The sequence below is a fragment of the Hevea brasiliensis genome, chromosome 15 (assembly GCF_030052815.1).
Source record: "Hevea brasiliensis isolate MT/VB/25A 57/8 chromosome 15, ASM3005281v1, whole genome shotgun sequence".
Classification (NCBI taxonomy): domain Eukaryota; kingdom Viridiplantae; phylum Streptophyta; class Magnoliopsida; order Malpighiales; family Euphorbiaceae; genus Hevea; species Hevea brasiliensis.
In genome coordinates, this window is record NC_079507.1 from 71,113,222 (window position 1) to 71,233,746 (window position 120,525).

General features: G+C 34.1%; 17 protein-coding genes, 1 non-coding gene and 2 pseudogenes across 43 annotated transcripts; 11 read left to right on the forward strand and 9 right to left on the reverse strand.

Annotated features, from left to right (window-relative positions):
• The first annotated feature begins 7,285 nt into the window (after positions 1–7,285).
• On the forward strand, positions 7,286–11,593 carry LOC110655587 (uncharacterized). Of its 14 annotated transcripts, none has more exons than XM_058136749.1 (5): positions 7,288–7,731; positions 7,816–7,911; positions 8,130–8,228; positions 8,943–10,764; positions 11,316–11,593. In XM_058136749.1, the coding sequence occupies exons 4-5, from the start codon at positions 9,013–9,015 to the stop codon at positions 11,484–11,486; spliced, it is 1,923 nt and encodes a 640-aa protein (XP_057992732.1). In that variant the 5' UTR covers positions 7,288–7,731; positions 7,816–7,911; positions 8,130–8,228; positions 8,943–9,012; the 3' UTR covers positions 11,487–11,593. The 14 variants fall into 14 exon arrangements, with proteins under 14 accessions (XP_057992738.1, XP_057992739.1, XP_057992736.1 ...); XM_058136747.1 differs by having other exon boundaries at positions 8,130–8,203; XM_058136752.1 differs by having other exon boundaries at positions 8,154–8,228.
• Positions 11,594–13,691: 2,098 nt separating this feature from the next.
• On the forward strand, positions 13,692–15,920 carry LOC110655586 (60S ribosomal protein L23). Its single transcript, XM_021811950.2, has 4 exons — positions 13,692–13,828; positions 14,074–14,358; positions 15,420–15,461; positions 15,654–15,920. Exons 1-4 carry the CDS (start codon positions 13,816–13,818, stop codon positions 15,734–15,736), a joined length of 423 nt encoding a protein of 140 aa, XP_021667642.1. The 5' UTR covers positions 13,692–13,815; the 3' UTR covers positions 15,737–15,920.
• A 1,299-nt stretch (positions 15,921–17,219) lies between these two features.
• LOC110655523 (acid phosphatase 1-like) lies at positions 17,220–18,832 on the forward strand (annotated as a pseudogene).
• Positions 18,833–19,007: 175 nt separating this feature from the next.
• Positions 19,008–20,839, reverse strand: LOC110655524 (peroxygenase-like). Its single transcript, XM_021811839.2, has 6 exons — positions 20,588–20,839; positions 20,190–20,309; positions 19,965–20,050; positions 19,661–19,755; positions 19,454–19,579; positions 19,008–19,371 (listed from the first exon to the last, which is right to left on the reverse strand). Exons 1-6 carry the CDS (start codon positions 20,691–20,693, stop codon positions 19,218–19,220), a joined length of 687 nt encoding a protein of 228 aa, XP_021667531.2. The 5' UTR covers positions 20,694–20,839; the 3' UTR covers positions 19,008–19,217.
• Positions 20,840–21,138: 299 nt separating this feature from the next.
• On the forward strand, positions 21,139–26,173 carry LOC110655583 (eukaryotic translation initiation factor). The gene is made up of 5 exons (XM_021811947.2): positions 21,139–21,403; positions 21,776–21,944; positions 22,060–22,185; positions 25,537–25,602; positions 25,684–26,173. Exons 1-5 carry the CDS (start codon positions 21,210–21,212, stop codon positions 25,729–25,731), a joined length of 603 nt encoding a protein of 200 aa, XP_021667639.1. The 5' UTR covers positions 21,139–21,209; the 3' UTR covers positions 25,732–26,173.
• A 247-nt stretch (positions 26,174–26,420) lies between these two features.
• LOC110655585 (protein PROTON GRADIENT REGULATION 5, chloroplastic) lies at positions 26,421–27,616 on the reverse strand. The gene is made up of 2 exons (XM_021811949.2): positions 27,182–27,616; positions 26,421–26,744 (listed from the first exon to the last, which is right to left on the reverse strand). The coding sequence occupies exons 1-2, from the start codon at positions 27,443–27,445 to the stop codon at positions 26,640–26,642; spliced, it is 369 nt and encodes a 122-aa protein (XP_021667641.2). The 5' UTR covers positions 27,446–27,616; the 3' UTR covers positions 26,421–26,639.
• Positions 27,617–28,642: 1,026 nt separating this feature from the next.
• On the reverse strand, positions 28,643–31,569 carry LOC110655582 (pentatricopeptide repeat-containing protein At4g19890). The gene has a single exon (XM_021811946.2). The coding sequence runs from the start codon at positions 31,480–31,482 to the stop codon at positions 29,347–29,349; it is 2,136 nt and encodes a 711-aa protein (XP_021667638.2). The 5' UTR covers positions 31,483–31,569; the 3' UTR covers positions 28,643–29,346.
• A 3,495-nt stretch (positions 31,570–35,064) lies between these two features.
• On the forward strand, positions 35,065–40,076 carry LOC110655581 (uncharacterized). Of its 2 annotated transcripts, none has more exons than XR_009144411.1 (2): positions 35,065–39,190; positions 39,924–40,076. XR_009144411.1 is itself a non-coding variant. In XM_058137289.1 (2 exons), the coding sequence occupies exon 1, from the start codon at positions 35,219–35,221 to the stop codon at positions 36,149–36,151; it is 933 nt and encodes a 310-aa protein (XP_057993272.1). In that variant the 5' UTR covers positions 35,065–35,218; the 3' UTR covers positions 36,152–36,158; positions 39,924–40,076. The 2 variants fall into 2 exon arrangements, 1 of the variants encoding a protein (XP_057993272.1); XM_058137289.1 differs by having other exon boundaries at positions 35,065–36,158.
• LOC110655580 (actin-related protein 2/3 complex subunit 2B) lies at positions 38,413–43,641 on the reverse strand. Of its 2 annotated transcripts, XM_021811942.2 has the most exons (10): positions 43,503–43,641; positions 42,720–42,786; positions 42,270–42,477; positions 40,896–41,062; positions 40,175–40,252; positions 39,942–40,074; positions 39,568–39,659; positions 39,401–39,457; positions 39,070–39,121; positions 38,413–38,753 (listed from the first exon to the last, which is right to left on the reverse strand). In XM_021811942.2, the coding sequence occupies exons 1-10, from the start codon at positions 43,577–43,579 to the stop codon at positions 38,554–38,556; spliced, it is 1,131 nt and encodes a 376-aa protein (XP_021667634.2). In that variant the 5' UTR covers positions 43,580–43,641; the 3' UTR covers positions 38,413–38,553. The 2 variants fall into 2 exon arrangements, with proteins under 2 accessions (XP_021667634.2, XP_021667635.2); XM_021811943.2 differs by lacking the exon at positions 40,175–40,252.
• Positions 43,642–45,055: 1,414 nt separating this feature from the next.
• Positions 45,056–49,942, forward strand: LOC110655579 (uncharacterized). Its single transcript, XM_021811941.2, has 3 exons — positions 45,056–45,267; positions 45,671–45,950; positions 49,178–49,942. Exons 2-3 carry the CDS (start codon positions 45,718–45,720, stop codon positions 49,233–49,235), a joined length of 291 nt encoding a protein of 96 aa, XP_021667633.2. The 5' UTR covers positions 45,056–45,267; positions 45,671–45,717; the 3' UTR covers positions 49,236–49,942.
• A 186-nt stretch (positions 49,943–50,128) lies between these two features.
• LOC110655578 (uncharacterized) lies at positions 50,129–51,869 on the reverse strand. Its single transcript, XM_021811938.2, has 3 exons — positions 51,632–51,869; positions 51,461–51,540; positions 50,129–51,369 (listed from the first exon to the last, which is right to left on the reverse strand). The coding sequence occupies exons 1-3, from the start codon at positions 51,713–51,715 to the stop codon at positions 50,454–50,456; spliced, it is 1,080 nt and encodes a 359-aa protein (XP_021667630.2). The 5' UTR covers positions 51,716–51,869; the 3' UTR covers positions 50,129–50,453.
• Positions 51,870–53,435: 1,566 nt separating this feature from the next.
• LOC110655575 (heterogeneous nuclear ribonucleoprotein 1) lies at positions 53,436–57,400 on the forward strand. 2 transcript variants are annotated; one of them, XR_009144225.1, is made up of 3 exons: positions 53,436–53,823; positions 55,026–56,328; positions 56,820–57,400. XR_009144225.1 is itself a non-coding variant. In XM_021811936.2 (2 exons), the coding sequence occupies exons 1-2, from the start codon at positions 53,602–53,604 to the stop codon at positions 56,184–56,186; spliced, it is 1,383 nt and encodes a 460-aa protein (XP_021667628.2). In that variant the 5' UTR covers positions 53,436–53,601; the 3' UTR covers positions 56,187–56,529. The 2 variants fall into 2 exon arrangements, 1 of the variants encoding a protein (XP_021667628.2); XM_021811936.2 differs by lacking the exon at positions 56,820–57,400 and having other exon boundaries at positions 55,026–56,529.
• An 866-nt stretch (positions 57,401–58,266) lies between these two features.
• On the reverse strand, positions 58,267–66,275 carry LOC110655576 (uncharacterized; annotated as a pseudogene).
• A 2,697-nt stretch (positions 66,276–68,972) lies between these two features.
• On the forward strand, positions 68,973–74,078 carry LOC110655574 (protein unc-13 homolog). Its single transcript, XM_021811935.2, has 5 exons — positions 68,973–69,842; positions 70,766–71,647; positions 71,742–72,197; positions 72,325–72,511; positions 72,714–74,078. The coding sequence occupies exons 1-5, from the start codon at positions 69,201–69,203 to the stop codon at positions 73,688–73,690; spliced, it is 3,144 nt and encodes a 1,047-aa protein (XP_021667627.2). The 5' UTR covers positions 68,973–69,200; the 3' UTR covers positions 73,691–74,078.
• A 679-nt stretch (positions 74,079–74,757) lies between these two features.
• On the forward strand, positions 74,758–84,793 carry LOC110655572 (splicing factor U2af large subunit A). Of its 5 annotated transcripts, none has more exons than XM_021811930.2 (11): positions 74,758–74,945; positions 75,075–75,168; positions 75,320–77,083; positions 77,191–77,328; positions 81,873–81,944; positions 82,454–82,495; positions 82,762–82,851; positions 83,078–83,185; positions 83,282–83,374; positions 83,536–83,615; positions 83,706–84,793. In XM_021811930.2, the coding sequence occupies exons 3-11, from the start codon at positions 75,659–75,661 to the stop codon at positions 84,391–84,393; spliced, it is 2,736 nt and encodes a 911-aa protein (XP_021667622.2). In that variant the 5' UTR covers positions 74,758–74,945; positions 75,075–75,168; positions 75,320–75,658; the 3' UTR covers positions 84,394–84,793. The 5 variants fall into 5 exon arrangements, with proteins under 5 accessions (XP_021667622.2, XP_021667623.2, XP_021667624.2 ...); XM_021811931.2 differs by having other exon boundaries at positions 75,328–77,083; XM_021811932.2 differs by having other exon boundaries at positions 75,434–77,083.
• Positions 84,794–85,717: 924 nt separating this feature from the next.
• Positions 85,718–85,789, forward strand: TRNAM-CAU (transfer RNA methionine (anticodon CAU)). The gene has a single exon. It is a non-coding gene; the product is annotated as a tRNA-Met (tRNA).
• Positions 85,790–85,964: 175 nt separating this feature from the next.
• Positions 85,965–87,157, forward strand: LOC110655571 (50S ribosomal protein L28, chloroplastic). The gene is made up of 2 exons (XM_021811928.2): positions 85,965–86,282; positions 86,777–87,157. Exons 1-2 carry the CDS (start codon positions 86,051–86,053, stop codon positions 87,007–87,009), a joined length of 465 nt encoding a protein of 154 aa, XP_021667620.2. The 5' UTR covers positions 85,965–86,050; the 3' UTR covers positions 87,010–87,157.
• Positions 87,158–87,991: 834 nt separating this feature from the next.
• Positions 87,992–94,518, reverse strand: LOC110655569 (protein NPGR2). 6 transcript variants are annotated; one of them, XM_021811923.2, is made up of 7 exons: positions 94,171–94,518; positions 93,270–93,550; positions 91,631–91,883; positions 89,748–90,964; positions 89,146–89,299; positions 88,487–88,826; positions 87,992–88,226 (listed from the first exon to the last, which is right to left on the reverse strand). In XM_021811923.2, the coding sequence occupies exons 2-6, from the start codon at positions 93,522–93,524 to the stop codon at positions 88,510–88,512; spliced, it is 2,196 nt and encodes a 731-aa protein (XP_021667615.2). In that variant the 5' UTR covers positions 93,525–93,550; positions 94,171–94,518; the 3' UTR covers positions 87,992–88,226; positions 88,487–88,509. The 6 variants fall into 6 exon arrangements, with proteins under 6 accessions (XP_021667615.2, XP_021667618.2, XP_021667614.2 ...); XM_021811926.2 differs by lacking the exon at positions 87,992–88,226 and having other exon boundaries at positions 88,240–88,826; positions 93,270–93,547; XM_021811922.2 differs by lacking the exon at positions 87,992–88,226 and having other exon boundaries at positions 88,240–88,826.
• A 2,631-nt stretch (positions 94,519–97,149) lies between these two features.
• On the reverse strand, positions 97,150–98,746 carry LOC110655568 (glycine-rich cell wall structural protein). The gene has a single exon (XM_021811921.2). The coding sequence runs from the start codon at positions 98,682–98,684 to the stop codon at positions 97,362–97,364; it is 1,323 nt and encodes a 440-aa protein (XP_021667613.2). The 5' UTR covers positions 98,685–98,746; the 3' UTR covers positions 97,150–97,361.
• Positions 98,747–101,099: 2,353 nt separating this feature from the next.
• Positions 101,100–104,806, reverse strand: LOC110655567 (peroxisomal membrane protein PMP22). Its single transcript, XM_021811920.2, has 7 exons — positions 104,445–104,806; positions 104,200–104,298; positions 103,795–103,896; positions 103,602–103,677; positions 102,466–102,536; positions 102,250–102,335; positions 101,100–101,380 (listed from the first exon to the last, which is right to left on the reverse strand). The coding sequence occupies exons 1-7, from the start codon at positions 104,514–104,516 to the stop codon at positions 101,329–101,331; spliced, it is 558 nt and encodes a 185-aa protein (XP_021667612.2). The 5' UTR covers positions 104,517–104,806; the 3' UTR covers positions 101,100–101,328.
• Positions 104,807–120,525: the final 15,719 nt, after the last annotated feature.

The following is a 120,525-nucleotide window of genomic DNA, read 5'->3' on the forward strand; positions in this document are numbered from 1 at the left end:
AAAATTTTAAAGAATTTTAAAGTAATTAACCTATATTTTAGTTAATTAATATTAAAAAAAAAAAACTCATGCATTGAAACAGTGCGTTGAATTTTGTCACGACCCGAACTCGCGAGCCGGACTGACACTAGGACATGGGTCAGCATAAGCCCCGAAACCCGTAATAAGTCAAATTATTTTTCAACCAAAACATAAACCCATATTTGGCCCAATTTCAAGGAAACAATCGGAAAAGAGTCAAACCATAATATAGGCCATCCAACGGGGAGTTTTTGGCTCACCCGACCTGTAAACACAAAAATCCAATCCATTGGGGAGCTCAGTTCTCCCTCACAATCATCCACAAATCACAATAAAATCAAATGAGAGCTCAACTCCCTCAAACCAAGCCATATACCTAGTCCATTCAACATCACATGCATCATAAGAAGTTTACAAATTTTCAAAAGAAAAGAGACATAATATTTTACAGCCCAAATCAAATTAAATAATCCATACACATGCGAAGTTCTAAAACTTCCCTTGATTACATAAATTATACCAAATGAACATAAGTGGACTTGTGAGGAAAGGAATAGGTCATTTACAACAAGGCCCTCCTGTATCCTGGAAAAATAGTGAACAGAAATGAGCGTTTGACTCAGAGAGTAAATATTTATTTTACCTATAATTTCTATAACTATCTAATTCTAATACATCCTTAGAAATGAAATGCATTATCTTCATACAAGTCATACAAACAAGTCAAGTCACATCAAAGATAATCTAGAGCACACACGCACCCAAGTTATATTCATACTCACGCATACATATATGGGGACCTGATCCCCCTACCCAGCTCTCTTAATCCAAAGCCTGCAAGCGAGATTAACTTGAGTCGGACTTTCACTTAATAATCCATATACAGGGGCCAACGAGATCAACTCAAAGTCGTGCTTGCCCCGACTTATCCATAATAAGGATTGGGTCTCGGCGAGTCAAGTTCTAACCGCGTTTACCCGTCCTACTCATATCCATATACTCCACATACACACCAACTCACACACACAGCTCCAGATTATCAAAACATAGCAATCAAAGTAATATCATCAAGTATAAATGCAAAACAGGGCATGCCTAATATTTAACTACACAAATATAAGTATAAGTGATGCATGAGCATACAAAAATTATAATAATATTAAAATTATAAATAAAATAAACATCTACTCACAGAGAGGATGACCAGATTATAGCTAGGCCAACTGGATAGAGGAAGATTGGCCGGTACCGTTTGCCTATACATATACATTGACCTTTATCAATTAACTGACAGAATTAACCAATTAATTTAATCTATAAAAATAAGAATAAATTTTAAGGTATTGCCAAAATTTCGACAGAGTTTTCCTTATAAGTAGACCTAACCCTCTGCATGAAAATTCAACAAAACGCGGCACACAAGGCCTCAAGCCCACAATAGCAACATCATACGACCCCTCCTAGGCCCACTAAATTAGACAATACTTAAGTGACTGCACAAAATAATTATTTAAACATTCAGAGTGTTACAAATTTCACTTTCATGGAGGAGGGAAAAATTTAACTTACTCGTTATGCCTATTTGAATCATTAGGTTTACTTTTATTTAACTTACTACTTATTAATTCACTCTTTCGCTTAATAAGGCAATTCAAGATACCATTGTATATCCTATAACTTTTACTTGTTCTGGTTGCATTCCTTAACTAACTTTCCTCACACTGTTATAAATTTAAATGGTTTCAATCCCATTGCTACCTACTCCATTATGGGAATAGGAATAGACAGAGTTTGATCCATATCCTGTAACTCTGAACTCCATGTTTTGGCTCATGATATTGCCCAAACTATTATCTGCTCTAAGTCCTGCACTTTTGGATTTCATATCTTGGTAACTATCCTCACTCAAATAATCTTGTTCTGAGCTTTCTAATATTGCTTTTCAGTTCACCCTATTTACCTTGCTCAGGATAACACTTTACGTACTTTATATCTCACTTTGATCTTCTTAATCTTGTCCTATTCTTCGCTATTCGATTTGCTCTTTAGTTCATCTCTTTAATATTACTAAAAATAGAGCCTTGATTACTTTATTCCTTAGCTCCATTCTTCTTTTTAACCTGACAGCTACACTAGATAAATGTACCTTTCAATGTCTCTGTTAGGTCATCTTCACCTTTGCACTACTCATAATTGGTCCTTCTACTACTCTGATTAGCACTTCTACTGTTGTTCAAATTTCTCTCTTGTCACACCTGATACTGACTATCCAAATTTTCATTCCTATATTTCCTTTTATCTATTGATATCCTATGACTTATTTTCACTGACTTACAATCATTGTCCTTTCCTTTGCTTTACTATAACTACCCTCCAATACCTCAAGGAGGAAATCTATAGGAATTCCATTTTCTTATATCTACCAAATTAGTCAAAACTTATGGTATTGGGTACCATAATCTATCATTCAATTCACGAGCTTTTCATCCATCATAAACCAATCACCTATGGTTTCCATGATGGAACTTAGACACTCTTTAGGATACTTAAATCAACTACTCTCTACCGCACTCTACAGTCCCATCTAGGACACTATTCCTTAGGTCACCATCACTAGTAGCATTCTTCTGCCTTCCTGAAAGCATAAGATTAGGCCCTACATCATAACTGATTGTAACTAGGGTACTGTATCTGCCACCCTGCCAAAACCATGTCAAATCATTTACTCTCTTATCATGCCATAACTCTTTAAATTATCATTTCATAGGCTATGAACCTTATTCCTAGCCCCCGATTTTCCCTAGGGAGTAAGGTTGTACTTGGCATATTGCTGATACACGAGGGATATACTATTCTTATAAATCTTTAGGCAAAACATCACTTGAAATGTCAAAACTGTCCAAGAATTCATATCAGAGACTAGATGATCCCACTAAGTAGGTGTCATCATGGCACTGCAACCATACTAAAAACCTCTAGTCTCATGCTACTTATGCTATAATTCTGCACTCAAAATAGGATAATTGATTCACTAACTCTAGTTATTTCCCAATTGCAACTTTTGATATTCTATCTGAAGGGTCTTAAACTCTAACCAGGAGTCTTCCTAACTCCACTACAGAAATAAAACTCTGGTTTAGCATAACTGCACCAAAACAGAGACTGTCTGCAAACACCCCATGCTGGAGCATCATAGGGAAGCACGTAGCTCTACATAATATTCCCATGTCGGTACTGTAATCTACAGCTTACAGAGCAAGCATCAAGAATATTGTATAGTTACTACGATATGTCCCGATAAACTAGGCCTCCCAATCTCTTATCTCTCTTGAATCTACTGATATCATAAACTTACTATGACTGGGTCATCCACTGACGACTACCAGCAATGGTATCCTTACCCTTATCTAGGGTAACTATATTATCAAAACTCACCTTTATGTACTCGTGCCTAGCACCAGATAGGCACACCACTGAGACCCATACTTACATAAATATAGCATTTCTTATAGTACGTATTTCTATGGCAGACCTTAACACGTCTACTAAATCTATTTTACGTCACCACGTACTTCACAAAACCTAGGTGCTAAACTGAAGCACTCTTAAACTACTCAAGGAATAATGCAAAATCTAGAAGCAAGAAATTACAAAAGAAGACAAAACAAGATCTTATACTCCGCATGTAACATCCTAACAAGACTCCTTTTACACTCCCAAGTATACTCTTTCCCATGAATATAGAGCCTAAGCTCTTATACCAATCTTGTAACGACTCGAACTCGCGGGCTGGACCAGTACTAGGACTTGGGTCAACATAAGGCTTCCGAAGCCCATAGTAAGCCCAATTATCTTTCAACCCAAACATAAACCCATATTTGGCCCAATTTCAAAGAAACAATTGAACAGAGTTCGACCATAATATGGACCATATAACGGAAAGTTTTTGGCTCACATGACCTGTAAACACAAAAATCCAATCCATTGGGGAGCTCAGCTCACCCTCAAAATCATCCAAAAATCACAATAAGATCAAATGGGAGCTCAACTCTCTCAAACCAAGCCATATACCCAGTCCATTCAACATCACATGCATCATAAGAAGTTTACAAATTTTCAAAAGAAAATAGACATAATTTTTTATTGCCCAAATCAAATTAAATAACCCCTACACATGCGGAGTTCTAAAACTTCCCTTGATTACATAAATTCTACAAAATAAACATAAGTGGACTTGTGAGGAAAGGAACAGGTCATTTACAACAAGGCTCTCCTGTATGCTGAAAAAATAGTGAACAGGAGTGAGCATTAGACTTAGAGAGTAAATATTTATTTTACCTATAATTTCTATAACTATCTAATTCTAATGCACTCTTAGAAATGAAATGCATCATCTTCATACAAGTCATGTAAACAAGTCAGGTCACATTAAAGATAATTTGGAGCACTCACGCACCCAAGTTATATTCATACTCATGGATACATATATGAGGAGCTGACCCCCCTACCCATCTCTCTTAATCCAAGGCCTGCCAGCGAGATCAACTCGAGTCGGACTTTCACTTAATAATCCATATGCGGGGGCCAGCGAGATCAAATCAAAGTCGTACCTACCCCGACTTATCCATAATAAGGATCGAATCTCAGCGAGTCAAGCTCCAGCCACGTCTACCCGTCCTACCCACATCCATATACTCCACATACACACCAACTCACACATACAGCTTCAGATTATCGAAATACAGCAATCAAAGTAATATCACAAGTATAAATGCAAAACAGGGCATGCCTAATATTTAACTACATAAATATAAGTATAAGTGATGCATGAGCATGTCAAAAATATAATAATATTAAAATTATAAATAAAATAAATATCTACTCACAGAGAGGATGGCCCAATTACAGCTAGGCCGACTGGATAGAAGATGATTGGCCGGCACCATTTGCTTATACATATACACTGACCTCTATCAATTAACTGATAGAATTAACCAATTAATTTAATCTATAAAAGCAAGAATAAATTTTAAGGTATTGCCGAAATTTCAATAGAGTTTTCCTTATAAGTAGACATAACCCCCTGTATGAAAATTCAATAAAACGCAGCACAAAGGGCCTCAGGCCCACAATAGCAACATCATACGGCCCCTCTTGAGCTCGCCAAACCAGACAATACTCAAGTGACTGCACAAAATAATTATTTAAACATTCAGAGTGTTACAAATTTCACTTTCGTGGAGGAGAGACAAATTTAATCTTAAATAAAAAAATGTGGATAAATTAGTTAAAAAGTTAAAATTGGATAAAATTGGACATTAAAAAAAAGTTGAGTGGCAAAAACAAACTTTGTTCCTAAGAAAAATAGTTTGTTCCTAAGAAAAATACTAGGCATTAGGCGGTATCCAAAGAAACACATATATAAAAGCGAAGGGAAGGGAATAGTTTGTAGATTCACTATAAAATTTGTGGATTTTATAGCTTGGAGATCTCCTGCATATGAATTCAATCCCAACAAATTTTTAACTACCATCAACTGTTATTATCAAATTGAATTGATGAATAGGTTGGAGTCAATAGTCATGAAGTGTGATATGAGCTTACCATATCCCACATATTGCACATGCTTTAGGTGCTTATGGTCAAATCCTCCATGTTTAGACTAGAGACTCTTCTTCTTCTTTTTCTTTTAAGTACGCATTGCAATAGAGGCGGTGACATATCAATTGCCACCCAACTCAACTCACCCCACATAATTGCACCCACTGAATTTGGCCTAGAGACCACAAGGCATAAACCCACCTTTTATTCTATCACTGCCTCACTTTCTTTTATTTTTGATCATCATCATTGTGATTTTGGAATAAGATTGACTACGTAGCGGAGATATTCCATATTCATAATAATTATTGTAATGAAAATTTGCCACCACCATATAGACATGTGTCTCCTTTACTCCATTTCAATTTTTAAAGTCAATTATCAATGATTTAAACCTATGTAAGAAGTGATTACTACATTTCGAATTTTACTAAATTATTTACAAATAATATAGTCATAATCAATATGATATGAAGTATGTGGCACCATCCCATTTTATTTATTTTTTATTATATTTTTTGGTTTAAATTTCTTTTTCATTCGAGAATCCATTACATTTTTATTTAAAGATAAAAAAGAAAATCATAAGCTTTATTTTTTTTATACAAAATGGAGAAATAAATAAAATGTTTCAATACCCTGACACAAAATTTTATGTCCATAAACTGCTTTATATTATGTTTTTCAAAAAGCATTTCACTATCTTTAATTATGTACATATTAATCTTTTTAGTTAGCTTTCTCCAGTTGCATTCTCCTAAATTTAGTCGAGTGCTTGTTTTTAGTGGTCTTCTGTTACTCCTCTAGATAAAGGGCAGTGTTCGATGATCGGTTTTCTTCTCCTTCCTAGTTTGATTTATGTATAGTTTTGGGTTTATGTGTTATGTTTTGCAAATCTTGGAGCTTTTAATGGAGAGGGTATTTCGGAGAAGATCTAGTTGTGGGAACTGCGGTTTTGAAGCTCTGCTTGTATGGGTAGCTTCCCTGAATTCTGTTATTGGCCTTTGCTTGGTGGAAGGCTTTCGGCTTCTGGCTTCGGAAGAGTTTCAAAGGAAGGCACCTTGGGTATCTGAAGAGTCGACATTTCAAAAGTGTTTATTGGCCTAGATGAGACAGAGAAGCTATGACCTCTGCCTCCTCTCTCTTCCAAGTTGGTGTCTTTTGAATCCTACATCTCCTGATGGTATTGGGCTTAAGGGTGTGGAGTTGCTGGTTTTACTAGTCTTGCTTGGTCTTTACGACTTTAGTGGAAGGAGTTCCCTTCCTTCCTTTTCAGTTAATCGATCCAGTTCGACTTTTCGATTATAGCTTTGTGCGAGGTGCTGTTCCTGAGTTTTTGCTTGAGAGATCTAGTTATAAGGTTGACTGGCAAGGGCTTTGAGCCTATTCTGTTAGGTTGGAGTTTTGTCTTTGTGATCGCATTAGGAATATATACTTTTGTCTTCAGAACTTTTATGCAATGAAATTTGTCATTTAAAAAGATATATATATTATTTAAAAAAGCAAATTTACTTTATTATTATTATTTTTTTAAAAAAAGAAAAATAATAATTTTGCCTTTCAAGAAGGGGACCTCATTAGAACAGAGAATTATATTAAAAATCGTATGAGCATCATTAAATAAGGGTGCGAGAACCGAGAAAATATGAGCTTCCTCAACAATAAATAAACTGAAGCAAACGGCCAAACATAAAGGCAAGGACGTCTCACCAATACAATCCATCTCCTTCCTTTGCCCTTTCCTCTCTCTCTCTCTCTCTCTCTCTCTCACGTGCCCTACAAATTTTTGCCTTGCAAATTGCAATTATAAATTCAATGCAAAACCATTCTAAAAAATCTTCTATCTGATGGCTGACGCTACTAGCGCGTATTTGGCAAGTGTCCTCTATGCTTGTACCTATCACTGGTACCAGCTTATTTTCTTCGTTCCTTCTCTCTGTTAAAAAGCTTCCTTTTCTCTGATTATTATTATATTGGACAAAAAATATTGTAGTAATTGTTGAAGGAAGAATGAAGAGGTGAAAGCTAAGTGGGTCCGACGCGTAATCCTGGATTTTGGGGTGTGTGGAGGAGGGGGTTACAGAGGAGCATTGTGCTTAGTGGAACCTGGTATATAATTTATTAGTATTAGCTGATTTTGTTTTTTAGTGCTCTCTCTCGTGTTTTCCTGGTTTGTTGCTCTTTTTCTTGAAGATAAGCTCAAAATTGGAGGATAATTAAGTGTTTGCATTCTTGGGAATCAGATTGTGATGAGAGAGTGGATTTTGGTGCTTGGATCCATTGCTTCTGGTAAGAAAAAAAGTTGGTTTCCTGCTCTTTTATTTAGTACTACTGTATATTATTAAAGTTTTGTTCCTTTCCTCTGTAAGTGCTTTTATATTTATTTGTATTTATGGGGATATTATTTTTTTTCCTGGTTTGCGGGTCTGTCCTTGTAAAGTGGTACAAGAGAAGAAAATTTGATATTTTTTCTTCTGTTCTAATGATTTCCTTTCGACAATTTTAAGGTTCTTCTTTTATATTAAGGATAGCTGGAGTTTTCGAGCTCGGGAGATCCCAGAGAAGGAGTGAGGGAGTTTGAGTGAGTATAGTTGAATTGAAGTGAGGTGCTTGGACTGATTGAAGCTGGATTTATATTCTGCAATTACATCTTTCAATGAGTTTGAGCAACTCCATCAATTTTCTTGAGCATATATGTGATTTGTTTTCTTTTTCTCTCTCTGGTTTTACTGTGTTATGATATTGGATGCTTGGATGAGTTACAATCTATCTTTCGATACCTTTCTGAAAATGTAATCTATGAGTTCTTTCTCTTCCTGTTCATTTTGCTTAAGATTTGATATGATTCCAATATGCAATTTACTTATTTCCGTATGAGTAAAATCACAATTAGGAGATTAACTTCTTCTTTCTTGAATAACTTCGATTCCGATTTCTACTTGGTAATTTTGGCATTTTTTGTATTGCCTTAATTTCTTATTTCAGATAATAAACAAAATAAAGTAAAATCAAGAGCCGAAAGTACTTTGTTGATTATTTGCTTCGTTTGAGCCCAATATGGATGCTTGTGCTCTGCCTTTTTCAATGTTATCGCCATCATGTTTTTTGACAACTAGTGTTGATCTCTCTCTCTCTCTCTCTCTCTCTCTCTCTCTCTCTCTCTCTCTTTAATTGATGCAACTCTATGTGATTCTGATGTGAAATACACATGCCTCTTTTTGCAATTATTAATGCTAACCAGTCATTTTCCTTTTCAAATTACTTTGAGATACAAGTTGGAGATTTATCTAATATGGTTGCTTCGTATTCATATTATTTAGTTGGAGACAGAAGATGGAAAGCAAAGTTGTCTGCCATTAGTATGCTTTATAATTATTAGAAAGGGGTTTCATGATGGAAGATACATTTTCTGATGCTCAGAAAGGTGGCCATGCTGGAGAGGGTTCATCATCAAATAACTCCAACAAGGATGGACGATTATCAGGTGACAATGATTTGAATTGTTCAGAATCAAAATCAAAAAGTTTAGTGAGAAGGAAAAATTCACAACACACTCTGATTTTGAAAGTAAAGCAATCACAACGCAGCAGAAGTTACATTAAGGATTCTTTTCTTCGAAGCATTTGTGTCTTGGAGAGTTGGATCCCAAGGCATGCGGTAACCATAGACGAGAAATATCTTCATCATTGCCTAGAATTAATTCACATTAGTGCTTCAAAAGCAGCTCCTCGCAATAACTCCCTAAATTTGGAATGGGGAGAAATGGACATTTTGTCTGATGGCTTGAGTCCAGCTAAAATTAAGAGTGGAAATACATGTGATTTCCCTAGGTTTCATTTTGACTATCCATTGGCACCTGGGAATGAGAGTGTGGTTATTGGTCCAGCAGGACACTGTATTGTTGGTTCTATCATGGGTAGTAATAGTATGGCAAATATACTTAACAGCCCGTTGTTTCACAAATATGGTGCATATGATGGTGATGCCAATTTTGAGAAAATGAGTTTCAGTGATGTTGACGGATCTACATGTTACGATTACATGAACTCTCCAAGTGTGTCGAGTAATTGTTCATCAAACAACCTATACAAGGAAGCATCAGTTCCAGGAAACCATAAATATAAATCTGAGACTCTGCATGAAAGGTTTGCTTTTGTGTCAAGTGCAAACTTTACATGTTCTGATCAGTCTTTTTCATCTCTCTCTGCCACTGTTACTCAAGGCATGCTTCAATGCACATGGAACGGTGAGAGCCCCCATTTTTTTTTCTCCCTGGATGATCAAAAGATGGTTTATCTGGCCAACTTGTGGAAGGTTGAATCAGCAGAAGATAAAGCTTTGGACTATACATATCTATTCCATTTAAGGATGGGTGGCCAAAAGGAACATGGGATTTATGATAGTGACTCTCATCTTGTAGGTAAGATGAAGGTATCGACTTCTTTTACCATGTGCCCAAACAAATCTAGAATCATGGAGAGAGAGTTTGTTTTATTTGGTGCTAATGAAAATCTTTTGCGAATGCAAACTTCAAGCCATGACCTCAAAAAGAATAAGGGATTGTCAAAGAAGGTGGCAGAAGTGTTCCGGACCAGTCACTCAATGAAGAAGAGAACTACCTCCAGATTTAGTGGATCAAGTGCCATACCGGAGAGTTTTTCTTGGGAGCCCTTTCAAGATACAGATAATAATATTGATGCACTTTGTGGGGCCAATTTTTTAGAGAATCATCTTCCACCAAATCTTGAATTAGCTGCCATTGTTGTGAAGGACTATGTTCCACCAAATCTTCAAGATAAGGTTGGAGGATGGGGCTTGAAATTTCTCAAGAAATCAAGTCCAAAACAAACAGATGATCTCAGGGAATCCTCACAACCTCCTGGTTGTTGTGTGCGAGATACTGGTGACTGTTCAACAGGTATGAATGTTCTTATTCCAGCTGGTCTTCACGGTGGTCCAAGGACCGGAAATGGTGGTCCTTCCAGTCTCATTGAAAGATGGAGATCAGGTGGATGTTGTGACTGTGATGGCTGGGACCTAGGGTGCCCATTAACAGTACTTACGAACAGATTGAGTAAAAAAGAGCTATCTCCCCAAGCAGACATGCAGGGAGAGTGCAAATTAGTTGATTTGATCATGCAGGTATGTTGATATCTTTCTATGTTTCTATCCATTATAATTTGAATTGGCCAAAACTATCATCACTCTCTCAATGGCTCTAAGCCAAAAGGAACTTGTACAACTTTATTAATTATTTTTTTTTGTCCTCACATAATTTGTAGCTTCCATGCTTTTACTTTTAGGCAATTAATCTTCTGATATCTTCCATGTCCATGGTTGAGGTTATGCATTACCTATGAATATTTTGGAAGTTATTATTTTTTGCTTCAGCATTTGATTGTTACTTAAAAACTTTCAGGAACAAAATGTGGTACTGGTTTTTTTTTTTTTTTAATTTAATTTTTTGCTTTTATACTTGGCACTCCCATCATTTGTCCACCAGATTATATAACTGGGGCTCTTCTAGGTATTTATAAGAATTATATAGTTATAGGGAGACCAATGATTTTTTTTTTCACATACTAACATCTATAGGTGCTATTTGAATACTTAATGTGCCTGAACTTTTTAGTAGCCTTATATTTACTTGAATAAGCACTAATATTACAATGATTCAACTTCAAATTTTTCAGGGTTCAGAGAACAGTGCTCCCCCCTTGAGGATGGTGAATGTCCATAATGGCTTGTATTTTGTTAATTTTCAGTCAACACTTTCAGCGTTGCAGTCTTTCTCAATTGCAGTGGCATTTATTCATTCCCAAAGTCCTGCTTTCCGACCCCAAAATGTACAGGAGTTCAAGTAGCAAGATTCAGATTGGTTTTATGTAGTTATTGTAACCCCCTTACTGTATTACAGCACTTTGTAAGCCGATATTTAAGTATTTATACACAAATTTAGATTTTTTTTTCATTTTTCTGGTTAGTTTATTTGTTTAATGTCAGACTTATCATAGGTTTGTTGGTTCCTGCTACTGCTAGTTATTAAGATTTTTTATCCTTTGATTTTCAGACAATAAAACTCATGTAACCTATTTTGTTCTGGTTAAGCGTACCTGTTTTTAATGGAAAAAGTGTACAAGTTTTTGATAAAGAGAATTGAAACTGAATATCTTTCACCCATTAGAATATGATAATTTCTCTGATATTTTGTAGATTAATGGGATGGAGTGGTAAAGATCTTAATTTTCAATTTGAAGAGGATAATGGTTTTCCTTCTTTAAAGTGATTTTTTTCTCTCTAACTTATTTCTCTACCATCTGAAGTACTTTTGTTAACATATCTGAATCCTGGTTGGTTGTAGTGTCAATTATTGAGTAGATGCGGACTTACAGTAAATTTGTGTTTCTGTGTTGGTTACCTTATTCACATCTCAAGACTAGGTGTTGGGCATACTTTGCAAATGACAATTCATGATGCTTCTCAATACTGCACAGCAGGAGGCCGTGGTGTGTATCCATTCTATCTTTGGACCATATTATTAGCAGCAATATCAAGGATCCTTATTTCTAGTTTCGAATTCAAGCCTATCAATATATGGACCTCTTGCTTTTGGAGATAATTTGAAATCTGTTGCTTTTCTTGCACCTGTAATTTTAATCTGGCAACGTTTCTCAATGCAATTGTATTTTGTTGCTGGATAAAGATATGATCTTAACAGGTTATTTTGCATCCAACTGGGTGGAAGCTTATATGACAAATGGTTTATCTCAGGTAGTTCTACTTTTCACAAGCTAAAGCAGTAGATTTTACTGTTCTCAACAGGCTTGCTTGGTCACCAATGGTTCATTTATGCAGCTTTCTTAAATGAAACACATGATCTTGCAATTACATGTAATTTGTTATTACCTTCTTATATTAATTTGTCTTTCTTTCCATGACATTTGCACATGCAGACATCTTATGAGATTTATTTATTTATTTATTTTCATTCTTCATATCTAAGTCCTATGCACACGCACGGTTGCACTTCTGCTTATGCAGTCACACACATCCGGATGTATGGCAATTGAACTTCACTTGAAGATGAATAATAGCTTATGCTGATGTTCTGGTGAACTCATTTTGATTTTGGTGCAGGGGAAGGAAAATTGGAAGAGATCAACTTCATCAAGGTCAGTCTCGTCTCGTGTAAAGATCACATGTCAAGCCGCCTTCATATATATGGAATAAAATCTTGTAATATTCTGGCATCTTCAAAAAATTAAGGCAACCGATTTGGTTATTGCGCTTATGATTGCGATTTCTGTTGGATTTTGGAATGTCAAATTCTAGCTCAATGCACAGCTTTCTTTGACTTAAAATTTAATTTCGAAATTAGTATTCATGGAGCAAAGTGAAGCTGTTGGTCTCCTCATAGCCTTGACTGTTAAGGGGTGTCAAATCTCTCCAATTGTCAGTGAAAGTGATGAAAGGTGGAGGGCTATTCTATTCCGCTCAAATTGTGGCAATGTCCGCAATTTGGCTCTGCTGCAACAAATACTCTGAATATGCACAAAGAAATGCTTACTTCTATATAATGTACAAACTAGAAATGCTTCTAGTTTTTTTTTTTTTTTCAAATAAAATAAAAATAAATTGGACGATAACAAGTCCATAAAAATGGCATTAAATTAAATAATAGGTTTATGGGTATTTACCATTAAGCTTGCAATATTAAACACTACTTTCTTCTTTCCCTGCCAATTAGGAGACAGAGTATGGCCATCAAGATCCAGTAATTGCATGAAATCAAAAGCCATGTTTTCAATCTCGTAGTGCATGTTTGATAACCTAGAAGAAGCAGATTAACTCTTTTGGCTGTAGAAAGAAAAAAGGGAAATTAAAGAGGGGAAAAATACAAACAAAAATAACTTGGGACAGCCTCAGCCTCTTATTATCTGAGCCCTTACCAGTTTAGTAATCAAGAAAAATTTTTACACGGCCCAATTTCCAAGTGAGTTTACCAGGTCCAAACACGGCCCAGCAACCATCTCAAGGACTACTGACAGTCCTCTGTCCCATATTGGTATTATACACAAAGACCGGGGAGTGAACCGGAATTATGATGAAGAACAAAACCCTAGTTGCTGAGCTCTCTATATAAATTCCTAAAAGCCCTACTTGCAGAGTTCGTTTCACCTTCAGCTGTTCAAAATGTCGAAGCGAGGTCAGTTTGTTCATTCTTTGGCTTAGCAGTCTAGCTTTCTATTCTAGTCTAGCTTTTTATTCTATTTTTGTTCATTCTTTGGCTTTGCAGTCTAGCTTTCTATTCTATTATCTGCTATTTTCCATAGCTTTTGAACCATGAAAAAGATTGAAAGGATCATGGATCTTGTGTTTGGTTCGATTACCTTCGGATATTTTTGTTTCCTGGTAAAACAAAATCACTTGGTTGTTTGCTGCTTAGTACAGGACGTGGAGGATCAGCGGGTAACAAGTTCAGGATGTCACTGGGTCTGCCAGTTGCGGCGACCGTCAACTGCGCCGATAACACTGGTGCTAAGAACCTCTACATCATTTCGGTGAAGGGAATCAAGGGTCGCTTGAACCGCTTGCCCTCTGCTTGTGTTGGGGATATGGTCATGGCTACTGTCAAGAAAGGAAAGCCTGATCTGAGGAAGAAGGTCATGCCCGCTGTCATTGTCAGGCAGCGCAAGCCATGGCGCAGAAAGGACGGAGTCTACATGTACTTCGAAGGTCATTGTCTATTCACTGTTATTGTGTTTTCTGCGATCTATCTTTGTTTAGTATGCCTAAATCCTGAGAAGTTGATAGATTTGATACTTGATTTATCGGTGGATTGCTTGTTATGTTAGTGTGTTGATGATTTCTGATGTCATTGATTTATTGATTCTGGTTAAGCAGTGTCTGGATGCGTGCATATTTTCATTCTAGGTTTTTGTGCGTACTATGATAACATGCTTCCTGAGACCAGCAATAGTGAGCTGGGAAGTCATAAATTTTATCCCTGTTGTAGAATCTCAATTTTTGGAATTCTATAGTCTCTTTTCATCATCATAAAAAATTTTATAGAGCCTTTGTATGTTTAATTTGCTGGCGATTTGGTGTTGAGGATTTTTATAATGGTTCCTCTGCACTTCCCACACCCAGTAACGTTGGACATACCAACCTTACTCCAAATCCAGATTAAGTTCATTATCATCCCTATCAGGGTTGGGATACCCATCTTCTTCATTTATCTATCAATCTTATTTTAGAGTAATTTACTTGCCTTGACATCCTTTTTCCATATTGGCAGCGAGGTGTTACTGTTTCATCAGGCATTACATAACTCAAGCAAAATTTCACTGTTGTACAAATTGTTGTGAAAATATTTATTTATTTTGAAGTAATCTGATAGAATATGTTAAGTTACCAGACATAAGTCAGGTATCCTCCTATATATGTGGTTGATACAGTTACGAGTCTGGCAAATTGACTGTGTTCCTCGTTGCAGATGTGCAGAGTCTTTTAAAGCTCATATCTGCTCCATTTGAACCCTACATTTTCTATATATACACAGTAATTGATTTCTTTGATTTTGAATCTATTATGAACACTCTTGATAAGTCTGCATGAAGTTTGTATGTCATAACTGTCACGGTTGGGCACTGATGATATTTTGAACTTAGAGAGCTTGCTTGTGTTTTCACTTGTAAGAACAGGTATGTGGATTGCAAATATTTTGTTTGTCAATTGCCAACTGTTATGTATTTTATTGGATTAAGTTTCTGAATCAGAAGTGGCTTTCTTTGCAGATAATGCTGGAGTTATTGTGAATCCTAAAGGCGAAATGAAAGGTACAGAATGCATATTAAGAGAATATGTATTTTCATGAAATTTAAATGTTAACAAGTTGTAATTAAAGATGGAATCTTTGTTCTTAATCTATATCATCATTTTGCTCACATGCTTCTTGGTGTGTGTTTTATAATTCAACTTGGGTTATTATTATCCTGAACTTAATCTCACTTGCCACTTTATTGGTTTAGGATCTGCTATAACTGGTCCAATTGGGAAGGAATGTGCTGATCTGTGGCCAAGGATTGCAAGTGCAGCAAATGCCATAGTATAAGAATTATAATCACTCCTGCCTTTTGTTCTTGTGTTGGGAGCGACTTGCCTGTTCTGTTAGGGGTTGATGTAGGGTGCTTTTTTTGTTGAATTTTTTTTTAAAATTTAATTTTTGTCGATTCTGCATGTGGTTATTAACTACATGGAATTTAAGCAGCAATTCTGATGGTCTAGATTTTTATGAATCTCAATTTTGTGGTTTTTGGATGCCCCCGCCCCCTGCAGCTTCGCTCTACAGTCACATGGATATTCACAATGGCCCTACAGTGCATAAGTTCCTTCACAATTGGTAAATTTATGTAGTTTGATTTTTATTATTAATTTACTTAATTGTATTAATTACTTGATTAATTTGATAAATCATTTAATTATATAATCTAATGTGTTTGGAATTTATGATAATTATTTTATAATATATAATAATTAAAATTTTTAACTATAAATAAAGTCTAATGAAAAAATTTCAATTATTGCATGAATTTTAAAAATATATATATATATATATAAAGGTATGTATGAATTTAATAGATGTTAATTTCTTTCTCTAACCTTTAGAGAGAGAATTCTCTTCGCATCCTCCTTTTTTTCTGGGAGCTTGAGTCTCCTTTGTGCCATTTCTTGCAGCCTTCCCTGCTACTTTATCTTTCCCCTGCCTGATCGTGGGTTACCCTCACCGCCACTGGGTGGGACATGTATAGTTTTTGAGTTGTTCTTGGCAGATTTGTGCTTTTGGGACTGTTTACTTATTGAGCTGCCTTGTGTTCTTGTGTTCTTTCTTGTTCTGTTATGATGTAGGGTGCTTTTGCTCTGTGTTTTATTACTTCATTTGTGGTGAAAGGGGAGTGGGTATTATAGGATTTCGGTATACGGACTTTGCCTCACCTCCACTGTGTTTTTGCCTTGAGCCTTGGTTGCACGCTTAGGCTTACAAATAGGTGTGTGAAGATACCGTGAGGAAGGGTAACTCAGGAGCCCTTACTCGGCCCTTTTTCTGGACCGTCGACCCTTCATAGCTTTTTGAGCTCTGCCCTTTAACACGCTTTGCAACTCACAGAGAATGGGTCTATTATTATGCGTTCCTTGGAATTTTGTTGACTATGTTGGAAGAATGATTTTTTGTGGGTGTATTTTTGCTTAAATGTTGTCACTGCATGACTGAAAAGCCTCTCTTTGCTTTTCCAGATTGTGAACAGTATAAAGTCGGCGTTGCTGTCCTTTGTTATTGTGTGTATGAGTTACATGGGTGAACGGATATTGATAAAATTTTCATGATTTTATCAAGATGTATATTATGTCTCTATGTGTGCATTGTCTGCCCTTTAGAAAAAAAAATCTTAGCTTAGGGGTAGCTGTTAGATGGACTTTCTGGGCCTAAAATGTTTTTATCAATCCATTCTCTGTGTTTGAGCTTGTTGGTTACCCTATCGTATTTAGCCTCTGGGCTGTTTATTATCATAAATAGAATTTCTATCTATCGAAAAAAAAAAAAAATTGCTTATTGATTTAAAAAATTAAAATCGAATTAAAATCAGTTTAATAAAATATTTTATTTTATTTATGTTGAAAGAACCACAAATCATATACACCCAAACATGTAGAGTGATGCTGTACAGATGAGCGTACTTGGAACGTAAATTTCATGATATGAAATTAAAATCTACGTAAAACTTAAAATTCCTGTGAAACAGATGGTACATTGCGCTCGCCACATAATGACCTTTTCGTAAAATTTTAAGATATTCTTGATTCACTAATTTTTTAAAATTTAGTTATCTCATGAATTTATGAGATGTGAGAAATTATTTTTCATATTTAAAATAAATACAATTTTAAATGAAAATATATTTTAAAAAATAATTTCGTAATCAGAATTTTAAATTTGGAGGCATCTCTCCAAATCAGATCATATGTACCCACAAATTATAAAAACCCTGCGTCGTCGTCAATTAAGCGGGCATAATGCTGTAAGCCAGTTGCCACCGTGTCCAGCATGTGAACCACTGAACCTCGAGGCAAGTTGGTGGCTTGCGACAGCCAGTTGTAGAGCCTATGTGGCCATGTGACCATAGTCTAAGTTGCTTGATCTAAATCCCACGTCCACTTGTTACTTATATCGGCATCTCATTCCAAATTCTTTTGTGAAGGTGAGAATGGGAAGATTTTTAGGCTTCTTGTTATTTTTCTTAGGTCTTTTCATCAGTGTAGCAATAGCAGATTGGAACATTTTAAATCTGAAAACAAAGAATGGGTTGAATATGAGCTTGAAAAATTATTGTGAGAGCTGGCGGATGAATGTTGAGCTACATAACATCCAAAACTTCCAAGTCGTGCCTCAGGAATGTGTATCACACATTGGGAAATATGTCACATCAACTCAATATCAAGTGGATTCTGAGAGAACAATTGAGGAGTGCCTGGTTTATCTTAGCACTGGTTGCACCCTGAACAAGGATGGTATAGATGTATGGCTATTTGATATTGATGATACTCTCCTATCTACTGTGCCTTATTTCAAGAAACATACAAGAAACATCAATTTGGGCATCTCTCTTTTCTCTCCCCTTCTTTTTCTTTTCATTTCATCAGATGGTAACTGTGATTGTGGTCTTTATTGTGAGCAGTGGGGAGCAACTAAACTTGACATCGCTTGAGGAATGGATGAGACAAGGCAAAGCACCGGTCCTAGAATACTCTCTGAAGCTCTTCAATGAGTTGAAATCCAGAGGAGTTCAAATCATTTTGGTTTCTTCAAGAAGAGAACATCTCAGATCAGCCACAATAGACAACCTTGTTGATGTTGGCTATCATGGCTGGACTAGTCTCATATTAAGGTCAGTATCTTTCTCACTGTCAAGCACTTATGCCCTCTCCAAGTCATATGCATATGTTTCAAGGGAATATACTTGTGGTTTGATACAGAGGGCCAGAAGATGAATTGGATGGGGTGCAAAAATTTAAGGCCAATGTGAGAAAACAATTGATCGGTGATGGGTATCGCATTTGGGGCATTCTTGGAGACCAATATAGCAGCTTCGAAGGGCTCCCGAGTGTGAAAAGGACATTCAAACTTCCAAATCCGTTGTACCATGTTGCTTGAAACATCATCTGTCTATTGCACGTTTGGTTCAAATCATCTGCTATACTTCTAATGTATTTTTGTGCGTCGAAAGGTTTCTGCTCTGTACTGCTCTACAAATGAACTCGAACTCTTGAATTTCTGAGAACTGAAACACTTCCTTCCAAGCATTAGAAAAATAAACACGTCGAGAACATTATAGCCGAAAAGAGGAAATGCTGACTTCACAAACTTGAAGATTGATACACAAGTTGGATGTTGAAGAACTCTCACTACCATATTTAATTGACCTTTTCTTTGCTAGTTCTAGGCTTCTAGCTAGATACTAACCTAGGCTGGTTTGCAATATCCACACAAGGTAAAGACACTCAACTTATTACGCTAGTATCATTAGTTATGGCAGCCATTAACGCATCTTAGCCTCACTTCCCATGTTCATTTTAGCACAATACTCGAACAAGCTGCCATCATAACAGCGCCGAATAGCTTCTTTAGACAGATAGCTTTTTTCATCTCTTACATGAATGTAGAGGATCACCCACTCTAACTTGGCCGAAATCCTGCAGGCCACTTTTGAAACATAAAAGCCAAAGTTTGAAACCGAGAAGTAAACAGAAAGTTCAAGTTAAAAACGAAACAAACCATCCAAAAAGGTCAAAGGCGAGTCGCTGTCCTTCTGTCATGTCCCAGAGTTCTCCGAAGGTCAGCTTGTCAGGCACTGTAATAGCATACTTGCTGAAAATGTTTTCAAAATGCACAGGCATAAATCTGCACGAATGTTTGGTGAGCATAGCAACAGTTGTGGATATTCAGGATATGGACAGGGGTAAATATGTAGTAAATCCCTACCTTCCTTCGGTGTCATATGTTCCTGAATCACTCCCATGCTTGGCTCTCTGTATGTTGTGTATGTATATGGGAAAAAAGGGGGAAGGAAACCATCCCTATAAGAAAACAACACATGATAAACAACATTATCATCAACCTCAACAATGGTAAAACATTGATAATAAAGAACTTGAATCTTGAAATATTGAAACATCAAGCCTTAGAGAGATACAATTATACAAAAGGCGCGCTCGCGCGCGAGCGCGCACAAATAGTTTCTTCCCTTCTTGGGGGTGATAATCAATCAGAAGCTGAGGTTACTCACAGGCAATGTAGCATAGCTCAAGGCTCCATTGATGGCAACAGCCATGATAAGAGTGAAAACTGGATTGAATCCAATTGCACAAAATCCTGTGGTAATTGGGGAATGGGGAAAATTCAAGAAAGGGGAAAAAAGGTCAAGAAAATGAAGAAATATGGGATCAAAAAGCTTATTGATCTTCTCATTCCAGGAAAAGAAAATGAGGAAAAAATCCGTGCTTATTCCTACCACTATAAGTCTCCCACGGAAAGGCAACATGCTGCTGGAGGACAGTCATGCCATAATGCTTATGTCTTGGTGTTCCATGAGGATGTTCTGTATCAGGAGCTTGCAATGCTTTTGCCACGTCTGCTTTATACAGCAAACAGAACACATGAAAATGTGTTTTTGGCACCAGGCTAAGCTTGCGAGTCCAGAATACAAGAAAATTTGCTAATTAAAACTATATCACATTGAGTGCCCATGGATACACCTAAAAAATCATAAACTGAATTTATTCAAGTACTTGTAAATTCAGGATGTAATACACAATTTAATTTAGGGGGTAATGGCTTGATAAATCCAATTATTTTTAATTAAGAAAAAAAAAGAAATAGAAACAAACAAACAAACAAATAAAAACTTACAAGGCTTACGCAGTGTATCCTCCAAGTCATCCGGAACAGGTCTCTCATAAGTAACAGGTGCAAGAGGTGCTGCTCTTGCCAATGCATCCTCAATCTGTTTAGCCATATCTGTTTATGGTTTCTCTTTACTGAGCACTACAATCTTCCGCCTTCACACTCTTTAGCCTATATGTAGCTGGTTTGTCTAAAGGAAACGTTTCCATGGGTTGCGTGGCAGCCATGCCGAGCAGAGACAGATGGTTGCCTCATGCTTGTGGCACCTTGGGTTTTGCTTGCAGCATATGCGGTAGCCTTTTTATATCTCTTCTTTTATTTTCTTGAATTAAATATATATTTTTTTATTTAACAAACTTTTTCTTTTATATTAAATTTATGATATACACTTCGGCTTTGGGAGCGCGGAGTAATGTTATTGATGTGGGCTTGGGTTCTATTTAATATTGGGCTTTATAAAGTAATGGGCATAAGCCCAATGGGCCTAAATCCATTGCCTCAAGGAACGGGGGAAAACACAAACCCTCCGACTCCGAGTGAAAATAAAAAACGCTAGCCTCTCTAATCCAAAGAAACAAGCTCTCTGATCTTAGCGGACGCAAAAGAAAGGCACAGGAAGGAGAAGAAAATGGCAAGCGAAACAGCAATAGAAGGAACCACGACGGAGGCCACAGCTACTGGGACAGAGCAGCCGCAACAGCACAAGCTAGAGAGGAAGTGGACGTTCTGGTTCGATAATCAATCCAAGCCTAAACAAGGTGCAGCCTGGGGCACCTCTCTCCGCAAGGTCTACACCTTCGACACCGTCGAAGAATTTTGGTGGTATTTACTATCTTTCTTTCCCTTTCTATGTATGTACCCGTAGATCTGGTGATTTATTTATTTTATTCTTTTTTTTTATGGCCTTTTGTTGATTAGTATTTTGAGGCTTATGAACTTTTGTTTTCTTGATTTGTTTCTAAAGATCTTCTACTTGATGATTTTCATTTTGAATAAAACTTTTCCATGGCTTGAGTTAATCAATTTCATTGGGTTTAATTATTGATTGATATAATTACTTCATGCGGTTTATTATTATTGTTTTTTTTCCGAAGTGACCTTCCTTTCTAATGGCTTACGTTCGTGGTGAGCAACCTTGATGAGCTTGCTTAGCATTAAAAAACAAATCAATTGAAAGTTGAATGCTTTATGCAGTTTGTATGATCAAATATTCAAGCCCAGCAAACTGCCCGGAAATGCTGATTTCCACTTATTTAAAGCTGGAATTGAACCCAAATGGGAAGATCCTGAGTGTGCTGGTGGGGGGAAGTGGTCTGTTACTTGTGGCAGGAAGGCTATCCTTGATACCATGTGGCTGGAGACTGTAATCTCTCTATTCATTATGAATTTTTTGCTTTTTTTTTTGTCTGATGCTAGTGTGATTTTATTGTTAGCATAAGATATTTTGGCATATAACTAACAGGTTATTAATTTGGCAGTTGATGGCTTTAATTGGGGAACAATTCGATGAGGCCGATGAGATTTGTGGTGTGGTTGCAAGTGTGCGCCAAAGGCAGGATAAACTTGCATTGTGGACGAAGACAGCTACAAATGAGGCTGCTCAGGTTCAACTCTCTCTTTCTATTCCGCTCCCCTGCACCCCCACAACCCCCCAGCCCAAAAAAAAAAAGGGCCCTTTGTCTATACAAGAAGTGAAGTATATAATTTGCATGGTCAATTTAGATGTCTTTTTTTTTTTTTGCCCCACACCTCATCTAATGCTAATTATGATTTTCAAGTTTCATCTAAAGATGTGCTTGGTTTCCTTTGCCTATAGTGGGTGCAATCTTGATGCATCGTGAAGCTTAACAAGATAATACACTCACATGTGTGAGTGTAAAATTGAGAGAAATTCTCTGCAGTATTTATTAATCAAAATCTGTCTCTGAAATTCACAACTTTGAGGAGTATTTACAGAATTTATATTGCTAAACTAACTAGGAAAATATAAATCCTAACTAGGAAGTTTATACACCAAACAAAATAGTAATACTAAATTAAATAGGAAAAGCTAAACTCAATTAAAACAGGAAATTCAAATATCTAATCCTAAATAGAATTGGAAAACTAAAATAAAATCCAAAATAAAGTTGGAAAGCTTCCTAAATTAATTTTAAAATAACTGCCGCAGCTGTCCCTTGCTAAAATAGGAAGTCCAAAATGAATTAGGACTGCAGGAGACGTTTTTCTGGACCCAAAAATCACTGCTGCCTGCCGCTGCATCTGGAGAGAGGAACACATGCCCTGGGGGCATGTTCTGAGGGCGTGTACTTTTCTGTTCACCCTATTGCACACGCTATTTTTTGCATTTGCTCAGCATCATATTTCCCCTCTTGGAAAAAAGTCGAGCTTGTGTTAGAATTCTTCCATACCATTCTCCCCACTTGGAAGAAACCCGTTCTCGAACTTTGAAGTGTTGAAGAATTAAAAACTTTATTGGAAGAGTACCACGTATAGAATCTTTGGATGGAATCAATAAGATTGACATGAATAAAGTGGAATTGAGGAGCTTCATGTTTTCCTTTGTATTTATGGGAATACTTGGATAAATAAAATCAACATAAACAATAGGAATTAAAGAGTCAGATAGTTCTTCAATCTTCATTTTAATGGCTTGATTCTCTTCACTCTCCATTACTATCTCTATGGTTTGTTCCTCTTCAACTTCCAATGAAATCTCCAAAATGGGATATTTTCCATTCCCTAGGACACATAGCACAAGCGCTTCATTTTCAATCATAGCAAAAGGAAACTTGATCAAAGCTTCTAGATCTGATCCTTCGACATTATACTCCTCAACTTCGAATTGAGTTCGGATTGCTCTTGCCTTTCTTCCCTTTCGACTAAATCTAATAGATGTTTGGGTTGGGTGTCCTTCCACTCGGCTACAAATCCATATTGGGCTTGAGTTATGGTTGGAAAATCCCTCCCATCATATCCATATGCACCTCTTTCTTGATAGTTACTATTCCGTTGATGCGTTTGTATCTGATTGGTTCCAAGTCATCTTCCTCCTTTGAATCTTCTTTATAAACATACTATTGGCGTGCAGGAATTGGTTGATATGCACCTCTTCTATTATCTTTTGTTGCATGGATTTCTGTAGAGCCCATTTGGTTCATAGTCATCTTCCTCCTTTGAGTCTTCCTTGTAGGCATATTTTGCCTACATGCATAAAAGGTCCATTGAAAGGGTCACCATGAGCTAAGTTTACCCTTGTTCTTCTATCATCATACCGATCCATGTTTGTACTGATTATCAAAGCATCAAGATGATCTACAATTTCTTTGCAGCGCCTCTTGATACGGTTGAATTTGTGATCTACCCGATGCTCTAGTTGTTGCTCCAAACGTTGCAACATGTCATCCCTCGGTTCAAGGGCTCCAGCTCTTCGATCACTGTCACTAGGCCATTGTTATCATTACCGCCAGTGGCCATCCTTGCTCTGATACTACTTGATGCAGTGTGAAGCTTAACAAGATGTCAAGATAACACACTCACACACGAGCAAAAAATTGAGAGAAATTCTCTGCAGTATTTTATTAATCAAAATCTGTCTCTGAAATGCACAACTTTTAGGAGTATTTATAGAGCTTAAATTCCTAAACTACCTAGGAAAATATAAATCCTAACTAACTAGGAAGTTTAGATACACCAAAACAAATAGGAATCCTAAATTAAATAAGAAAAACTAAACTCAATTAGAACAGGAAACTCAAATAACTAATCCTAAATAGAATGGGAAAACTAAAATAAAATCCTAAATGAAGTTGGAAAGCTTCCTAAATTAATTTTAAAATAAATCCCGCAGCTGCCCCTTGCTAAAATAGGAAGTCCTAAATGAATTAGGATTGCAGGAGACGTTTTTTGGACCCAAAAAATCACTGCTGCCCGCTGCTGGAGAGAGGAACACACACACTGGGGGCGTGTTCTGCTGTATTTTTCTGTACACCCTACTGCACATACTATTTTCTGCAATTGCTCTTCATCAAATCTCAATCCTAGCTGCTTTCTGTTGTTATAATTCCAAAGCCCCCTACTGACAGTCTTTTTAGTACATCCCTAATTTCAAGGAAGGGGGAAAATGTGATTATTGTCATGTTGGTATGATGAAAAAAAAAATTTCTCTGACTCCCTTTAATAAAATGAGTTTTCACCATAAAGTACAATTCGAATTCTATAAATTGATGGTGTTTGCACGAGGATGGGAATCTAGAATTTAATGTGATGACAGAGCTTATATGTTGTTCTGGCTCTTGCAAAGGTTTACAAATGCATGGTGACCGCTATCATACTTGATTTAATCATATTGCTGACTTCCATAGAACCTGGCACTTCTTTCACTTTTTGAATCTCCTTCTTATTTGCTCTTTCTTTTTTCCCCCATTTATCATTTGCAATTATTCTTAGGATTATTTTTTATTTGGTTATTAGTAGGATATCATTGTATTCCCTATCTCTTTGTTTTACTTGGTCACGTACTATATTTATCTGCCTTACATGAGTTGCTGGACATGCTGATGCTAGAACCTCGTTTTCAAGATTAGTTCTTATTTGTTTATGCCCAAGTACCATTATGTGCCTCCGTCTCTCTTTTTTCTTTGTGACATTTCTTATCACCTTTGTTTAAGTTGCTGGATATGTTACTGTCTGAGCTTTTAACTTTGGTTCAGGGGAAATAACTGTTACTTGATTCTAGCCTATGTTGTTGTCTTGGGTTGCTTTGTTGCTCATAGAGTTTCCACATGGCATATTTTCTTTTTCTAGATGCTAAATTCTCATAACAAGTAGTTTCCCACGAAAAAGCTGGATTTTTTGGGTTGGTGTCTATCTTCCTTAAGTGCTTTGGTTAGATATGTTTATTTTGCTTCTATACATTGGTTTAATTGAATGATGGATTTGAATTGCTTATGTAGATGAGCATTGGCAAGAAGTGGAAAGAGATCATTGATGTCACTGACAAGATCACATACAGTTTTCATGTAATCTTTATTTTGCAGTACTATCGGATTCTAGGAAAATTTGCTGCTTCTTGTAGGTCTTACTGTCTTTGGTAATTGCAGGATGATTCTAGAAGGGAAAGATCTGCCAAAGGCCGATATAATGTATAAGCTCTCCTCAATAGTTTTGCAGTACGGTTTTTGTTTTGCATGATCAGAAACGCCATGAAGTTAAAATGTATTTCAAGGAAGATTCCCTGAATGGATGTATTTTAATGCTTGTCTAATTTTGCTACTTGACAATTTTCTGCTTCTATCAATGTATTGTAGCATCTGGCAATCTTTATTGGAGAGACTAGAGACGCGCAGATTGTTGTGCTGAATACATGTCAGAAGAAAATGCCTCATTCATTTTCAATACTTTGATTTTCCTATTCTAGATGAGGTTAATTTTGGAAACATGATGATAATGTTGCTTATCATGTGGGTAGATGTGTTGTTAATGCCATATGAACGAGTGTCACTGGTAGTAGTGCAGGTGGTGGTTAAGTTTGTATCAGTGGTTGAACGTAATGTATATGCTTATAACCCATTTCACTCGCTTGGTTGAGTATATTGTTTTCTTCCAGGCTTTGCTGGGAGGCTTACACTGCCACAGTGATTGAGGTTGGAATGTTTCAAACCTTCCTCATGTGTGACAGCCACCTAGCATATTGAGCTTTACTAGATTCCCTTTTTTTTACCAAAATTTAGTTATATTGATGAGTGATTTTAGGGGTACAAATTAAAATATATCGATGGTGCAGAAATGGATAATAAATTCAATAATCATAGTGGTGCTAAAAAAATAAAAATAAAAATAAAAAATGGAAAGTTTTATCGCAAAAAATTCGTGATGTAATAAACTTTTGCTATAGTTTATTTCGATAGCTTGAAGACTAGCTATTACAACTAAAATGGGTAATGGTGATAGAGGTACGCTGAGAACGTATACACCTGAAAAGTTCTTAAACAAAATGAGCCATGGATTTGAATCTTTGCAACTAGTGATAACAAATTTCGACCATTTCGGCCTTTCCTCAAGCGAGAAACCCCAGTCTTTCTCCATTCTTTTTGGCCAATCTGATCAGTCCTTGCCTTTGTTTTGAGTCTGCTCCTATTGATTTGCAGAATTCGGTAATCACCTGAACATTTTACATGTTAACAACTTGAGCAGCTCTGTAAAATTGCTTGAACTTTATCAATTTTTTTTTTCAAAAAAAAAAAATCATTATCTAGAATCTACACTTCACACCTTTCCAAAAAAAGAAAAAAAAAAAAACCACCAGAATACAAACTACAGCAGACTACTGATAAGTCTGTGATCTAAAGTTACAGAAAACAGGAAACCAGAATAAATAAATAAATATATTTCGAAAGTGTTTGTGATATTCTTTTTTTTTTTTTTAATTCTATTTCTAAAATGGTCTAATTTTCAAAAGATATGAATGCAAAACTCTTGTTTGTTTAGAAAACAAATCATGAAAAATAAAATTTATCAAATTTCTCATGGGCATGACCAGCATGGTAAATCTAAGCAAATGATTAAAAACAGTAAGGGCAAAAATAAATATAAATATACCTGAGAGTGTAAGGCAATTGCTTTGCCTCTAAGCTGGTTGAGCCTTTTCTTGCCAATTATATTGCGTGTGACAACAACAATAGGTGCGAAAAGACCCTTCCCTTCATTAACGTTCTTCATCGTGGCCGCCAATCTTACCGGCTTTGCAACCCTTACATGGTTTGGCAGTACTGACTTAGCCAACATGCCAAAGTCTTCGCCAGCCATAAATGAACTAGTACCAAAACCTCCCTTAAACCCAGTTGCTGAAATTGAAGTAGCCATTGAAAAACCCTCAAGAATAGTGCTACAAGTTTCTCTCTCCCTGTGGAAATTTAGAGGCTGCCTTTCTGCTTGCAAGAATCGGAGATGTGTGTTTTTGGTGGGTTTTCTTTTTTCTTTATGTTCTATGAATGTAGAGAGGATATTTTTTGGTGTAAAATTTGAGAGCCTTTGGGTTTTTTTATTGGGGGATTGTGTCTCATGGAACGCTAATAGCCACACATAGAGATGGCTTGGATTTTAGTGAAGATCTCTGAACACGTTTATTACTTGTACTGCTCCTGTTCTGCAACTTATGGTCCCAATTAAGTTGGAGAAAATCTTGATCTAGAATATTAGTGGTTCTTTCTTCGGAGGAGGGGCCCATCAAAACCATTAGTTCACACGTTGGATCATTGTTGCACAAAATACTGGCTATTGAATTTGGGTTGGAAGATTACCTAATGAACAAGGAAATTGCAGTCAAAATAAGAATGGACGATCGAAAATAGAGTTCAAAATCAGAATAGTCCATAATATTGACTTGGAATAAATTAGGGCTGTTGAAATGAGATACCAAACTCAAATTGCATCTTAAGTTCCCATGTTCTTGCATGTTAAGTGAGCTGCTGGCTGCTGCATGTTAAGAACATGCTTGTAAGAATGTTCGTTTGAATTCGACATTATTGGCATGCGGCAACCTGCCAGTGAAGCATTTTTGGATAGGTATTAAAAAAATATAAAAAAATTAACACTAAGAAATTAATTTAAAAAATAAAGGATAATACCTTATTCACTCCAATTTTTTTTTTTTATGCATAAAAATTCAAAAACGAATGTTCACTACAAGATTATTCTTATCTAAACTTGATTCAATGTAAGACACAAACACATTGATTTCTATATTTAAGAAGTAAATCTCACTATATATTTTATGTTTTATTTTCATAATAAATCGAATTTAAGAAAGAATTTTCTGTTTACTATAAGCTTATACTTAGGTGAGGTGAATAACGATTATTTCCCATTTTTTTACAATTATTTCCCATTTTAGATCTTAGAAAGTTAAAAATGTTATAATGGATAAAATTCAAATATTGATGTTTACTTTTAATCTGTGTAAAAATAATCCTACCAATTAAGGCAGGGCGTGATTAATTAGCTCGCATGGATTGTCAGCTAAGCTCCACCGACTTCCACAATACAAGATCGAAAAATGAATGGCACACAATTTGTAAGAGTTTTATCATTTAAGGAACTTCCTTCTTACAAAAAAAAAAAAGGAACTTTCTTCGTACAGTTGAACTGAACCAGAGGTTGAAAGCGCTCAGATTACTCCAGTGGGTTCGCTTTGTTTAGAAATGCACCAACACCAAACTGTAAATGGGTGATGCCCATAAAAGAAGATCGAACACCAAACTAACGGCACATAACTACTAATTTGGTACAAAATTAGCATAAGTGCTAGAACAGCCTGCAATGTTGCCTATGCTTGATAGAGCCTATTAACCACGTATTCACCTAATACTGGACAATCAAAACCTCTAAAACTATGAACAGTGACAAATAACTTCTTAAATATCTCTTTTCTTTCTCTTCACCCACCACTCACCACTCCACAAACCCCAAACACACCCCTACCCCACACCCCCACCCACCCCCCCTCCCCACCAACCCTTCCTTTTCTTTCAAATTCCAGTTGCTATCCTTTGGCGCATAAAACAAACAATTGAGAAAATTTTCCTTCGCAATTCCTACTTCAAACAAATATTATAGCAATTCGTTCATTGTTCTGGAGATAAGGGTGTCTTTCAGGTACTGAATAGAATGACTGACGAGGAAGAGAACTCCTCTAAAACCTTCAAGCAACAGCCAGTTAGCTTCTGAAACAATGGAATTTACCTGTTTTTGATAAACTTGAGCTGCTAACCAATTCCTTTAGAGATCATTTTTTCAGACAAGTCAGAAACAAGAGCATACTTGTTGCTGTCATAACACGCAGTGGTAAATGCAGCCAAAGTTATTCGATCTACATTAGGGTCCTTGTCCAGTAATTTATGAAAGAACAATGCAGCAACGCCTACTTTCTTCTCACTACAAAGCTTCCTGATCAATGTATTAACTGTCCGAATCCAGAGTTTTTTCTCTAGCCTCTCCAAGATAATCATAGCAGAAGCAGCATCACCTTGTTTGCAATACTCATAAGCCAACGTCAGCCTAGTAACTTCACATGGAGACAGCCCCTTGTCAATCATGGTTTCATACAACTGAGAAGCCTCACTCAACTTAGACTCGGTGCATAAACCACTTATCAGAGCTCCATAAGTAACACTATCAGGTGTGCAACCATAGTCGCTCATCTTATGGAAAAACTTTACAGCCAAACTGACATGGCCATCTCGACAGTACCCACTTATCATTGATGTGTATGTTTCCTTGGTTGGAACCAAGCCGAGCTTGACAGCTTCCTCAAAAAGTTTCTCACTTTCTTCCATTCTTTTTTGTCTACAGAAGGTTGTAATCAGCACATTATATGTGCTCATATCAGGCTGTAGGCCAACTTTGAACATCCTGCTGAAAAATGCAAGGGCCTGCTTATTATTGTCCTGTCTGCAAAGCTCAGATATGATAATGGTATATGTTACACTATCAGCCTGCAATCCAAATTTTAGTCCCTTCCTAAACAGATTATATGCCTCTGGAAACCTTCCTTTTTTACAGAGGCCATCAATAAATGCATTATATGTAAAGGCATTAGGAGTGAATCCTTCTTTAACCATTAAATCCATCAACTCATATGCTCTTTCAAAGTTCCCCACTTTACAGTGTCCATCAATGAGACAACTATACGTGTTGGTGTTAGGAAACAATCCCTGTTCTTTCATCCTGCTCAATAGCATCTCTGCTCGATTCAATTTTTCTTCTTTGCAATACCCATTAATCATGCTAGTGTACGTGTATACATTTGGTTTGTAATTGTCGCTCCTAACAAGCTTAAGAAATAGCCTAAATGCCCTTTCAGTCCATCCCTTCCTACATAACCCATCAATCAATGCTGTATGAGTGTACACATTGGGTTTCCAACCTTCCCTAACCATTTCCTCCAACGTCTCAAATGCTTGCTTAATGCTACCTCTCTTGCACATGCCATTAATCAAAGATGTAAAATTTATCAAATTTGGTTTCAAACCCATCTTGATCCACTTATTAAAATACCAAAACACTCTATTCGCTGAACCCTTCTCACAAAATGTGCTAATTATCAAAGTACAGGTAGCATTGTCAACAATGAAACCTGACTCAAGCATATCCTTTAACAACCTATCAGCATCCGAAATTCTGCCCATTCTACAATAAGCAACAACCATCAACTTATAACTGCTAGAATCAGGGAAAACCCCTCTATCACGCATTTCGTCAAACAAGTTCTCCGCATAATCAATCAAGCCCAAATAGCTTGCATACTCAATAACAAAATTCAATGTCCGAGCATTCAATACTAAGCCATGGTTTTGCATCTCAATAACCATACTAACAGCCTCCTTCAACCTCCCAATCTCAGCAAAGCTCCTGACCATATTTTGCATCACTTCACGGGCTCTATCCAAATTGCCATTGCCAATAAAAGAAGAAGCACAAACGATATATAACCTCATAAAATGCCTAAACTTGGCAAACCCAATTGCCCAATTGAAGAAACTCAATGCCACTATTGAACCCGCTTCCTCTGCAAGTGAAGCAACGACCGTAATGACCTGTTCATGGGTCAAAGAATCGGGATTGATTTGGAGATTGAGCTTCGGAGGTGATGTTCTAAAGTATGAGGCTTGTTGATAATAGGATTCACAGACCATTGAACAAATTGATCTGACAAAAGATTGCGGTGGCGATGAAGGTGATGGTGAAGTGAGGTTATAGTTACCGTAATCATCGGCGTTGTGGTGGTAGAAACGTGGCGATCTAGAAGAGAATGGGTTGTTGAAGCTGACAAAGGAAGGGATTGTTGAAGCTGAGAATTTGGTTCTAAGTCCATGGGATTTGAGAATGAGAAGAGGCACCATTAACGATCTAGCAATAGGAGAGAAATTGAGGCTCTGGCTTCTGTTACAAACTGCCTATTCCATCCCTATACTGTATGTCATACCAATTATTATTCTTATGAGGGAGGGGTTCGATGCGAGCTTAACAAAAGGATTTGGTTATTTTTGTAATTTTCAACTTTAATTAATATTAATTAAATATTTAAAAAAAATAAATTAATTTTTAATCTTATTAACGTTTATATTTTCTTATAAGTTGATATTTTAATGGCCAATATTAATAAGTGCTAATTTATAAGCGTAATATTTAATTATTAATTTTTTAATATTTTTAATAATTTTTTTATTTATATATTACTTGATAATTAATATTTTAATATTTATATTTTTAAATTTTATTTTATCATGTAAATATTTTATAAATATATAACTCTAACTATTTATTATTTTGTTAATTCATAATTTTGAGTTTATAAAAAATTAATTAGTTTTTTACTATTTTATAATTTTTACAAAACACATATAATCAAAATAAAAAATTTAAATTTTTTATACTATTTAAGAGTTTATAGACATAATAGTAAAATAAATTTAATTTGATATAATTTGATATAATTTTAATTTTTTTATTTTTAATTATTTTCAATTTAATTTATAATTTTATTTAATAAAATTAATTGTGCACATCCATATTAATAAGTATGAATATTATTAATTTTTATGATATGGTGAAAGACTTTAAAGTAAAATTGAAAAATATAATAATACTAATAAATTATTTATAAATAATAAATCAATAATTAAAATGTTCTTTTTTATAAAAAAATAAAAAAAACAATTATAATAGAATAAAAAATACTGATATTAATATATTATTATTTTTAATTAAATTAATATTAACAAAATATAGACAATTATTCACTTTATAGTAAAATATTTTATTAAATTAATTTATAATTTATTTTTAAATTAAATTTTTTTATAATTATCTTTTTATAATTAAACGCCAAAATTTCAATAAAAAAAAAAGTTATCGAATCCATATAAATAAAAATTTTATTAAATGACGTAATACTTACATTCACATGAAAATTATGACTTTTTAAATTAAATTATTAATTTATATTTATATTTAATTATAAATTTATTAAATTAAAATAACAATTATATATTCAAAATATTATTTCTAACTCTTTTTATATGTATTTATTATTTATTATGTTAGGATAACATTATAGTATTAAAATTTTTTAAAATATTAGTTTTTTATATATACAAATATTAATATTTTTAAATTTTTAATAATGTATCATTTTAAAATAAAGTATTATAAATTATAATTATTGTATTAATTATATTAATTATATAATTTAATTCAAACTTCACGTATTCTATTAATTATTAAATTTTTAAATAATATATATTTATTTATCTATATAATTTATTTTTTTATACTTTGTATGTAATTATGTATTATTTAAAATTTTTAGATTCATATAATTTTAATATATATTACATACTAATTAAATATTTTTTTATAAATCAACAAAAATAATTTTTTTACCCGCGGTTGAATATATATATATATATATATATATATATATATATATATATATATATAACTTGTCCATTAGTAGTATTTGCATAAGATTTATAAATTAAATTTTAATTATAACTAATTTATATATTAATGTAATAATTAAAAATTTTAAAAATATATCTATAACTAAAAAAAATATAAATTTATCTATATGAAATATTTTTTTAATTAACTTATAAGAAATTGAATTAAATAAAAATTTTAAAAACATTAATAAAAGAATTCATATGTTTGGCAAATAAAAATTAATTTTTTTCTTATTTTTCTACATAAATTAAAATATAATTGTATTAAAATAATTTTACATAAATAATTATAAAATAGAGATAAAAATTATGATTGATTAAAAAAGTTATTTATATAAATAAAATACGTTCTTATTTTTTTAAATAATAAAAATTATGAATGTATTTTTATAAATTTTATTTAAAATTATATTATAATAAAAATTTAATTAAGGAGGCTTCTAATATAAATAGTACCAAAAATTTTAAATTTATATAAATTCTAAAATTAAACTAAAAATTAAAAAATATAATTACAAATACTATAAATAATGAAGGATAATTTGGTTAAAACCAATATTTCCCCCCTCACACACACATATATATTATTAACATTTTAATCTTTCACTAATCATCTTTTTTGTTTCTTTAATTAATGGTTAAATTGATAAAATGATAAAATTAAATTTTCTAAATTATTTATTTGTTTAAATATTAATTATAATATAATATAAAAATTCAAACATAAATAAATATAATACTATTTATGCCTTGGTTTGAAAAAAAAATGTTGTCTCTAATTTGGATTGAGAGAAATAAAGGTAAAAAAAAAATAATTTTCTTTAATTCTCTTGTTTGATATTAAATGGAAGGGAAATGAAGGGAAATCTCATTTGTTAACTCCCTTGTAATTAAATCATAATATTATTCTCTAATTGGTGGAAAATACAAATAAATAAGAAAAATTAATGTAAAATATTTAAATATACTTTTATAATATAATAAATATATGAAAAAAAAGAGGGTATAATAATGATTTATTTTCCTTTAAGAGAGAAATTGCTCTTCTATTATAGTAAACTATTAAACAATATAGTGAAATTTTCATTTTTTTTCCTTATTGTTTTAGGGTAAATTGCTGTTTAGTTTATATATTTTAATGAAACTAACTATTTTATCTTATATTTTAAAAATATATTATTTAATACATATATTTTACTTTCATTAGACTATTTAATCGATCTGCCAATTTTTTCGTTAGTCAACAGTAATCAAACTATTATTTAGTCTATTTATTTTAATGAAACTGATTAGTTAGTCTATGTATTTTATAGTTAATCTATATTATTTGACTCTATTAAATATTTACTCTTATAATTATTTTTTATACCTAAACTATCTTAATTTTTTCCCATTTATTTTTCTTTTATCCTCTCTTATTTTTTTTTTCTTTTAATGTTTCTTATCCTCTACACCCACACCATTATCCTCCTCATTATATATTTATTTTAATCTATTAATAAAATTGATACAAACTATTTTCACAAAAAAGTTAACCAATTTTATTAAACTTCTAAATAATTAAAAGGAATTATTTTTCAATAGAGAAAATATAAAAATAATACCTACGAAATTAAAAATAAAAAAAAAGTAAATTCGGATTTAGCATTACATAGCAAAATTTATATTTTTTTTGAAGATTATATTTTTTAAAATATATAAATCAATTTATTAGTTATTTTAAAATAGAATGACTGAATAATAATATTTTTTAAAATTAATTAATTAATTAATTTAAAATAAAAAAAATTACATAGTTAATGTAAGAATTAAATAATTTAATTAAAATAAAATATAAAAATTAAATGATATATTTTTTAAAATATTAATATTAAATAATTAAAAATATAAAAATTAAATAATATATATATATATATATATATTTTTTTTTTTTTTTTAATTTATCTTCCATTCCCTTCCACAATTAAGGATCAAAGGGTAAATCTTGCTTGTCAATTATTATATTTGGGAGATTCACCAATCGCTCAAATGCAGGAGAGCACAGGAATCATGCAGCCAGCCAACCATGTAGCAAAAGTAGCGTCCACACTGAACCGGAAAAAACTGAAGTAGGCCAAAGGAAGGGACGTGTATGACATTTTCTGAAACCTTTAAACAATCCAAGACCGGAAATACCACATTATCAACAGCACAAATGGCATCGATGGCGACACATTTTTCCGCCGCCCTATTCCTTCTTCCCATTGGGCTGCGCCGCCTCTTCTGCTCGTCTTCTCTCTACATCAAGAACCCATCTTTGTTCAGATCCAAAACGTGGTATCTCTCTGAGACCAAATGGAAGAATCTCGATTTATATATCCTCACTATAGCCCTCCCAATTGCTTCTTTCTCTGAAATCTTCCTTTTCTTGTCTTCTAACGGTCACCCCGCTTATCGTTTCTCCTTCACGCATCAATCCCTGGTTCTTTTCCTTTATTGGGCGTTGATCATTTTATTTCTTTTGCGAGATACCATTGACCCATTAACCCTTAATGATAATTTCTTGTTTATATTAACGGGGATTGTGTTTTTCATGGAGTATACAGTTATTGGGAACGGGATTTCTGGTCACGTTGGTGGGGTTTTTTACGGTTTATGTGGTGATTTGACCATTATTTGTGGTTGCTGCTGTTTGTATTTGGCTATTAGGCCTACTGCCTTTTTCATGGAGTTTTGTTTTTGTTGTGGGTTGGTTTTAAGGGGGACTTGGTTTTTGCAAGCTGGTTTGTGCTTGTATACTGAGGTTTTTGCGTTCAAGGGTTGTCATAAAATAATGGTTTCGCCAGAAAGTGAAAATGCTGAGTTGAAGTGTGATCTTGAAGAGGATGGATTGAGGGGTGTGGCATTGGTTAATTTGTTATTTATTGGGCATGCAATTGGGGTCTTGCTTGTGAGCTTTGGGGTGTTTGGGCTGTTGTCAAGTCATAGGGATTCAAGGCATTGTGAGGCAAGTGGTCCATTACTGACAGAACTCCATTCAGACAGTGCTTTGATGCGCACACTTCCTGAATTTGAGCTGGAATAGAGCGCTTGTATGGCTTTTTTGCCTTTCATCTCTCTCGTACAATTTTGCTTTAATCAACATTTAACAATTTTCTTTTCTTGTAAGTGTATGCCTTTTTTTTTCCCCTATCCTCTGACATATTGGTTGTTTGCACAAAGAAAATCGTTAAGTAGCTTGTCTTTTAAATCATGAAACTACTCTTATATACGTTAGTTTATGGTAAAGTTTATGAATTATTTTCTGAGGTTATTAAGGCTGGCAACATCGTTAGTGTTATTAAACTGGTAGAGGTGGATTAATTTTCTGTCTTATTTATGTCTTTTGACAAGTGGTTAAGCTCATAATGTTAATGCCACAAAGAAGTCTAGTGCAAAAAAATTACATTTTGCTGAAAATGCTCGTATTTATTTAGCTTAATATGACACTGATGCTGTGCAACATAATGAAATGGAAGTTCTATCATTTTTTGCTCTGTGCTAAAAGCAAGCAGCACACATATTTCTGAAGTTAAACGAAAAACTCTTTTTTTTTTTTTTTTCCTTCAATTATGTTTGATTGAAAGAAAATGTGATCATAGTTTGAATATTACCTTAGATAGAATGCACCCATGACCCATCGAAGCAATTTGTGCTCATATAGCATCGTGTTTGAATCAGAGGGTTCAAAATCAATTACATCCAGGAAAGAATTTGCTAGTGGATTGACATTCACTGATATAAAATGTGAAATGCAGGCATTTGAATTGTGAGTTTTTAGCTCAAATTGTATAAGTAGAGATTTTAGTTTGCAAAAGAGGGGGAAAAAAGAGACAGGTTTTGACCTAATTTTAGAGTGTACTTCAAATTACACCAATATAAAAAAAAAAAATTCAGTTTACATGGCATAGACTATTTCTGAATGAAGCTGGAAAGAAATGCACACAGAAGTTGCATTTGGCTAATATCTATAGCAGAAGAGGAGTGTTCAGAATGAAGGAAAATGAATATCCTCTTACAGCTTTTGTCTTACTCTTGGTAACTTTGTTCCAGAATTTAGAATGGCTAAATGCCTCAACTTTTTGGTCCTTTATTTGGAATTACGTTTTGCTTCATGTTATAGTTATGAAGAGAGAATGTTGTCTGATCCTACGAAATCAAATGGATGATCTTAGCCTCAGATTCATCATTCATCAGACCTTAAGAGAATGAATTGTAATTGATCACAAAAAGCCCCAAAACTCTTAGTAGAGTTTTTGTTCCACAACACAGTGATCCATTTTTCACCTAATAGCTAGGATGTTAAGTTTCACCTCACAGTTATTGTCATATTTTGATAAAATGGGTCATAATGGTGTCTCAATTCAATTCTTTTCTTTGAATTTTTTTTCCTATCTCGTGTGCAGATTAGTAAATTTGGAGGGGTTTGGATTTTGAGTTCAAGTTACTTGGATGTGGTTCAAAAGTAAGGGTTTTTTGTGGTGCTTAATTTGAATCCACAGATAAAGAAAAGCCTTGTATATTTATAGAATAAGGTTTCATTGTTTTGCTACAGAGATTATCCATTTCTCATTTTCTATACCTCGTCAGCTCTTCCTTTCAATCCTAAATCTTTGTATTTGGGCCATTTATGTTCAATCTGCCAACAATATGCTAGTATAATACTTTTGTTAAACAATGAGTTGCTTGAATAATGACTTAATTTTTGGACTCCTATGAACAACTTTCGGCCAAAAATTAATGCTTCATACATTTTAATACTGTCATAGGCATCTCATTGATCTATATCTCTCTCTCTCTGACATACACACAGATGTACACAAGTGCAGAATTTTCTTAGTAACCTTCACATGAACATGAATGCAAATTTAATATTTCTTGAAATTTTCAGCAGATGTGAGTTGGCTGGTTGTTGATAGATGAAGGTAAAGTTATGCTTTTCTGCTAATTTATGTATCTTAATGTTCTACTTGTCTTTCATTTAATAAACCACTTGTAAGAAATAATTGAAGATACTATCTGTTGTATAATTGACCAAAATCAGATTGGTAACATTGGAACTCCTCTGACAGTTAGACATCCTATTTTCAAGGTTTATCATGGGGTTTTTCTTTTCTCGAACATATTATTACAGAATTCACACTTACCCGTGTTGTTTTTCTATTTCCTGTTTGTGCATTAGTTGATATTAACTGTAAACTTCTTAATTTGTAAAAGTTATCAATATGACTAGCTAATATTTTAATGTGATGTGTCTGATGCCTAATGGCTCCTGAAATTACTTTGCTGTCATTTTCTCAGTTTAAGTAGGCTTGACCAACATACAGTTTTGCATGTATTGCTATTAGAAAAGGCTTGTAGTAACAATCATCGAAAACATTAAAGTCCACGAGTGGCACCATATTGCATGTCTTAATTGCAAATAACCTATTAGATATAGGATATAAATTAATCTATTTTAGTATATCTCATTGGAGAAGATAACTTTGGGATTGTCAACCAACGTCTCCGAAAACGCCCAAATCCATGGATTTTAATTCGAAAACGAATCCGCTTCATCCTTTTGGTGAACTCACCACATCTTTGTTTAAGCATTGCAGATTTTGGGAACCTTACCAGTTTTCTAACATATCTACATCCTGCATTTTCTGTAAGGAAAACAAAATATGAATAAAACCAAAATGTAAAGCAAAACATATTTCTATTTTCTTGTTTTAATTATCAATCTGCTGGAAATGTTATGCTGATGAGACTGATATACTAACAAGTTATTGAATTCTAAAACATCTTGTTACAATAAGTTCTCTGAACATATGGATGATGGAATGACTGTTCAGTGGATTAATTATCAGTTCTGTATCCATCAATGTGGAAACAACACTTGGTGCTGCCAGAAAAGAGAGTTTGTCATTTTTATTTTCTTCAAGTTTTAAAAATTTTAAAAAGATGAAAGCATAAGCGTACCTTTAACCTTTTTAACATCTCCTTCTTCTTCTTGATTTTCCTTGTGCAGGACCTGCAAGACGCAGCAAGATAATTAGTCTTGTTGTCTTGTTAGCTCATGCTCTTGTTGAAGATTCCTCGAGTAATTTTGACTAATGTTTGTTTGTTTTTGCAATATTAAGTTACTAGGTTCAGTCCAAAAGTACTGTTTGCATGTAGCTACAAGAAAAGAGAAAAAGGCCTTATAGCAAAAAAAAAAAAAAAAAAAAAAAAGAATGCCTTTTGGTTTCTGAATTGGCTCACTATGAACTATTATGCTAGTTTAGTTTTTTTAAGGTTTCTAGTTCCCAACCTCAACCAAGTTTTCCAAACGCTTTTGCATCCTTCTCTGTATGAATCCTCTGGTGCACTATTCAAAAACTCTTGTCAGCCAAAAATGTATGCAGTCCACCACTTAAACACCCTGTTCTTCCCAACAAAATATACATGAAAAATAAAATGCCTTAATAGAAATGTTACCTTTATGTGGTTTTTCACATAGGCATAGAAGTTTAACAGACTCCATACAGTCTTATCTAGTTTTTTACCTTCAACATGACGAGATGAAATATCTGAAATATGACAGTAAATTGTCAGTCTGAACATGCTCAAAAGTTTTGCTTATAGGTGGAAAATAATTCAAAAGTGGGAGAGAAATTAAATGCTGCCGCTAATATTAAAAAATAAAATAAAAGATGTATAATCAATGGATTGGGTTCTTGAATTTTGTTTGTTAAAGCTTGATTGGTAATGTGACTGTTTTATGTTAATGATAATTTTTGCCTAAGTTAATATTAATGTTATTTAAACCATGCTATGTATGGTTTTGTATTCAGGACAGGGCAACAGCATACCAAAAGAAACAAACCCTCCATTGGTGCTCAAATCTTCTAAAGGCTCTCCTCTTAATTCTGGTGGAGGAATGGGTGACCAGGTGCAAGGTGGTGCTTTGGACCATTTTTCTGAACTTCCCACATCCATAAGTTCCTATTGAAAAACAAAAATGGAGAAAAGGTAATAAAATACCGTTATTCCCAGGACTAATAAGAAGAGGATTTCAGAGCCAAAAATATTGAGAATCATAAACCTGAAAAAAGGCTGTTGCTATGATCACATCTGAAGGTTCTTTAAAACGCATTGGGAATACTGCAGTGATTTTTTGTTGCTGTCCAACAAATCAATTTACTTTAATTTAGACAATCTGTATGAGGATAAAAATGTGCATTGATCTTTATCCTTTAAAATTTGTTAAGAGGCCTTGTTTCCAATCCTGAAAGATGAGTAGAGCATATTGCTGATTTTATCAAAAGTGAGTGAAGAGGGTTGCTTTTGGTAGCTTTTTGTCTAAATATAATTTTTAGTGAATCTCTCCTGAGTATATTTGAATGCAGTTTTGGAGATTTACATAAGAGACAATAATGTATGAATCTAGCGGTCTATTTTAAGTTGCTCAAATATTTGTAATTGCTTGGAAATCCAACAAAATAGTAAAAATTTATCTATGGGAAAGGCTTGATGAACTTACCTCACAAGCATCTGGCCAGAATGATCTAATAGCATTTTTTTTACAGTCTAAATGGTTGGAAAATTATTTTTATATACTCTTGGATTTATACAAATTTCTGAAAGTTTTTCTCAGCATAGTATGGTTTTATCATGCACGTGACATGAAAATGTAGTTGACTAACATTTTTAATTCTAAAATTTTGTTTGGTCACAATATCTTTTGAAGCCTACACATCCTCCTTTGGGTTCTTATTGACACCTTACTATGCTGAAGAAGTAGCAATTCCTTGTGTAGAAATTACCTGTTTGATGACATAAAATGGTTCTCTTGGGTGGTAGACAAGTTTGATTGGCTTATACATCCCCTGAGACACATCCTGAGAATTGACATTCTCCAACATTTCTTTCAGTTGGGAACTTAAAATGACTGCTTGCACCGAAGAAATTTGTCTAATCACCTTTTCTGATTCTGGAACAGAAACATACCCATAATCATAATAATGGAATGTGGAGTTTTGACAGTTTGATATGAATATTATATAATTAAAAAAAATTGAATATTAACAGGAATATAGTTATCTCCTGTTAGAATCATTTTGTTATTTTTATGCTTTAAATTTGTTATTTTTATGTGACTTGAATTTTGAACCAGTATAAATATTGTAATGTTATGCCCTTTGGAGATATTCAGAAAACACATTGGGGTTAGGGTTTGAGAGTTCTGACTGATTTTATCTTGTTTTCTTCATTATAGTAGAATTTTTTCTCTTGTCTTGCTCATGAATGTAGGCCTTACAGTCTAATCACGTAAATCTTATATTATTCTTTTTCTCCTTTTTTATGCGGTATGATTGTGCGATTGTGTGTATGACTTAGATTTGCTTGCCTAATATAACAAAATTCTTGAAAATCACATTGACTATAAAAAGGATTAGTTAGTCTAAAATTCCTTTAGCAACAGGCCTATCCAAATGATTTTGACTTGAATGTTTTTGTCTTTGTTTAGCAAACTTGTATGTTTAAATGTTCTCACTAACAAGAGGTGCTATCAATCTGAATTGTTTGACTTCTTTTCAGGATTATTTTCAGCTAATCTTTCAAATTCCTACATTCATGTTTCTCTGAACAGTTTTTGTAGATGTCCCTTCCCAGCTTTTCGGATAATGACATTTAAAAAGCATCTGCACCGGACTAAAATTGTCTACTGGAGCAAATGGCAGGTGCACACTGTCTACTTGTGTGATTAAACTTTTGTTTCATAGTGTTAAATGGTCTGATGGTGCCAAACCTTAATTGAGGAGTATCAACATGCAATTTTATCACTTATTCTCTTGTTTTGTCTACGGATTGAATGATTTTATCTGAAGCTATTGTCTACTTTCTCTGTTAGCATATCTATTGCAGATAAGTAAGACTTCATTTTCTTTTTAAAAGGCCTTTTTCTTTTATACGTTTGCTATTGTATTTTAGAATAGCAAAAAGAAAAACAAGAAAAAAAAAGCAAATTTATGAAACAAAGTCTTAGTCAATTAATTTATCATTTAATCTAGACAGCAGGGCTATTTTATTTTGATAGTTGTATTTTCTGTTTTCTGCAAGCCATGTAAATACCTTGTTTAATACAATATTCTACATCTACCACAATATGTTGTATATGGGTGATTTGAGCAGCAAACCTTTTTCACTTGGAATCTTGGAAAAATCAAGTTTTAAAGTGAGCTGGTATCCTTCTCTTGGGGGTTCAACAATTTCCACAGCATCAGAACAAACCTCCTTGAGCATCCGTATTGTGTATGGTGAGAACCCATATGAATGCAGAACGCCATGGGAAAGCAATGGAGTTGATATTGACAGGTAGTTATGATTTGGATCTGCTGCTGGGGACTGTTAAAATCTCATCAGAACAATTCTGAAATGTTTTCTTTTTTGGAAGGCTACTTATCACAACAAAAAGGAAAAAAGCCTGCTTATATTGTCGATCTCACCAACACACATTCAAGAAAGATAACAAGTAATATAATGCTAAGGTCTCAAGCTTCAAAACTTGGTTCATTTCTATGAAAAATATTAGTTAAAACTGGTTTAATCAAGTAGAAGCTGGAATGTAGAGAATGCTGAGGACTTACCTGAATATGGTACTCTACAGAACCAAATTCATACAAGTGATGATCAACCTCCACATGCTTTTCAGCACTATCATGAAAAAAAAAAAAAAAAAAAAGAAAGAGAATATTGATTGTTATTTACCTTACTCTATAAAATGCATGCATCTTGAGCTATATATGCCTTTTACTTGCAGAGAAGGAAAGAAAGAAACATAAAATTTTCATTTCAACAGTGCCATACTACTTTCTGGCTTGTCTTTTTTTGGTCCTTTCTATTTTTCTCCAACCAAACGAAGCATTAATTATTTACAATTTTACATCCATTATCAATGTGTGCACAATGCTCAGAAGAAACCCTGGAGCTGAAATAGGGATTGTCTTTTATCTAGAAACATAAAAGAATAAAGCATCAGAAAGCTGTATCCATTTCCTTGCTAATCTGATTATGTCACTAGAGAATGGTGAGAAGTGATCATAATTACTTGCCATTTGGTGGAAAGTGGTTTGCGTAAGAGTGAAGCTATCTACACATGTATGGAACAACAAAGCTGGCAGTAACTAAACCAACATTTTTATGTTTTGTAGGAATTGCAGCTTGCTGGATTCCTTTTTCTATTTGTAATTTCAGTCAGATTAAGCTGTTACCCTGAATTTTTTTTTTAACCGTTAGCCTTCATAGTTACCTACTGCAATATATATATATATATATATATATATATATATATATATATATATTATGAAAACAAAAATTTAAAGTTTACATTGACCCTTTTTTCACTGGGATGAATATTAAATTGAGCTTACCGATACAACTTGAGCAGGATCTCCTTGAGTGCAGGTGATGCCCTCTCAAAGCAAGCCATGCTGAGCTCTCTTCTCATCTCCCAGCCCCCACTTGGTGGTGGAGACAAACTTAGATATACGACTGTAAGTTGAGAATGGATTTGTCCATGCCTTGAGTATAGATTAAGTTTGACGGTTGCAATTATTTTAAGGTGCCTTGTAAGCAATTACTTCTGTCAGTGTCACTAACTTTTGTTTGTAAATGACGCCAAATGGATCAGCCACCCGTCCATTGCCCATATCCCCCCTATTGTTAGAGTTTGTTTTTGTGTTTTGGACAAGTGCGGCCTTGCAATTGAAGCTGATTTGGATTCTTGTTTCCCATGTTTTTGTGTGAAAATTTTATTTTATTTATTTAGATTTTCTTTTTTTGAAACAAAGAGAGTTACTAAAATTTCATATCTCTATTATGAGTATAATGGTTGATATTTGATAGAGACATCCAAAAGTATGATGGATTTAAGGCCAGTGATGATGTCAAATCTCCGTTTTTTATATTATAAATGAAAGGAAATGCAATGATGGTTGGCGTCTTTATTTATGTGAAAAAAGTCCCTGAATTTGACATCTTTCTAATAATCAGAAAAAAAAAAATTAATTAATAAATAGAATAAAAATCCTAAACCCATGAGAGGCAGATGAGATGGCCCACAAAGCAAACATCATGCTTGCAGCTGAGCACCACCCCACCAAACCATTATAAATTGCATCTATCTTTTTTTTTTTTTTTTACAAATATGTAGAAATGTATTGAGTCTTCAAGGAGGCAAAGAGGGAATTACAAAATTAGTCTGTTTCAAAGGATTATAAGTGAAAGATTTATCAAAATTTTTAATATGTGGATTTTTAATTTCTTAATACTTTACATAAAAATTTAAATAATATATATTAAATAAAATTTATTTATCTCATTAAATTCATGTTCATATTATTATATTTTATCACTTATTAGTGTAATTTTTTACTAATTTTTAACGTAACATTTATATAATTATTATAAAAATAAATTGTGAAATTAGGTTACAGTATAAAATTTAATTATATTAAAAAGATAAATAGGTTAATAATAAATAAAATGAAATGAATACCACATAAAATTATTATTGAAATTATATGAATTTAAAATCATTGCAAATATTCATAATTAGATATTGAAAGCTATAATTAAAAAAAAAAGTACGTGAATAAAGTAAATAGGAGTTTTTATAAACATTTATAAAGTATGTTGTTAAATTGATTTTTTTTTTAGATTTTTAATATTTTTTTCTAAATTTAAATGTTGTATTTTTAATTATTTATTTTATTAATAATTTCTAAAAATAAGATGTATTCGTGCTGGTGTATAATTATACGGTAGCATAGAGGGTTCACACCGCGTGTCATCACGATAAGATTCGCAGACATGACAAGTTCCATGTATCTCCTGGGATCCACGCGGCATTCTTTCACAGCGGTCCGATCTCCATATCAAACTTATTTTCTATAAAATATAAAAAATCCAAATTTTTTTTATACAGTGTCAACTGAAGTACACAACATACTGAAAAAATACTGCAGTATTTTTATTACGATTGCGAAAGAAAGCAAGACCCGCACCTATCATTTTGCTTTCTTCGTCTCTTCATTGTCATCTTCTCTTTTGAGTCCTTCGAAATTCAAAGCAATTTGGGTGTAAATGGTGTCGTTTACACGCTTATTTGATTTGCTTTTCTGTACGATTAATCTGGTATTCTCTACCTTTGCGTTTATTGCCATTTTTGTACATCTAATCTAACCTTCACGCAACCTTTTTGCTTTTCAATGCTTCAATTTTTCTGTCTCTTTCTCCCGAATTTAGTTTCATGTCTGCTCAAATTATTTCCCTTTTTGGCTCTTATTGCCTTATGTTTCTAGATTTTATTTTTTCTTGATTCATTTCCAAGCTTGATCATGTATTAAATATACGTTGACCTTGAAGCTTAATTGTCAAAATTGTATTTTCTACCTTAAACAACGCATCAAAAATTCTAATTTTAGGGTTAGGGTTTGTTATTTCTTAATGTTTAGCCACTTGGGTAGCTGGGATTTTTGTTGAACTGTAAAAAGTTCCCAAGTTCTCAATTACCTGCCGTTTCCTCTTATTTACTCAGATTTGATAGGATCAGCTTTTCGGGTATTGTGGTGTGCGTAATTGCCAATGGATAAAGATGACAAGGATGCTAATGGGTTCACAAACGAGCCTTTGATAACTGTAGACTCTGAAAAAGTTGAAAACCATATTGATGATAAGGAAGATTACAGTGAGTCCAATACTTTGTTACCTCCTAGGAGAGGTGGGATGTCAAGAAATACAGAGAGAGTGCAGAGAAAAGTTCAGTGGAATGATAACAATGGGAATAAACTTGCGGAAGTTTTAGTATTTGAACCAAGGTAATTATAGTTTTTGCTTTAAGTAAAGAATTTTGGTATTTTGGATTTTCGGATGCTATTTTTGTTTTTTTCTGATGTTTGGTAAATTTGTCTCTGTTATTTTTGGTTTGAAGACATGGCGTAGTTATTGCATATACACTGGTAACGAATAACGAACCCAACTGCATAATCATTCTAATAATGGAATGCGCATCAGTGCATGTATGTGTAAATGCTATAGCAGGATAAGCTTCAGTTTGACTGGTATATCTGGGTGGTTGTACGACTTGTATGGCTATAATTATTGCTATACCAGGTTATAGACTTCCCTGAATATGTGTGCATGTTTATCTGCTTGCATACATGCAAGAATCTGTGGTGTGTACCTCTGTTTTGGGTTAGGTTGAAGTGAGTGAAGCGTTTATGGCGTGAATTAAATTGATGCGTTTTAGTTATTATGTCTTTTTTGCTTACTGATCAATCCCATTAAGCTGACCCAGTTGATAGTGTTCTATCCAGGACAAGCATTTTTTGTTCAGTGCTAGTCTACACCTAGTTTTGTCATTTTTGTTTAAGAAACGTGATGATCTCAGTTGTCACTTGGGCAGCCTATTTTCATTAATAGGTAAACCCCTCCTTTATACCAGAGTAACTATAGTGAGTTATGTGACGGATGAACTGTCAATGTTAATGTTGCATGTAATCAAACATGAGCCTGTTGTCATGTGGAATTAAAGGTGAAACCTATATAAACCCTTTAAGTTAATCAAAATCATTAAATAATAAATTATGGGATCCTTTTAACCAAATCTCTTGGAACAGAATATTTACAAATAATATACCTAATCAATTAAACTAAAGAAATCTGTTCTTCCTTTTTTCTTTTTTGTTTGGGTCATTGTGTTGTTGAAACTTACAGCAATAAATGACTTAAGTTTTGCTTCAAGCACAGTGAAATTTAAATTTGTTTTATGTTTCTCCTGAAAGAGTATTTGATCTTTGTACAAAATTCACTGTCCACTATTTAGAGATGCTTGATTTTCAGGCTTGACTAGTCCCTTACGCAATAGACAGCTAACCTAATTATACCCTTTTGTGAAGTGTTCTATCTACTCATTATCTATGCAAACTAATGTTTGAAAAAAGAGGTTGCACTAAGGCTAAGATATGTTTAATTGAAGATTTGGCTATTGAAGAGAGGCAATTGCCATGCTGTTGGCTTAACTCCTGCCACATTACCATAAGCGCTTCTACTGTAAACCAACATTCTTACTTATGCATAACTAAGAAAGGCTTCCATGCATTAGTTATGTATCGGGATTTGTTTAAGTTAAAGCATGTTACTGAACTTGGCAGTTCTATTGCATGAAGTTGAAATGGTTATTGCAGCTTGTTTTTCAATTGCTTAAAAGCATATAGGATTGTATGCAATATTTTCTGCAACTTGGTTGAGGTTAAGGCTTAGTTGGGTTGAGTATTTTCTGGAATAACCTGGATTAACGTCATTTGAAAGTTGAAACTATAGGTATCACAGTCTCATAATCACTGCAATCCATCCTTTCTCTCTAGTATCTGTGATAAGCTGTGACATCGTCTTGGACTTGAGCTATCTACTTGACTTGCTTTTTAAATATATAAACCAGATGTTAGCAGCAGTAGCATCTACTTTTCCTGCCTGTTCATTTGTCTTTCAAGAGACCCTTCAAAGAGAGTTTCAGAGATCAAATACGAAAAGCCGATGATAATTTAGTTTTTGTTGAAATCTTGCTTACATGTATTTGTTTTTCTCTGGTTTGGATTAGAAACATTGCATCAGGTTTTCCCGCGTCACTGGCTACCCTTATTGTGTTACAGTAACTTAAACTAGGAGCCAAAGAGTCGTCAACACCAAGGTTCTCTCTGTTGGATTTGTTGCTTTCAGTGGGCGCCATGGTAGTGTTGTGGGAGATTTTGATAATGTTCCTCTGTTTTGTCTTGATTCACTTCAATTTATTAAGATAGCTTATTTCTACATTTTGGTTATCATTGAGTATAGAAGTAGAGAGCATATAGCTAGAATCTATGGTCTACCAGACCCTTGCTCTCAAACCATCTAATCTATGTTCTTTTGGCGTCTTCATGAGCGGGCTCTATTTATCAGATGACTCAACTTATCACTTCTATCTCGTTCAGATTTCAGAATATAGTGGCTTCTGTGGAAGCCTCCAGCTGACTTACTTCAGTATGTTCCTGGCTAATACTAGATACAATATGGAAAAATTAAATGAGTGAACCCATTTACTCCTTGGAACCATTATTGCCATTCTCTCTTTATTATCTTACTAAGGAGGCTGAGATTAGCTACCGGAATTGAGGAATTAGCAGTTAGAAATTGAGGATTCACTGCCTTCACAGAGAAGATTAATGGTCAGTCTGATAATAATGGCAACTGTATCTCTATTCCTCCTTCCTTCTTGTACTTTTTTTATGCTTGCTTAAGATTGGAATTGAATTTTATAAAAAGGATTGTCACACGTTAAAAGAAGAAAAGAAAATTACATGAATTACTTCCCCTTTCTAGTTGAGCAAGTTTGCTTTTTATTTTTTTATTTTTTTTTAGAGGGGTAGAAGAAAGAGAGGCCATCTAAAATTACACTGCAAATTGTGTTTCCTTAGCCCATGTGTATTTATGGTCAAGTAGTTAAAGGCCCAAGGAATGTAGGTCTCCAATTGTCCATTGCAACTTATCTTGGATGCTGTACCCTTTGTCTTTTATGGCTTCATGACATTACATTCTGAAGAATCAACTACAACCTGTGGTTTCCCGCTGTAATAGTGTATGTGTAGCTTCTTTTAGTGGCAAGGCACTGTTATCATGATAATATTTCTCTGTTGTCAATAGACACAGGCTCAAATTTTGGCGTGCCCTCTAGTTTTATGCGATTGTATGTAAAGAATTGATGATGCATTTTGGTTGAAAACGTTTAGTGGTTAATACACTAATTGTCCAACCATGTTTTGGTTGGCTCGGGTGAAACACTTAACTGAAACAACTCTTTGGTTCAGCACCTTGCTTTAGTCATTTGGTCATTCAGAAGATCTTCAATTCTGCCACATTGCATTAAGAAATAACTGAAAATTGCAACATTTCATGCGTAGATATATGATCCTTTTATGTATGATCATTTACTTGAGCATTGAAAACCTATTCTCATATCTAATGTTAGTGACTGTTCACTTCACTCCCTGTTTTCTGTTCGTGCCTGCAGCGATTATAGTGATTCTGATGAAGATGATTCAGATTCTTGTGTCTGCACCATAATGTAGATATTGCAGTACCATTTATAAATATCTGCTGGATAAGTCAATGAAGCATTCTCTGTGATAACACATTTGATAATTAGAAGTGAATGGGCCTCTTATCAACTTCTTGTTGCTAGAACCAAAGAGCTGAAAGACTGAGAAGGCAAAGTGTCATGCTTTTCAAAATGAAGTTCAATATCAGTTCATTTTAATGAACTGGTTGCTCATCAAAATGAAGTTCAGTACCAGTTCATATTGTGGTGAGCTTCTGTTGCGTGGATCTCATCCCAAGAATTGAAGCAGATAGCGATAATAATGGCCGAGATTAGATGATGTATAGTATGTTGATCAAAACTTACTCTTTTTGGCGTTGCCACACATGTTGATTTGTGAGAAATGAACGACAATCGAGATTACTTTGGATGATTGTTTGCTGAAGTTGCAGTTACTTCAAAGTCTGGTCATTTTATGTTGGTAGCTTTCTGAGCCATTCATCATAACTATTGTCATATTAGTTTCTGTATTCTCTTGCTGCATTTTTATGGATCAAGTTTCCCCTGGCAAACCTGATATTTCGAGCTCTTACTTGGAGCATGAATAAGATGTAGATGTTTAATTTTCACAAGCTTTCAAGAAAACTTTACCATTTGATTCCTGATTCGGAGTCGTATCTCGAACAATATGAACTTAGGAACCTTTTTTAAATTAATGTTCTTTTGGCTGAAACTTAATCACGTGTTTAAGCATAAATTATAGTTCCACAATGATTCAACATTTTGTCTTCTAACTTATTATTGAAGTGCCTATCCTTTCATTGTAACCAAAAGGAAAACCTAATCGTTTTGGTTACTGCTGCTGTCAGACTAAGAATAATTGGCATGTTATTTTTACTAATCATGGGAGAAGCAAGGAGAAAATGGAGGGAATAAATGAAAGCATGAGAAAAAGAAATAAGAGAAAAATTCGAACGCACTTTCTGAACTGAACTACCCAACATCATTCTTCTGAAACCAATCAGAAGAAGTGGATCAAAGAATCAGAAGAGAGACGAACAACACCCCAAATTGTTTCACACTTGCACGGTGTAGGCTACAGAAAATAACAAGAGCAACTTCTGAAAAAGATTCATTTTTGATGCGTAGATCCTTTCAAACTTCTCATGACAACAACTATTTTCACTTCTTATCTCTTCTATGAAATTAGTCTTAGCTTCAATCCATATCAATGTGTTGTGTAATTTTCTCAACTCGACGGAGGATTTGAACAATATGATTTGTTGTCAAGCCTCCAAATTGGTGATATCTTAAGTGGGCATATCTTCTCTGCCTCTACCCGAAAATGTGCTGCCAAATGAACTTTTCTTTGATGATGTAGTTTGCACAGGAATGGTGCTATGGTGCTACTCTTGGTAATGGATGTGGCTCTGGACTGACAGGAATCAGAGGAAAATAACCAGTTTGAGAGACTGGCATCAACTGCAATTTCTTGCATCGGAGGCGTGGGTTTCCGTACTTGTTGCTCTAATGCAATATTCTCTTTTCTGTGGCACTTCACTGGTGACCTTCCTTTGGCCTTCACTGCTTTCCACTGACTGAGATTTTCTACTGGGTTCAGCACAGAATGAACATATTGACTCCTAGATCGAGCATTTCGATTCATCCCAATCGATTTCAATCCTCCCTCATTCAAATCTCCAAGGGGCTTCAGATTTTCGGATGTTTCCTCAGAAAACTCAGTTGAGGATTCTCTCTTATTTGAACTCGCCGATAAAGACATTAATTTCTCAGAAAACTCTTCTTGGCTTATTCCCATATCATCAATATCGCCACCACTTTCGTCATCCTCGTCAAAATCATCATCATCATCATCCAAGTTACTTTCTTCATACTCTTCATCGTAGCTGTCAATGCAGTTTCGATATCTATAATTCGATGGATAAGGTGCCATTTTTGTCGCTATCAAATCCCCCTCGGCAAGAGACGGAGATTGGTCTTCTTTTGTAGTTTCTTTGCTAATCTCTTCTTTGTTTTCATCTTCCTCAGTTTTCCACAAATGGTCCGTACTTTCTTCATTTGGAATCGGCTCATAACTCCGGACATTCAAGTTAAAGCTAACTTTCTTTCTAATTTTGCAGTTCAATTGTTCCTTATTCTTCTTCCTGTCAGCAATAATCACACAAACAAGCAAACTTAGCGCACAATATATACGCTAGAAAGGAAAGAATTTGAGACATTAAATCAGCAACTGACCTGAGCTCAGAGTTTATGGGCTCCCCTGTTATATCCAGAACCGCAGAAGTTGAATCCAGAGGTTCATAGCTACCAAATCCCTGCTAGATTTAAGAAAACAAACGACAAAATTGAAATCATGCTCAAAGAGAACATGAATGAACTGAGATAAATGTTGAAGACAAAGCTTACATGGTCTCCATGTTGAACTCTATTGGCAGGCTTTCTGCGCTTTCCCTTGCAAGAAAGGCCAAAGCAGGCAAGAAAGCACCCCATCAGAGTTCTCCAAGTTGGGATGAAGAATATGTGGCTAGACGGTCTTCTTGTTCATGGTGAGATAGGCTAAAATACTAAGGGGGGAGAGAGAGAGAGATCGTGTAATGTAAAGAATGGAAATTGAAAAGTAATTTTGGCTCCAACGGTTTTTGAAAATAGGAACGTTGGACTTTAATAATGAAAGAAATGGACTTTAATAAAAGAGAAGCACAGCTTTGTCTTCACTCGCAAAATTGCGGCTCCTTAGCATGCATAAGATTTTGCTCTCAAAGACATTTATTTTTACTTTTTTTTTTTTAATAAAAATAGTTTTCGATCCATACTTTTTTTCTTTAGGAAAAATTATAATACACTTTGTATATTTTAATAAAATTAATTTTTTAATTTTTATATTTTAAAAAATATTATTTAATTTTTTTATTTTATTTTCATTAAATTATTTAGTCCTTTCATTAAATTTTTCATTATTCAGACTATTCAAACTATTATTTAGTCTCTCTGTTTTAAAAAAATTAATTAATTTTTTTATTTTAAAAAATATTACTATTTAATTCTTTTATTTTAATCAAACTAATATATTTTAAAATATATATTCTTAAATAAAAATAAAAATTTTACTATATGGAGAATAAATTTAAATTTACATTTGTTTTAAATTTTGAATTCCTTTGACATCATTTTGTATTTTTTCTACTATAAAATAATTTTTTTGATTATTTAAAAATTAAAAAAAAATAATTAACTTTTTCATATAGATAGTTTATACCATTTTAAATCAATAAATGAAAGCAAGAGAAGGGGAGAAGGATGAGGGTATAAAAAGAGAAGAAACGTTAAGAGAGAAAAATAACGGAAGATAAGAGAGAAATAAGGAGAGAGAATTATGATAATTTATGTATAAAATATAATTATAAAATTAAATAATTAATAGAGTCAATATATAATAATTAAATAATATATTTTTTAAAAATATAAAAAATTAACTAATTAATTTCATTAAAATAAAAAAATTAAATAATAGCTTAGTTAATATTAATCAATAAAAAAATTAATAAAAGGTCTAAATAGTTTAATAAAAGTAAAATACGTAAACTAAATAATATATTTTTAAAAAATAAAAATTAAATAATTAATTTTATTAAAATATAAAAATTAAATAATAATTTATCATTTTTCTTTATTTTTGCTTATTTGATTTTGTATCATTTAATCAATGGCTTTGTATATAAATAGTTTTCCTTTATATAATTTTTTTGAAAAATTCTTACTTACTGTTATATGATAATTATGAATTTAAAATATAAATATATAAAATTAATTTATTTAATAGTGAAATTTTATTATATATTTTATATTTTAAATTTATAAAAATTATGATATAAAAAAAAATCTAATTCTTAATATATAATCTATGTTTATATTTCACACCACATGTATTTAAAGTCACTTTTTTTTTTAATTGAATTTAACGCTATCATGCAATTCATTGTACTATTTCGGACCAGAAAATCAGTCAATGACACCATCGAGTTTGGGAAGCGTCACGTGATGATCACGTGATCAACATGCAAGATCCAGCAGGAGAAAGGCGAACGTTGAAATGACGACAGCAATCCTGCTCCTCACCACATTAAATCGTGACCGTTCATCTATATTTGAAAGAATCTCCACCCTCCAAATAGCATACTCTCGACATTATCCCTCCTTTATAACTCTCTTACATCCACCCGCTCTCGCTCTCTTTCTTCGCTCCCAAAACCAAACCCTCTCCACGAAAATCCCAAACCCCAAAACCCCCGCCAAAGTAAAATTCCCCAATTTCCAAAACAAACCCATCTCTGAAGCCACAGAGAATCCTGTAACTTAACTATATAAACTGAATATTTATGGATTCAGATCAGGGAAAGCTATTTATTGGTGGGATTTCATGGGAGACAACTGAAGAGAAGCTTAAGGACTACTTTGCTCAATATGGCGATATTTTACAGGCTGTTGTAATGCGAGACAAGACCACTGGCAGACCCAGAGGCTTTGGTTTTGTCGTTTTCGCAGATCCTTCCATCCTCGATAGGGTTCTCCAAGATAAGCATACAATCGATAGTAGAACGGTAAGAGTGTTTTTCTTTCTTGGTGTTAATTTTATCAGGTGCTGATGATTTGGTCTGTTATTATTGTTGCTAATTAGGTTTCTGCATTTCTTGTTCTGCTTTTGGGAAATGATTTGCTTCAATTAGGGATTCAGCTAGTTATGGTTGTTTTCTATGTCCTGGTTTATTGGTTTTTGGCTTTTGAGTTAATTTTATTGGGTGTGGGTCATTTATGGTGTTGTTGGCGGTGATGTGAATAGTGGATTTCTGGTGTTGTATATTGGATTTATCATTGAATCAGTTTCTTACCTCGTTAAATGTTATCAGATTTTCTGGTTTCTTAGTGTTTTTTTTTTTTTTTGGGTGTCACTTCGACTGTACTGTTTATTTTGATTGTGTTGATATTAGTGGCTATTAAAGAATTCGTTAATTGTTTTAAGTAGTTTTCGAGTTTCTAAGTATGAAGATCTTTTAATAGTTCTTCTGCAAACTTTGTAATCCATGTTACATAAACATGGCCTTGCAGGCTAGTTGTTAGTAGAAAATAGAAACGCTTTTGCACATGCTCTTCAAACTTTGAAATTGCATTATCCTCAGCTTATGTTTCCGTTCTTACCACGGATGCATGTAAAGTTTTACATGAGGTCTTTTTTGTTCATACAATTGGGGCTTTCTTCAAAGAGGTGTATTTGTTGAACTTTATGAATGATGGTTGTTAGAATTGATCCCATGTGCGTTTGTATTTACATGACCATGAAGTTTGTTCAAGTCAATTACTGATTTTTTTAGTGGATTCTTTCTAATTTTTTTGTATTATCTACCCTACTTCTTGTTGTTTATGTGTGCTGGTTCTTCCTACTTATGCAAAATCTTCTAGTTTGTGGTTGTCACTTGTGACATGCACCTTGCACACACACAACACGCTTTGCTTGTTTCCTCTCTGAGTCTCCCTGACCACCAGCTCTCCTTGCCAGATCAAAGAGAAGGCAACAATGACGTTGAGACTTTCAAAAGTGTCCTTGTCTGTTGATTGATTCTTTGAGTGTGTATATATATATATATAAAACCTTTTTTTTTTTTGCATAAGAAGTATTTTCTAATAGAAATTTTAGAAGTATGTAAACAATTAAATAATTTTAGCAGTTGCAGCATTATTATAGTATTATTTGCATCTCCAATTTGAGTTTACTTTTGTCAGTCAACTACTTCCTCTGGTTTTTCAGGTTGAGGCAAAGAAGGCCTTGTCAAGAGAGGAGCAGCAAACAAGTGCCAGAGCTGGAAACCTGAATCCAGCAAGAAACAATGGCAGCGGTGGAAATATCAGGACCAAAAAGATTTTTGTTGGAGGATTACCTCCCACTCTGACTGAGGACGGATTCCGTCAGTATTTTGAAGCTTTTGGCCATGTTACTGATGTAGTAATAATGTATGACCAAAACACCCAACGGCCTCGTGGATTTGGATTTATTTCCTTTGATAGTGAGGATGCCGTTGACCGGGTCTTGCGCAAAACTTTTCATGATTTGAATGGTAAGCAAGTTGAAGTAAAGAGAGCTCTTCCTAAAGATGCTAATCCTGGTGGGGGAAGCCGCTCTATGGGTGGCGGCGGCGGCGGTGGTGGTGGTGGTTATCAGGGCTATAGTGCTTCTGGGGGCAACACAAATTCATATGATGGTCGAATGGATTCAAATAGGTATATGCAGCCTCAGAGCACGGGAGGTGGCTTTCCTCCTTATGGTTCCTCTGGCTATAATGCACCTGGTTATGGATATGGCCCTGCCAATAATGGTGTTGGCTATGGTGGTTATGGTAGTTATGGTGGTGGTGGTGCTGGTGCTGCATATGGAAATCCCAATGTCCCAAATGCTGGGTATGCAAGTGGTCCACCTGGTGCCCCTAGAAGCTCATGGAGCAGTCAAGCTCCATCTGGCTACGGTGCCATGGGCTATGGAAATGCTGCTTCATGGGGTGCACCAAATATTGGTGCTGGTAGTGGTGGTCCCAGTTCAACACCTACTGGTCAATCTCCTAGTGGAACTGCTGGCTATGGGAATCAAGGTTATGGATATGGAAGTTATGGTGGAAATGATGGATCTTATGGGAATCCAGCTGGATATGGAGCTGTTGGGGGGCGTTCTGGGGGTACTCCAAACAGTAATTTTGGAGGTGCAGGTGAACTTCAGGGGAGTGGCAGTGGCTACATGGGAAGTGGCTATGGTGATGCAAATGGAAATCCAGGATATGGAAATGCAGGTTGGAGATCTGAGCCATCACAAGCTTCCGGAAATTATGGGACTCCTCAGGCAAATGGACCTCATGGTGGGCAAGTTGGTTATGGCGGGGGGTATGGTGGTGCTCAGAGTCGGCAAGGCCAACAACAGTGATCATGAACACATTGATGCCAACTGGATCTTCATCAGTGTTTTATGGGTTCTTTCCGTACTTTGCATGAGGTCCTCCAAAGATTTCTTGTTCCCAGCGGCAGGGGGAGTGGCTCAAATTGGATGCTGATGCTCATTGGGACTGGTTGGATTGCTTAAATCCCAGTAGTTTGCACTATCTATTTTGCTAGTCTATGATAACTAGTTCAGGGCATACTAGATGCCCTTCTTTTTTAATATTTTTGCTTGCTGAGTGTGGTCTAAGTTTGGCGTGCTTATAATTATCTGCTAGCTTACTGGAAACTTTCATTCCCTATCGTAGTGTTTAATCTATTGCACTTTTAAATTTTGTGTGTTGGTTTGATTGCAGTTGGGTATTTTGTTGTTGACATCTTACCATCATTCACTTTTTTTTGTTGTTTCTGACTAGGAATAAGATTACAAGGGAAATCTAGAATTAGATATGCTTGATTTGGTGTGAAAGTAGGCATGCAGAGGTTTTTTACTGATAGCTGTGGAGCTATGAGCCACTTGGGTTGATCTCATCGTAAATGGATAGCGATAATCGTAGTGGTAGTTGACACTTTGAGGATGTCATAATCATTTTCCCCCTGTATTTGCCCTTGTGTTGTACAGGAGGAGATGCTCGAGTTTTAAGGTGGAGTCACATGTCCACTCATCGCCTGAGCTTCATAGTGGGGGTGTGTTCAGTGTTGGGTTTTTTCAGCATGGACTGGAATTTGAAGAGGACATATTGGTTGAAATAGTGAGTTAAGAGAAGGGCCATTTTCAGCCAGGCGATGTCATCCATCAGTCTTGTTTGCAGATTCTTGGCGTTACAAGTTATAAATTTCTCAATCATTCGAGTTCCTGGTCGCTAATCAATTTTGTGTGGTGAACATCTTGCGGTATGTTGACTTGAGCTGTCAGCTGTCTCTTATGACAAGATGTGGCAACCTGGAATAGATCATTTGTCATTTCAAATGTTTAGAGCACCGGAGAGTCTTTAGCTGTAGTGTTGTTAGATTTTGGAATGAAGCTAATGGCTTTTATAATGTTTATTGGCAAGTTATTTTATTGAAAACGGGCTAAGCAACATGCAAAGGGTCTATGCTTGTCTACTATGATGCATTGTTTAATACTAGTGATGTGTTGAAATGGTTCAGGGCTTCAGGCTTTAATAGAGTTACCGCTACTTATGAATTTCTTCATTCAAATAGGAGTGAATATTTAGAATTTATGCATCACATTTGGATGGGGTAATGGTTTTGCTTGCTTCCATAGCTAGTGTATGCTAGGATGTGTCAATTTGCTTCTTGTGAATGTCAGACTTAAATTTGTTTGTAATAGAGATAAGATCCCCATCAGGGGGTCGGTTATTGATGCACTAGCTGAGTTCGCATACTTTGAAGGGTTATTGATGACTAATTTGCATGTTGCTGAAGCTGTATCTAATGATCTGTTCATAGTTTTGCTGCTGGTTAGAATTGGTGTTAAATGGTTTATTAGGCTTTTTTTCTTCAATTTGCATGTTGAACCAAGTGGGTAGAATTGGTGTCATTGAAGTTTGTGTGAGGGTTGAAAAGTGTGCAATTACTAAGTTTGGTCTGATATAAGTTAATCTAAAAATAAACTTTGAGACGACATGTTTCACTTGTTACCTCGAAAGTAAAATTTGTGCTCTCTGCGTCCTGTAAACTACAAAATAATTTAGGACATGGTTAGAGACTACTGTCGACTTCAGTACATCCATTGGAAAATGGAGACTGGGATATTTTAACTATTATAGTGCTAGTTAAAAAAAAATTGTGTTTAATTTGATATAGTGATAAAATCATATAAGATGTAAGATTTTGTGAAATGGACACAAGATGAAGCGGAGATATAGAATCCAAGAAATCTTATCTATAACTTCTAGCGGACAAGGTGCCTTGTGTTCTGGATTGCTCCCAGCATCAGAACAACTTTGTGAAGCGGCCGTGCTAGACCGCAGAGTAGGAGACGTAGTCCTTAACATTTGTGTGCTATGCACTGACTTGAAAAATTCTTAGAGAAAACAAGAAAGAGGATGCACGCTAAGAAGTGTCTATGCAAATGTCCTCATTTTATAAACCAAGAAGCTCACCCTTCAATATGCTTTGACAACTAGTAATGAGAATCAGTGTCAAATTAATCAAGTTGTTGGACTCGAATCTTGAATGAGCTTTGTAACCTATAGTCTTGGGCCCTTAGCCTTGACCCCATTGTGCCACATTTGTATTTCTAACCTCATTAATTTGGGTTAGGCAAAATGCAAAATGATTTGGTTCCTTGGCTTTTTTTTTTAACTGCAAAATGCATTACCAACCCTGTGGGCATCAAGACTGCAGATTCTAGCAAGAGAATTAGGGGCCGCAGAGAGCCGATTACGCGGCAAAATATTCCTGTAGCTAAGTTTTGCAAGATGATGAGCAGATGCATTTGCAGTCCTTTTGATGAGAGTATGCTGATGGAAAACCTTTGTATGGATCCCCCAATGTCTGAATATTTCCAGGAAGAGAGAATACAACCTGCATACGCAATTGTTGATTGATGATTGATTAAGAACAGACAAGGCAAAGAGACTAATACAACATTAAAATTGTGTCAACTGATAATCCAAAAGCGTATGTGACTTGAATCCTGTAGCACAATAGTCGAAATAATATTCCCATGTCCTAATGAACTTGTCATCAAATCCCATGGCAAGAATTTTTCTATGAACATAAATCAATTTCCCAGCATCAAAATGAAGTCATAGATAATTACCATATAAAGATTATGATGGCAACCAGGCAACTTGTAAGTTTACCCCTGGTTCTCCAAGAAATTTTTCCTCCAGCATCTTAAGGTACGAAAATAGTTGCTTCCTATATTTTCCACATGCTCCACACTGCACAATACTTCTGTCAGTATTTAAGGGGAAAAATTAGATTATAAGAAATACAAATTGATTTAACTATAATTGCTTATAACATAGTCTTGATGCAGTACTCATGGCTGATGTTATCCTACTTAATGAAGGCAAGCATCCGCCAGGGAAAATATATTACTTCAGAAAATCTGTATTTTCCCTGAACTCATCATATCGTTTATCCAGTATCGATATGAATTGAGCAAAAGTCAACCACAATATTGATAATTAGCAATATATGGAATGGAAAATCAAGCAAACATAAGAGTAATTAAGCATGAAATTCTTTAGTCTTCCCATTTCATCATTACCTGTAAAAAAAGAAGCCCATCCTCTGCTAACACGGATTCACAGCAACCATTGGAATCCTCCATATATTCATGCCCAACATGTTCTATCATTCCACTGAAAGAGGACACTACATAACTTGTGTGTATCTATTTGGTAATTGGCATGATAGAGCCAGATATATTTGGTGATGACAGAACTTACCAAGATATGATTCTGTCATATTTGTAGCTTTCAGGCAATTTGCGAGTCACAAAGGAGAAACCTGATGCGGTCCTGAGAAACAAATTGGTTATATTCTATTTCCATGTCAGAATTTAGGCACAACTTTGACAAATTTTTCTCTGTTTTCAATTACTATACATCACACTGTTCAAACTTTGTAACATTTTTCAGGCCCTCATCCCCTTTAAAAATTTCCAAAGTAACAAAAAAGAATTAAAAAACATCATTTTTCAGGCACTTTCATATGAGGACTAAACAGTACATAAAGAACTGGGAACAAAATTTGAAACAGTTTCAGACACATGAAAAGGCAAACATTGTCCATCTTTGTACACATATATTCCATTCCCTTCATAATTAATACCTGAAGCCCAGCTTGCTTCACTTTTGTTTCTGCAAATTTAAGTTGTTCTTCAGATAGAGTGATGCCAGTATATTTGCATCCAATTTGTTTGAAAACTTCAATAGCTAAGCTTCCCCAACAGCAACCATTTTCAAGAACTTCATTCTTTTCATCAATTCTTGCCTAGTTTGGTTAAAGACTTAAAGGTAAATACACAAAATTATAAATAGCATAAACTTTTAATTAAAATTTCACAAATGGTTACTGACTGGACTCACTTTTTCAATAAGAAGTGAAATTTTTCTCAGCTGTGCTGCTTTTAAGTCTTCATTTTCTGTCTATAAAATGATTTCACATGCAAATAAAAGAGTACAATTTTCAAGCAATAGCACAGAAGGGATGATATTACTTATTTCTTGCACTTAATGAAATTAAGATCAACAAAAAGTAGGTTTCTTACCTTCAATATTGCACAGGAATATGTCATTGTTTCATCCAAGAATAGACCAAAAAGTTCATTACTCTTGAAAAAATAAAAAGAAAAAGAGAGTGATGAGAGCTTGCTATTGAGAGATTAGTGTTAATAGACTGGAATGGGAATTTGTTACAGGTTCCTTCAGCTACTCCCCAATAAACTTATCCATCCACAGATATCACTTTCTTTTATAAGGAAAAAATTTATTATCAATAGAAAATTCAGGAAAAACTTAGCATATATCATCTACCTAACACCCGATCATTTGACCTCCCCAAAACACCCAACCTAGGACGATATCTGCTAAGAGAAAAATCCACAAATATCACTTAATAGGAGAATAATTAGAAATCTATCATTACTTATACCAGATCATAATGATAAGAGATATTCCTCCGAGCTTGTGCAGGAGAATTTTTCCTTTGAAGATGCCGAAAGAAAAATTTTGCTAATGAAATACCAGCTGTGAATAACAACAGTGTCCACCAACCTCTAAAATGAGGTACAATGGTTAATGCAACATGATATCCAAGAAATAGATTCTGGTAAAATCGAAATCTTGGAGTCTACTGGTCAAGCATACCTTCTGTTGTCCAATTTTAAGACAGATTTACTTGCATCTCTATTGGCAATCAATACCTGCAATTCAGATTAGGAAGGAAAATTTACTGAAAGTTGATATGAAAATGAAAGAAACAAAAATTGTTGTAAGACTTTTCAGACTTTATCATCTTACCATGAAAAGATTTAGGAGACCTTCTTCTTTGTCAAAAAATGAAAATCTCCATCAATATGCGGATCTGCGAGGCCCATATCAGCTTGTGTCATTACCTAAAAAAAATGTTCATTTCCTGTAAGTGGTAATGAGATTTTTATGCATGAGAACAGAATATTATTCAAAATTTTAAAATTTTCATTTCTTGTAAGTGGTAATGAGATTTTTATGCTTGAGAATAGAATATTATTCAAAATTTTAAAATATAATCTCCTGCATGTCTATTACTGAAGCTAAAGCTTTTCCTTCATTAATTTCAACAAGGCAAATGATCTCTGCAAAAGAAATCAAACACCAACAAAAAAGCATATACCTTCGAATAAAACTGAAGATTATGAACTTTCAGAACAGTTTTAAGAGAGCATTTTTTACTAGTCCCTTCAAACATAAAAATTGTCCCTCCTTGTTCTATTAAACTGTGGCACCACAAATCACATTAATCAATATTTCCCTGTGACATTGAATTTAAATTAATATCTGAGGTAAACATAATTGATGAGGCTCAGGAATGTGAAAGATGTATCAGCTTATAATTTACAAGTAATGACCATAAGTACATCCAAATCATATTATAGATTATAACCAAATCATTTCCACTTTATTTAAATGGCTAGATTATTTATCAGAAGGAAGCAACAGCTCATAAATCAATTGAGAACTTCAATCATAAGTGCACTCACATTAAAGAACCTGTGGAAATAAAATGTCCAAGGAATTTGGAAACAAAATGCTGCGCCCCAATCTCTAATAGAGACGGTACCATGGGCTTTGGATTGCTCAGGATAGCACAACTTTTTCCAAGCAAACAATGAGCTGCAACCATGCCAGACTGCCAAGAAATTTTACCTCGTGAGGTGCAGAACCACAAAAAAGAAATAAGCTGAATTTGGTTTCACTTTCAGTTTTCTAGTAAATTGATCATGTATTAGAAAATAATAGAGCAAATTTAGAGTTCCACTTGCAATCTTGAACAGGAATCAATTCTCATAGCTTATCACAGTTTAATAAGAAACTTAAGGATAACTTATTAATACCTTCAGTCTGTCCTCACAAAATCCAAAGCCTGAAACCAAATGAACATGTAGATGTAGTTATTAGATGATCAGCCGCTGCAAAGCTAGTACAGTATACTAAAACACCAGAAACAACAAGTATACCAGCACAAAAAGTTATAACATCCATAATATTCAACTTGGAACTAACAGTTCTTTGTGGAAACATATCTGACTGAATGAGACTCATCAAAAATAAGGAAGATTGTATCTATTTATCATCCTTTCAATTTTTATAAGCAAAGGACATACCATGGTATGCTCCACAGAACCATATACCCCTCCTGCCCTGGATGCAGTCAAGTTCAAGCAAAGCTTTTGATGCACCTACATGACTGGGTGGCTAGTGGACCACTTAAGTAAGATATGATCTGGTGCACGATCTGGATTAAGTGTCACAAGGAAAGGTAAACTTGTTTCACCAATATTCTGCAAGAGTTTAGAGCATTTGAATACAGAATTTTAAAAAAATAAAAATAAAAATGTGCAAATTTTCATATATTGCATATTCTATTGGTAAATGAATTTGAAACTGCAGAACAAGCTCATCTTCCACAGACGGACACATTTACAAACCTGAAGCACATTCAGCCAGTAAGTCAGGCATCCTTTAGTATCAGTCCTTCCTAAGAAATTCCATGGGCACCAAGCTGAAGGGTTCTTCCGCATAAATGATTTGTCATGATGAAGGAAAATATCAGTGCCAGTAGAAAGTTAAAGTTAACTGTGTAGATATGGACAGCCAAGAAATGCATGAAAATTGTAAAAAAAAAAAACAACAGCCAGTACCTATGCTTGTAGTGAAAAGCGCCAAGTACTCTCCTTTCGTCAAATGTTGCATGCTTTCCTAATAATTTCAGAGCAACTGGGGCACGAACAGCTATTATGCACCCACTGTACATTTCTGGTGAACCATCTTTGCAGGATACAATGCAACCTGCTTAAATATTAAACAATTAATACTATATTTACATGAACAAAATATCAGTGATTAAAAAAGATATTGATGATCAATAAACAAAACTATGGAAAATTTTCTTCATTCATCCTTTCTTCTCATGTCAGATTTATATTAGCCCTTTTTCTGCATCTACAAAATTTCAATTTTCCAATGAAATGCTTTTGGAACAACTTGCTCCATCCAACTCTATATATAACCCAGACTTATTCTAATCCAAAATTTGCGAACAGAACAGGAAAGGTGGGAACTGTACAACACTCAATAAATCTTCTTACCCTCATCTGCAGTTGAAAGCATGCATACTTTGCTTCCAGTTCTTATTTGACAACCACAACTTTCTAGCAGTTGTCTGACCTGATTTTTTTTCCCCCCAAAATTTGCAAGAGATGAAACACTAGAAACATTTAGAATTAGTTTTAACTTTCAAGACCTTTAACTTAGATTTATTAATTGAAAAAAAAGGAGCCAACTATGGATACTTCCAATGCAGCAAACAAAGGCCTTGTTGACACAAGGATGTGATTGCCGTCTGACAGTAAGGCACTGTGGACTGCTAAAGATCTGTGCAGAGAACCAAACCACTTTGAATAAAAAACCTAAATAATAGATTTGCTTGCGAAGATTTTCATGAAAGCAAAAAGTTTTTTAATTTATGCCAATATATCCCAATTAAAGGTTGCATGCATATATACTTTCAATTTCTCACAACAATAACATGCACCTGAAGAAGATGATTGTTAAGGCAAAACGAAAGCGCAGAGAAAGCTGAAAAGTTCATAATCTCTTCTTGGGGAGAGGACCATATTGAACCACAAATTGGAAACTACAAATTGGAAACTATAGAAACACAACGTTATTGCAGCCACTAAGCAACAAAAAAAGGGGAAAGAAAAAATGAATTGAAAAGTTAGGAAAAGAAAAAAATGAGACAAAAGGCAATGCCTCTGAGATTTCACAAGATAAGCTTTTCTAAATAACTCTGAGTAACCCCTTGAATTGATAAAATTCCCCAAGCTTTCAGGCCGATCAATATCCGGATTACTCTCAAACAACTCAAGATAACTGCTATAGAAAAATAACGTATATTTCCCAAGAGTCAAATGCATAGTGTGGATTCTGTATTTGGGATTTCCAGAATATATATTACCTGAAGACATCATCCTTGAACTTGTTGATTTCTCGAACCAATTTCCAAAAGTATGGATTTATCACATTCTTCTTCTGTGCAAACAAACTTGAGAAGCTGTTTCTGCTAACCCATTCATAACTGTCACCTTCGTCTAAGCTAACTGAGAATGACATTTCTGATACCTCCATTTCAACTCCAAGACTTGCAAAGAACTCCACATTTGGATACGTTGCCTGTTATGCATAAGCAACAACTGAACATTGAATAAATTTCACTCATTTAGTGCTGAAAAGCGAGATTAATTTAAGATGAAGCCGAATGAACCCAAAAAAATTACCAATAATCATTGAACAAAGTGAAAGAAAAAAAAAATGAGTAGCACTTGTTGAAGTCTCATGATAGATATCGAAAAGAAAGAATGTAATAGAATATGTCAAAAAAAAAAAAAAGAATAAATTACAGGATTGAAGGCCATGAAGCCAAGGTCTAAATCAACACCATGAAAGCTAACAGTGTTTGCATGGGCACCCAAGTGGCCCTTTTTCTTGTATAGAAAGAACCTCAACTCCAGATTTTGCAAGAACATGAGCTGAAGCAAGACCCTTAATCCCACCACCGACCACTGCCACTCTCATATTGGACATTATTTTAATTGCCTCCTTCACATCACAACACTTTCTTCGGAGACTACATGTAATAGTGATTTCCACTTCACCGGGATCGGATTTCTCAGATGTTAGAAGTTAAAGTCTTGAATAATTGGCCACATTCAAGGCAAGATCTTCACAATCAAGCCAAGATTTCCCATGGCCCGAGTAATTAAGATTTTTTTATAAATGCCCATTTTGCATTAAGAGTCCAATAAGGGCAAGAGTTACAACTGGATTTAGGAGAAATAAAGGCCCACACAGAGTGATAAGGACAAGTCCATCAAGCCTAATTAAATCAAACCCAACCAAACCAAGCCACCACAAATCAAACCGTCCCCTTCCTAGAAATCCCTGGAAAACAGAGGACAGCTTTGACAGAGAACCACCGCCACCTTCCTCCGTTGCTTGCCATCGCCAAAAACAATTAAGCCAGAAATCGAAGCCCACTCATCGTCAACTTCATACAGAGCAATCCAACATCGCCCATCACAGCACAATTTTTCACCATCTGCACCGACCACCATTCTCCATAAAGCTTTGTTGAGCTTTTTACCAGATGGGTGTAAAAAAAATAATATACAAAAAGGGCGAGTCTGAACTTAACTCAATTTCACCCTTTTAGTAATTAAGTTCAAATTCACTCTTTTTTCATACATTATTTTTTCCGTTACACCCGTCTTGTAAAGAGCTCAGCTCTACTTGGCTCTACCACGACAAAGGGTGTTGTCGCAGCGCTCTTCTGCCATCATAAGTCAACGAGACAACCTTCTCAGATGTGGTATAGAAGCAGCAAAATCCCAGAGATGCAAAACAACCATAACAAGGAGAGACCTTTTGTCGCTCAAAGCAAGCCGCAGACCCAGCACCAAACAAACCTCCCAACCTTCATCCAGCAAGCTCAACAGTAAGCCCCAACCCAACCAACAATAAACACCACATTGGATTGCAAAGATAGCTCTCACCTTTTTTACCATCCCTGCAAAAACCACAAACCAAAACTATACATACCAAGCCAAGGGGTGAGAGAGAATTGCTCCAAGTCTAGCCGGAGAGATAAGCAAACTGCTGCTTCCCTTACCCCCAAGGGCAGGGAAAACTAGATCAAAGCTTATCGGTTGTATGGAGAAGACCCAGGCAAACAATCGAATTGAGAGAAAATTCTCTCTCTTGATAAGAGAGACTGAGAGAGAGCCTTGTAAGTAAGTGCGGTGTGCATACATGAGGCTGGGTGCAAAAGGTACCCGGCTTGAGAGCTTCTAAACATCATACTTTTAGACACTCCATTTTAATAGTCTACTATTCCTTTTTTGGCGCAATACGCGAATTATTTATTTATTTTTATTTTAATAATATAATTTAATATATATTTTTTATATTTTACATTTTCATAATGATAAAATTTTTAATTAATTATAATTTTGTTGTGAGAATTAATAAATAAATAAATTTGTTTGATATATTATTTTTTAAATTAGTTGATATATATTAATAAAATAATAAATAAAGTAAAAAAAATATATATATATATATTTAAAATATAGATTTTAAATATAATAAATGTTTTTTAAAAATAAATTTTAAATTTATAAATAAATTTTTTATTTCATATATATGTATTTTTTAAAAAAAATATTTTACCTTTTTAAAACGATTGAAAATTTAATTAAAAATAATTACTTTTAAAAATATATAATTTGATAAATAGAGTTTTATAATGTCTAAAATTAAGAATTTTAGTGTAATATTATTTTTTATATGAAATGAAATAAGATTTTAATAGTTGAAATTTGAAAACTTTTAGATAAAAAGTTGACATTAATATAATAAGTTAATTTTTAGATAAAAATATATAAAAATAAAGATTAAAAAAAAACTATGTCATATAATAATTTTTTAAACACTTTTTTAAATTAGGTGCCACACTCCCATAAAACATTTTTTAAAACTCAATCTCTCTCTCTCTCTCTATATATATATTAGTCCCATCTTCACCCATATATGTTCATAAGCAACAAACCAAACTATATAAATTTTGTTCTTGTGTGTGCATTTGCTTCTTTATTCATCGCTTCATCTCATTCCTAACAATAAATTTCCATAATGAAGCTCTCCTATGAAGATTACTATCATTCTCTGCATGCTTTTAATTCTAAAGGTATCCAAGGATAAGGCATCATCTAAGGAAGGTGAATTTTATGATTAATTTGTTTTTAGTTTATTTTACTTTTACTTTATTCTATCATTTTATTCCATGATAGTTATTAGCAAAGTAAAATTTACTTTGTATAATACTTCCATACTTTTTTCAATAATGATTTTTCAAATAATAATATCACATAAATCTTAATAATGACCATGATTAAAAAAATAATAAGCTCCCCTATAAAGATTACTATCATTTCATTCAATAATAATTATTGGGGTAAAGACTTGAACGTGAATCTGCTAAGTAAGTAATACGCTTTCAGTTATTAAATCAAGTTAGATTAAATTATATTAAATAAATCTTAAAGATGCATATAATTTATATCCATTAAAAAATCATTTTATGCCTATAATGAAATTAGTATCTTGATTAAATATATTAATTTTATTTTAATTATAAGTTTGAATTTATGTGAGCTAAATAAAAAATTTGAAATGTGGTCCATAATGTTTTTAAAATAATTCATTTAAAAAATATTTTCTTATATTAATTTTTAAAATAAAAATGTCAAAAGAAATAAAAAGTCAATGTTCCCTCATATTAAATATCAATACATTTTTAAAACTCAACTACTAAAATATTATCTTCTATAAAATAATAATAGTTAACTAATTTTTTTTATCATATCTTTTAAGAATTTTAAAATTTATAATTTCATCCTTGCTCATTCATATTACATGTATCTAAAAATTATTTTTTAATTAAAACTTTTGTTAAATTAGAGAAATAGTGAATAATTTTTTTATATATTATTTTAATATATATTTAAATAATTATTCACTAAAACATTATTTATAAAATTTTAAAATTATTTTACAAACATATTTTATATGTAACATATAAAAATATTGGTAATGATACTTAAAAATCTTCACATGACATATGTCATATGCTTTTTTTTTTATTTTGTTTATCCTTTTATTGATATGTGTTAAATAATTTTAAGAAATAATTAAAAAATATTTTATTAATTAATTTATTTACTAACTAATACTTGAAATAAAATTAAAATTAATAAAAAATATTATATTAATAAAATTTTATAATATAATTATAAAAATATATACTATAAAAAATATATATATATTCAATTAAATTATTAAAATAAAATAATAAATAATTTGAATAACACGCAGACAAAATGAAGTGTTATTTTAGACCTTATGCTTAAACCAAGACTCCACCGCTGCCCTAAATGGTTGATGTCTTGATGATGAAGAACAAAAAAAACCAGGCCTCCCATTACGCTAGAAAATCATTCCATATTTTTCATAATTAATTTCCATTTTCAAAATTATAGCAAACCTTGGCATATCTATTTATCTTTTAACGTTAAACAAATTAATATATTCTCAGTCTTCCAAATGGAATGTTTATATATTTTACAGAGAACCAATTGCAGAGCAACGTAAACTACTGTTAATTAGACTTTGACTTAATTCCTTTTTTAATTATAATCCTTGTAAAAATGCTTTTTTTTTTTTTTTTTTCAGAAGAATGCTTACGAAAATGTTGAAAATTCTCATTGGATTCAAATTTAAAACTCCCATTTGGAATCCCCATTTATATTGATATATTTAAACTAATTTTTGAGTAAAAAGACATGATAATAATTATTATAATCTATATGGTCTCCTATGAAATCAGAAGAGGCAGCCATTGACTATTTTGTGGTAACTGTTAACGAGAAATTAACTCATCAGCAGAGAATTTGGTAACCTTCACCACCATATCTTCCTCGTTTTCCTCGCAAAACAACTTTGTTTCTCGGCCATCAATCTTGTTTCTCTCTCTTAACCCAAAATCGCTGTAACAGCTAACGAAACCCCTACAACTAACATACACATATTTCTTGTTGGTTGCTGTTTGCCCCTCTCATTCTATCATGCTTTTTTAAAAGAATGTCCTCCTTCTCTCCCCACCCTCTCCCGCTAGGCATCTGACCAGAGATTTTGTGTTGTGTGTTGTTATTGCAACTTTAATGGCCCACCATACCACACGAGATTTCTTCTCTGGTCCCCTCCTTTCCGGCCCTGCCTCCACTGCCATTGATCCTGCCGAGACTGACCTCACCTGGCCATTTGGCGACCTCATTAGTCTCGACCGCGACGACATCCGAGAGACTGCATATGAAGTCTTCTTTACAGCTTGTAGATCATCCCCCGGATTTGGCGGTGGAAAGAATGCCATTGCGTTTCACTCTACCCACCATCATCTTCATGATATTGGAGATAGTGGAGGATCTAGGTCGCCATCGAGGTCAGGTTCAGGGTCTTCCAGTGGTGGGCGGGTGGCCGGCGGGCCAGTAGTCGTGATGACCCCAACGAGTAGGATAAAACAGGCTCTAGGGCTAAAGATGCTAAAGAGGTCGCCGTCTAGGAGAATGTCTAGTGTGGTTAGTGGTGGGGGCGGAGGAGGCGGTGTGGGGTCAGCACCAGGGTCTCCAAAAGTGCCACTGCTTCAGAGTGGAGGATATAGTCCGATTTCGACGTTTACTACTGTGCCAGCATCAAGGGCAAGGCGGCCTTTAACTTCGGCAGAGATAATGAGACTACAGATGAGGGTGACAGAACAAAGTGATAATCGATTGAGAAAGACGCTGATGAGGACTCTAGTTGGCCAAGTACGTAATGCTACATATTTATTTCATGAAAAAAAAAATGATAAGAGAAATTTTTACCAAAATCTAATTAATTAATTATGAATTTAAAATTTAAATTTATGAGATTTATGTATTTAATAAATAAATCTTACTATATTAAATTTATAATAAACCACATTAGATAAAAATAAAAGATAATTTGCATACAAAAATTTATTTTAGATACCATCTTTTAATCTTTTCAATTAAAGAATTTATGTGTTTTGCTCAACTTTATTAAATATAGTTAATATAATCTTTTAATTCTTTCTAATATATGCTCAAATTTATATAAAAAGAAAAATAATTTATAAATTTAAATATAATTATTAATTAATATATAATTAAAATTATATATATATATATATATTTCAATATAAATATTTAATTTAAAAATTATTAATTGTGCTTTTATATAAAATTAATTTTACAATAAAATTAAATTTATAATAACTACATTTATTATTTAGATCTTAAATTATAGGAATGAAATTCAAACTATGCAACTCAAAAAAAAAAAAAAAAAATAAAAATATATATATATATATATATATATATATATATATATATAACGGTAAATCACCAAATTATGTCAAAAGACATTAAAGAATATATGGTAAGGTTGCTTTTCTTTTTCTAGTTTGTCAAAAATTCAAACTGGAAAATGGCATAATTTTAATTTTTAAATGGAAAATGTTTTTTTATCCCTTTTCGGCATTTCAAATATTTAAAAAATATGAAAAATATTGGTAGTTAAAAAAAATAAAGATTTATTGGTGCACCTGAAATTTTTAGAAGGATCCACAAGTTTAATTAATAAGATTTGGCAATCCATTTTTTTTTTTTTAAAAGAATTTCCCTTTGGCTGTTTAGTAACCAATGATGTACGTCTTAATCTTTGGCAGATGGGAAGGAGAGCAGAGACGATAATCCTGCCATTGGAGCTGCTCCGCCACCTTAAACCAGCAGAATTCAATGATATGCACGAGTATCATCTTTGGCAAAGGCGTCAGCTCAAAATCTTGGAGGCCGGCCTCCTCCTCCACCCAGCAATCCCACTAGAAAAATCTAATTCCTATGCTATGCGTCTTCGAGAAATTATCCGTGCCAGCGATGTGAAACCCATTGACACAAGCAAAAATTCTGATACCATGAGAACCTTGTGCAATAGTGTTGTTACCTTGTCTTGGCGGAGCCCAACCGATGCGCCTACCGATGTCTGCCATTGGGCTGATGGCTTTCCTCTCAACCTTCACTTTTACACATGCCTACTTCAATCGATTTTTGACTTCAGGGATGAGACATTAGTCCTTGATGAGGTTGATGAGCTTGTGGAGTTGATGAAGAAGACATGGTCTATCCTAGGAATCAATAGATCAATACACAATCTCTGCTTTACTTGGGTGCTTTTCCAACAATATGTATTGACTTCTCAAACAGAGCCTGATTTGCTCTATGCTGCGCATGCTATGTTGTCTACGGAGGTAGCTAATGATGCAAAGAAGCCAGACAGAGAGGCAATCTATGTTAAGCTTTTGTCTTCTATGTTGGCTTCGATGCAAGGGTGGGCAGAGAGGAGATTGCTTCATTACCATGACTATTTCCAGAGGGGAAATGTTTTCTTGATTGAGAATCTTTTGCCTTTGGCTTTATCAGCATCAAAGATTTTAGGCGAGGATGTCACTCTCATTGAAGGAACAGGGAAAGAAGACAGGAAAATAGTTGATTCGTCAGGAGATCGAGTGGATCATTACATTCGAGCTTCTATAAAGAACGCATTTGCAAGGGTCGGTTATTACAAGATTCTACATTTTGTCTTCTCTAATCTCTGTTACTACACATATAATGTCTCTTATCCTTATAACTATTTGTGAATTACAGGTAATAGAAACTGGAAGCTATAAGAGTACGAGTGTGGAAGTGAAAGATGAGGCCAGCGAGGCTCTTCTCCAATTAGCTAAAGAAACAGAGGATTTGGCCTTGAGAGAAAGGGAAAGTTTTAGTCCAATACTGAAGAAATGGCAACCAATTGCAGCCAGTGTTGCAGCTGTAACGCTACACCATTGCTATGGAGCAGTGTTGAAGCAGTATCTTGCTGGGATGTCCACTCTCAATAGCGAGTCTGTTGAAGTATTGCAGAGGGCTGGAAAGCTGGAAAAATTTTTGGTTCAAATGGTGGTTGGAGACTCAGCAGACTGTGAAGATGGAGGCAAAACAATCGTGCGAGAGATGGCTCCATATGAAGTTGATTCAGTCATAATGAGGGTCATGAGACAATGGATTGATGAAAAGATGAAAAGAGGGAGAGAATGTTTTCTCCGAGTGAGAGATTCTGAAGTAAGTTCTCTTGTGTTAATTTATATGACAAAATAGATGGAACATTTATGCTTATAAAAACACTAGTGAGATACCTTTCATTTTATGTCAAAGTATCGTACAATGAACGGTGCAATCTATGTTGCAGACATGGAATCCTAAGTCTAAAAATGAGCCATATGCACAGTCAATTGTGGAGTTGATGAAAGTGGCCAAGGAAATGGTCGAAGAATTCTTTGAAATTCCCGTTGGAGTCACTGATGATCTCATTTGTGATCTTGCTGAAGGTTTAGAGCATCTCTTCCTAGAATACATCAAATTTGTAGAAGCTTGTGGTAAGAAAAAGCACCTTCTTTGCTATTTTCTCCATGCTTGCTACTATCCTGGTTGAAGTTCTATTCTGGCTTGTTTTTCTAGAAGGAAGAAAACCAATCTTCCTGTGAAAATAAAGAATTCCATATAAAGTAAAATTAACAATCCATGAGAATTTCCTGAGCTTACTTTAATAATTTAGCTTTGATTTGGGTATCTTTCCAGGCTCAAAACAGAGCTATGTCCCCACTCTACCTCCTTTAACACGATGCAACCGCGACTCTAAGTTCTTTAAGCTGTGGAAGAAAGCTACTCCATGCAGTGTTACCACAGAAGAAATGCACCGACATGGATTAGCAGAAGCTCACCATCCAAGGCCATCAACAAGCCGGGGAACACAACGCCTTTACATTCGACTCAACACTCTACATTATCTTCTTTCTCACCTCCATTCTTTAGACAAGACCCTTGCCCTTGCTCCAAGAACTGTTTCTTCAGCTCGTACTCGTCATGCTAGCCAACGCAAGAACCGTTCCACTTCCTCTTCTTACTTTGAAGTAGCCTATTCATCCATTCAATCTGTTTGTCAACGTGTATCAGAAGTCGCTGCATATCGTTTGATCTTCCTGGACTCTAATTCAGTATTCTATGAAACTCTCTATGTGGGCGATGTAGCAAATGCCCGGATTAGGCCTGCTTTGAGAACCCTGAAGCAGAATCTTACTCTTCTGACAGCTATTCTTACAGACAGAGCTCAGGCTTTGGCAATGAGAGAAGTAATGAGGGCGACTTTTGAGGCCTACCTCATGGTTTTGCTTGCAGGAGGTTGCTCCCGAGTGTTTCATCGGTCTGATCATCCAGTGATTCAAGAAGATTTTGAGAATCTGAAGCGTGTTTTTTGCACATGTGCTGAAGGATTGATGGATGAGGAGGTGGTGGAGAGGGAGGCTGACATAGTTGAAGGGGTAATAACGTTGATGGGTGAATGTACAGAGCAGCTAATGGAAGATTTCAGCATTGTGACTTGTGAAACAAGCGGTATAGGAGTTGTGGGTACAGGGCAAAAATTACCAATGCCACCAACAACAGGAAGGTGGAATAGAGCAGACCCAAACACAATATTAAGAGTGTTATGCCACAGAAATGATAAAGCAGCAAATCAGTTCTTGAAGAAAACTTTCCAATTGGCAAAGAGGAAATGAAAGAATATGATAATTTTGACCTCTTGTAAGTTGCACTTTCGGTCGTGTAATCAAAATGAACTTCAAAAAAGGAATTTTGAGAGAGCTATCGAAACAGGATTCAGTTAAATGCTATATCAAGATCTGACAGGGAGGTGGTGGTTGAGAGATTATTGGCCTAAGTTCTTTGTAGAGCTAGGAACTGTTAGCAGTAAATATATGCTTTGAAAAAGCTTTTTATTAGAAGCCTGAAAAAGAAGTCATGTGCAGATTGATTTCTTTCTTTCTTTTATTTTTTCATTTGTTAATTTAATTTTCTATTTTTTTTGTACTTAGGCCATGAAATAGAGAGAAAGGGGGAAATTCATCTTGTAATTTGATTCGACCTCAATAATACCTAATTTTACCATATTTATAAAATGATTTTCTAATTAACCTAAAAGAAGTAAGCAAAAATGATGCCATACACTTTTAGCAGTATTAAGATCATAAGAATTTGAAAAATCTACAGCCAAGAAGAAGGATTCAATGGCAGAGGGAGAGGGAAGCAATGGAGAAGAGGGTATTTTGGGTATAAAAATGATTACTTCCTTTTGATGCATATATCTCAATCAAATTGAATAAATGAACTAAATAATTGATTTTATTAAAAATAAAAAATTAACTATAATTCTAAAAATATGAAAATCAAATGGTTAATAACACTACAAATCAAACACTACATAATAATTTACATTTTTATATCACCTAAATATGCTTATAAAAATTAATTATTTTATTTTTATTCTATTCGATTTTGATTTAAAATACAAATCAAAAGCACATATTTAAAATAATTAAAATATTATATTTTTTTTAGAAACTATTTTTACGAATATGACAAAAAAAAAACTTTAATCTAGAAAATGTAAATATTCCAATAATTACAGTATTTGATTAGAACAATAATTCATAATAAATTAAATTTGTTTTATTTGATTTAAAATTATTTATCTGCTTTACATAAAAAAATAAAAATATTGAAAATAATATCTACGTGGCAAGAAATGGGGTTAAATGGGGGCCAGGGCCACGTCCAGCGCTTCCAATTCCACTTACAGATAAAAATAAAATAGTTCCATGGGCCGTCTGCCTCTGCTTCATTTAGGTTTCTAATTTTTGCGCTTCCATTAGTTGGACGGCCACCGCAGTAGTAGTCTAGCGCCGCCTCTCGCTGCTCACGCTTACGTGAAATCGGCAATTTCGCCAATTTGCACTCCGCCAACTGTTTCCCAAGGTAGACCATAACTGTAACTTATACTCCTATCTTTCTGTTTAAGAACTGATACTGAATTCAGTGTTAGTATTGAACTCTTGCCATGTGCATGGCGTATTGCATTAATAACTGTGAAATTTCTCCGATTAGTGCCGAGAGATGGAGTGCCAATTATCTTGCTCTCGTGCTTTATGATGAAGTTGAGTTCAGTGTCCCAAACCACTAGTACTGCGAATTTGCTCTAGTAATGTTTCTTTCACTCCCACTAAACCTAACCTGTTAGGAATTCGTGGGGTCCTGTTTTGGATGTGCTGTTGTTTATGGGTTTATTGTACTATTCATGTCTTGTGTCAATGTGTTTCAAGGAATTGAGGGAAGTTGCTATTGAATGCTAGTTTGGCAGGTTCATGCACATTGTTAGCATCGTAATCAACTTTGTCAGTGTCATGCTTCCTGGTCTGGCTTTCTGGTACTTGATTTTGTTGTTCTGCCTGCTTTGTTGTTTGAAGGGCTTCTGCTTGTTTAGATAGATGGAGCACTGGTGGTTAACATTTGATTGACGCTGGTTCTCTAAGTGCAGTATTTGCAAAGAGACAGTTTGAATAACAACCAGCATTCAATTGGCTGTCTTGTATGTTATGCTATCAGCCCAAATTAGTGTCCTGAGCTGAATGTTTTCCATACTTCATTAGGACAGCAGAACTTGTAATTGTACTTAGTTTGTATTGGGAAAAATGAGCAGATCTGCTCGTCATAAAGAGAAATATGGAAAAAGTAGTGAAATTCTCCAAGATCACTACCATGAAGGAACTGCTGCACGGACAAGGCCTTTAAGCTTTGATGAGATTATGTTGAAAAGGAAAAACAAAAAGAAACAGTTTGAAAATGAGAAAGAGGGAGTTTTTGAAGATATAACAGCAGATGGAAGTGCTGAAAAGGTATCTCATCATTATGGATCTGATAGGGTTAATTCACGAAGTAAAGATTCTTCCCCTGGTGTCCAAAAGCATTTGTCAGAGGAAGATGCAAAGGCAAGTTCTAAAAAGAAAGAAGAAAATACTTACATGAAGGGTGACTATGTAGCTAAAAGCAAAGATAGAAAAATTCGGGATTCAGAAACCAAATCAAATGCCAAAATGGACAAAGATCAGAAAGTTAAAGGCAAGAATGATGAAAAAATTTATGACAGGAGAAAAAGAAATGAGCAGCGAAGCAATAATGCAGAATATGAAGCTTCAAAGAAACATTCAAGAGAATTAACTGTGAGAGATAGACATGTGGATGAAAGTAGAGGAAATTTTGAGAGAGAAAACAAGAGAAAATACGGAAATGGAGTTTATGAGCAAAACAGAGATAGGTATTCCACAAGAAAACTTGATCCTGGAAAAAGGCATGATTCAGAAGCTTCAGACAGAAAGGAAAGGAAGGAACTATCAAAATCTCATTTTGAGGAATTAAAGCTGAAAAGAAGACGGTTAAGGGGTCAAGAGCGTGTGGACAGAATAAGAAGGTCTATTTCTCCATTGCCAAGGTTACAAAAACGTGCATCTTATTATGGTAGGGAACATGGGGAGCCATCCCCATCTCATATAGGGAGATCTGGATGGCAGCAGTCTGATCTTGACAAGAGCCAAATTATGAACAATGGTTTGAGTGGCCATTATAAGAGACAGGGTGGCTCAAACAGTGGTCTTGGCGGCTATTCACCAAGAAAGAGAAGAACTGAGGCTGCTGCTAAGACTCCTTCCCCAACCAAACACTCTCCCCCAGCTAAGCGCCCACCAGAGAAGAAAAATGCTAAATGGGACCGTGCACCAGAGGGAGCAGACAACACCTTTTCTGTGTCTGTTCCTTCTAGTTTTCAACCATCAAATCAAACTGCATCCTCAAATATACGTGAAGCAGTCAGTACAGTTCCTGTTGCTTCAGCTACAGTCAAGCCTCTTTCGGTGGGTTCTTTCAATATTTTATCGTCCAATAAGAATGACTCAGTTGACTCTGTTCAACTAACACAAGCTACCCGTCCTATGAGGAGGCTTTATGTGGAGAATGTACCAGCTTCAGCCTCTGAGAAAGCTGTGATGGAATGTCTTAACAATTTTTTAATTTCTTCATGTGTCAACCATATCCGAGGAAGCCAGCCATGTATTAGCTGCATCGTAAGTTTCTAATTTTGTCAGTTAAAGTGCTTCCTATTTCTTGTCAAGTGTATGCTTGCAATTTGGGGTTTTGGCATGTCTTACCAGTTACTGTGTTGTAACTGCAGATAAACAAAGAAAAGGGCCAAGCTCTTGTGGAATTTCTTACACCTGAGGATGCTTCAGCAGCACTTGCATTTGATGGCAGTTCCTTCTCTGGTTCCATAATAAAAATCCGACGCCCAAAAGACTTTGTTGAAGTGGCAGTAAGAATGACTATCCTACCATTTATTCTTTTCTTAATGTCCTTGTAGCTTTAATGATCTCTTGCATTTTTTATTTATCACACTACACTACACTTAGAGTGTTATTTATTTATCACACTACACTACACTCAAGAGTGTTATTTTGTGGGAATTTTTGATATTCTTCATTGTGAAGACACTTGGCAATTCTGGATGCGTAGGAATGGATTAAAGCTTGTCAATAATATATTTTTTTGTTTATCTGTTGATGATGTGTTTTAAATTAAGTAGAACGAAAACAGAATACATGCATTGCAAGTTCAGTGAAGGCCAAATTGGTGATAAGGAAGTAGTTAGTTTGAATGGAGTGGTACTGTCCCAAAGTAATCACTTTAAATATCTAGGTTCAGTCCTTCAAGTAGATGGGGGATGTGAGGAGGATGTTAGTCATAGGATTAAAGCCGGATGGTTGAAGTGGAGACGTGCCACGGGAGTTTTATGTGATCGTAAGATTCCCAATAAATTGAAAGGAAAATTTACCGTACAGCCATACGACTAGCAATGTTATATGGCAGTGAGTGTTGGGCACTGAAAGAGTCATATGCATCTAAGATAAGAGTTGCAGAGATGAGAATGTTAAGGTGGATGAGTGGCCATACTAGACTAGATAAAGTCCGTAATGAGAGTATTAGAGAAAATGTAGAAGTGGTGCCAATTGAAGATAAGTTGAGAGAAGGGAGATTGAGGTGGTTTGGTCATGTGAAGAGTAGACATGCGGAGACACCAGTTAGACAAGTAGAGCACATTAGGTTAGAGGATAGAAAGAAAAAAAAGGAGTAGACCTAAATTGACTTGGAGGAGAGTAGTACAACATGACCTAGAAGCATTACATATTTCTGAGGATTTAACCCAAAATCGTTCAGAGTGGAGAAAGCGAATCTATATAGCCGATCCCAAATTTTTGGGATAAAGGCTTAGTTGAGTTGAGTTGAGTATCTGTTGATGATGTGTAATTGTTACATATATTTGTATCCATCTCCTATTATTTTTGGCTTTGTAACGCAATTGCTGTAGGATTCCATGACATGTAATTTTATTACTTTTCATCTAGATAAAACATGATTGTTTTGGTTGTTCTGTGAACATTTACTGCCAAACAGAGTCAATTTAGTGCAACTACTTGTGCTGCTATGTGTAATCAATTGTTTAGCAAATCACATTGGGTCAATGATGGCAATATTTATTTCATACACACATATACCTAGATGCACTTCTCTCTGTGTATAGTAGTTCTCTTATTTAATGCTACTATCACTTGGGAAATGGAGGTTTTAGCTAACAGTTGCTCATCTTCAACATGTGAGCTTAATTGTTAGATTAAACTAAAAGTTTGTAGGAAACATATTAGCATAGGCAAAATTTGAATACAAGTGACTCAAATGAAATGTAGCTAACTTTCATGTACACATATCCAGTATACAGTTTGACTTTACTGGTCAGTTTTTTCATTCCAGAGGTAATGGAAGAAGTCAAGATTAGATAATGGCTTCAGTCTAGATTTTTAACTTAAACTCATATGTATTTTTGCAATGTGATTCGTGCTTTGTGATCAGGTATTTAAAAAATAATGATAGTAACCATTTCTACCTTCTGGTCACATGAACTACTCTTGGGTATTGAGATAGAGCTACTTAGTCCTATGTGCTGAAGTCCCAAGAAATTGCTGATATAGCATGTTGTTCATGCTGTTGAGAAGCCCTTAAAAAAATGTGTCCTAATTAATGTCCAGCAAAGTAACTGACTAATTAATAACAGATACATGTGTAATTGGCCCACAATTTAAGGATAAATATCAAGTCCATTATTTGTGTGAGAGCACTAGCCATCTCAACATTGAGTCAATATATTTTCTACACTTCAGTGAACTACTAGAGAGATTAGCTTAGGTGATTAAAAAGTATAATTTAAATTGTCGCATTTGTATTCTTCTAGTATTTTGTTGCATAAAATTATTGTTAAACTATCAAATTGCAAAAGCTTCTTAGGTTTAAGTTAAGAATCTGGATTTATGCCTTAGATAATTCTAAAGATCTAGGAGAGGTTCTTGTAATTGTGAGATTTCGCATGGGGCTTTTTTTTTCTTGAATTGTAGATACAAATTCAGATTCTTTGTCAACTTTAACACTAGGAACTGCTGCTGTAGCTTTACTAACTTTATATTGCACATGGAATATTCTGTTTGTCTAGTTACATGACATTTGTTCTGACTGTCATGTTGGAATCTCTTAAATAGGATGTTTATATTGGGTGTGTCGTAATTCACGTACTGGATGGTGGTGAAGCTGTCTCCTAAATAAGAAGATATCCAGGTGTAGTGACAAGTTTGATCTTTAACGTGCATGGAGCTTCTTGTTCTGGCATTGGTTTTGGGCCACTGTTCTAGGCTGCTCAAACAGTAACTTTTTCTAATAAAATATTGTGAAGTATTTTCTTCATTTGATAGTTAACTTCCAAAATGTTTTTGAGATGTATCGCTTTAGGATATTTGATGGTATTTTGAGTATATACTATGTGAGTTTCCTGAGTCTATACTTGACATGGTGGTTCAAAAATAATCTCCTCATAATGTTACATGATTTCACCTTTTCTAATTGTTCATTATTTTGTTTTGACTTAAAATGTCCTTTTTGTGTGTGGCATATATATGTCATGATTCTTGCATTTAATTATTTGCTTTTTGGCGCTTTCTATATATTTCTTGCCTTGGAAAAGTGATAAAAGAAAGGAGAAAGAAGAAATAAAAGGGGACATTAAAGGGAGCATATGATTTGTAAGGGGAGACAATATGAGGTTTGTAGTTCTACTAGAATGATATTTTCTTTTCATGGTTTACTTGAGAAGATGATAATGGTTTTAAATGAATTTAATGATGGACCTATTTTCCAGAAGATGAATGGAAGGAAATCATCCAAAAGATCTTATGTTCAATTCAAATCCTGATCCTCTTCCAAACAGATTGAGGCCTTAGGAAATATAGTACAAAAGTATACTTTATGGATATCCAGGGCCTGTTTGATTTAAATTTTGGATGTAACTGATAGTTGATAGCTGTTACTATTAGCTGATAGTTGATATGATAATTGATTTATTTAAGCGTTTGGTGAAATTATATCTGTTGTTGATATGTAAAATGATTAATAAAATTATGTATCATAGAATTTATCTTACTATTAAAATAAATATATAATTATTAATTTATTATATCATATTATTTATTTTATTATTATAATAAATATATAATTATTGATTTAATATGTTATATTATTCATTTTATTATTGAAATAAATAAATAATAATTACATAATCTAAAAAATGTAATCATAAATAGTGCATTAATTATTATTAACAAAGAAAAAAATTTATAATTTAAAATTTTTATGCTAAAAATGTGAATTTTTCATTATAAATAAATATTTTATATTTTAAGTCATTAATAAAATAAAAAAATGTTTAATAATGTTACAGTATGCTTATTGTAACATTTTTACATTGTGAAATGTAGAAGAAATGAAGCACCGTGCCAATAATATTATCTTTGAGCTAATTAGGTTGAATTACTTTTTGGATTAGGATTAAGGTTATTTTTGTCAAAAAAAAAATAGCACAGCTTTTTATGAACATCTCTATTCATAGAGCTCATATAAAATGCAGTTAATAGGTACCCTATCAGTTTTCATCTAGTTTTTTTTTAAGATTTACGAAAGGTATTGGTTTAGCTGTTTGGATGCCTATAAGCTGTCTCTAACAACTGAAACAAACAATCCCTTAGTCTTTTGAGAAGATGATTTCCTGGAGTTCTCGAGTTAGATAGTGCTTCATATGCTTACTTGAGAGTGAGCATTTGTGGAGATGCGACAACATTGCACTAAGCTTCATATAGATGTTTGCTTAACAATTACTATGATGTATTTTGGTTCTCATTGCTGCAAAAATTCTTTTCTAATGCAATATTTTTGCATTTAATGCAATTGGTATTTGGCATATTTCTAGTGGAAGTTGGTGATGGTCAGCAGACTTATTATTTCAATATTCACCACATAGTTAGTTCTCTACTATATTATCTTTCAGCGTTGTATATCCTTTCTAAAGCATGAGGCTGATGACATGTGGGGTTTTATTTTTGCTGTGCACACACTGATATGTGGGTGGGTGCATTCTTTGTTTCATGGCTTTGTTCTTGTGAGATAAATGGTCTGGTCCCTTCTTTGGCAGCATTTATCACATTATCAGGGATTGTGATCTTTCATTAGGGAACCAGCCTTGGGAAATTAAAAGCCTCACTTTTTTAAAATTTTTTCCATACATTAGTGTGTTTTGATTTTTTTATTTTTATTTTTTTGGGAGATAATGCTATGCCAAAGTTTCTCTGTTGCAAACAGAAGCCGTTTCTTTAATTCAGCTAGTACTTTCTTCTTTGAATTTCTATGTTGCTTTGCATTTTCTGAGGTATATTTGTGGTTATTATTCATGTAGCAGGTTTTCAGACAGTTGCTATTTTCATGCAGACTGGTGAACCAGAAAAATCAGTAATTGCAGTCAATGCACTAAGCAATATCGTGAAGGATTCACCACACAAGGTATGCATCATCGTCTTCATTTTTTTGGTATATGTGCATGCTTCCTTCTATTTCTGGTTGACATGGATTTACCACCAGTGTATTTAAATAAATCTATATTTTGTGGATTCTCATATGAATTCGGAGTATGTTTAAGTTTGAGCCTGATCTACATCCTCTTTATCTTTTGTCTGCTTGAGCTAGTTGCCAAGGCTTTGAGAGAGTATTTTTGCTTGCAACTTTCTGTGATATCATGTCTGCTCCATTACTTGTCCTGCCAGAAAGGGGGGAAATCATAAATTTATTTTGAAGATTCACAATAAAGGCTCCTTGTAGATGTACTTTGACTAGTGGCTTTGGGTGGTTGGGTTATCAAATACAAATAATCTCCTCTATGAGTTGATACTTGATACTGCTTGCATGAGGCTGTTATGTGGCTTGCTCTGGATCGTATATCGTATTGGGATTATTGCCCTTACCTCCTTTTTTTCTTTTTTCCTTTTTTTTTTTGATCTGAGCTGTTGATGCAGATCTTCATTGGTGGAATCCCAAAGGCTTTTTCTTCTAAAATGGTAATGACATAAAAGTTTGTTATCTTTAGAAGAAACCTTTTTTTTTTCTTCCTAGAGGGGGGCCTATAGAAACCCAACACACCCCAGCCCAACCAACACCCCCCCAACCCAACCCCCCCCCCCCCCCCAACCAACCCAAAACACACACGCACAAAATATCTTTCTCTTAACTCCTTTCTATTCACTTTGTTCCATTTTTTTCTTTATTTTCATTCCTTGTGTTAAAGTTACTTTTTCATTTTATTTTATGGCGGGTGCTTTTCTAGATTATGGAGATTGCAAGCACTTATGGACCTTTGAAGGCATACGGTTTTGAAAGCAGTGATAATCTTAATGAGCCTTACGCTTTTCTAGAGGTAAATGAGCATAGTTGTGCTGTTCCTTAACATTTGCTTTGAGAGGTGACATGCCCTTTGTGTTTTTTTTCCAGGGCATCATCCCTCTGTACTGTTGCTTTGAATATGTATTGCAATGTTTCCAGATTCTTTATTGTTAATTTCCCTTTGTTATATATTCTCTCTTCCTTCACGGAGTGTCTTTAAGAAATATTTTTTTTTAATTTTTTTATTATTTTAATTTCAGTATGCAGACCATTCAGTTACATTCAAAGCTTGTATGGGTCTGAATGGTATGAAGCTAGGAGGGCAAGTAATAACTGCAGTTCAAGCTGTTCCAAACGCATCAACCTTGGTACTTCTTCGCCATTGACTCTTCTTTAAATTTTTTGTTAAATAAACTATGTAATACATGTGCATATGCACTAACCTAAGAAGGAACATATGCTAGGAAACTAGTGGAAAGCCACCATTCTATCGGATCCCTGAGCAAGCAATGCCACTTCTTAAGAAGCCTACACAAGTTTTAAAGCTTAAAAATGTGGTATGGTATATATTACTTGGACTTAGATTTAATTATTTGGTAATTGTTTAATATTTTCTTTCTTCACATATTGTATGATGATCCTTTAGTTTTTGTCGAATTTGATTACTGTTTTCCTAAGCTACCCATTGTATACTTGTTCTTTTTGGAATATGAATAAGTTTGATCCAGAAGCTCTCCCGCTACTCTCACATACTGAAATTGAAGAAATACTGGAAGATGTACGTCTAGAGTGTGGAAGGTTTGAGAAAAGAACCATTCTTCTTTCGGTTTTACCTTCTTTATAGTTCAGATCATGGTTTGGATGCATGCTAATCTCTATATGCTGCAGGTTTGGCACTGTTAAATCTGTTAATGCTGTCAAGTGTGATGCAACTCCCATTTCCACATCAGTAGCATGTGGAGTCAATGAGGATATGGAACCTGCTGGATCTCAGCAAAACTTAGTGTTCAAGGAGACAAATGCCAAAACAGAGACAATGGAAACTGTGGACTGTAAAATTGTGGAAGGCAGTGATGCAGGGGATGGTAAACCTACAAGCAATCTTATGGAGGACAATCCAGGTCAACCAGGTTCATTTAATGTTAATATGGCTGTTGGCAACCTATGTGACGAGAGTGTATCCAATTCTCAAGAACTTGCTCAGCAGGCCTCAAAAGATGGATCAGACTTCTCTGATGACAAGGTGATTGATAATAGTCAAATGAAGGATTCAAGTGTGGAAGACAAATTGCCAAATGGAGAAGGGTCATATTTGGAGGTAGTCGGTGGAAATATGAAGGAATCTTCTGTAGGTGATCACAGAGTAGGATCAGATGCGATTGAGAAGGGAGAACATGAGGAACAGAGTTGCGATCTTGACCACATTTTTGAGCCAGGCTGTGTTTTTGTTGAATTCAGTAGAACAGAAGCCTCATGTATGGCTGCACATTGTTTGCATGGACGATTATTTGATAACCGCACTGTGACAGTGGAATATGTTCCCCTGGATGTCTACCAGATCAGGTTTCCAAAATGAATATATTGACAATGAAACTGATCGGTTAACCCAAATGTAGTGAGAGATGTTGGCAACTGGCGAGCCTGCTGTCTACGCATGGCAGTGCAGCACATTTTAACATTCTGAAGCGGTGAACATTTGCCCATGTGAGTTATAGGAAACAATCAAGTTTCAACCTGTTTGTTCATTCTGAGGCCAGAGTTGAATGGCTGGAATCTGGAATTACTTTCAGGTCCTGAATTGGTGAGTCACAGATTGGGTGTGAGGACCCTTTTCTAACACGTGACTGTTTATTTTTTAATTTTTTCCCTCCCTTTTATAGTTGCTGGTTACTGATGTATTCAGTTTTCTTTTTGAACCATACTGAATTAGTTAAACTTTCCATCAGTCAAAAAAGTGTGCGATTTGTTACTAAACCTATCGATGTTGTATTGTGTTCAACGAGCCTCCTAATTTTTGTTAGGGGATGGCCGACTTCTTGCTAGTTGCTACTAAAAAATTACGGGTTAACGCTTGCATTTAAAGTGTCGATTAAATCTTGGATTTTCTTTTTCTTTAATAAACTTTCATTTTAAAGATATAAAGGGGCTAATTTTTACTAATTTTCTCTCAATTTTATAATTTATTATATTTTCATTTTTTATCTTTATTTTATTATTATAAAATCTCTCCATTTAAAACTTGTTAGGTAAAAGTATCAAACTTAAAAAAAAATACTACGTAAATATCTTTTATGCTAAAATGTGATCTTATTTTTAATTAATTATGGTATTATAAAATGAAAATGTTGGGTTTGTTTAGTATTCCTGTTAGAATTGTTATTGAAAAAAAAAATTTTTTTTTGATTATTTTTTTTAATAGCATTTAATTGTGCTTTTTTTAAAAATTACTTTTTGCTCTGGAATTAAATGCCAAACAAATTTGAAGATTTTTTTAAGTGTAAAAAATATGAAATAAGTATATTAGATAAATTTTTTGATTTTAAAGTTAATTTTTTTTTAGAATTATTTGTTACACTAAATATAGTACTATGATGACTCAATCCTTAGTAAAAAATATAATTTTTAAAGGTTTAAATCTTTAAGTATCATTAATAAACATAAGGTAAATGTTACAAGAAAAAGACTAATATAAATTTTATATGTGGCACTTTAATTTTTTTAAATGGCATTATTGTATTAAATTAGTTGTGAGATTTTTATGTAAACTTTATGGTAATAAAATGAAGATGATGAATATAAGTGTAATAAATTCTAAAATTTCAGTTAGAAAAAAATTAACCTAAAAAAAAACCTAATTGATGCTCATCAAGTACAATTAAAATTTATCAAAGTACCAACAAATCAGAGTGGCGCAGCGGAAGCGTGGTGGGCCCATAACCCACAGGTCCCAGGATCGAAACCTGGCTCTGATAAGAGAAAGGCTTCCACAAATTTTTTTTTTTTGCCCCCCTCATGGGTCATTTATTTAAAATTCTAATTATAGAGTAGATACAGTGGGCTCTTAGCTAGGCCAGACGGGAAGGCATTATGGGCTTGAACCTCAGCCCAATAGCAGGGATTAATCCTGTCACAGGCACGGCAACATCAAGTGCAACAAAACAAGAGGTCTTAAATGAAATGCAGACACTGTTATCCATCCAATTTCTCGTCTTCCTCGTAACAAAGAAGAAACTATGGCTATGGCTACAGCCGCAGCATCTGGATTCTTGTTAGGAAACACTTGTTCCAACATTTGTTTCCGCAAGTCACAATTCCGAAAGTCGTCTCCTTCAAAGACCAGTGCGGTTTCTGAGCTAGGGTTTGTTACTTCTCAATTGAGTGGCGTTAGAATTTCCTACAACCTAACTCAGGATCCAAAGCTCGTCTCCTCTCCTTCCATTCCTGCTTTTCAACCTGTTGTTGCCCGTAATTTACTCTTCCCTTGTTTTCTTGGTTTTTAGTTGCTTTTGCTTTTGCCTTTTTGGGGTGGGGTGGGGGAGGCGGCGTGGTGTATTCTAGAACTGCTCTTTTAGCACTTCTCATTTTCTTTAATTGACCTCTATTGCTGTTCCAAGAGTTTTATGCGTAGGAAGGATTTGACTCGTGATGGGTTTTGGTAAAAGTTTTGAACTTTCTGCATTTGATTATATTGTCAATCGTCTTTGTAGACAAGACATAGCATTGCTTTTATAGGTTTGAATGCAAATAACAGGGATCGGATGCCCTCTTTGAAGGTTATATATGGTTCAGCTTGTGTAGTGCATAATCAGTTTTATAAATATCTTAGTCTCTAATTTTTCCTATATCAAATCCTTGCTTATTTAGCTCTCTGTTCTGCTTCCTTGATTAACCTTCTGTTGGCCTTTACTGAAGCCACTTGGTTGATTAATTTTGTAATGTGATTTGGTTCATTTTTCCAGGTAGAGTGTGTCCCTTTACTGGGAAGAAAGCAAACAAGGCAAACAAAGTTTCCTTTTCAAACCACAAGACAAAGAAGTTGCAGTTTGTGAACCTGCAGTATAAGAAGATTTGGTGGGAAGCTGGTAAGCGGTATGTCAAACTGAGGTTGTCCACTAAGGCATTGAAGACTATAGAGAAGAATGGACTGGATGCCGTTGCTAAGAAGGCTGGCATAGATCTTAGCAAGGAGTAAAAAATTTGTGCCAATTATTCCTTGGAATTCTATTTCTTTGAGTTCTTCCATTGGTCTGTGGAATTTTTTACTGTAATATTCCCTTGGATCAACGTGCAAGTGTTGTGAATTCACTTTTCTCATATGATATCATGGAGCTTTTGATCTATGGTCTTACTAACTCAAAGTTGACATGAACAATTGAAATTTTATAGCCTGCCAGGTGTTCCTTGCGCTCAATTTATGGTTTTGCTCGTCTGTAGAATCAAAGTGAAATGAAAAAATCATTACTAGCATTGCTTTTAGAATATACCAATTCAATGTCTCTCTCCCTCCCAATACATTTTCAATTTTTGGCAGGGCAATACCTGACCACGTGTTTGCCAAGATTTTAAAAACTCTGGTGAAACCAAAGGGCTGGAAATTAAAGGACTACCGAATACTGATAGTCATAGTTTGTAGCATTCAGGAGGATTAATTTCTTTGATAAGAACCCATCCTTTTATGCAAATTCATAAGCATAACAAGGTAATGTCTATTAAGCGTGAAGAGCTGTCTTCATCATAATCCACTTGAACTCATACATCTGTCAAGCGCATGATACAAGTACAAATCATAAGAAATTGGGCTAAAAATCTGCAACTTCATTGGATACTGGATTTTTCTGATAGAATCCCTTCTCATGGGGTAGTGATTCTGCTACACTTAAAGTTGCAAGGAATAGTCCTTCCACAGCCTTCAATTTGCTGAATTGTACGTTCCACTCCATATATCTCCAATGAGAGCAGAAAACTTAATGAAAATATATTGTGATAGTTATATTATTAGTCAGATATTCTCACGTTTGTTGATTATTCTTAAAATTATTTGTTATAATAATAATAATATATAAATCGTACTAGTTTATATTTAAATTTTATGTAGAGTTTTACTTTGAGATAGGCATATTCCAAAAATTTTTTAAAAAAATCCAAATTTTATAATACTAGCCTTTTCATAACTCTGACCACAAATATAAAAAAATTAAATTACTAAAATCCGACAATTTTGGTCAATATTCACATTTACATTATTATTTTATCAAAATAGAATTGAATGGAGGACCTGAGAAGAATGGAAAGAAAACCTACATAAACCAACGGATCAAGATAATATCAGTGATACTGAGCTGGGAAGATTCGATTGAGAGCAATCATTTGTTTAGGTCAGCCTTGAAATGTATAATCATTCCATGTAAACTGCAAAGAAACATAATCCATATATATATAGATTGGATCCTTTTACTAATATAAGCTTAATTAAGTTAGAAATTACAACAAATGGGATTAGATTTTCAGTGAAAGCAAAACCATTTCAAAACACTACCTCTCTTTTTTTTCCCATCTATTCTTTTTCCCACTTTGCCAGTATTGTCCAGCAAAACTTTCAACAAGAAGATGCCTAAGTCGTATGGAATAACCTTTTCAAATTAACAATCTACAACTAGATGTGAACTTACAGGGACAAAATGTACATCTGATGTCATCTGAAGGGTTCAACTGGTGCAGATTCTTCTAGAACAGCTGCAGCCTCGAAGCATTCGGCTGCTTCAAGTGCTGATGCTCTGACATCATCCTTGTAAAGAAGCCCAAGATTGTACCATGCAGAATGGTTCATTTTGTCAAGTTGAAGAGCGTCGGTAAGAAAGCTTCTGATAATGGGCATCGATTGGCTACCTAGCAGTCTGAGGACACTTGCAGTAGATATCAAGCTTGGGACATGACTGGGGTCAACATCTAATGCTGCCCTGAATGATTTTAGAGCATCTTGGTGCAAACCCTTTGCTTCATAGAGTAAACCTAAACAAAATCAGCAGGTTTTTGAATATTGTTACATAATTGGATCACGAAGAAAATTATTATTATTATTATTATTATTATTATTATTATTATTTTCATCACAACAAATTATCTCAATAACTCATAACATTTATGGCATTTCATGCTAAAAAGGAAAAATGCTGCAAGATACGTCTCCAAACAAGTTCAAGGAACAATAGCTAAAATTTAAATTTCAATCTGATCAAACAATCACATGCAACTGTGTTTGACTGTGTGTGTGTGCACATGCACAGACAGAAACAAGGCATGATGAAACATCTGTGAACCATCTATTTACCTGTGGTGTGCCATCTTGAAGCAGAGTAAGGACTAATAGCCATGGATTTTGTAAGACAGACCTCAGCATCCCGCCATTGAGACAAACTTGTATACACATTAGCTAGATCATGCCATGTTTCCATTTCCAATCTTCTGTCATGGTTTCCCCTACTCTGTGAATTGGAATGAAAATGAAAAAAGAACATAATTACTGTATCTAAAAAGAAAACAAAAAACTATTATATGTGATCACAATTGATTCCAAGAAACTTAAATTTGATGAATTTAAAATACTAAGCATTAGCATTTCATGAGTTAAAATCCTCAGCAAATGAATGAACCCTTTGGTTAGTGGTTACTAAAATATATTCCCAATACATCCCCAACTCACAAGAAAAATAACTTCCAGATGCACTAAAAGATTATTGTTAGAATCAATAATGAACTCCCATATTTTTTTTTATATGCACCATTGACAACTAGTTGCAAGATCAAATACCATAGATCACTTCTTACAGAAGAAAAACTCCCAACCAGACAAAATCTAAATTGTCCTTTTCTCAAATCCTTTAAAAATGCTACAAGAACAAAGCTAATGTGCATGTCAATCTATCTACACACCTTTAGAAGCTTCTTTCCACCATGAAAGGTTTTAGTTTGAACTTGGACAACACCAAGAAGATGAGTATAGGTCTGTATGGCATTCTTTAACTGGCCCTGTGCAATCTGGAGTTTAGCTTTGGTTCGTAACAGTTCTACTTGGTCCCACTTCCCAGTCTGATCTAGAGCAGCATTGATTACCGTCTCTGCATCAACAAACCTTTTTTGACCTGACAATATTCGAGCCAAAAGGATATAACTTCTAACGCTAGATTCAGCCTCCAGATTCAAAAGCTGTTTTGCATAATAAAGTGCAACATCCAACTTCCTCTGCTCAGCATTTTCTAGACTAAGCTGAAAAATGATATGCGGATCTCTTTCTCTCATTATTCTCCCAGCAGTTTCGAGTGCCTCAAGTGCTTCAGACTGCTTAGAAGTCCGCTCAGAATCAGAAGGAGCTGATCTGGACTGAATTGACAATAAAAGACCCAGTAAGCAGTTTGCAACACTTGCCATCTGGCCACATATACCATGCAATTCAGAAAGTGCTTTGGAAGTGTATGTCATCCCTTCTTCAACACTAATCATATTCTCTGCACAAATCTTTGAAGCCAGTAGTAATTCCAGTATGCAATCTGGATTCTCTCTGTTATTAAGTAAATTCCTCAAAAGATTCAAAGCCACCATCTCCTCACCCTCTCCATGGTAACAGAGTGCTAAAGTGCAATATCTTTCTCTTCTTTCCAGTGCTCCTGGAAGCAACTCTTCTATCTGATGGGCTAGTGCCCTTAGTTCCCCAGAAACAGACAGGGCAAACGAAAGGTGATCAATGATTGTTGGGTCCCATCCAATCCTTCTGTAAGCAAATTTTCTTAACAGAATCAACAAGAGAAGAACAGCCTCTTCTATATTGTTTCTTGGCACAAATGATCCTTCCATCTGCGAACGGAGATTTGGAGGGCTTGCCTCAGTACCACTATACAAAAGAAAAGTAGCAAATTCCTTTTCTATCTTTGCTTTGGTCTCTGTCTCAAGATTCCAATGATAGAGAAGTGCCCGACGGTATGATAAGATAGCTTCCTGCAAAGCTCCAGCAAGTATCCACAGCTCTGGAAGCAATTCAACAGCTTTGTTCAGAATTTCTTGTAGTTTACAATCACTAGAAAAATTTGCAGGCAGGCCTTCTGGCAATGCAGATTCAACAGTATCCAAAATCACTTTACATGATAGAGCAGCTTCTGCACAAACAGGTCAGGAAGAAATGTTAGCTACAAAATAGTGGTAATACCAACTACGCTGCCACAGAAAACTTTAATTTCTCATATTTTCCCTTTTTTTTCTTTTGTAACAGTGTTGTGGGGACTCAGAACACACGTGTATATATATATATATATATATATATATATATATATATATGAGAGAGAGAGAGAGAGAGAGAGATATTAGAGAACAAATAAACCACAGTTCCATACAGAAAACCTAAAATATTATCAAAATCAACCAACATATATTTACTTGGTAAGTTGATATACACTGCACAAAAGCATCAGCTGCTAAACCAGTAAGTAAAAGTAATGATGAGATTCATGCTTGCATATTTTTAACTAAAATTTCCATTACACTAAAATCATAAAAGTATATTCAATTTCGTTTACTTTTGTTAAAGAAACTTATTATTTATTGTTTAGATTTCAACAGACAACCTGAAGCATTCAGGCAATGTGAATTTTAAGAGAAGCTTGTCACCTACAGATGGTCCTGCAAGGGGTAATTTGCAAGAGCAGGGACTCTCAAGACTAAAATTTACACATTTATGATTGGAAGCAACAAGATTTTATACCACTGCACCCACCAAAATTAATAAAGTAATGAACAATGGGAACTGAAAAAGATGACAAGTCTACCTCCAAACCTTCCAAGACCCTGCAGTGATTTTGCTTTGAGAAAAATAGCTTCAAGGAGTAAACTAATAGCATGCATAGACATGGTCGGGGCAGCATCACTTTGAGAACGGCGTCGGTTTTGTTCGCACCTTCTAGAAAGGGAGACTTTCATCTTGGAAGTCACAGCAGCAATGTCGATTCCTTCAAACACATGAAGTGCTGCTTCTATATTTCCTTTCTGATACTCAAGCCTTCCCAACAATGCTCTTGCCTCCTATAAAATAAAATGGCAATTTAACTTAGTGACATGTTTGGAAGGTATATATATGACATAAAGATAATTAAATCACCTATTGCAGCATAATAACAGCAGAACAAACGGATAACATAGAAATGAGGTTTGAAATTCTATAAGGCCACACTAAAATCAGTCTTTCTCCACAAACTTTAACAGTGCGATCCAAATTTCACACAACTTAATTAAACCATTTGATTTCATGTCAGGTAGAAATATCTTACAATAGAACTGTAACAATAATAACCAAAGGTATAGAAAATAAACACATCACAAGTGTGACACATGAATTAGCCCTATTTTTAGGGCTGGAGTTAGAAATATTCCAGCAAGAGGAAACTTCTGTATCAACGATTTTATGAAATAAATGGGAAAACCAAATTTCTCACACAACCAAGTGAAAACAAAATTGAATCCCATCCCATGAAACTTAACCAACAGTACCGTTGCTATCAACTTTACAGTAAGTATGCTATCACCCTTTTCATCATTTAGATGATCCCTTGAAAGGAATTACCCAACAGTATTTGCATCACGGCTATCAACTTTACAGTAAGTATGCTATCACCATTTCCATCATTTAGATGATCCATTGAAAAAAACACATGAGAAAGCACCAAAAAGAAATATTATCCTTAAACCCCAACCAGAAAGGACATATTATATTCACTCTCCCTGTTTTTACAAATTTCTTCCTTGCGTATGTAAAATATTAAAATAAAAATATTTAGTACAATACTCAAAGCAAACCTTTTAAGATAAAAGTGTGAATAATTACCAACAATAACAACTTGCCTGTGACATTTTGATGGTAATGATTTGGCATTAAGTATCTCAGCATTACCAAATTGTAGGCAATTATTAGAGAGTTGTTCTTCACAAACATATATATGCCAATTAATTAAGAGGGTATAATTCCCTGTTTAAACTAATTTATTAGCAGAAGCTGCTACTCTCAAAATGGTAATGAAAAATAAGCCGGTTTTGCAACATGATAATTCATCAAGGCTTTTCAATTGTCTAGAACTGACAAGTATATTATTGCTAAATAACTGAGACAGAGAAGGAATTTTGTCAAAACTTCGTTCCAATTACTGCATTTCCATCACAAAGTCCACTCTCAAGGAAGAAAACAATATAATTCATTAATGCTAGCATCTTCAATGATACAATCATTCAAGTGGCAGCCAAGCCATCACCACAAAAGTTGCCATTAAATTGTGTCTGTTCACATATGATACAGAAGCCATAATTCTTTCACATGGTTAACATTTACTCATAACAATCAACATGGAATAGAAAAACAAAAGATTTAAAGCAATGAGCTTTAACTCGGTGGTAATGGGAGAAGAAAAAAGTATTGACCTCATAGTTGAGATAACCACTCTCCCGAAGAGATGACTCTGCTTCCTCAATGTTGCTATTATCAATCTTTGTATCTATCTCACCAGCTCGAGAGGAATAACCGCTCGCTGAATGGTCCCTAGTTGCCAAGGACTCCGATGAAGCAATCATGTCATCTACTCTTAACTGCTCCCCTGAACGAATACACTTCATCATCTTCGACAATCTCCCACTAATGCCAACTCCCCACTTTTTCATCCAATTTTTAAGTCTCATAGCGTTTCATTACACTTGATTTTCTTCTAATATAACATCGATGGCAAGATATGCAAAATTAGAAGTGATTCAGATTTCAGAAACATAAACAACATAACGTTCATGCAAATATTACTTCCACCGTTCTTGGATGAGGAATAAAACGTAAGCGCCTAAGTATTTGTAAGAGTAAAGTTTAATACTTTTTCCTACCAAAGAAACGAAATTGACTTCCTAATCAACCAAGAATGAAGTTTGAGAAAATAAACCGAAAATGTATTCCTTTTTTTTTTTTTAAAAAAAAAATTGCTAGAATGTAACACACTGCAACTCTTCAAAATCACAAACTGAGAACTCAATCATCCAAATTTTTTCTTGAAACGAAAATCAAACCGATATCTTTCAATTAATTTCATAAATGCACCATGATCAACCAATCAGACCATAAACACCCTACTCGCCCAAGGAAAGAGAGCTAGAAAGGTAAAAGAAAAGGGTAACTTCAAAAACCAGAAAAAATCCAGCTAAACCCATACAGTTTGAGCACAATATAAGCCACAAATGAACAAAAGATCATGATTGGCGACTATAGTTGAAAGCGAAACAGGTCCATTACAGCATAGACAAAAGTAACAGCTGGGATCAAAAAAACCTCCAAAAGAACTACCTTCCATGGCAAAAAAGCATTGACTGAGCCCACAACACATCAAAACCATCACAGTGCATCTCCACAATTCAACCAAGAATCCAAAGCTCGAAAAAATAGTTGTCTTTCCCTTCGCTATTTGTTTACTGACCCCCTCTTTTACTTTTCCTTTTTCCTTTTTCTAATCATGTTAGCGCAGTAGTTGTTGAAGTTTCAAACAGAACTAAAAAGGACGGATGGCCGAGGATGCATCAATCAATTTATGAAAAATCAAGCCTTTGATACTCTTCTGTGTCAAAGGTGTGAACGGAGGGAAGATTTGAGAAGAGAATTGCTGATTAATATAATATAATTTGAACACTTGATTCTTTTAAAAACAGCAGTAGATCAGTAGCTTGTTGGAAGAAGGGATGTGTGGGACCCAGTTTGAAATCTAACACTGCAACTCCCAACCCCATAATTAATATTTAAATTTTTATACCTTAAAAAGTAAATTTATAAATGTCCTTCCTTGAAATAAATAAAATATTAATTTACTAATTTTAAAATCTAATTTTTAATATATCTCTTCGCCAAAGCTCAGCTGCTCCATTTTCGTTTCCGTTTCTCTCAACACTCATTCCATTCAAACCCACAAATTATTATTATTCTTGTTTTTTGAAAAACCACATTCTTAGCTCATAATGCAGAAACCACATCCTTGTTTTTTATATCCACAAATTCTCAACTTTAGTGACTATGAAAAGAAATGGAACTCAAACAATTGCTTATGTCCCACAGCTGAAAGCAAACGGTGAAATGACCTTCTTTTAAACTATATTCAGCTGCTTTCATTATCCATAAAATTTAGAACCTATGCAGTCGGTGAAGTAGAACATGTAAGAAGGAATTTTAGACAAGGGTATTCGCAAAACCAAAAGTCATATCATTGCAGCCAACAAGTGTCTGAGCCCCGGTCGTTCCAGTGCCAGTTACGTTAGCCCGCGAAACCCGACGCCGAACGAGAAGCAACATGTGATGGCTTGGTTAACTCAAAAGTTTAATAGGTCAAAATTGACATGTGATGGCTTAGTTGAATTGATTATTAAAAATATTTGAGGGTAATTTATATATTTTTATTTTTTTATTTATTTTTAATTTTTATTATTACTAAAAAATATATTAATATCTTTTAAAGTAAATTGTTAATTATATTTAAATTTTAATTTTAAAAATACTTACATTCTTAAATTTTATTATAATTAATTTTTTTAAATACCATTAACTTAAATTGAAACTCGGTATTTCATAATTTAAAAAAAAAAAATCTGTATCACTAAACTAAAGTTGATAGATATTATTAATATTTTTAATTTTCATTAAATTACTTTTTTAAATTTTTAATAAATAATTAAATTAATAAAAAATTTTGAGAATATAAAAAATAGAAGCATATAATAAATTATAATAAAATTTTTAAGAAATAAAAATTTAAATATTAATTATAAAAAAATTTTAAGAAAATATACTTAAATAAAACAATTGCTTTTCTCAGTTTCTATGCTGTATTTAATTTTTCCAGCGGCAGCACGTGATTATTAATGCGATGGATGGTGAGATCCCTTTATTCCCTTCCTGGTTTCTTGATAATATGATACGATGCTTGGGCAAGTCCGGATTAATTAAATCGTCAGAGAAACATCCAAAGACTCGAGCTTTGTTATTTTGAGAGCACACAGTTACCCTTTCTTATAGCCAGGACTTTTAGAGGAAGTAATAGCGAAGAAGACATGTAAGCTGAAGAAGACATATGAGCTTTCTCCTTGCTCCACAGGCCATTAATTTGAACTTAATTATTAAAAACAGTAAAATTGTTTTGAGTTTAAAAATTTTGAGTATGGTATGCTAATTATAACAACGTTTAAAAGGTTGATGCTATTTATAATAGTGGGTAATTAATTTTAGTTAAAAATTATTAAATAAATAATTAAAAATTAAAAAAAATTAAATGCTATTTATATTAACGTTTAACTTTATTTTTTTATTAATTATTTTATTTTATATTTTTAGATAAAATTTAAATATTATTTTAATAAATACTATTGTAATAATTAATATTTTAAATTATAATATTTTATTATAAAAAATTATTTTTTAATTTATAGTTAAATTAAATTTATAATAGATAAAATTAATATTGATTAAATATACACATTAATTAAGATAAATCGAGTTTTTAAAATTAATTCAGTTATCGAACTGATAAAAATAAAGGATTTAACAGTTAAGATTTAAATTGAGTTGATTATTGATTTAATCAATATGTTATAAAATAAATATTAATTATTTTATAGAATTAATAATTGAGGAAAATTAATAATAATGCTATAATTAATTAATATAATTATTTTAAAATTTAATTTAATTTAAATTAAAAAATAATTTTTTATAATAAACGTATTATAGTCTAAAATATTAATTATTATAATAATATTTATTAAAATAATATTTACATTTTATTTAAAAATATAAAATAAAATAATTAATAAAAAATAAAATTAGACGTTAAATAGCTTTTGACTTTCTTTTAAATTTTTTAATATTTTATTTAATAATTTTTAATTAAAATTAACAATAACATTTATTTCAAAATATTATTATAATTAACATTTCATTCTCAAAATGTTATTATAATTATTATTCTCTTTTTAAAACTTTCAACTAAGCACAATTTCACTCCTTACAGTAATTAAATTTAAACTCATCCTTTTTTTTTTTTCTCTAGTGTATTATTTTTTTCTGTTGAATAGCTCTATAACTCATTCATTGGTACTTGTCCCATTCCCATTCCCATTGCCATTCCTATCATATTTCGTAAAGAAAAACAAAAGAAACTGAATGTGGTGAGCTACGCATTTGCTTCAAATTGTTGAGTTTTGGGTTTGTATGGCAGTAAATGCAATGTTGTAGTTCACTATAGGGTACAGCCATTGCCATAGCAATAGATCAAACATAAAGGTCTTTCTCCACAGAATTTCTGGATTCTTATTATCTGTAAACTTTGATTTATTCCACCCTCATCAGGAACGAAATTTAACCATAGGTTCTACAATTATAACAAGTTTAATACAAAAATCATTAGGTGCAAAGAGAAACTATATATATATAATCATCATTTATATATAATATTCCTGAATATTATATATGTCATTGCATGCATGCAATGCTCACGTTTAATGGTGTCCAATTCCACCGCCCCCTCCACCTCCGAAACCACCACCCCCACCAAATCCACCTCCAGCACCGCCACCTACTCCTCCACCAAACCCACCTCCAGAACCACCTCCTATGCCTCCTCCAACTCCCCCACCTTTTCCAAAGCCACCACCGCCGCCAATGCCCCCACCTTTTCCAATACCTCCTCCAAAACCACCACCTTTACCAAAACCTCCACCGGCACCACCACCACCTCCTCCTAATCCACCACCATTTCCAATCCCTCCTCCTCCAATGCCGCCACCTTTACCAAACCCTCCACTTGCTCCTCCACCAACTCCACCACCTTTTCCTATCCCTCCCCCAAGACCACCACCCTTACCAATTCCACCACCTAGTCCTCCACCTTTTCCAATGCCACCGCCTAGTCCTCCACCTTTGCCAATTCCACCACCAATGCCTCCGCCTCCACCCTTTCCTATCCCACCACCTAAGCCACCACCCTTACCTATTCCACCACCAATGCCTCCGCCTCCACCCTTTCCTATCCCACCACCGTGGCCGCCACCTAATCCACCACCCTTACCTATTCCTCCACCACCAATGCCTCCCCCTCCACCCTTTCCTATCCCACCACCATGACCTCCACCTAATCCGCCACCCTTTCCTATTCCACCACCATGGCCTCCACCTATTCCGCCACCCTTTCCTATGCCACCACCGTTGCCACCACCTAATCCTCCTCCCTTTCCTATCCCACCACCGTGGCGGCCACCTAATCCACCTCCCTTTCCAATTCCACCACCCTTACCTATTCCACCACCAAGACCACCACCTTTTCCTATCCCACCACCTAATCCACCTCCCTTTCCTATCCCACCTCCAATGCCACCACCCTTTCCAACTCCACCACCTAAGCCTCCACCTTTTCCTATGCCACCACCATTGCCTACACCACCTCCAATACCTCCACCTGCACCTCCACCTGCTCCACCTCCATACCCTACGCCACCACCAAAGCCACCACCCCCACCAGCTCCGCCACCAAAGCCACCACCCCCACCAGCTCCGCCACCAAAGCCACCACCCCCACCAGCTCCGCCTCCAAAACCACCACCTCCACCGGCTCCGCCTCCAAAACCACCACCTCCACCGGCTCCACCTCCAAAACCACCTCCTCCACCTGCACCTCCTCCGCCACCAAAGCCACCACCCTTTCCAATACCCAAAAACTTCTCATCATTCTCTACGGTGGCCACATCTCTAGCAAGGACAGTAAGTAGAAAAGCATGAAGGCAAAGCAAAGATAAGAAAGCAAGTATTCCCGTGGCACGCACCATTTTGTTAGTATTTTCAGCTGGAGAGTGAGCTCATTGATATGAGAAGTTGATTGCGAAAAGAGTCTTTATAGCCCATTTTGAATACACATTCAATTACCTCTCAACTGCTAACAGTTCCAATTTTAATAAATAAAACAAAACTATCTTATAAATTACCATCACGTGCTTGGCATAGCTGTAAATTTTCCACTTGCTTATTTTCACGAAAAGAGGACCATAAAGAAAGCCAATCCATTATATTATTATTATTATTATTATTATTATTATTATTATTATTATTATTATCAGTTGATGCACAGTCCTGACATTTTTAATTGTTCATCATTTTCACTGGGCGCTTTTCTCCATCAGTTGGCTCACCCAAAAACCAAGTTTTCCTTCCATACTTGTCTTGCTAATTAGGCTTCATTTATATTTCAACATCTAATTAATTCATATATTTTCAGTTTCACGTAACAGATCAGAAATCCATCCTACTCAGACTCAGGCAAAGACAAAGAATGGCTGTAGGTTGACAAAACTCTCAGTTCCATTGCATGTGCTTGGTAGATAAAGTATTTAATTGCAAGCTCTGAAAATCTTTCACCTTTTTTTTTTTTTTTTTGTTGGAAAAAAAATCTTTCACCTTCAATGGCATCCAGCTCTCATCAAATATGTACCCAACCGTATATCAATTCCTTCATTGGTCTCTTTTCATTATCAATTTCATTACATATAAATTAAATAGATATATAACATTTTGGATCCACATCTTGCTGTAGTCCAACATTGTTATTATTGAAAAGTGTTAGGTGCCTCCCAATTAATATGACTTGTATAGTTACCCAAATTATTAGGTAGATTTTATTTATTGTGTCATCTATAGATTAATCAATAAAATATAATTTAATTTTCAATTATATATATAGATCCACAATTTAATTACGCCGACGCTGCTATATTATATAGTTGCAGACTTCACAGTCATCATCAATGAAGTTTAGGTGGATGAAATAAATATTAATGAAGTTTGCTGCCGTTTTTAATGACGTTAGGACCATTTAATCAAAGCATATTGGGGTGTCTGGAAACTCATCAGTATGCCAACCTTATGATCCAACTGTGTCCATCTATACCATATATCCATTTTCTTTTATTTAAAGGAAAATTTATTATTTAGTCCCTAGATTTTGATTAATATTATTATTTAGTCTCTACATCTTGAAAACTAAATGATTTAGTTCCTAACTTATACTTCTATCAAAATTAAAGATCATTCTATCTAATATTACCATTAGTATAAGTGAAAAGATAAATATATTTTTATTCAATTGAGAAAAAATTACTATTTAGCTTATAATTTAGTTTCTACATTTTGAAAATTAAATGATTTACTTTCTCACCTACGTTTCCTTTTAATTAAAATTAATTAATTCTTTTTATTTTATAAAAAAAAATCAAGAAAAAATTTTAATAAGAATGAAATTAAAAAAAAAAAAGAACAAAATTAATAAAATTAAGGTTTGCATGGGAGAGAGATAAAACTAGAAAGGAATCCATAGAGAGAGAAGAGGGGGTGGGGGCGCGGGTCCCGGGGCCCGCGGTGGTGGTGGGGGAGTATTTTATTCATGACAAATTTTCTCTCTCGGAGAAACTTAGGAAAATTTTTGACAAACGGTTCCAATAATTGTTGAAAGAATTTGATTGCTGGAAACTTTGTTACGATAATTCAAGAGACAAATTTGTTGTTGATTAATTTTCATTAATTTCTTACCTTAATTATTTGATAATTATGAAATTATTAGAATTTGTTGTTGGTTTATTAAAACTATGTAATTTTTTTTATTTATTTTATTTTTATTAAAATTTTTCTTAAATTCTTTTTATTAAAAAAAAGAATTAATTAATTTAATAATAATTATTTTTAATTAAAAGCAAACACAAATGAGGAAATAAATTATTTAATTTTTATAATATAAGGATCAAATTATAATATCGTTTAAATTTCAAGAATTAAATAGTATATTTTTCTTAATTAAATAAAGAATATATATATATATTTTTACTTAAAATAATAATAATATCATAAAAAAAAATTTTAATTTTGATGAAAGTATAAGTTAAAATTAAATTATTTAATTTTTAAAATATAAAGACTAAATTATAATATTAATTAAAATCTAAGTACCAAATAATAAATTTTCCTTAAAAAACCAAAAAAAAAAAGAGAGAGATTTTGCTCTAAGTAGGCTGGGCTGGCTATAAATCTCTCCGGCTAGTTGGGTCAGGCCGCAAGTCATCTGTACGCTTGAGCTTGTTCCAACGATAAATGAATTTACCATAAAACTTTTTTTTTTTTTTTAATGTATCTCGTGAATCCAAGTAATTAAAAAAATGTAGCAATAGATAAATTTCATAAGAAAAATATACATAAAATTTGTCTATTAAAAATATATAGTTTTTATTTATAATGCTTTGTTAATTGGAACTAATAATCTGTGATTGCCTTTGGTACATAAATCACGAGATTAAACTAACATCTGCTACTCAAGTCTGTGTCTCATGATACCAACACAGCTACCAAATTCCAGGAATAATTCAATCTGTCATTTTAAGTTCTAACAAAATATGTAGCGTGCTAAAATTGCAGAAAGTAAACTCCATTCTATGCCTGCTTAGTTATGGCTGTCCTTGCTTTCAGATTCAGAAAAATTGCCCTGAAGTCAGTGCAAAGAGCCAAGAGTGTATTAGTACTACAGGATCCATACATAAATTATACCAAACAGTCATTATATTAATAATCTATTATCTTTTGATTCCCTCAATAAAGAAAAGGCAAATTCTCATGCTACTCCATTAGTGAAGCTATTCAGTTAACTGACAAGTTATATAGTCTTAATAATTTTGCAAATCCCTAAACTCAAAATGTAGTCTTAATACAAAGCAGACTTGCAAAAATTTGCAATATATTTTGCAACAAATATGTGAATTGAATGTGATTTTGCTCATTTTATTTGAAGCTTGTAAAGCAATGTTAGCTTCAATCCTAACTATTTTAATTAGTATAAACATCATCCAGATTCAAAAGCTAAAGAAAGAGCTTCATTACAATCATTTCACAATTAAGAGATGAAATGGACGATTTCTTCAAAAGACAATACACGTGCATGTGCATGTACCCCATTGAGTGAACTAATTGTTCAATTTTTTTAGTTCACATATGAAAGATATCTGAAATAACAATAAAAATTCATAAAGTGACCAGGGGTTTTATGGACTCATGGTAGTTTTGAGTGACTACCTCAATGTTTTCTCCCCTTCCCCAATAATTTTCGAAGTGCTTTGAGTGTTCCATTGCATAATACTTGGGAAGCACTCACTTGTGCACCTTCATTATAACATTATCAATGTACACTAGCCAAAGTGTAGAGTTTGAAATTTTACATTTCCAGTAGAAAACATATTAACTTAATTATCATATTCATCCATCCATGCATAAAAGGGAAGATGACTAAGATGGAGTTATTCAAGGAATTAAAACAATTTAGAAAAGAAATATAGACAAGGTGAAAGAATGAAACCGCACCAGCATGAAGCAACAAAGCTTTGAAATAGAACACGAAACTGCAATGGCATATACTGGTGATTCACCCAACTGACTATAGGCCAGAACTGCAAGTAATAAGCATCCTAATTTTAGAGTTGCCAATTCAGACAACAGCTTAATGTTGCATTTTGTCATTTAAACCAGGCAAAATAGAAAAAATTAATAATAAGAAGAAAATGGTTCATATTTCTGCACCTTCCAGGCTGTCAATTGAACAGAAGGGTAGTCCTTACGAACCTTACTCTTGACTAAACCCCATGGTCTTCCTGCAGAAACAATCAAAAGTTTTTGGATATAGCAGACTGCATAATGAAAATATTCTCTTTTTCCTTCCTTTAACATCATCGGTTTTTTCCTCAACATTTGATTGCACAGTCATTTGTCAGCAAATACGAAAATCAGCCAAGCATTTTGATGATTCTAGATAACACAAAGATGTAATGATAACATAGCATGTAATATAATAGATCTTACTTTCTGTTCAGTGACTGTGACATAAAGGGATATTTATAACTTGTCTGGCATAAACAAAAATCAGATAATATTCCAATTGTCCTGATCAGGCAGACACAAAGCAATTAAGTGATACAAACATGCCTTTTAGATGGCCTAGCAACTCTTTGGGTGCTTCTCTCACACAAAAAATAACTACTCATTCAAAGAGGTGAATCTGTATTAGAAAGAGCCTCCCTCATGCATTTCACCATTTTGACTTAGGTTGTGGCAATTCACAATTAAAACAATTGGACAAAAATATCTCATGTTAACAAGCAGACTTAAAAGGTGGCAATCAGGAAAAAAAATTACTAGAGATGGTTGAGCTTAAGTTAGAAATATATCAACCTTATTGCTTACGAAACTTGTGATTCAGTGATTGATTGGGCATTACTACATCTTATTTACGTTGCTGATCTTATTTAGCAGTACAAGAGAGATTTGAATTTGGTAAAGTTTAGTTGCTCTACTACATAAAAATGCTGAACAATAAATGATGCTGTTGATTCTACAAACCATGGGCTTTAAATAAATGATTCTTTGATAACCAAAAATTGGAAAATAATTGTGAAATCTATATCAACAACAGTAACAAAAAGAAAAGAACAATTAAGCCTTAATCCCAAACTATATGGATCATTTTCGCCATTTAGTTTTGTTTGAGACTAATTACACATTAATATTCAAAAGTTGTATATCTTTTGATACTAGAAATCTACATCAACTACGAGAATAATAAAGCTACTAAAGATGGGGAGACCACTATCACATTGTACATTAAATGGCCACAATGTATCAAACACACAATGTCAAGATTGCTTAATATATGTACGTACCTTCAACCACCAAGCCATAGTACATCATGAAAACCATGTTGTTCCAAGGAGAAGAAGTTAATTGTTCCAACAACACCTAATAAAATGCCAGAAAAACTTTCAATCATAAATTTCTAATCTCATCAGCCACAAAGTTAGACATGAAAATTATAAGCCAGGTAATGAAAGAATTAAATCTAAACAAAAGGGCTACCTTCTTTGCTACAGTTTTGTTGTCTTTCTTCCCCTTGAAAATAATATCCATCAATTTGTGAAGGAAGTGCCCAAAAGGTCCTCCGTATGCAAAGCCATAAAGCTGGAGCAAAAGCCATTTGTTTATATACACATAATCATACTCGCAAGTCGCAACACTATAAAGAAAATCATAACTTCATTTTTTTATTGTACATAATAGTTTCTGCTTGGTTACTGAGAAATTAACCTTTGGTATCAAGACTTTCCACTAAGTGAAGATGACTATACGATTCCATTAGCATTAATACTAGGCCACAAAATTCCATTCCCATTTTTATTCATCTTATAAGAATCAGATCCAACCCGAGCAATAAATCTAAAAAAAAACTTGAATTGAAGCTAATAATAGACCAAGTCAACGTACCATGATAAGAAGCAATCTTCTCAACTGAAGCCTTTTGATCCCAGAAATCTTTTGGGCAATCGCATCGCTGCATCCTGCTAACACCCCAGCAGTTATTGCCTGATACACCCACAAAATACCAATCAAACAAACAAACAAACAATACTTTAACAGAAACCTGCACTAAACAACAAATAAAGGCAGGAGGGGGAGAATCAATAAGAGAATAAAAAGAAAAGGACGGTGATCAAGAAGTGCCAAAAGACCTTGGTTCTAAGAGGCCGGGCTTGAAGTTGAATCAGATATTTTCTCCATGCTTCTTTAACTATGTCAGACATTATGTGATTAACTCTCTTTCTGTCTCTCTCTCTCTTTCTCCCTCCACAGTCAATACGAATTGGGCCTTCGGGAAATAGAGCAACAAAGAGAGAGAAAAGAAAGGTAAAGGGCGAGAATTGACCGAGTAGTTGCGTCTGCAGGAGGGGCAAAATATAATGACAAGTTGGGGTTAGGTGATAGGCAGAGGCAGTGCATTGGCATGGGAGAGACCAAACACCATCACCAAACACTTGAATTTTGCTTTTACTAGCATTCCTCTGTCATTCATCGCAAGCTCAACAAGCATCTGCTCTGCTCTCCTGCACATTGAATTACTTGAAAAATAATTTTATTTTTTTTAATTTGACATTTAGAAAATATTAATTAATAAAAATTGATATCTTCGCTTTAATATAATATATTAAACTTTGTCTGTTAATTGATATTGCATTAAATATTTTGATAATTAAATATTTATTTTTTTTAAAAAAATTAAATATTTCTTTTTTTATAAAAAAATGCCATTTTTGCCAAAATGCAAAAATTTTAAATAAAAAACTTTTTTTAAATACATTTTTTAAAGTAGAAAAAAAAACCTATTGTACAATATTATTCTATTTTAGTAAAATAATTAATATATATTTTACTATAAAATTAATTATAATTTTATTTTAAATTTAATAAGATCTTTAAATTATTTGATATATATTTATAAAAAATAAAGAAAAAATACATATACCGCTTTAGCTATTTTAGAAATATCATTATTAAAATTTTTATATTTTAAATATAATAAATATTTTTAAGAATATCTATTAAATTTTCTAAATAATTTTTATTAAATAATTAATTATATATATATGTAATTTTTTAAAAATAATAATTTTTAATATAATTAAATTTTTAATTAAAAATAATTAATTTTGAAATATATAATATAATGAATATAATTTTATACTGTTTGAAGTGGTAAACTTAAGAAAATTTTAAAATTTTTAAAAGAATATATTAAAAAAAATAAATTTCAATATTTGGAATAAAATTTTAATAATTAAAATTTAAAAATATTTAAATTTAAATTAAATTAACATTTAAAAATAAAGATAATAAAAATGTTATCATATAGTAATTTAATCATATTTATTAACTTATGTATTACACTTTATAATAAAAGAATTGTCATATAGCAATTATTGTGATGTGATAATTTTTTAAACATATTTATTAGTTTACGTAGCAAACTCTTGTGAAGCTTTTTTTTAAAGTTTAGCTTATATATATATATATATATATATATGAAATTTATAATAATTACATTGTATAATTCAGATTAAATAAAAAGGTGTATTTTATACTATAATGTATTTTTTTTATTTTTTTTATTAAATTAGAATTTAATAATTTATGAATAATAATTATAAATAAAGTAAAATTTATTTAATAAAAAATAAAATTACCATAAAAATTCGTTAATAAAAGGTGCACTCGGTTGATTGTAAACAGGGCTTTGATTTGGGCTTCAATTGGGCTGAACAATCTAAGATGAAAATGATAGACTCGGATTCCATGTGGCCCGGCCCAGTTTTTATTAGGTGAGGGGTAAGCAGAGCGTCAAAATAGAGATAAAGAAGCCAACCATGCATGTCTAATGGTGCTAATAGAGAAGATTTTTTTTTTTTTTTTAAATGGCTAATAGAGTATATTAATAAATAGATGGATTAAAGTTTTTATATTATCTTTTATAAGTTGTTAATTTCATTTATATAAAAAATAATAGATTTATTTATTTATTACATATATCTTTAATTTTATATAGTACATATATATATAATTTAGTTTTCTTTTTCTTTTTTTCTTTTACACTATATTTATGCTTTTTCATATCATTAATATTACTTTTAAGAATAATATTAATATTAGTAAATAAAGATAATGTTTGAATATATTATATTTTTTTAATATATTAAAAGGATATACAAAATTTTAATATTTAAAATGATGAAAAAAATAATATTATTGAACCAACTTCAAATTTCATATCTTTAATCAATATTTTTATTATATTACTATATTTTTGTTATGAAATCTTTATTAAAATAAGTTTAGTCTATATATAAAATGTAATAAAAATAATATATGAAATAATTAATAAAAAAATTTAAGATATTATTTTAATTTTATATATTAAAATTAATTAAAAAATATAAAAATTAAAATTATTTATATATTGAAAATTATTAGTGGCCACGCATGAGCAATTCCCTAGTTAATTCTAATTCCTAATTCCTCTTACAGCTATAAGTAATAAGATTTGTAGCCTTTCCATCTGTTATAACAAGTACGTAAATTTAAGACACACATAAATCGCATAATTACATAGTATAAAAAAGAGAAGAAGAATAATATAAGATTTAACGTGGTTCAACCGTAAGATTTACGTCCACAGGTAAGACAAGAGAAAAAAGTTATACTATGATTAAAAAAAATAAAATACAATCACTCAGAACTCTCAAACTTTAACCCTAGTGTATTTTCCGAATATCTCATAACTCTATCGCAAATGGTAAAATATTATAATATTTATATAAAAACAATCTTAAGGAATCAGTATATATCCTAAAGCATGTCATACTACAAGTTTACATAATTTAAAATATAAGATTTATGATAAAGTGTGTAACTGTTTATCACAAAAAAAGTATGAGTTAGATTCTCTTAATTATTTTAAAGAAGTGATTAATCTCTTGGCAATAATGAAATTGAAAACTTCTTTTATATATGTATATATATTATGTTAATATATATGTTTAAACTAACTTAAATTTTAACCAAAAAAATAATTAAATTCATTTAAAAAAAAATGTTTGATATGAAATAATTCATCAAACTAATTATAAATTGAAGATTTTTCCTTCAAGGAATGTAGCACAAAAATTCACAGATGAAGAGGAACATTTTTATAAAATATGATAGATAATGAAGATCAATTTTTTAGGCTAAATATTGAATAGTATGTTGCAATTTTCTATCTAAAATCTATTAACCGAATTAGAATTCATTGACTTAATTACTTTTCACAAAAATTATAAGAACAGACTTATGATTTCTAATTTATCTAAGAGATTAATTTATATTTTACCCTTATGTTAATATATATAATTGCAAATATTAATAACTTAATTTTAAATTTCTCCTTATTTAGTGATTAATTGTTTTGAAATTTGAACTAAATATAATTTTTCTTATTTATTATGTGATGAAATTACTAATTTTCCATCAATTATAATAAATAATTATTACAGTATTAAAAGCAATGCTTCTACAGCAACTTGGATTTCATATTACAATTTTTGTATTTTCGGTATTTTAATTTAATAAAAAGAACACTATAAAAGTTATACATAAAAATTTTTGCCACATCACTGAACATGATGTTTTGTATTAAACACGAATCAATCTATTTGTTTGTCTTCAAAATCTGCACAAAATGAATAGAAATTCAGCGTTTCTCTATAATTTTTTAATTTAATAAAAAAATATATAAAATTGAAATGTGCGAAATAATTTATATTTTTAGATATTTAAAAATTGATACATTTTAAACTTGTTGACAAAAAAAATTCAATTATTTTTGTAAAAAATAATTTAATTAAATAATTTTAATTTTGATAATTTTCACTTATATATTTTTTTAATTTTATTTAATTGACTAAAATTAGACTTATAGCTTCAGCCAATTTTTTTTGTCTATGGTGATAGGGGAGAGGTTGATAATTGTAAGCCTAAATTTGATCAATAACATAAAATTAGAATTTAATTTTAATTAATTGGATAAAATTACAATCATTTTGTTTAACTTTACCTAATTAATTGCCAAAATTAAAACAACTGATTTAAATTCCAATTTTCTGAAAAAAATTAATTTTTATGTAATTGGGCCTATTTTTTATTATATCCAAATAATAAAAAAAATAATATTTCTACTATACAAGCAATAAAAAATAAGTTACGTTTCTATTTCTACAAATAAGTTGGTTAATTTTCTCAAAGAGAACAGAAACCAAAATTATTTATTGTATAGCAAAAGAATATTTCAAACCAATATAAGGATTAATAGGAAATTTCAAAAAGATTGAATTCTATTTAAAATGACAAAAGTTATCATTTCAATTTGCACACTTCTTTTAGTAGAACCAAATAAAAAAAAATGGTAATTAAGAAGTTTGTTAAACTCACCATCATGAAGAGTTACAACTAAAGAAAGTTCCTGGGAGTCCTCCTCCAATAGCGATGATGTGGGTTCAAAATCCTTATAAATTCTCGTTGGCTTTTTGTTGCTGATCAGAACATCCATTTGGCTTTCATCAGGCGCGCACTTCCAGTTTCATCCTTAGATCCAATTCTTCGAGTGATGCAATTGACATGAACATCATAGTAGCAGTCATAGCATTTGTAACTAACAGAGCTGCCAAGTTTATCACAAATGCAACATTTATACTGATAATTATACTTGAATGGCATGATAATGAAATTTAGGAAATGTTTGTGTCGACCAGAATGAAAAATTGTTGGTAAGAATCCATGGTTGAGGTGGGTTTGGAGGAGGCAATCACAATAATCATCTAAGATTTCTTCACAATTACCGCATTTATGTGTTCGTCCGAATTAATATTGATCGGGCTTTACTGTTCTCAGGAAAGGAGGGCATTTGTCCAAATTTGGCGCAGACTCTGCACATAATTTGTGAAGGTTGGAGTCATCACAATCAACACATTGACAGGAAGGGCCAGAAAGGAGCTTTGAGCAACCCTTGCAAACAAGTTCATCTTTGCTTGCTTTCTCAGACAAGGCTAATGCATGCAAGTGGTCAATTACTGGTTGTCTGACTTTCTTTTTGTTTTTGTCACGGCTCTCGATCACTTCCAAAGTATCATCTCTTTCCTTATCAGAAAGCAAAACCAACATACCGGATACGAGTTTCTTCACATCAAATGACTTTATGTCGACTCGAAGCTTGGGAATCCTTCCATCTTCATATTCATTGTCCTTCTTATCCTTGGTTGTGCATTCAATGATGACAAACTATGCTTTCTCAGAAATTGCTAAATTTAACAATTTGTAGAGACGATCAATCTGAGAAAGCTCACAATTGATGATGACATTGATCTTCAAGCTGAGTTGGGTTAAAGCAAATTGGTGAACAATTTCAAATGGTAAGTTGTGTTTGAGTTCATTTGGGAGTCTGGTTTTTGTTAATTTTTGAAGGGCTAGAGAGACATCATATTTGATCGATGATAGGGTATTTGAGAAAAGCAGCTAATTTGTAAATATGTAACTTTTGTAGTGTATCTGCAGGAATCAATTGTAAATAGAGAAATGTTTTTGGTATAAGCTGGAATGAGCTGTGAGTCTGTTAGAGCTGTGAGTCTGTTAGGAGATTTTTTTTCTGCCCAACACGTCAGCTTGCATGCTGTTAGCGTGTGTAGATATTTCTTTTACTTTTTTGTATATAAACGTCATTCTTGACAGATATGAAAATGTCTCTTCCCATTTCCTCTCATTTCTAGCTATGTTTTTACTTTGCAATTCTTCCTTAGTTTCTACATGGTATCAGAGCCTGAAGGCTGTGATTCTTTGTTCTTGTTACTTTGCCTGTTTTTCTGTCTGAAAGCTGTGAATCTTTGTTCTTGTTACTTTGCCTGTTTTTCTGCAAATTCCTTTGTATACTCTGCAATATGAGTTTGATAGATGAGACATCAGGGGTGAAAAGTGAGATAGGAGTTGAAGGTCAAAATAGCCTTACCAGCGATCCGTTGTATTTGCAAAACTCAGATCATCCTAGTCTCATTCTGGTAAGCACACTATTGACTGGTCATAATTACCTTTCATGGAGTAGATCTATGGTGATAGCTCTTAGAGCTAAAGATAAATTGAGTTTTATTAATGGGAAATGTGTTAAGCCTGCTGCTGACTCACCTTCCTTTGAGAGATGGTTAAGGGTAGATAATATGGTTGTTTCTTGGATTTTGAATGCTATATCAAAAGAAATTGTTGAAGCTTTTTTGTATACTAATTCTGCTCAAGAACTTTGGGAAGAATTACAACAGCGTTTTGGGCAAAGTAATGGTCCATTGTTGTTTCAAATCAAAAGAGATATATGTGGATTTACTCAAAACAATTTACCTGTGAGTGTCTATTTTACTAAGCTGAAGAAAATGTGGGATGAACTAACCTGTTTACGTCCTTTTCTTGCATGCACATGTGGTATTTGTAAATGTGGTTCAACAAAAGCTATTGCAGATATAGATGTCGCAAGGGGTTTTGCGGTCGCCTGAACGAACCCTCACCGAAGTGGGAAAGAGTGAGGAGTCGCCACTTTAATTTTGAGGGAAATCAAAGAAAACCGTTTATGAAGATAAACTGAAATGAAACCACTTCTAGGCAGAGATTCTAGGTTCGGGGTCCGTAAACGGGTGGGGAAGGTGTTAGGCACCCCACCTCGTCCCTTAATAAGGGTAAGTAGATTTAATTTTGCATTAGTTAGGAGGGCTTGAATGGACATGTTAATCCTTTTGACTAAAGGAATATTTGATTTTTCACTAAATTTGGATCACCCAAATACATAAGTAAATGAGACAACCTTAGTGAGTTACTGTTGTATGTTAATTTTATTTGAAAGGAATATTTTATTTAGATTTAATTTAAGAATTGGATAAGAACTCTTCTCCGAACTCTTTACTAAAATTCTGAGTTGAGACCGGATAAGACCTCTCCTCCGATCTCTATTTAATATTTACTAAAATTTTGAGTTGAGATCGGATAAGAACTCTCCTCCGATCTCTATTTAATATTTATTAAAATTTTGAGTTGAGACCGGATAAGAACTCTCCTCCGATCTCTATTTAATATTTATTAAAATTTTGAGTTGAGACCAGATAAGAACTCTCCTCCGATCTCTATTTGATATTTATTGAAATTTTGGATTGAGAACCGGATAAGAACTCTCCTCCGATCTCTTTTAAACTATTTGTTAAAAATTTTGTTTGAGGAACGGATAAAGACTCTCTTCCGACCTCTTCGAAATTTGGACACAGCCATATATCATAGGAGTCTAAGTTTAAGAGTTCTAGTATTTAAAGGTGCCAAAGGTCGAAATAAGACTTCTTTTAACTCGTTGGTACTTTGAGACTAAATGAGGGACGCCGGACTGAGTTTTGCTGACCTCCCCTGAGGTCACTTTACCAGTATCCTATCTGTACCCCTTTACTTATCTGAGTTTTGATTTTTTTTATTCCACCTTATGGCATTATGCCGGATCGCCTTCCATGTCAGCCTAGTGATTCAATTTTGCTATTTCCCTGACGTATTATTTAGACCCTCTTTTTTAAAGAGACACTTTAAACACACTTACCTACATTTTGCCTAGCTACTTCTACGTAACTCGGGACTAGATGACTTGCGTTCAGAAATAATAAAGATTAACAAAAGTGTGGGTTAGCCAGCACAGGGGGTATACTAGAGCATATCTTTTCTTTGTATTTTTTTTAGCGTGACATGAACTTAAAGAAAACTACAGGCATAAGAAAAAGAACAAAGGAAATAAGTGAAACGAGAACTAAACTTAATAAAATGGCGATATTAACACTGACCTGTAGGGAGTCGAGTCTATTGAGCTAAACACAGAATCGCAAAAGGTAGCAAGATTGCAGGTTGGCAGCCGGAGGACTATGGTTTGCCTCGAAATGAAGTGTTCTTTGTTAAAATGTAAACAGGTCAAAATAACCAAGCTTGAGTGGAGTTGAGCTTAGACAATATGAATGGAAGTAGAGGATAACAAAGATAGAAAGTGAAAGTGCCACAGGATAATGAACGAACTGAAAATGAAAAATTTCAGTATTCAAGAATCCCTTTTGCAAGAAAACACTTCAGAAAACTAGTTTCAAAAGTTTTTTCTACGAAAACTCAAAAAAATAGCAGAGTAACAAACTGAATTAAGTTTCAGAGTTATTCCACTATAGCCACTGCCTCTTGTCTATATCTTTTTTTTTTTTCGTCCCCTTGAACAGTTTTCAGGCAGGTATTTATAGGAATCGGGTGCTCCCCATGAAGGGTCAGGATTTATTTTGAGGGAGATGGAGGGTCTGGATTTTGAAGGACATGATCGGATGCTTGAGAATTAAAGAGAACCAAAATGAGCAGTGAGATTATTCTTCGAATATTTGTCCTTTTCTTCTTTCAATGACGGTCTCAAATCCTCTTGTCCGAGCGATCCGAGGGCTAAGAGCGAAAAGCGCTGGTCTTGTCGCTCTCTCTTGATCCAAGGGCTCGGTTCGCCTTACAAGTGAAATCAACGATGGAGATTGGGATATATAGGATCATGACATACGCACTGTCAAAGATTGGCGATTCTTAGGCGTGTGGTGGAGATCTTCACACGCTTTAACTACCTCGGCCTGATTACGACGCGGTTATTTGGGATTTGTCTTATTCTTTTGCCTTCCGATCCTCCCACGCTCCTATTCCGATCTCTCATGCCGATCTCCCATCTTCCGATCTCTATTATTCCGATCCCTAGAGATCTCCCAAATGATGTAATCCGATCTTTTGGAAATAAAAGTCAATTATCATCTTATTATTATTGCATTGATTATTTTCCGATCTCTGATGTGTTTATCTGATCTGGTTCCTAACTGAACAACCCTTAACTGATCCGCAATTCGAAACATTTATCTTAATATGCCGATCTCTAATTAGCCGTTCTCTTTATGGAATTTGAGAGACGTGTCGTAACACCGCGAATCCAGTAACCGATGCATTGCCTAGGACATCGTGAGCATTAAATGCTCTGACAGTATAAATAGGGATAGGGTTAGCCGCTTTCTTTTATGCCATTTTCTGTCTCTCGGAAGCAATTCCAAAACTCTCCCGATTTTCAAGCTCTTCCGACTCCATTCAAGCTCCGGTAAGGGTTTTAATCCTTCTTTTAGCTTTAAGTTCTTTGTTTTCCTTAAAAATGAGCGGCGTCGAAGGTCAGAGAGCGACGAGCCCTCCTTCCATTCAGTTCTCGTGGTCATCTGATGAAGAAGAGGTGGTCGGGCCGAGCGCACAAACTAACCTCTTAGGTCTCTTCACTTTTCGGGGCGGATCGCACCATCAAGGCATGCACCTTCTTCGGGGAGGGAGAATCTTCCTATGGACGAGCTGCCGTCGATCTTGCAAGAATCCGATCTGCAATCGTTTAGCCAGGAGTACAACATTGAGCCCTATTCATATGAACTTATCCGGTGTCACAGCGATCACCGAGCCGATCACTTCTTTGAAGAGAATGACATGGTGATGGTATACGAGGAACGCTTAAAAGCGGTCTTGGTTCCCTCCGACGACTTCTTCAAGGAGGTCCTAAATTTCACCGAGTGTGCATTGCCCAAATTCACCCTAACTCGTGGCGGATCTTGGTAGTCTTCCTAGGCTCGGCCGAGCTAAGGAATCGGACCACGGCTAAGGTGTTCGCGAATCGCAGTTAACTCGCAAAGGACGACGAGCACTGGTTCTTTCATGAAGCCTCATTGTGGGCTCTTCACCGACCGCCTCCTCCCTTAGAATTGGAAGAACCGCTTCTTCATTCTAAGGAGCAAAATCCGACTGCTTGAGGACTTCCCCGTGAGCCGATGGCACCAGGGGCCCTTGATTCCGAATTTACACTCGAACAAGGAGGAAAGCCTAATAGTGATGGAATCAAGAATCAAGCCGCCACTTAAAAGTACTCCTGTTTAGATGCGGATCGCGAGCGCATCATTGGACGATGGAGTTGATCACGCGAAAAATCGCGGGCTTTAGCTCTGATCTTGGCATCGTATTTTCTATTTCTCGATCTTTGGACCTTAGCGATCTCACTAACCTCTTTTTGTGCGGTATGGCGGGTGGTGAAGGTTCCGGAAGAAAGAAAGAGAGAGATTTCGAAAAATAAAGGAGATGAAGCGTCGGCATTACTTCAAACACCCGCCATGAACACGGGAGATACAGGACCCGCCGACCTTCGGGACCGCCGATCGCAGAGTCCGATCTCCTCCTCGACGAAGAGCGCCTCCACCTCTCCGGTTGCTCCAAGCACGTAAGGGTCGTTTCGACCTCTGCGAGGCCCCTCTCGTGGCTCTCAAGTGTTGATTGCTTCGGAGAACAACCGGATCGTCGAGAACCCCAATTTTGCCAAAGTCTTGGGGTCCTCCATTTGCCTTCTGAGGATCGGGACAGATCTCCGACAATCTTGACGACATCCTAACCCGATCCATGAGTTCGAACGTAGAGTGCTTGGTGAACCAAAGATAGTCCGAAAAAGGCGCACCGCCTGGGTAAGGAGGTCGAGAAGAAGAGTCAAGAAGTGGCATCCCTCCGATCTCAACTCTCATCCGCTCAGGATTACATATCTCAAATTGAGGGGCGGATGAAGTACTATGAGGATAAGCTGGCAGAACATACTCATGTTCTGGCTGAAAGGGATCATGCTCTTAGAGAAGTCCAGCGCCCGGCCAACGGTCGCTGCCGCTCATCTTCTTGAGGAGCTTAAGGCAAAAGATGAAGAGATGGTGACAGGAATAGCGGTTGCTTATGTGAACGCTCACAAGGATCTCTTGCCGAGCTCCAAAAGCGTTACCAGGATGAGGACTTCTCTTGGATGGCGGCTCCGCAGGAGGAAAGCGAAGAGGAGGCCGAGGGTGAGAGAGAAAATGAGCAAAATGTAGATCAGGTTGGGGGTGATCCCCCAGCCGAATGACTTGTACAAATTTTTGAAATGAAATGAAGTGGAATGCCCCTTTTTTGTTCGATGAATGGTTATGATCGGAAAATTTCTAAATTATTATACACTTGATTGTCTGAGTATAACTGAAGATGATTATTAACCTAAGTGTGAGAGATCGGAAAACACAATGAGCATGAGATCGGTAGGGAAGAAATGCTGAACGAGACTTGATTAAAATTGGAAATTTGACTTGAACACTTAAGATCGGAATCCTCATTAAACCAGACCAAAACCTTAGCTCTTAAACTTTTAAAAGGGAGATCGGCAATAAAACTGGTAAGAAAAGATCTAGCGTCAGTTCATTTCGTTTGTCAACAGAGATCAGGAATATACTTGTCTGGTCTGAAGATTCGACAATGGGTTTGAGAGATCGGTGAGCGATTTAATAGACTAGTAAGGCTTTGACTGATGTGAGGACTTAGCATTGATTCAATTCTTTGTGAGGAGAGATCGGAAATGTGACTGTCTATCAAAGAGAGATCGGATATGTGACTGTCTATCAAAGAGAGATCGGAAATGTGATTAGCTGTCAAAAGGAGACTTAGTACTGAGGTCAGTTTCAAAGTTTTATTGATTTTGGGGATCGGCCAAAATATGGTGTCGACAATAGACAATGAAGATAGACTTATACAATTCTTGATGGGACTTAATGAAAATTATGAACATGTAAAGAATCAAATACTGTTGATGGATCCACTTCCTAATGTTCAAAAGGCTTACTCTATGATACAAAAGGTTGAGAAAAATAGAGAGGTGCAGAATACTACTATTGAATCCAGTGAGAATACTGCTATTATGTTAGCTAAAATGCAGAACTATAAGAAGGTTTTTTTCTAAGGATGGGGGACCAAGTGGTGGATATAAACCTTCATTCAAAAAAAAGGATTATGGAAAGAAAGATGATAGATTCTGTACTCATTGTAATGTTGGGGGTCATGTTAAAGAATCATGTTTCAGATTATTTGGCTATCCAGAATGGTACAAGGATTTTAAGCAGAGGAAGGTTAGGCAACAATTCAGTGTCACAGCTAATATGGTTGATACCCCCATGAGTGATACCTCTCAGAAAGCACATGAGGACTGGAACGCTGATGTTAATATCTCTGCACTAGCAAGTGAAGTCATGAAACTGATTAAGGGAAAGACTGTGGAAAATGAGCCAATCAGTGTCAACATAGCTGATTTTGCAGGTGAAATATTTAATAGTTGTCATGTTGGTATGAATTCTAAGCACAACAGTACTTGGATTATAGATACAGGTGCAACTAACCATATGTGTTCCACTATTCACTCTTTTGATTATACCACCTTATTGTCACACCCAAAAACTGTTAACCTACCTGATGGTTCATCCCAATATGTCACATACATTGGCACTATTACCTTAACTCCAAAGTTGATACTTACTAATGTCTTATTTTTACCAAATTTTAAATGTAATCTTTTATCTGTTAGTACACTTGCTAGAACATCAAATATCTTAGTAACCTTTCTCCATGATAAGTGCCTATTGCAGGATATGCAGAGTGATGAAGTCATTGCTATGGGGCAAGCTAGAGCTGGACTATATTACCTTGATGTCAATTCTAACTCTGGTCAAGTTTATGCTACTACTTGTAATAAATCTTCTGCTATTGAGTCATCTGCCATGATTTGGCACTCTAGACTAGGTCATGTCTCTTGTTCCAAGTTGAGCCACATTACGGTATTAAATATGAGTTCCAACAAAATACCAATTTGTACTGTTTGTCCTTTGTCCAAACAGCAACGAAAACCTTTTCCCATTAGTAATATCAGTACTTCTGCTATTTTTGAGCTCATTCATCTTGATGTTTGGGGTCCCTATAGGGTACCTTCTTTGACTGGAGCAATTTTTATGGTGACTATAGTAGATGATTTCAGCAGATATACATGGACTTACATGATTGCAGCTAAGACTCAAGTACCATCTGTCATTCTTAATTTTTTGCATATGGTTCAGACTCAGTATAACAAGTTAGTAAAGAGAGTAAGAACTGATAATGGGACTGAGTTCATTAGCCAAAAGAGTACTAAAATTTTCAATTCCAAAGGAATATTACATCAGAGGTCTTGTGTTTATAGTCCACAGCAGAATGGTGTTGTTGAAAGGAAGCATAAACACCTCTTGCAAGTAGCTAGATCCATCATGTTTCAAGCTAATTTTCCAATCAAATTCTGGTCTGAATCTATACTTGCAGCAACGCACATAATCAACAGACTACCTACTAAAATTTTAAAATGGAAGTCCCCTTTTGAAGTTCTTTTCAACACTCAACCAAATTACAACTACTTCACAGTAATAGGATGTCTTTGTTATGCCACCAACCTCACTCCTCATAAACACAAGTTTGCTCCAAGAGCTATACCTTCAGTTCTTATTGGTTATGCTCCACAGCACAAAGGGTATAAACTTTATGATCTTAATTCAAACCATCTTTATATTTCAAGGGATGTTGTTTTCTATGAATCCATCTTTCCTTTTAGAAATACTAAGCATTCAGTTTCTTCTTTTTCTCTTCCACTTCCCATATTTTCTACACAAGACTTACATTTTCCTCCAGTCAACACTTCTCCTAATTCACAAGCCAGTCCTAATTCTTCACTCTCAGGTTCTAATCTTCCCCTAACACAGTCACCAACCATATCCCCAGAATTAACCTTAAAAGAGTCTTTCTGTCCTTCTCACATGTTTCACCTATTTCTAGCCCCACATCACCTCATGTTCAACTCAGACGTAGTACTAGGACCATTTCTAAACCTGCTTGGCTTTAAGATTTTGTAGCTCATGTCCAGCAGCCTTCTTTTGTGTCTCATAGCATTGAAACGATCATTCCAGAGAACACTGTATGCCATCCTTCTTTTTTAAATTCAATCCTTCTTACCTTGAATTTGTTGCTAATGTATCTAAAATCCCAGAACCTAGTTCTTATAATCATGCTAAACATGAAAAAAATTGGATATTACCTATGCAAAAGGAGTTGGATGCACTGGAAGCTAATAATACCTGGCAACTAACTACCTTGCCACCTAGAAAGAAGCCTATCGGATGCAAATGGGTATACAAAGTGAAATATTTGGCTAATGGACAAGTTGATAGATACAAGGCAAGACTTGTAGCTAAGGGATATAATCAATTGTTGGGGTTAGACTATACTGAAAGTTTCTCGCCAGTTGCTAAACTTGTTACTATGAGGATTTTTCTAGCTCTAGTAGCAGCTAAAGATTGGCCCTTACACCAGCTTGACATTAATAATGCTTTTCTGCATGGTTTTATTGAAGAAGAGTTATACATGATTCCTCCAGAAGGTTATAATAAGGCTTTACCAGGTCAAGTATGCAAGCTTACTAAGTCTTTGTATGGGTTAAAACAGGCAGGAAGGCAATGGAATAAAGAATTTACTGCTAAGCTTCAAGGTTTTGGTTTTGTTCAATCATCCCATGATTGTTGTCTCTTTCTCAAAGGCACTGGATTGTCTTTTGTTGCTCTATTAGTTTATGTTGATGATGTTCTGATTACTGGAGCTGCTGAATCTCTTATCTTACATTTTCTTCATGATCAATTTACTATTAAAGACTTGGGTTATGCCAAGTTCTTCCTTGGGCTTGAAATTGCAAGATCATCTTCAGGGATGTATTTGAATCAAAGAAAATATATTGTTGATATTATTCATGATGCTGGTCTTCAAGATGCTAAACCAGCCCCTTCGCCAATGGTTCAAGGATGCAAGCTAACACCAGATATGGGAAATCCTTTACCTAATCCAGATTCTTATCGCAAACTTGTGGGTCGATTACTTTACTTAGGGTTAACAAGACCTGATATTACATACTCTGTTCAACAATTGAGTCAGTATATGCAATTGCCTTGTCAACCTCATTTTGATGCAGCGTTACATGTTCTTAAATATCTTAAAGGGTGTCCAAGCAAAGGCATATTTTATCCACAGTTCAACTCTCTCCAGTTATCTGCATTCTGTGATGCTGATTGGGCAACATGCCCTACTACCCGTAAATCAATTTCTGGTTATTGTATATTTCTGGGGTCCTCTCTCATATCCTGGAAATCTAAAAAGCAAACCACTGTGAGCCGCTCTTCAGCAGAAGCAGAATATCGCAGCATGGCTACTATAGTTTGTGAACTCCAGTGGATTACTTATATTTTAAAAGACTTGCAGGTTCCTGTTGCTTGCCCATTCCTTTGCGCTGTGATAATCAGGCAGCCCTTCACATAGCCGCAAATCCTATTTTTCACGAGCGCACTAAGCATCTTGATATTGATTGCCATATTATTCGAAATAAATTAGCTGCTGGGTTCATTTCCACTGCACATATTAATTCTAAACACCAGTGAGCTGATTTGTTTACCAAGCCTCTTTGTAATCAAGCATTTAGTTTCTTATTGTCCAAGATGGGGTTGGTTGATTTCTCTCCAACTCCATCTTGAGGGGGGGATGTAAATATGTAACTTTTGTAGTGTAGCTGCGGGAATCAATTGTAAATAGAGAAATGTTTTTGGTATAAGCTGGAATGAGCTGTGAGTCTATTAGAGCTGTGAGTCTATTAGGAGATTTTTTTTCTGCCCAACACGTCAGCTTGCATGCTGTTAGTGTGTGTAGATATTTCTTTTACTTTTTTGTATATAAACGTCATTCTTGACAGATATGAAAATGTCTCTTCCCATTTCCTCTCATTTCTAGCTATGTTTTTACTTTGCAATTCTTCCTTAGTTTCTACATAATTCACGAGCTATTTTGGTAGATCCTGAATCATCTTTCATTGCTATAAGCAACGGAGACTGTTGTGCTCCCATTTTTCTCACCTAAATGCACCTCTATCTTTCTCAAAACTAGCTTACTGAGGGAATGAATAAGAACCCAAGATAAGGCTGGTTATATGATAGGTAAGGAAAGCTATTCTTGGTTGCACAATAAAGAAAAGAATATATTATTATTATTATTATTATTATTATTATTATTATTATTATTATTACTTTATGATAAATTATTAGATGAAAAAATTTATTTGATTATCATGATTATGGTTAAATTATTCAAAAGAAAGTTAGCACATATAATTTTTAATTTTGATTAGATTTATGAATGAAAAGTAGATTCAATATTATGGATGAAAGCTTTTTGATGAGGCAGAACTCGAATTATATAGATTAATGATATATCTAATTGATTCATTTGGAATAAATCATCTACAAG

Bases quoted from the DNA above. Each gene is read 5' to 3' on its own strand.
- LOC110655587 (XM_058136755.1), top strand. From the start codon at position 9,013: ATGATGGAAGATACATTTTCTGATGCTCAGAAAGGTGGCCATGCTGGA. The intron at 10,765-11,315 runs GTATGTTGATAT...CAAATTTTTCAG, and splicing joins TAGTTGATTTGATCATGCAG to GGTTCAGAGAACAGTGCTCC.
- LOC110655586 (XM_021811950.2), top strand. The intron at 14,359-15,419 runs GTCATTGTCTAT...CTTTCTTTGCAG, and splicing joins AGTCTACATGTACTTCGAAG to ATAATGCTGGAGTTATTGTG. The intron at 15,462-15,653 runs GTACAGAATGCA...TTATTGGTTTAG, and splicing joins TCCTAAAGGCGAAATGAAAG to GATCTGCTATAACTGGTCCA.
- LOC110655524 (XM_021811839.2), bottom strand. From the start codon at position 20,693: ATGGCTAAACAGATTGAGGATGCATTGGCAAGAGCAGCACCTCTTGCA. The intron at 20,051-20,189 runs GTAGGAATAAGC...CAATTACCACAG, and splicing joins TCCGTGGGAGACTTATAGTG to GATTTTGTGCAATTGGATTC. The intron at 19,580-19,660 runs GTAGGGATTTAC...ACATTCGTGCAG, and splicing joins ACATATGACACCGAAGGAAG to ATTTATGCCTGTGCATTTTG.
- LOC110655583 (XM_021811947.2), top strand. From the start codon at position 21,210: ATGGCAAGCGAAACAGCAATAGAAGGAACCACGACGGAGGCCACAGCT. The intron at 22,186-25,536 runs GTTCAACTCTCT...TTGCTTATGTAG, and splicing joins CTACAAATGAGGCTGCTCAG to ATGAGCATTGGCAAGAAGTG. The intron at 25,603-25,683 runs GTAATCTTTATT...TGGTAATTGCAG, and splicing joins AGATCACATACAGTTTTCAT to GATGATTCTAGAAGGGAAAG.
- LOC110655585 (XM_021811949.2), bottom strand. From the start codon at position 27,445: ATGGCTACTTCAATTTCAGCAACTGGGTTTAAGGGAGGTTTTGGTACT. The intron at 26,745-27,181 runs GTATATTTATAT...TAAAATGTTCAG, and splicing joins CAATTGCCTTACACTCTCAG to GTGATTACCGAATTCTGCAA.
- LOC110655582 (XM_021811946.2), bottom strand. From the start codon at position 31,482: ATGGTGCCTCTTCTCATTCTCAAATCCCATGGACTTAGAACCAAATTC.
- LOC110655581 (XM_058137289.1), top strand. From the start codon at position 35,219: ATGACATTTTCTGAAACCTTTAAACAATCCAAGACCGGAAATACCACA.
- LOC110655580 (XM_021811942.2), bottom strand. From the start codon at position 43,579: ATGAGAAGAGAGCTCAGCATGGCTTGCTTTGAGAGGGCATCACCTGCA. The intron at 42,478-42,719 runs GTAAGTCCTCAG...AGATTTTAACAG, and splicing joins CTGTAGAGTACCATATTCAG to TCCCCAGCAGCAGATCCAAA. The intron at 39,458-39,567 runs GTAACATTTCTA...GTTTTTGAATAG, and splicing joins ATGTGAAAAACCACATAAAG to TGCACCAGAGGATTCATACA.
- LOC110655579 (XM_021811941.2), top strand. From the start codon at position 45,718: ATGGATAAAGATGACAAGGATGCTAATGGGTTCACAAACGAGCCTTTG. The intron at 45,951-49,177 runs GTAATTATAGTT...TCGTGCCTGCAG, and splicing joins GTTTTAGTATTTGAACCAAG to CGATTATAGTGATTCTGATG.
- LOC110655578 (XM_021811938.2), bottom strand. From the start codon at position 51,715: ATGGGGTGCTTTCTTGCCTGCTTTGGCCTTTCTTGCAAGGGAAAGCGC. The intron at 51,541-51,631 runs GTAAGCTTTGTC...TAAATCTAGCAG, and splicing joins GAGTTCAACATGGAGACCAT to GGATTTGGTAGCTATGAACC. The intron at 51,370-51,460 runs GTCAGTTGCTGA...TATTGCTGACAG, and splicing joins CCCATAAACTCTGAGCTCAG to GAAGAAGAATAAGGAACAAT.
- LOC110655575 (XM_021811936.2), top strand. From the start codon at position 53,602: ATGGATTCAGATCAGGGAAAGCTATTTATTGGTGGGATTTCATGGGAG. The intron at 53,824-55,025 runs GTAAGAGTGTTT...CTGGTTTTTCAG, and splicing joins ATACAATCGATAGTAGAACG to GTTGAGGCAAAGAAGGCCTT.
- LOC110655574 (XM_021811935.2), top strand. From the start codon at position 69,201: ATGGCCCACCATACCACACGAGATTTCTTCTCTGGTCCCCTCCTTTCC. The intron at 69,843-70,765 runs GTACGTAATGCT...AATCTTTGGCAG, and splicing joins TGAGGACTCTAGTTGGCCAA to ATGGGAAGGAGAGCAGAGAC. The intron at 72,512-72,713 runs GTAAGAAAAAGC...GTATCTTTCCAG, and splicing joins CAAATTTGTAGAAGCTTGTG to GCTCAAAACAGAGCTATGTC.
- LOC110655572 (XM_021811930.2), top strand. From the start codon at position 75,659: ATGAGCAGATCTGCTCGTCATAAAGAGAAATATGGAAAAAGTAGTGAA. The intron at 77,084-77,190 runs GTAAGTTTCTAA...TTGTAACTGCAG, and splicing joins AGCCATGTATTAGCTGCATC to ATAAACAAAGAAAAGGGCCA. The intron at 83,186-83,281 runs GTACTTCTTCGC...AACATATGCTAG, and splicing joins TTCCAAACGCATCAACCTTG to GAAACTAGTGGAAAGCCACC.
- LOC110655571 (XM_021811928.2), top strand. From the start codon at position 86,051: ATGGCTATGGCTACAGCCGCAGCATCTGGATTCTTGTTAGGAAACACT. The intron at 86,283-86,776 runs GTAATTTACTCT...TCATTTTTCCAG, and splicing joins TTTTCAACCTGTTGTTGCCC to GTAGAGTGTGTCCCTTTACT.
- LOC110655569 (XM_021811923.2), bottom strand. From the start codon at position 93,524: ATGAGACTTAAAAATTGGATGAAAAAGTGGGGAGTTGGCATTAGTGGG. The intron at 90,965-91,630 runs GTAGACTTGTCA...CTGTTTGTGCAG, and splicing joins GGGTCTTGGAAGGTTTGGAG to AAGCTGCTCTATCATGTAAA. The intron at 88,827-89,145 runs GTAAATAGATGG...GATTTTGTTTAG, and splicing joins TTCAAGATGGCACACCACAG to GTTTACTCTATGAAGCAAAG.
- LOC110655568 (XM_021811921.2), bottom strand. From the start codon at position 98,684: ATGGTGCGTGCCACGGGAATACTTGCTTTCTTATCTTTGCTTTGCCTT.
- LOC110655567 (XM_021811920.2), bottom strand. From the start codon at position 104,516: ATGTCTGACATAGTTAAAGAAGCATGGAGAAAATATCTGATTCAACTT. The intron at 103,678-103,794 runs GTAGCCCTTTTG...GCATTTTATTAG, and splicing joins ACAAAACTGTAGCAAAGAAG to GTGTTGTTGGAACAATTAAC. The intron at 102,537-103,601 runs GTACGTACATAT...TTGTTTCTGCAG, and splicing joins CTATGGCTTGGTGGTTGAAG to GAAGACCATGGGGTTTAGTC.